Source organism: Somniosus microcephalus, chromosome 7, assembly GCF_052327205.1.
Source record: "Somniosus microcephalus isolate GS21.2 chromosome 7, FLI_Smic_1.0, whole genome shotgun sequence".
NCBI classification, from domain to species: domain Eukaryota; kingdom Metazoa; phylum Chordata; class Chondrichthyes; order Squaliformes; family Somniosidae; genus Somniosus; species Somniosus microcephalus.
This window is the reverse complement of record NC_140993.1, coordinates 249,395,152-249,539,330: the sequence shown is the minus strand read 5'-3', so window position 1 is coordinate 249,539,330 and position 144,179 is coordinate 249,395,152. Positions and strand designations below refer to the sequence as shown.

The following is a 144,179-nucleotide window of genomic DNA, read 5'->3' as shown; positions in this document are numbered from 1 at the left end:
TGTGCGGAGGCAGAAGACAATGGGTATGCTTCTTAATGAATACTTTGCGTCTGTTTTCACAAAAGAGAGGGATGATGCAGGAGGAGGAGTGTGAGATATTAGATGAAATAAGCATAGTGAAAGGGGAAGTATTAAGGGGTTTAGCATCTTTGAAAGTGAATAAATCCCCAGGCCTGGATGAAATGGAGCCCAGACTGTTAAGAGAAGTAAGGGAAGAAATAGCAGAGGCTCTGACCATCATTATCCAATCCTCTCTGGCTACAGGTGTGGTGCCGGAGGACTGGAGGAATGCTAATGTGGTACCGCTGCTTAAAAAGGGAGAAAGGGATAGACGAGTAATTACAGGCCAGTCAGCCTAACCTCAGTGGTGGGAAAATTATTGGAAAAAATTCTGAGCGAGAGGATAAATCTTCATTTAGAAAGCTGTGAATTCTCTTAGGCAGTCCCTCGGAACCGAGGATGACTTGCTTCCACATTAAAAATGAGTTCTCAGGTGACTGATGAGTCCAATGCAGGACTTACAGTTTCTGTCACAGGTGGGGCAGACGGTGGTTGAAGGGGCGGGTGGGTGGGGTGCTTGGGTTAACGTGCGTTCCTTCTGCTGTTTGCGCTTGGCTTCCACTTGCTCCCGGCGAAGAGACTCGAGGTGTTCGGCGCCTTCCCGGATGCTTCTCCTCTACTTTGTGCGGTCTTGGGCCAGGGATTCCCAGGTGTCGGTGGGGATGTTGCACTTTTTCAAGAAGGCTTTGAGGGTGTCCTTGAAGCATTTCCTCTGCCCACCTGGGGCTCTCTTGCCGTGTCGGAGCTCTGAGTAGAACGCTTGTTTTGGGAGTCTCGTATCGAACATGCAGACGATGTAGCCCATCCATCGGAGCTGTTCGAGCATGGTCAGAGCTTCGATGCTGGGGATGTTGGCCTGAGCGAGAACACTGACGTTGTGCGCCTATCCTGCCAATGGATTTGCAGGATCTTGCGGAGGCAGCATTGGTGGTACCTCTCCAGTGCTTTGAGGTGCCTGCTGTACATGGTCCATGTCTCTGAAGCATACAGGAGAGCGGGTATCACTACTGCTCTGTAGACCATGAACTTGGTGCTGGGTTTGAGGTCCTGGTCTTCAAACACTCTCTTCCTCAGGCGACCGAAGGCTGCACTGGCACACTGAAGGTGGTGTTGGACTTCGTCATCGATGGCTGCCCTTCTTGACAGTAAGCTCCCTAGGTATGGGAAGTGGTCCACGTTGTCCAAGGCCTTATCGTGGATTTTGATAATTGGGGGGCAGTACTGTGTGGCGGGGGCAGGTTGGTACGGATGTTTAGTGTAAGGCCCATGCTCTCGTATGCTTCGGTGAAGGTGTTGACGATGGTTTGGAGTACAACCTCAGAGTGTGCGCAGACGCAAGCGTCATCTACATACTGTAATTTGATGAGAGTGGATGGGGCGACCTTGGATCTGGACTGGAGGCGATGGAGGTTGAATAGTTTCCCATTTGTTCTGTAGATTAGCTCCACTCCAGCGGGGAGCTTACTGAGGGTGAGATGGAGCATTGCAGCCAGGAAGATCGAGAAGAGCATTGATGCGATGACACAGCCTTGCTTGACCCCGGTCCATACGTGAATTGGGTCTGTGGTGGATCCATTGGTCAGGATCACGGCTTGCATGTCATCGTCAAGCAGGCGGAGGATGGTGACAAACTTTTGAGGGCAGCCGAATTTGAGGAGGACACTCCATAATCCCTCACAGTTGACGGTGTCGAAGGCCTTTGTGAGGTCAAAGAAGGCCATGTACAGCGGTTGGTGCTGGTCCCTGCATTTCTTTGTTAATTGACGCGTGGTGAAGATCATGTCCATTGTGCCCCTTAGTGGGTGGAATCCGCATTGCGACTCTGGGAGGAGCTCTTCAGCCATTGGGAGAAGGCGCTTGAGGAGGATTCTTGCGATGGCTTTCCCTGTGGCAGACAGCAGGGAGACTCCTCTGTAATTACCGCAATCGGACTTGTCACCTTTCTTGAAGATGGTCACGATTACGGCTTCTCTGAGATCCCCTGACATGCTCCCCTCCTTCCAAATAAGAGAAATGAGTTCATGTATTCATGCCAATAGTGCTTCTCGGCCATGTTTTAGCGTCTCGGCGGGGATCCATCTGCTCCTGAGGCCTTGTTGTTCTTCAGTTGCTGGATGGCCTTTTCAACCTCATGCCGGGCTGGGGTTGTGCTGAGGTGGTGGCTGGTAGCATGCTGCGGGATGGAGTTGAGGACACTCTTGTCGAAGACAGAGTCTCGGTTAAGGAGATCTTCGAAGTGCTCTTTCCAGCGGGCACTGACTGCCTCTCTGTCCTTGATGAGTACCTCTCCGTTCTTGGCCCGCAGTGGGGTAGGACCTTGGGTGCTTGGGCCGTAGGTTGTCTTGACTGTGCAAAAGAATCCACGCACGTCGTGGTTGTCGGCTAGTTGCTGGATCTCCTGTGTTTCTCCACCCACCATCTGTTCTTTAGGTCGCGAGTTTTTTGTTGGACCTCGGCCTTCAGGCTTCTGTAGAGCTGCTTTCTTGCTCTCAAGTTGTGTTGCTGTTTCCAGATCAGGAATGCCTTGCACTTGCGGCTTATTAGCTCCTGGATCTCCTGGTCATTCTCGTCGAACCAGTCTTGGTGTTTCCTGGTTGAGTGACCGAACGTCTCTTCACAGGTGCTGATTATGGAGGCCTTGAGTGCAGACCAGGCACTGTGGACACTCTGTGTCTCTGAATTACTGGGAGTCGTCAGGTTGGTTGTGAGGCGCAGACTGAATAGGGCTTTCTTAGCAGGGTCTTTGAGTGCTCCAGCGATGATTTTCCTGCAGCATTGCTTCTGTTACCGCCGCTGTTTTGGGGCTACGTTGATGGAGATGACAGAGCGGATTAGGCGGTGGTCTGTCCAGCAGTCATAAGAACATAAGGTAAGAAATAGGAGCAGGAGTAGGCCATTCGGCCCATCGAGCCTGCTCCACCATTCAATGAGATCACGGCTGATCTTCTGCCTCAACTCCATTCACTGGCCCTATCGCCATATCCCTTGATGCCTTTACTAGTCAGAAATCTATCGACTTCTGTTTTGAATATACCCAATGACTGAGCCTCCATAGCCCTCTAGGTAGAGAATTCCAAAGATTCACCACCCTCTGTGTGAAAAAATTTCTTCTCATCTCAGTCCTGAATGGCCTACCCTTTATCCTGAGGCTGTGACCCCTTGTTCTAGACTCCCCAGCCAAGGGAAACATTCTCCCAGCATCCTTCCTATCAAGCCCTGTAATAATTTTGTATGCTTCAATGAGATCCCCTCTCATTCTTCTGAATTCAAGAGAATACAGGCCTAGTTTACTCAATCTCTTCTCATACGACAGTTCCACCATCCCAGGAATCAATCCCGTGAACCTTTGTTGCACTCCCTCTATGGCAAGTATATCCTTCCTTCGGTAAGGAGACCAAAATTGTACACAGTACTCCAGGTGTGGTCTCACCAAGGCCCTATATAATTGGAGTGAGACTTCTTTACTTCTGTACTCAAATCCTCTTCTAATGAAGGCCAGCATACCATTTGTCTTCCTAATGGCTTGCTGCACCTGTACATTCACTTTCAGTGACTCATGTATAAGGACACCTAGGTCCCTTTGAGCATCTGCATTCCCCAATCTTTCACCATTTAGGAAATACTCTTGCCTTTCTATTTTTTTCTACCAACGTGGATAACTTCACATTTATCCACATTATATTCCATCTGCCATGTTCTCGCCCACTCACTGAGCCTGTCGAGATCCCCTTGAAGCCTCTTCACATCCTCTTCGCAACTGATACTGCCACCTAGCTTTGTATCATCAGCAAATTTGGAAATGTTACATTTAGTCCTCTCATCCAAATCATTGGTATAGATTGTGAATAGCTGGGGCCCAAGCACTGATCCTTGAGGTACCCCACTAGTCACAGCCTGCCATCCTGAAAAAGACTTGGTTATCCCTACTCTTTGTTTTCTGTCTGTTAACCAATTCTCAATCCATGCTAGTATATTACCCCCAATTCCATATGCCCTAATTTTGTTCACCAACCTCTTGTGTGGGACCTTATTGAAGGCCTTCTGAAAATCCAATTACACCACATCTACTGGTTCCCCTTTGTCTACTCCACTAGTTACATCCTCAAAGAACTCCAATAGGTTTGTCAAACAGGATTTCCCCTTCATAAATCCATGTTGCCTCTGCCCAGTCTTACTATTAGTTTCTAAGTGCCCAGTTATTGCACTCGTCAGCTCCTGTCATGGCGCGAGTGATGCGGACGTCCTTGCAGTCCCTCGCTCAGACGATGACACAGTCCAGCAGGTGCCAGTGCTTGGAGCGAGTGTGTTGCCATGAAGCCTTGTACTTGTCTCTCTGATGGAACAAGGTGTTGGTTATGACAAGGCTATGTTCTAAGCATTTTGTCAGGAGGAGGGTACCGTTGGAGTTGGCTTTCCTTACTCCCTCTCTGCCGATCACACCTCCCCAGAGGTCTGTGTTCTTTCTAACTCTGGCGTTAAAGTCGCCAAGGAGGATCAGCTTGTCGCCCATTGGGACTCGGGACAGGGATTGTTCGAGGCTGGAGGGACAGGATAAATCTTCATTTAGAAAGACATGAATTAATCAGGAACAGTCAGCATGGATTTGTTAAGGGAAGGTCGTGTCTGACTAACTTGGTTTAACTTTTTGAGGAGGGTCGATGAGGGTAGTGCGTTTGATGTAGGCTATATGGATTTTGGCAAGGTTTTTGATAAGGTCCCACATGGCAGACTGGCCACGAAAGTAAAAGCCCATGGGATCCAAGGCAAAGTGGCAAGTTGGATCTGAAATCAGAGTCAGGAAACAGGGGAATGGTCGACAGGTGTTTTTGTGACTGGAAGGCTGTTTCCAGTGGGGTTCCACAGGGCTCAGTACTGGGTCCTTTTTGTGGTATATATCAATGATTTGGACTTGAATGTAGGAAGTATGATTAAGAAGTTTGCAGATGATACAAAAGTTGGCTGTGTGGTTGATAATGAAGAAGAAAGCTGTAGACTGCAGGAAGATATCAATGGACTGGTCTGGTGGGCAGAACAGTGGCAAATGGAATTCAATCCGGAGAAGTGTGAGGTAATGCATTTGGGGAGGGCTAACAAGGCAAGGGAATACACAATAAATGGTAGGACACTGAGAAGTGCAGAGGATCAGAGGGACCTTGGAGTGCATGTCCACAGATCCCTGAAGGTAGCAGGACAGGGAGATAAGGTGGTTAAGAAGGCACACGATACATGTCTTTATTAGCCGAGGCATAGAATATAAGAGCAGGGAGGCTATGCTCGAACTGTATAAAACACTAGTTAGGCCGCAGCTAGAATACTGCATGCAGTTCTGGTCACCACGTTACAGGAAAAATGTGATTGCACTAGAGAGGGTGCAGAGTAGATTTACGAGGATGTTTCCTGGGCTGGAGAATTTTAGCTATGAGGAAAGATTGGATAGGCTGGTGTTGTTTTCTTTGAAACAGAGGAAGCTGAGGGGAGACCGAATTGAGGTGTATAAAATTATGAGGGGCCTAGATAGAGTGGATAGGAAGGACCTATTTCCCTTAGCAGAAGGGTCAATAACCATGGGGCATAGATTTTAAGTAATTGGTAGGAGGTTTAGAGGGGATTTGAGGAGACATTTTTTCACCCAGAGGGTGGTGGGGGTCTAGAACTGACTGCCTGAAAGGGTGATAGAGGCAGAAACCTTCATCACATTTAAAAAGTACTTGGATATGCACTTGAAGTGCCGTAACCTACAAGGATACGAACCAAATGCTGGAAAGTGGGATTAGGCTGGATAGCTCTTTGTTGGCTGGCACGGACAAGATGGGCCAAATGGCCTCCTTCTGTGATGTAAATTTCTGTGATTCTATGGGTTTTGTGAGCAACACTTTCATTTATGTCAAGGGACAGTCTGTAACTTGAAAGACATCCCATGCCATAACTCACAGCTCTGCTTGTTCAGATTTAGTTCTGGCAAAAGATTTGGGGGGGAAAATTCAGTTGTTTGCGCCTCCGTTAGCGCCTTAAGAGGGTGCCAAGTGGGGCGCAAAGCAACTAGCGCCCGGGCGCAGCGATGTTTGCGCCGCTCGCGAAATTAACTAGACATTTTGCGGCGGCGCTAAACACTACCGCCATGATCTCCTGCGTCAGTCGAGTGCGCAATGCCCCGTTAGCGCCCCGGACCGGAAATTGAGTGGCGCCCCCTGCCTCACCACCTGTCGCTACGTTGAGGGGAGCGTTATGCTGTCAGAAAGGGACTAGGGGAGCGTTATTTAAAGGCGACCACTTCCTGCCTTTTTTTGCCGGTGACATTTTTGCACCACGCATTCTGAGAAAGAGAGAGACTTCTGGAGATTCAATGCTGTGTGAAGGAGTTTTGGGTACTGAGCAGCACTTTGCAGGTTGGTTTTGATTTGCCCTTGATTCGATTTAGAAGAGACTATGGGGTCTGCACTCTGAGCTCTTCCCCTGGTTCTCCCCATTGTTCTTTCCAGCAGATTTGATGTACAGGTCTCTCCAGGCCGAGATTCAGGCCGAGATTCAAGGTTGCAATGAGCAGGATGTGGATGGAGAGCAAGATCAACTCTCCCCTTTAAGATAAAAACAGAAAATGCAGGAGAAACTCAGCAGGTCAAGCAGCATCTGTGAAGAGAGAAACAGAGTTAACGTTTCAGGTCGATGACCATTCATCAGAACTCCCCTTTAAGAACTGGACGGTGCCAGTGTGTCTGTGTTCCATTGCTGACTGAAATCACATGAGCTTCGCCAGCGCTGTGAGGTAGCGCCTTGCTCCTCGGCCTTAGTGCCTTAAGAGAGGTGTGTAGCGCCTGATTTAGCGCTCCAATCACCTCCAGGGGCGATAAAAACCAAGTTTGCTGTCGGAGGCGATAATTAGCGCCAGGCGCTAAACTTTGCGCTCCGCCAATAATAGCGCCTCAAATGGGGCGATACCGAATTTTCCCCCCTTGAACTCCATGGATGAATGTGTTTTTGCATGTTCCAGATATAACATTGTACCTGGAAAGTCTACCAAGACGTGAGTGTTTCATCCAAAGCAAATGTTTCACCTAAAAGTCCTGTCACTTACTGGACTGTGTAAAAAATACATTCTAACAAGATTATGTTAATCCCTTGTGGACTGATTCTAATTTGATTGGTTTCAAGTACTGTATTGTGCTGATTTAGTATCTTGGTATAGGCAGGGGATTGGACTCCGAACAGGCACAGGCACGATGGACTGAATAGCCTCCTCCTGTGCTGTAAAATTCTACAATTTGGCTTCTGTGAATTATTTAATGTGTAAGTAAACTCAGCCAAGCAGATTTAGCCTTAACGCCCTGGTCTGTCGATGTGATATTTTCCATCTTCCAGAAGGAACAGGAGAACATGGTGGACATCCAATGAACAATACTCTGCGATTAGGAGTCAACATTTAAACCTGAGCATACTAATCCATTCACGGCATGTACAAGAGCAGGTTAAGGTTCATAAGAGACTCGATGTGTTTATGGAAATCACCTTTTTGCTGTAAGTGTTGGGAAAATGGCCTAACTATGAAAGGAAGATCTAGCTAAATTCAGCAATCTTACACCGATCATGGTTATTCCGTATTACTTTCCAATTAAGAGTTCTGACAGGTTGTTGATGGAGGTCAAATGGATACTTGTTTTTCCTTGGCCACGTCAACATGGGTAGGGGAATCAGCTAGTGCCAATATCAATGGAAGAAGGAGAGGAGAAACAGGAGTTGGCAGCCCAAGAGCGCAGAATGCATTGGAGAAGGAAATACAGGTAGCACCAGTAGTGCTGCATCTCTGTACATACTCCGGATTTTAATTCCCGGTGGGAGTTGTGCGGAGGGGTGGGGGGTGTCGATGGAAACAGGAAACCATCGGACCCTTCGCAGTATGAGGCCCATATGATTTTAACCCCCGGGCCTCATCTGCATGGGTCCTGTCAGTCTTCTGGTGGGAAGCATTAGCAGTACATCGTACGATCAAGGGTGTGACAGATACCTTTCTATCAGATGCTGGCACTTACATCTAATTCTCTTTACATCAACAGCAAAGGCAAAGACAGTCGCTTTCCCCAAATTGTCATTTCTCATGGTAAATCAGGGGGATTATTTAGACTAGGGGTGTAAATGCAAAGTATTAGGGGGTGACCCTGGGATCTGTCAGTCAGTGAAATCTCGGTCTAGCAGTATTGTGAGGTAGGCTTCCAAGGTCAGGAAGCACTGGGACAGGAGTCCAGGATTTGGGAACACTGGAGATGGACGTTTTAGGAAGATTGGTTCTGGGCTCTTGATTTTGTGGGAGCAAGATCTTGAGATCTGGGGATACTGAGTAAGGCGTTCTCAAGGTCCTGAGGGTATTGGGTAAGGTGTTCTCAAGGTTTTGGGGGCAGTGGAGGCAGCTAGGCAATCAGAGAGCACTGGAATGCAGTCAAGGGGTTGCGGGATCCAGGAGTGGTGAGGGGAGGAAAGAGATCCTGGAGTCCACCGAGACTCGGAAGGGAGTTTTGGAGGACTGGGAATTGTTGGGAACTTGCAGTACTGGGGGTTAGCAGAGTCTAAACATTGTAGGGGAGGGGGGACCAGGAGAATAGGACTCAAACTTCAGCTAGCTCCTTTTGAACCATCTGGTCCCAACCTGCCACATGTTCTCAGATGCTTCCAATCACAGAAATAAAACATGCAATGGGATAATAAAATTGACAAACATGTGCAGACCAAAACTTTTATTCCTTTAGCCCAATCCAGGCCTTGGCTCCCAATAACTCTCGCCCACAGATGTTGCACCAGCTCTCAGATAGTTTCTGCTCACTGTAGAATTCGCAAAATTGAACATTGTCCTATAAGGGTCTATTGGCAGCAAAGGCCTTAATTTTAAAAGACTGTTTTAAAAGAAGCCCAGGAAAAGGGGCACACAAAATGGCCACCAGACCCCATGACCAGCTTTTGGGACACTTTAAAATAGTTCCTGCAGTCCCCAGACAGCTTTTGTGGATTCAGCCCACAGTAGGTTCTGGAAGGCAGTTTCAGGGAAAACGAAACCAGACAGAGCCCCATACATATAGATTGGATGCAGATCCGATCAGATCAGCCTGTAGATAAAGGCCATCTAAATGTTTACCCAGACAAAGGGGAACAGATTCAAGTTCGAAGAGGGACATTAAAGACAATACAAGGTCATTCCAGACCAGAGATGGCAGTTACCGGCCATCCCGAAGATACTTTAAAAACAAAGACTACCCCGCTGTGCTACAAGCCCGCCAAAAGTTAAACAAAGACTAACCTTGATTTGGCGGGAGATAAGGGCCTCCATGGAAAAGTATAACTGGAGTCCCGGGGTAGCCATCAGGAGCTTTTTGCAGCTTTTAGCTTGGTAGCTTTTGAAGAGCCAGTCGTTTCGAGAGATTGCTCGGGGGTCCGAAGAAGGCCTTTTCGGACTCAGAAGAAGAAGACGAGACCCGGGGTAGTTATTGGGAGATCATCGACAAAAACCCCAGGCCGTTGACGAGACGAGGAGAAAGTTGACGAGAAGAAGAGGAGATGAAATGCCCTACAGAACGGGTAGCCAGCGTTGAATGCAGGAGCACAGAGAAATCAGGACTGTGACCACCATCGTGGTCTGCAGGAGCACTGAGAAAAATGAACTGCGGGCGAAATGATGGTCAGCGTGTCTTGCTGAAGAGAAGAAGCCATCAGCTTGAGCAGCCCGCTGCTCCTACAGCCCAACGACCACGTGGAGACAGGACGCCTGAGAGGACCAAAACGCAGACTTCAAAACCTCTATGTTTCTAACTGGGATTGGTGAGCATGTTTCTGGCCCCTCATAATCGAATCTAGCTAGGTTTAGGGGGCGGGCATTTAGGGGATAATTAACAATGAGTTGTTGTCCCTCGATGTTCCGTGTGCTTCCCTATTTCATGATGAACCTTGTAAAGCATAATATGCCTGTAGATATGTTGGTTAGTACTGTATTATGATTTGTTTTTCCCTCCCATGTACCTTATTGGCTTACATTCAATTTTTTCCTTTATGCAATAAAATTTCATTTCGTTTCATTAAACTTGGTCTATCGAGTATTCTCTGCGTTGTAGTTCCTGCCTCAAAGTCCAGTGTATAGAACCTAAGGGGTGAGTGGGTCGAACCACTCGGTGAATTACTGTGCAAGAGAGAGAGGCCTCTAGAGGGAGAGAGAGAGAGAGGCCTCGTCGATCGAAAACCCCTTACATCACATGCGCCAGTTCGAGCCCTCCTTCTCCCTGCCCAGGTGGTTAGTAATATTTTTACAACAAATGCACACGAGCATTGCTTTCTGCTAAATGCACTTTATGAAATCATTATATTTGATATTTTTGCAGGTACGATCCAACACTTGAAAATGTGCAACAAACAGAAGCAGAAACAGAATCAAGAAGTGGATAATCTAGAACCTGCGGAAGGTATCTGCAGCCGGTATCATTTTGGCAGCCCTTCTCAGCCAGATATTTATTCAATTTGCAACAAGAAAGATGAACTATACTTAGAAACTGTAACTATTGGCACAGCTTCAGAGATATCACAGGTACTCTACTTCATGGCTTGGTTCAAAGATAACTTTTTGGGTACCAAAAACATAAAAGCTGATATATTTTCTGAAGCACGTGTTTTATTTTTGTGACACATTATTACTTCATCTATTAACATGATGTACAGTAGCTCAGAAAAGAATGATTTGTGTTTTAAGATCAATGCTGTGCTCTTGTGGAAAATACAGAATATAATTAATTGGCCCAGAACTTCGGGTCTCCACGGGTGAGTACGCACGGGGTACTCACCCGTAAGCCCAATGGAAGTGCCGGTTTACTGCATGCACTGCGCATGCGCGGGAAACCGGCACTTCCGTTCCTCTGAAAGAAGGGGTTCAGAGGTGGAACGCATGCGCAGGAGAGGCTGTGCGTGCGCATCGAACTTACGTTTTTTTTGCAGGTTTTCCCGGGAGGGTAAGTCTCCAGAAGTTACACATATAAAAAGTAGGCGTAAGGCCTGCTTTTTACAAGGTAAGTGGTGAATTAATTAAAATTAAAACATTTTTTCCACAGGTTTATTATTTTTAAATACTTTAAAGCAAGGTAAGTTTATTTTTAGCCCTGTTAGAAAATAAAATTATTTTTTTCAAAAATTTTAATTATTGATTAAAATAGTTATTTCATGTAATTTATAGTTTATTTAAAAAATGTGATTTAAAAAAAATTTATTTGAAGATTTAGTGATGTTTTGGGGCCCTGCTCTGATTGGCTCCCATGGCCCAAGTGATCCCAGGGGACGCATCGAACTAACTGCACCCCTGGGATACGCAAGCACTGCGCGCCGGCAGTTGGAGCAGGCCCAGGATCGGAATTCCACGCGGGCCCACAGCTCAACGGCCGGCGCGCTAGGTAAGTGCAGGTCGGGGGCTTACACCCGCGGGAAGCCCCCGACCTGAATTTCTGGGCCAATAGCTAATATGGCCTCGATTTTTACGGTGGCGGGGATTTTTTTTACACTGTAGCTTGCTGGACATGCGACAAACCCAATAACGTCAGGGACATGGGCGCCCTGCCGACCTTAATGGCTAGACTTATTCTAGACTTCTGTTAATGTGGATGAGTCATCCCCTATCTGCTCTATCCATTTCCTTCACATTATCAGAATCAGAGCTACTTTCACTGTCTCATAGTCACCACCTTCTTTTACAGAGTCAAAGGCAAAAAGCTCTTTCACCCTTTGTGAATATCAGGGGACTGGTCCCTTTGCGAGGCTGATGGTTAAACACTGGATCTTGCTCAAAAAATAACAGCATGTTAATGACGCACGCCATTATTAACATGCAAATCGACCAGCAATTTCAGGGGATTAAGTGATATGCATGAGTTGCGAATGTCCAGAGCTTGCTGGTTGATTTACGCTTCACACAAATGGCATCTCACCCTTAGCCTCCCCATTAATTTTAAGAACTTGCTGGATTTGCACATTAATTGTCCATTAATCTCACTGCAGAAAGTTAAGTGTGGTAATTAACAGCATATGTACCTTTTTTTAAAATTTCATATGTACCTTTTTAATGACGTGATCAGTTAATGACTGCCTCTCTGGCCCAGAAATTGAACAATTTAAACTGTGGAGTTTCATTCATTCAGGTTGTCAATTGTTCTTAGAGATTTTAATTAATTGTCACATTTTATATTTTTAAATTATTTTCTTACTTTTCCTTTCTGTCTCATTTTCTTTCTCTCTCATTCCAATCTTTCGTCCCTCTCTTTATTTCTCTTTCTACACCGAATATGACTCTAATTCACACCCCTTCTCAGTCTTTCCTGTTTCTTTCTCAATCCTTAAATCTCATTGGTTAAGGAGATAGACTATTGGTCCCATCATTCACTCAGGTCCCAGAAGCCCCCATTGCCATCAGTTCGCACTGATGTGCCTCAATAATTCCGAGACTCGAAGGTAGCAGAACAAAACAAGGCTTTTATTAACTTAGAACGAAACACGTAAGCGAGAGAGATGTCGTCCTTCTGGAGACTGGGGCTAGACTGAAGCTAGCTTACAAACGGGGCCAGGTATGGGCGGAGCCCTACACACAGCACATTCCAGCACATTCCAGTATACAATACAGCACATTCCAGTACACAATACAATGAGGTCTGGGGGAAGGGAAATGACACTGAAACCAATCTCAGTCACAGGCAGTGATGAATGGAAATATTTCATCACATTCACCCCTTCTATAGATTTAGTCTGTTCGGGGGTTTGATAGTCCTCTGCGACCGACGTGGCTGTTGCGGTGCCGCGGGTGTCAGCTGGGTGTCCCCGGTAGCCTCCTGGGTCTCTGCCGGGGGTGCCGCCAGGGTTGTTGAAGGGGTAGTTGGTGGGGGTGCCGTTGGTTGGTGTTCTTCCGGGGGTGATGAAAGAGTAGTGGGTGGGTAAGAGTTGCTGTGATCATCGTTGCCGCTATTGCCGTGGTTGTTGTCGATGCCGGCTGGGGCGACGTCTTTTATGGACACGTTGTCCTCCCTTCCGTCGGCGTGCCGGACATATGCGTATTGGGGGTTGGCGTGGAGTAGGTGTACTGGCTCCACGAGATGGTCCGTCTTGTGGCCCCTCACATGCCTTCGCACGAGTACCGGACCTGGGGTGGAGAGCCATGACGGCATGGATACGCCTGAGGTGGATTTCCGGGGAAAGACAAACATTCGTTCATGAGGCGTGGTATTAGTGGCCGTACACAATAGCGACCGTATCGAATGGAGCACATCCGAGAGGACTTCCTGCCAGCGGGAGATAGGGAGGCCCTTGGTCCTTAGAGCTAGAGTGACTGCTTTCCATACTGTCCCGTTCTCTCGCTCCACTTGGCCGTTACCCCGGGGGTTGTAGCTGGTGGTACGGCTCGTGGCGATCCCCCTGGACAGCATGTACTGGCGTAGCTCTTCACTCATGAAGGACGCCCCCCTATCCGTATGGATGTAGCTCGGCATACCGAACAGGCAGAACAGGCTGTTGAGGCATTTAATGACCGTGGCGCTGGTCATGTCTGGGCAGGGGAAGGCGAATGGGAACCGGGAGTATTCGTCCACAATGTTCAGGAAGTAAACATTGCGGTCGACGGACGGGAAGGGGCCCTTGAAATCTAAGCTGAGCCGCTCAAAGGGCCGTGTAGCTTTGATTAAGTGGGCTCTATCTGGGCGGTAGAACCGAGGCTTGCACTCAGCGCAAGTGCGGCAGTTCCTGGTCAGGGACCGAACTTCCTCAATCGAGTAGGGTAAGTTACGGGACTTTATGAAGTGGAACAGCCGCGTGACCCCTGGGTGGCAGAGGTCGTTGTGGAGGGTCTGTAGCCGATCCCCGGTGGCGCTGGCACACATCCCTCGTGAGAGGGCGTCACGGGATTCGTTAAGGGCCCCTGGCCGGTAAATGATGTCGTACTCGAAGGTGGAGCGCTCGATCCGCCACCTAAGAATCTTATCATTTTTAATCTTCCCCCTCTGTTTATTATTGAACATAAACGCTACCGACCGCTGGTCGGTAAGTAGGGTGAAGCGTTTGCCGGCTAGGTAGTGGCGCCAGTGGCGCACTGCCTCCACGATGGCTTGGGCCTCCTTTTCCACGGAGGAGTGTCTGATCTCGGGCCCTTGGAGGGTCCTCGAGAAGAAAGCTACGGGCCGCCCCGCCTGGTTGAGGGTGGCCGCCAAGGCGAAGTCAGACGCATCACTTTCCACTTGAAATGGAGTGTTCTCGTCCACTGCCTGTAGCGTGGCCCGCTCAATATCCTGCTTAATGCTTTTGAAGGCGGCGTGGGCCTCAGCAGAGAGCGGGAAAGAGGATGCTTTCAAGAGGGGGCGGGCTTTGTCGGAGTAGTTGGGGACCCATTGGGAATAATAAGAAAATAACCCCAGGCACCTTTTCAGGGCTTTGGGAGTGTTGGGCAGGGGCAGCTCCCGTAGGGGGCGCAATCGGTCGGGGTCTGGTCCGATTTCCCCATTCTCCACCACGCTGCCTAGTATGCAGAGGCGCGTGGTGTTGTAAACGCACTTGTCCTCGTTGTAGGTGAGGTTGAGTTTTTGTGCGGTTTTCAGGAACCTCTCGAGGTTCGAGTCGTGATCCTGCTGGTTGTGACCGCAGATGGTGACGTTGTTGAGGTAGGGGAAGGTTGCCTGCAAGTGGTGGTCATCGACCATGTGGTCCATCTCCCTCTGGAAGACCGAGACCCCATTCGTCACCCCAAAGGGGACTCTGAGGAATTGGTAGAGGCGTCCGTTCGCCTCGAAGGCGGTGTACGGGCGGTCCTCTGGTCTGATAGGGAGCTGGTGGTACGCTGACTTGAGGTCAATGGTGGAGAACACCCGGTATTGGGCGATTTGGTTCACCATTTCTGATATGCGGGGTAGCGGGTAGGCGTCTAGTAGGGTGTACCTGTTGATCGTTTGACTATAGTCGATCACCATCCGTTTCTTCTCGCTACCCCATACCACTACCACTTGGGCGCGCCACGGGCTGTTGCTGCGTTCAATAATGCGCTCTTTCAGGAGCCTGTCTACCTCGGTCGCGATAAACCGCCTGTCCTCCCAGCTGTACCTCCTGCTTTTGGTCGCTATTGGCCGGCAGTTAGGGGTAAGGTTCGCGAATAGCGAAGGCGGCTTTACCTTCAGGGTAGCCAGACCGCACACTGTGAGGGGCGGCTGGGACCCACCGTACTTGAGCGTGATGCTTTGGTGGTTGCACTGGAAATCCAGGCCCAAGATCACGCTCGCACATAGGTTCTTCATGATTAATACTTTAAAATTATCATATACAGTTCCGTTAACGCACAATTGTACTGTGCAGTAACCCAGAATGGTCGATGTCTGGGTTTTGTCAGCCATAGAGATGGTACCCTGTGTAGGGACCACCTTTAGGGAGAGTTGTTGTGCCAGTTCTGGGTGGATAAAGCTCTCCGTGCTTCCACTGTCAATTAAGCATTTAACCCGGCACCCGTTTACCTCGATGTCCACCATTGATCTGGATAGCGGGTGCGGCCTGGTCTGGTCCACTGTGACCGATGCCACTGTAGGGCCCTGATCGATACAAGATGGCGTCCACGCTGTCTGCTCACAAGATGGCGGACCCCACGAGGTCGGGCAAGATGGCGTCCAAGATGGCCGCTCCCACGGCGCACACGCGGCGGTGGCGGGTTTTCCGGCGGTTGGTTTTCCGGCGGGGTTCCCTCTGCACACCTTCCCGAAGTGCCCCTTCTTACCGCACTTAAAGCAGGTGGTGCCTTTCGCCGGGCACAGGTTTCTGGTGTGCTTTGGCTGCCCGCAGAAGTAGCAGTTGGGTCCCTGACGCGTCGCGGCTGTCGTAGGGCTTCTGGGGGGAGAGCGGGGCCCAGCCGGTGTCAGGCTGTCGGGCGGGGAAGATGCCTTCCAAGATGGCGGCGCCCTCGGTGCACACGTGGCGGCGTGGATGGCGCGGGCTGAAGAGTAGGCGTCCGAGTTTCTCTGGGCCACATCCAGGGATCGCGCAGTGTCCGCAGCCTGTCTCAGGTCCAACCCCGTTTTTTCCAGCAGTCTTTGCCGGATGTAAGTGGAGCTGAGGCCTGTGATGAAGGCATCGCGAACAAGCTCGTCAGTGTACACTGCGGCTTTTACATCTCGGCACTTGCAGTCTTTGCCAAGCATTTTCAGGGTGCTTAGGAACTCCTCCACCGATTCCCCAGGTCGCTGTGCGCGGGTGGCGAGCAGGTGCCTAGCATACACCTCATTCGTAGGCTGCTGGTAATGCGCCTTTAAGATGTCGCAGGCGGCCAGGTACGTCTCGGCGTCTTGGATGAGGGGGTAAACCCGGTGGCTTACCCAATTCCGCAGAATTCCGAGTCTCATCCTTGCAGCGTCCGTAGCGTCTTTGACGGCTGCGGAATTGTCCAGGAAGAATTCCATACACTCAAACCAGTGTCCGAAGCGTGCTGATGCGTCCGGAGCATGTTGATCCAAATCCAAACGTTCGGGTTTCAGGAGTTGATCCATAGTGTTGAAAAATAAGTTAATAAAATTGATGTGCCTCAATAATTCCGAGACTCGAAGGTAGCAGAACAAAACAAGGCTTTTATTAACTTAGAACGAAACACGTAAGTGAGAGAGATGTCGTCCTTCTGGAGACTGGGGCTAGACTGAAGCTAGCTTACAAACGGGGCCAGGTATGGGCGGAGCCCTACACACAGCACATTCCAGTATACAATACAGCACATTCCAGTACACAATACAATGAGGTCTGGGGGAAGGGAAATGACACTGAAACCGATCTCAGTCACAGGCAGTGATGAATGGAAATATTTCATCACACGCACATCCAGCAAACTACAGCGTAAAAAAAATTTCAGCTGAAGGGTGAGGAGCAAAGTTTAACTAACGGGGCACACAGTGAGATTCCCCCCTCCAGCAAGTTCTGACCCAATATTTTCTTCCAACATGCAGCATTCTTGACATCATTGAACTTTTTGAAACATTCTTCCTTCTTTTTTGTAGAGTAATTGGGTAGGTTTTTGTCCTGAGATGTAAGTCAGTTATAAATGCTTTAGAACTGGTGCAAATCCTGCCAGAAAGTTCAGTGCTAATGACACTCAATTCTCCAGGATATGCTCATTTGAATAATTATTCACAGCACCAGGTACAGACTTGGACAGCTCTAGGGAGCACACCAGTGGGTGTGAGAGGAAAATTAAGTGTAACTGAGAGCTTATCTGATAGCCGGAATAAAACAAATTGAAAAATGGTCAAACATGACCAAAAAAATGCTTACCGTTCCATTCTGTGTCCTTTAAATTAACTTTTGCCTGATCTGTCAGTTCCTAGCAATCCTTTTTACCTAGTTTCCTGGGTATGGTTTGCAGTTGACTCCCTGCACATCCACATGCTGGGAAATTTGCTCCCACATCTCCATCCCACATTCAATATGTTAATGAAGCTCCTGCCTGTTTTGGTCTGGAGATTCAGATGCACATCTTTAACACTGACTGAAATCACACAGGGTGAATAATAGACTGAGATCAGGTAAAACCGACATCCACTAAATTTACTGCTCTGTGACACCCCATTTGCGTCTGTTTTTGGAAATGAAAATCAGTCTCGTTAGTTTTAACTGTGTGACACGTTATTTCTGGGATTGACTGCAATGAAATTCAATAGATACTCTGAAGTTTTGCTTGATTACCTTTTTGGGTTGGCACAACACTAATCTCGTTTTGTTCAACTTTGAATTCCGGATGGTGTGGACAATAACAATGATGACGAAAAGGAGGACACAGATTGCAATGCCAGATATTGTGGTAAGAACAGATTGATGGGCTTTTTGAAAATTAGTGTGATAAAAATGCTAACTTCCGGGAAGTTATGTCATCACTTCCTGTGAACTATGAACTATGAACTATGAACTGTGTAATTACCTCACTTCCTGTAAATGTCACTTCCTGTTGGACTGGTATAAATACTGGTCTGTTCAGTATTGTAAGAGGCTTCTACCAGAGGCATGGTAAAGACCTCTCTTGTATATAGTGTGTTTATAAGTTACTTAAAGCTTACTTTAAAGTTACTTGATGGTAAGTCTCCTTTTTCTTACATCAATTTAAGTAACTTAGTATTTACACTGACAAATACTAGACCTTCAGACAAACTCGGAAGTTAAGGATCCAGGGAACCACCCATCATGGAGAAAATCCTTAGACCTATTCGTCTGGACTTGGACCCGAATACACCAGCAGCTGGCAGGGTATGGAAGCATTGGTATCGTACTTTTGAGAATTTTCTGGATGAATGTAAAGTGGATGCTCCTGCTAAATTGAAGATACTTGTCAATTATGTGACCCCAAAAGTGTTCGAATATGTTGATGACTGGGATAATTACGAAGAGGTGATTCGGGCACTTAAGAAACTGTATGCGAAGACCCCAAATGAGGTCTATGCTAGACATCTACTGGCCACAGCCCGACAAGGGCCAGGGGAATCAATTGACGAATTCCTGCAAGAACTTCGCAGGCTCAGCGTAGATTGTAACTTTCAGGCAGCCTCAGCTGAGCTGTACCGCCAAGAAATGATTCGTGATGCTTTCATCTGCGGGATTGCCTCTCCATTTATACGCCAGCGTCTACTAGAAAGTAAAACACTTGAGCTACAAAAAGCTTTTGAACTAGCTTGTTCACTGGATTTGGCAAAGAGAAATGCAGACCTCTATCAGCTGCCCAGATCTCGATCTGCTGCTGTAGCTGCAACCAGACAATTCAAGCGGTCTCAGGTGAACCCTATCATGGGGGAATCTAATTCTGATAATTCTGATGAAGAAGAGGAGGACGACCCCACTTTAGCAGCCTCTTGGCAATCTAGGAAGGAATGCTTCTTTTGTGGAGATGCTTTTCACCCTAGGAAAACCTGCCCTGCTCGCAATGCAATCTGCAGTTATTGCGGGAAAAAAGGACACTTTGCTAAAGTTTGCCTATCAAGGGCCTCTACGAGGGCCAATCCAGCTAAGGCCTACCGAACTGCCCCAATTAGGGCCTATCAAGATGCTCCAGCTAGGACCTATCAAGCTTCCTCTCGAGCTCTCTCCCGAAGAAGCACACCGAGAGTTTTAGCCACTCTCTGTGCAACGACACCAATTACAGCTGCTTGCCCACAGAACCTGTCTCAGGCAGCCACAAAAATTTCAATTAAAGGGCATACCTTAGATGCCTTAATTGACTCAGGAAGTACTGATAGTTTCATTAAGGAACAGATTGTTGCGAAATTGAAACTACATGTCTTCCCATCGGACCAGGCAATTGCGATGGCCCAGTCATCACTTAATACCAGAATCTCCGGCTTTTGTGTTGTTGATATGACACTTCATGGTCATATGTATCCCTCCACCCGACTTTCAGTGCTCAAAGACTTATGTAGTGATCTCCTCTTAGGGCTGGACTTCCAAAAACAGCATAAGAAACTCACCATTGAGTTTGGTGGATCCAAACCCGGACTTACTATTTCTAATATACCATCTAAATTACCATTTTGTGCATTATCAGCAGCTTCACTTGATGAACCCTCATTATTTGCCAGTATTCCGCCTCAATGCCAACCGATAATAACAAAATCGCGGCGCTTTAATCAGGGAGACCAATCTTTTATTGCGGCTGAAATCTCTCGACTTCTAGCAGAGGATATCATTGAACCATGTTCGTCGCCCTGGCGGGCTCAAGTCGTCATTGTCAAGAACCCTCTAAAACCTCACAAACAGCGACTATGCATCGATTATTCGCAAACCATCAATCAATATACCGACTTGGACGCCTACCCATTGCCACGCATTGATGATATGGTTAATAAACTGGCCGAATACAAAGTGTTCTCAACTTACGATTTAAAAAGTGCCTATCATCAGTTACCCTTGAAGGTCTCAGATAAGCAGTACACAGCCTTTGAGGCTAATGGACGGCTGTACCAATTTCGTCGCCTCCCATTCGGGGTTACTAATGGAGTGGCTGTCTTTCAACGGGCAATGGATGGCCTGGTTAAGCAGGAAAACCTAAGGGACACTTTTCCCTATCTTGATAACATTACCATTGCAGGTCACGATCAACAGGAACACGACTCCAACCTCCAAAAATTTCGGGATGCCCTCCATCGCCGTAATTTGACCCTGAATGAATCCAAATCTGTTGAGTCGCAACCGACCATCAACATCCTTGGCTACTGCGTAGGCAATGGTATCATTAAGCCAGACCCAGAAAGACTTCGCCCGCTCCAAGAGCTCCCGTCACCTAAGAATCCGGCTTCTTTACGTCGGGCTCTCGGTCTGTTTGCATACTACGCTAAATGGATTCCTCATTTTTCGGACAAAATCCAACCCTTGCTGCATGCTAGATCATTTCCACTGGGAACAGCGGCTGTTGCAGCCTTTAACCTTCTCAAAAAACAGTTGGAGAAAGCGGCTCTTCACTCCATCGATGAGAATCTCCCTTTCGTGGTTGAATGTGATGCCTCGGAGGTGGCGATCTCGGCTACTCTGAATCAGGAAGGTCGTCCTGTAGCATTTATGTCCAGGACCTTACAAGGTGCCGAGCTACATTATCCTCCGGTTGAGAAAGAAGCCACAGCCATCATAGAGGCAGTACGGAAGTGGAACCATTTTCTAGCTCGCCAGCATTTTACATTGATCACGGACCAACGATCAGTCGCCTTCATGCTCGATAATCGAAAACGAACCAAAATTAAGAATAATAAAATACAACTTTGGAGGATGGAACTGGCCTCTTTTGGTTATACCATTCTCTATCGGCCTGGCAAGGAGAATGTGGCCCCGGACACCCTCACACGGGCATTCTGCTCCACTATGTCATCCTCCACTCTCATGGATGTCCACAATGGTTTGTGTCATCCTGGCGTTACGCGCATGCTACATTTCGTACGATCACGGAATCTCCCTTTTTCCACTGGAGATGTAAAAAAAATATGCTCAGAATGCCGGCTTTGTGCGGAATTAAAACCTCAGTTCTTCCGCCCCTCAGATGGTATACTCATACATGCAACCCAACCGATGCAACGACTTAGCATCGATTTTAAGGGCCCAGTGCCCTCTTCAACTCGGAACACATATTTGCTCACCATGATCGACGAATATTCACGTTTTCCGTTTGCCTTCCCCTGCTCCAATATGCTGGCGTCCACAGTAATCTGCTGCCTTGAGCAGGTATTTTCTCTCTGTGGCATGCCGGCTTATATTCACTCAGATCGGGGTCCATCCTTTATGTCAAGGGAACTCAAGGACTACCTCTCAGAACGGGGAATTGCTACAAGCAAAACAACACCATACCATCCCATCGGAAATGGGCAGGTAGAGAGGTATAACGGTATCATCTGGAATTCCGTACGTCTCGCTTTAAGATCTCGGGGCCTACCAGACCAGCAATGGGAAACAGTGCTTCCGGATGCATTGCACTCTATACGGTCCCTGCTTTCTACAGCCACAAATACTACACCTCATGAGCGGTTCTTTGGATTCCAGCGTCGCTCATCTCATGGAACATCACTCCCGTCATGGCTAACTACTCCTGGACCTGTATTACTCCGAAGATACGTTCGGACGTCTAAAAATGACCCTCTTGTAGACGAGGTCGAACTAACCGATGCCAACCCCACCTATGCAAACATACGATATTCCGACGGCCGAGAATCTACCGTATCATTACGGGATCTGGCTCCCTGCCCACCAGGACCTAGTGGGACATTGGGTGATGGCATTTCACCAGGAAACTCTTGGGACCTATCGGGTACCCCTCTCCAGGATCCTGATCGGACACCAACTAGCTTGGTGCCGGTAGAACCCCGTGCTCAAGGTTACGACCCTCCCAGTACCGCGCATGAAAGTACTGATCCGCCACAGACCAGCTCTGCACCTCCCTCTGAACAGAGGCAGTCCGACTTTGAACCTATTGGGGCTCGTACTCGAAGCCATGATCTCCCCGACCCTTCACAGGGCAATCCAGGCCACACAGACTCTGACCAATGGCCAACCGCATGTAAGCGGACCAGCGACCCTCTACGACGGGAATCCAAACGGGTGCGACTCTTCCTTGTTCGGCGGCTACGGACCAAAAGGTAGACCACAGCCTCCTAATCCTGCAGGAGGGAAGAATGTGATAAAAATGCTAACTTCCGGGAAGTTATGTCATCACTTCCTGTGAACTATGAACTATGAACTATGAACTGTGTAATTACCTCACTTCCTGTAAATGTCACTTCCTGTTGGACTGGTATAAATACTGGTCTGTTCAGTATTGTAAGAGGCTTCTACCAGAGGCATGGTAAAGACCTCTCTTGTATATAGTGTGTTTATAAGTTACTTAAAGCTTACTTTAAAGTTACTTGATGGTAAGTCTCCTTTTTCTTACATCAATTAGCATAATGCAGTTCCATCAGAGATTTATATATGCAGAATTCTTTAAGATTACAAAGGGGTTTGAGAGAGTGGACGTAGAGAAAGTGTTGTGGGTGAGTCCCGAACATGGGGGCGTAAATATCAGATAGCCACTAACAGGCCAATTAAAGAACTCAGGAGGAATTTCTTTACACAGAGTGTTGAGAATGTGCCACATGGGGTGGTTGAAGCAGAGAGCATTGATGCAAATATTCAAAATGTTATTTTGTATTTTATTATGAAAAAATTATAATTATATGTGGTGTTTGATAGAAGAGCTTTTATTGCAGGTGATCAGAGTTGTGCTGAAATTGTGAACTTTTTACAGGATAAGACAGAAGCCCCGATACTTATCGGGGGTGGGGGTGGGGGGGGGGTGAGTGAGGTGGATTCATAACAGCTGGAAATACGGAGATCCTGCTGAATTCAACGGCAGGACCTCGTTTTAATTTTTTTCTCCATTTCCCAGACGGCAGCCAGCCAGATTGTGAGGCTGGCCAACTGTCGAGTGGGAAGGCTGGTGGGGAGCAGAGATGAGGGAGGGAGGGAGAGATTGCAGTGGGGGTGGGGGTCATGGGGTAGATCGCGGGTCGGGGGAATCGTTGGTCGAGTAGGCTTCGGATTGCCGGTCACAGATGTGGAGATTGGATCGCGGGTGGAGGGGGGGGTTTTGAATTGTGGGGAGGGAAGCAGGTTTGCATGAGGAGCCGGGGGGGGGCAGGCGGGGAGCACTCCTGCTCCTCCTGGCCCACAAGCAGTGCTGGAAAGGCGCTTACCTGCTGGATTCAGCCATTCTCATCTCCCTTCAGCTGCCGGGTTTCCCAGGGGCTCGGGAAACCTGGCCTGTTAAACCTAAAAGGTTGTTAAAATTTAAGGCATGCAGACTCATTAACATATTTAAATAACTGAGCCCACCTCTTGAGAGCATATTAGTCGCCCGTCTCTGTTAAAACCAGAAGTGGGTGCGTTTGAGCCAGGTTGGAGTCGAGTTTCAGATTTTCAAAATTTTAACCTAGCCCCTCCCTCCCCCCCACCAAATGTAGTTTACATTGCAAAAAATAAAATCCAATACGAATGGAAAATATGAAATATCCAAGTTCATTCTTTTTATACTGATTCTTAGATACCGATATTGACAAATCTGTACCCAAGGAAGATATCTTGGATAAGAAGGCAGCCAGTGGTGTTGAAGATGAGGTCAGAGAAAAGTACTTAATTACTAATAAGTAAAAATTGTTTTTTTACTTATGGGTTTGCTTTCCAATGTAATCGTTTATTTTAAAAATTCCTGACTAGGATGTCAATCTGATTTATCTGCTTAATGACCTATCAATAAAGTGGACAGTGCCAGTTCTCCTTGTGTACAGAGAGCTTCTCACCTGCAGTATAAAGTTAATCTGCTCCTTTCTTCAATGAAGTCAAGTAATTCAAAATATAATTTAGAATTTCTCTAGTGTTGTCGACTACAGCACAGATTTTCCATGATTTTTGTGGGGCGAGCGGGGATCGAATTCTAGTGGGCCTTGTGCCCAGCAAAGTTTTGCATGCCTAATCTTCCTGGATCAGATCTGTTATATTAGATACTGTGAGCTCTCAGCATATAATATGCCAGTGATTGGAAACTCACTATTTGGGATGGGGGTGCAGGGTAAGTACAAAGAATTAAAGCTGTCCGGCAGTAATTTAAAAGAAACAAATTTGACTACGTCACAAATCATTGTTATGGCACAGCAGCGTTATTGGTGAAACTCCGGTTTGCTGATGCATCAGTAAAGGTTCTGTTAGAAGGAGGGTTGCCCTGTTTGGCACTGCAAAGCGAGTTATACAAAATAGAAGTATGTAAGAAATCACACAACACCAGGTTATAGTCCAACAGCTTTATTTGAAATCACAAGCTTTCGGAGCGCTACTCCTTCGTCAGGTGAAGTAAATAGAAGGTAAGAGGAGGAAATGTGTTGAGCTACATTTTGGAGGGCTATGCCTTTTGAAAAGTATCCAAACAATAAGACCACTGCCCTTTGCCTGATTTTGATGTTCAGTTCCACCTATGTGTGCAAATCTGTTCGTTCTACCCTTTGAGATATGAAATCAAAGTACAGGTCAGTTCTGACAGCTCGCATTCCAGAGTTACTACATTCATGCATGACTGAGTGGAAACCTAATTTCTCGAAAATAGTGGGACCTCCATAACCCCACGATTTCCCTTGCAGAGTTGGAAGAAATTTAATGACCTCACTAGTTTAGCAAAGGTAAGAATGCTTTCAGATAAATAACAGGGCAAATAACTGAATCGCAGAGAAGTACATGGGTATTCTCTGGAATAATATTCAAGCATTGCTTTTAGGGTATCATGACACCATGTCCCTTGTCCCAGAAGCAAAGACACTTAGCAGCACTCCTTAAGTGGTACACGTCCTCTAATGCATGCTAGCATATTGATGTCTCACAACCTAGGTCCTTGCTCCCTGATACCTTCTATTGCTATTGTTCATTCCAAATACTCACTGACTGTACGATAGGATCTGGAGACTGTAGCAGCCATTTAACACTATGCATTCCTCCTGCAGGAGAAGACAGCACACCATGTCAGGGAACACCAGGCTATTGCGGAGGATTTACCAACATCTGGCATTTAATAACACAAGGCAATAATTGGCTTCAACTCTGGCCTGGCAGTTGGGGATGGAAATGTGCCACAAATTAGAGAAAGGAGGGATGCAATACTTAGAGTACCAGGGAAGAAGCTTTCAGTGGATTTGTGAGAGTGTATACCTTTTCTTATTTAATGTTTATATGCAAACTCTTCACCAGCTGCCATTTTCCTCATAAGATATCTACAAAGTAGCTGATTAAGATAGAATGCTACTTAACCACACCAAAGTTAACAGTATTACTTTTCCCTTCAGAGGCTGCAAGCTAAGAGACAACAGAGAAAATTTCTGAAGAGCAAGATCTTGCAGTATCCTCTACCTCTGGCAACACTCACCTACTCACCATTGATCCTCTCCCACTCAGCAGCCCAATGACATCCACTTGAGAGGGTACAAAATTGACACCTGGTGAAATGCAGAGCCCAAAGAAGCCAGCGGATGCAGATGTGGAGGTGGAACCTGATGTAGCTGTGTGGAAGTTCAGACTTGACAGCATCTGGCTGCAGATCAGATGGATGATGACATCAGGGGTCCTGCCATGAAGAGAAGGATTCCAGCAGAGCATCAGACACATGGAGGTTCTGTGTGGCTTCTCCCAAGATGTATGGCAAATGGCTTGGATAGCGGTGGCGTTCACTGCCCTGCTGTGTGCCAAAATTCAAGAGAGTTTCAACTCATTGCAGAGCAGCCTGGAAAAAATAGCAGCTGCAGAAGCATTACAAACCTTCATGATGGATCCAGGGATGTCAATCATTTCAATGAAGAGGCATTAAATGAAGGACTGCAGGTCTTGGGGAACAATCTGGAGTAGTCAATGTCAACTGGATTGCAAAGCATACAGAGCAGCATCTCAGAGGGACTAAAGGATACTCGGTTGACTCTTAGGGATTTAAGAATCCTTCTGGTTCGTGAGATCATTCTCCCACTGATTACTGGTAACCAGAATCCTGTTCGTAGGACCACTGGAAAATCTGGTGTGTGTGCCTCAGAGGCTGCGTCCCCTCAAGGCAGAAGCACATTAGCTCCCTGCAGAGGGCTTCACCTTTGCAGAACCAAGCTGCCAAGGAGCCCATGACAAAGAGTCATCCTGATCTTTGTCAATCCCAGGATTTGGGACGCTGAGAGAAGGGCTCCTTCCATCCCAGAAGGCTAATAATATTTTGCAGCAGCTATCTATAGTTCAGAGCCCAGGCCCTCAATTGGCACATGGAAATGTTAGAATCGAGCAGAGTAAAGCATGTGTGGTCACAAGGAGTGTGCATGGTGACCGAACCAAATGATGTTTTTTGTAAATAGTTGCAATACATCAATGGATTATTTGATGCAAGGACTGATTAGTGTTTGGCTCTCTTGTATGACAATATGGAAGAGATAATGTGCTGATGTGAGATTTAGGATTAGGATGTGGTGGCTAGCTGCGAGGTGCAAGGATTTTACTTAAGTCCATAGAAAGAGTGGTGAGAGGAGGCAGATCTTTGATGGGCTAAGACTTCCAGTGAAGCTGTGCTAAATGAGCCTGTCTCTCAGCTGTCGAGCAACCGTTGCCATTGCATCTGCTTCCAAATAATTTATTTTGTAACACTTAAGTAAGTGCATAATTGCTGCTTGTTTTATAGGATGTGAATACACACAAGCCTATTCCAGTGGTGGGCAATAAACATACAGAAGATTAACATCAAATGAAAGGTGCTACATCATGTAAACAGAAGCAGGACCAGGTGAAAATATCAGATTATTATTGACCCTCCAGACCTCCCTGACTCTAAAGGAAAGGATTTTGCACTAAAAGTAGTTTATGCTTTACTGCAAAACTGTGACAGATTTGAAGATATATATGTTAAAAATACTCATTCCCTCTCATATCTATAATTTTAATATATTTATGCAGTACCTATTGTAAAATCCAGTATATATAAGTTGCACTGGTGTATAACCATCTTTTAATTGAGATTTTAGATAAAATACTTTTGCATTTGTGCTGAAGTCAACTTGATAAAATATTCTGTTTATAATATCTAGCCTGCAGCACAGAATACTTGTTTATTTTCAATCTTATCTATCGCTTGATTCTATTCTGCTCTGTCTCCGTCTTTGTGGCTCTTCTAATTTTTTTGCCTTTCTACTCTTGGGTGCTTTCCTACTCCTCCTTCTGCTCCCGAGACAGACGTGCACAAATAATGCTGCTCAGTGTCCACAGGAACAAATTTACCCAACAACCGAGCTAAGACCCCATTAGCCATTTTGTTTCACTTATATCCAGCATAAAGGTTGCTTGCCAAATTCAACTAAAAATAGCTCTAAGCTGATTGTTGATACAAATAGAGAAGAAATAAAGGGATATTTTTAATCTTTATTAATTTTAGTAGAATATAAGTATAAATTGGAGAGTACCTCTTTATACTCATCTCTACTTTTTTTGTTAAAGTCTTTCCTGTAAAATATAAAATTCTGCAGAGTTTACTCCTGCAACAAAAGGAAGAAAGGGATAGACTGAGTAATTACAGGCCAGTCAGCCTAACCTCAGTGGTGGGCAAATTATTGAAAAAAATTCTGAGGGACTCTATCAATCGTCATTTAGAAAGGCACAGATTAATCAAAGACAGTCAGCATGGATTTGTTAAAGGAAAGTCGTGTCTGACTAACTTCATTGAATTTTTTGAGGAGATAACAAGGCGGGTCGATGAGGGTAGCATGTTTGATGTAGTCTACGTGGATTTTTGCAAGACTTTTGACAAGGTCCCACATGGCAGACTGGTCAGAAATATAAAAGTCCACGGGATCCAAGGGAAAGTGGCAAGTTGGATCCAAAATTGGCTCAGTGGCAGGAAGCAAAGGGTAATGGTCGACTGGTGGTTTTATAACTGGAAGGCTGTTTCCAGTGGGGTTCCGTAGGGCTCAGTACTAGGTCCCTTGCTTTTTGTGGTATATACAGGTATCAATGATTTAGACTTCAATGTAGGGGGCATGATTAAGATTAGTGAGGAAGATAGCTGTAGTCTGCCGGAAGATATTAATGGACTGGTCAGGTGGGCAGAAAAGTGGCAAATGGAATTCAATCTGGAGAAGTGTGAGGTAATGCATTTGGGGAAGGCTAACTAGGCAAGGGAATACACAATAAATGGTAGGATACTGAGAAGTGTAGAGGAACAGAGGGACTTTGGAGTGCATGTCCACAGATCCCTGAAGGTAGCAAGACAGGTAGATAAGGTGGTTAAGAAGGCATACGGGATACTTTCCTTTATTAGCCAAGGCATAGAATATAAGAGCAGGGAGGTTATGCTTGAACTGTATGATACACTAGTTAGGCCACAGCTAGAGTACTGCATACAGATCTGGTCACCACGTTACAGGAAAGATGTGATTGCACTAGAGAGGGTACAGAGATTTACGAGGATGTTGCCAGGACTGAAGAATTTTAGTTATGAGGAAGGAGTGGATAGGCTGGGGTTGTTTTCTTTAGAACAGAGGAGGCTGAGGGGAGACTTAATTGAAGTGTATAAAATTATGAGTTGCCTAGATAGAATGGATAGGAAGGACCTATTTCCCTTAGCAGAGAGGTCAATAACCAGGGGGCATAGATTTAAAGTAATTGGTAGAAGGATTAGAGGGGAGTTGAGAAATGTTTTCACCCAGAGGGTGGTGGGGGTCTGAAACTCACTGCCTTAAAGGGTGGTAGAGGCAGAAACCCTCATCATGTTTAAGAAGTACTTGGCTATGCACTTGAAATGCCGTAACCTACAGGGCTACGGACCAAGAGCTGGAACGTGGGATTAGGCTGGATAGCTCTTTTTCAGCCGGCACAGACACAATGGGCCGAATGGCCTCCTTCTATATCGTAAATTTCTGTGATTCTAAGAACAAATCTTGTGGACATGTAATCACAGAATTCCAGAGGCACAGAAATTACATGCTTTTTATATTTCTATGCAGTGCATCAATTAGTAATATTAAGTGATCGTAACTGATCTTCACGGTACAGTCAATGTCAAGTAAAATTGATAATTGGAATCCATTGCATTAAATTTTCAGGCAGTAAAAACAAAATATCATAGAGGGAAGTCGTCTGATGAGTTTAAATTGCTTGCAACAGAAAATAAAAGGCTCCACACGTCTGTGAATGAACTCCAATACAAGGTACAAGTATTGTGTATGTTACATTAATATTATTTATGTCAGTGTTCATGCTTTTCCTTTCGGCACTAGGGTAGATAACTGTTAGGTTTACTCTAGCTTGTGTCAAAATGCACCTCCTGGATAACAACAGTGCTAAAGTGCAAATTTTTGTACTCTTTTTGGGGAGGATATTTTATTTTCTCCTCTGACGCAAATTTTTATTTTTAGCATTCTGACACAGTTTCACACATTGAGAGCATGTTAGGCATTTAGGCCTACACTTTGATTCCTGATTCACACTGTTGGCACACAAAGCTTTGCACTAGGAATGTTAAAGCAAAAAGAATGACCCCAGGTCTCCTGCTCACACTCAAATAGAGTGAGATGTGAAAAGACCCATGCACACGGCTTCTTCCAATATTGTTCTAAAACAGGTTATTAGAATGCATGAGAAAAGTCCATGTTGACTTTGCCTGTGATTTTATCTTCACTCTGAGCGAGCATCTGGCACCTTCTACACAAAATTGTAACTGAAATTTGGGCTATACCATGTAGGAAAATAGCATTGGACCTCAAATTCATTGCACCAATTTTGGAAGGGGCAGATGATTGGCATTAATGAGTCCTACCCCAACTTCCAACTCCCTGCAGTAGAAATTTGTCATTTTTGCCCCCAGTAGATCATGGAATTTCTAGGCTTGAATATCAAGACGAACCAACAGTAATTTATAGAGGAAAACCAGGAAAATTGTCCCTCTGCTTTGAAAGCTTTTTGCAACTTCCTTGAATCTCCAACTTTCCCAAAATATTGGCCCAGAAATTCGGGTCCCAACGCGTGAGTACGGACGGAGTACTCACGCGTGGACCCGATGGAAGTGCCGGAATCTTGCATGCACTACGCATGCGCGGGAAACCGGCACTTCCGATCCTCTGAACCAAGGGGTTCAGAGGTCGAACGCGTGCGCGCGGGAGTCTGCGCGTGCGCGTTGAACTTCCTTTTTTTTTACAGGTTTTAACGTGCGGGTAAGTCTGTACATTTTAGAAATGTAAAAAGCAGCCGTAAGGACTTCATTTTCAAAGGTAAGTGGTCAATTATTTAAAATTAAAACATTTTTTCCACAGGTTTTTTACTTTTAAATACTTTAAAGCAAGGTAAGTTTATTTTTAGCCCTTTTTTTATAAAATTATTTTTTTCAAAAATTTAAATTTTTGTTTAAAATAGTTATTTAATGTCATTTATAGTTTATTTACAAAGTGTGATTTAAAAAAAAATTATTTGAAGGTACAGTTTTACAGCCTCAGCATTTATACGTTTTGACAGGTCTATCTGTCAAGACTTATGAATGGAGCATTCCCTGCTCCGATTGGCTGCCTGTTGCTCACGTGATCCCAGGGGACGCATCGCACTAACTACGCCCCTGGGACATGCCAGCATAGCGCGCCGGCCTCTGGGACAGGCCTCGGAGAGGAATTCCACGCAGGCCAAGAGGTCAACTGCCGGCGCGCTAGGTAAGTGTAGGTCGGGGGCTTGCACCCGCGGGAAGCCCCCGACCCAAATTTCTGGGCCTTTGTGTTTTGGTTGGCCAAAATATGGCCTTTTGTAATCTTCCAATGTAATTCCTACTTAAGGGATACATCATTGTACATGACTAATCGGGTGATTAATTTTGTCAAATGAAGCCTACCTAAGGTCTTGTTCAGATGAATAGACATGTCAGAAAAAATAATGGCCAGATTTTAATTAGTTTGAAAAGGACCAGGACTTCAGATTAGGTGCTAATCTCCATTGTTTTTCCCAGTGCCTAAATCAAAATGGGCAGACATGGCTTCTTGATATCAAATGTCTTCAGGCCCCTTCTTTGTTCATTATTCTTGTCTATGTAGGCAGTGTAATCCATTAATTAGTAGGTTAGTAACTGTGATGAAATAACTCTGTGTTCTGGATTGTCTGTTGTTGTACTTGTTAATGTCTGTAAATGTTTTACAGGTGTAACCACTAATGTTCCTCCCTAGCTCCGCCTTTATGGATCCCAACCAAATTTTAATTTGATTTGTTAAGGTTTATTTAAAGTTTAATTAGTTACAGTCTATTTGTTTATGTTTGGTTCAACCAAAAGAGCACCTTTATGGATCCTCCTGATTGGTGTGAGTCTTATTTATAAGAGCTGGGTTTTACTCATAAGGGCTGGGTCAGTGATGAATGATGGTTGCCCTGTGTTAACTTGATGCCAAGATTCTTACTTAATAAAAGCCTTTAGTTTTAAGTTGTAACCTCATGGATTCAGGCAGTTATTTGGCACATCAATTTTATTAAGTAACAACTTTGGAAGATGGATCGATTTTTGAAACCAGAGCGTCTGGATATCGATCCCCATTCGGCAGATGCATCAAAGAAATTTACGCATTGGCTTCGATGTTTTGAATACTTCATCGCATCGATCGATCCAACGGTTAACAAGTTGGGTCTTTTAACCAACTTGGTAAGTCATCAAACTTACTCTATATTTGAAGATATTACTATGTATGAAGAGGCCCTTGCAGCTCTTAAGGCCCAGTACCTTAAGTTGGTTAATGAAGTATATGCCAGGTATCTTTTGTCTACTCGCAGGCAATTACCCGAGGAATCCCTGGATGATTTTCTGCAGGATCTTAAGGCTTTGGCTAAGGATTGCAACTACAAGGCTGTCTCTGCCATATTGTATCAGGAAGAAGCCATCTGTGATTCTTTCATATCTGGCCTTCGATCTAATTATATTAGACAGCGACTCCTCGAGAATGACTCGTTAGTTTTAAAAACAGTCGTTGTTACGGCTCGATCGTTAGATGTAGCCCAGAAGAATTTAGAAGTGTATGCATCAGCCCATGCGTCTCTCTCAACCTCGTGTGTTCCGAGTATGGAGGCATCCATAACGTCAATGGAGCCTCCACTTAATCCTACTGTTGCGGCTGTACCCCATGGGTCTAAGTGTTATTTTTGTGGCCAACCTAAACACTCCAGGCAAAGATGCCCAGCCAGAGAGGCTACTTGTTTTAAATGTAAGGAACGGGGACATTTTAGTAAAGTGTGTAAGGGTAATCCTGTACCTGATGTCTTCTCTGCTGCCGCCTATCGTTTTACTCTAGCCTCGGTTACGGTTGACCAGACCATACCGTGTTCGTTGTCGAAATCTATGATGGACATTAAGATTAATGGTCGTCCTACTGGGTGTTTGATAGACTGTGGCAGTACTGAAAGTTTTATACATCCCAACCTTGTTAACGCCTGTTCATTGAAGGTGTATCCTACTCGAAGTGAAATTGTGATGGCGTCCAAGTCCCTTACTTCGGAGGTAACTGGATATTGTAAAGTCACATTGACCGTTAAGGATATGGAGTATAAGGACTTTAAACTCCTTATATTACCTCAGTTGTTTGTGAACTTAATTTTAGGTTTGGACTTCCAGTGTCAGCATGAGAGCGTTACCCTTAAGTATGGTGGGTCTCGGCCTCCACTCACAGTCTGCGGCCTTTCTACTTTAAAAGTAAGTCCGCCTTCTTTGTTTGTGAACCTTGCTCCTAATTGTAGACCTACAGCGACTAAGAGTCGACGGTATAGTTCAGAAGATAAAACATTTATAAAAGAGGAAGTGGAAAGGCTTCAACGGGAGGGAATCATCGAACATAGTAATAGCCCGTGGCGTGCCCAGGTGGTGGTGGTTAAAACTAATGAAAAGAAAAGACTTGTGGTCGATTATAGCCAGACTATAAACTTGTATACCCAATTGGACGCCTATCCTTTGCCTATTTCTGAGATGGTGAACCAGATAGCTCAGTATCGCGTGTTCTCCACCATTGATTTAAAGTCTGCCTACCATCAACTCCCTATCAAAATAGAAGACCGACCTTATACGGCCTTTGAAGCTAATGGGCGCCTGTATCAATTTCTTAGGGTGCCCTTTGGAGTGACGAATGGGGTATCCGTCTTCCAACGGGAGATGGATCGTATGGTGGATGAATACGCGTTGGAAGCAACATTCCCGTACCTGGACAATGTTACTATCTGTGGGCGTGACCAATGGGAGCATGATCAAAATCTCGCGAAGTTCCTAGAGACGGCAAAGAGGTTAAACCTGACCTACAACGAAAACAAGTGTACCTTCAATACTACACGTTTGTGTATTCTTGGTTGCGTTGTGGAGAATGGGGTAATCGGGCCGGATCCTGAAAGATTACGCCCACTTAAGGAATTACCTTTACCTCACACTGTAAAAGCTTTAAGAAGGTGTCTGGGATTCTTTTCGTACTATGCCCAGTGGGTGGCTAGCTACTCAGATAAAGTCCGACCTCTTATTAAGTCGACGTCTTTTCCGCTATCGGCGGAAGCTCAGGAGGCTTTCTGTAATATCAAACGGGACATTGAGAAGGCAGTGGTATGTGCCGTGGATGAGAAGATCCCTTTTCAAGTGGAAAGTGATGCATCTGATTTTGCATTGGCAGCAACTCTTAACCAAGCTGGTAGACCAGTAGCTTTCTTCTCTCGTACATTGCAAGGACCAGAAGTTCGACATTCTTCAGTGGAAAAGGAGGCGCAGGCGATTACCGAAGCAGTCAGGTATTGGAGACATTATCTCGCTGGCCGACGTTTTACGCTTATTACTGACCAGCGATCTGTGGCCCTTATGTTCAATACTAAGCAGAGAGGCAAGATCAAAAATGATTAGATTTTAAGATGGCGAATAGAACTGTCAACATATGACTATGATATTCAGTACAGGCCTGGAGTATTTAATGAGCCATCGGATGCTTTGTCACGAGGAGTATGTGCTAGTCTAGGTATAGATAAGCTTCAAAGTCTCCACGATGCACTCTGCCACCCTGGGGTTACCAGAATGAACCACTTCATTAAGTCCCACAATCTACCCTACTCTATTGAGGAGGTCCGGACAATGACCAGAACCTGTCGTGTTTGTGCTGAATGCAAACCCCGCTTCTATAAGCCGTCCGAGCCAGCTCATCTTATTAAAGCAACTCGACCATTTGAGCGTTTGAGTCTCGATTTTAAAGGTCCCCTTCCATCAAGCGACCGTAATGTCTATTTTCTTAATATTATAGACGAGTACTCTCGGTTCCCTTTTGTTATCCCCTGTCCGGATGTGACTAGTGCTGTTGTAATTAAATGCCTCTGCCAACTGTTTTCTTTGTTTGGCATGCCTAACTATATACATAGTGATAGGGGTTCTTCCTTTGAGTGAAGAATTGCGACAGTTTTTGCTATCGAAAGGAATTGCAATGAGTATAATAAGCAACCAGCTATAACCCTCGTGGTAATGGGCAGGTCGAGAAAGAAAATGCGACAGTGTGGAAGGCTATCGTATTGTCTCTGAAGTCACGAGGCCTGCCGACCTCTCGCTGGCAGGATGTCCTGCCAGACGTGCTGCATTCCATAAGGTCTCTTTTGTGTACAGCAACGAATGCCACCCCTCATGAAAGGATGTTTAGCTTTCCAAGAAAAGCTACTAATGGAGTATCGTTACCCACATGGTTGATGACCACAGGCCCTGTGCTGTTGCGCAAACATGTGAGAGGCCACAAGACTGATCCACTGGTGGAGGAAGTACAACTCCTTCATGCTAATCCCCAGTATGTGTACATTCAATATCCGGATGGGCGAGAGAATACGGTCTCTATTAAAGATCTTGCACCTGCTGGAGCTTAAAGAGTTCGACTCTGAGAGTAGAGTTTTTAATCGTGGTATTGGACCTTCAGAGTCACAAACCCTCAGTGTGGAAAACACTGATGATTCTGGGAATTCGGATGAACCGGAGTTGGTACTCCGGGAGGAGCCTCGGCAAGAGTTACGTCGTTCCCAGAGGACTATCAGACCTCCTGACAGATTGAATCTATAGCAGGGGGTGAATGTGATGAAATAACTCTGTTCTGGATTGTCTGTTGTTGTACTTGTTAATGTCTGTAAATGTTTTACAGGTGTAACCACTACTGTTCCTCCCTAGCTCTGCCTTTATGGATCCTCCTGATTGGTGTGAGTCTTATTTATAAGAGCTGGGTTTTACTCATAAGGGCTGGGTCGGTGATGAATGATGGTTGCCCTGTGTTAACTTGATGCCAAGATTCTTACTTAATAAAAGCCTTTAGTTTTAAGTTGTAACCTCATGGATTCAGGCAGTTATTTGGCACATCAGTAACCTTGACAAGTCTGTGCTCATCTGACACTATTCCTTAATTAGAAACATCTGGTGATTCGAATATATAAAACCTTTGTCATTTTCAGCTTCGAGTCCTTTGTCAGCTCTCCTAGAATTCAACTATTAAACCTTTTAATTTACCCAGAATTCAGTAGTGGTTTAGAAGGGCCATTTTTCCTACAGGTGAAATGACCAATTCAAGGCCCAAGATCCAGATAAAAGGAAGGCCAATATTGGCAAAACTTCTTGCAGGCAGTTCTAACATTGTTTAACCAATTTTAATGGGTAAGTTTAGTGATTTTTTTTCAAATTGTGTAAATTTTTATGTATTTGTTACATTATAAATTTTATTTCTAGTTGTTTATACTCATTTAAGCAAAGAAACAAGATGATAGATGAGCTATTTGATTAGTCGGTTTCATGGTACATGCTGGGTAGTGAATGGCTGCTTTGGGAAAAAACAAATTGAGGGACTTGACTGGTTAATTTTTTTGCCACTTCCACATTGCTACTTTTTAAGCAACTATTTTTGACTCATTCACATATTGGTTTGATAACAAGATTATATTTGAGCCAAGCATGATATTTTGCCCTATGGACATGTGACCGCTAATGTAACACCCCTATTTAAGAAAGGAGGGAGACAGAAAGCAGGAAACTATAGACCAGTTAGCCTAACATCTGTCATTGGGAAAATGCTGGAGTCCTTCATTAAGGAAGCAGTAGCAGGGCATTTAGAAAAACATACTGCAGTCAAACAGAGTCAGCATGGTTTTAGGAAAGGGAAATCATGTTTAACAAATATGCTGGAGTTCTTTGAGGATGTAACACGCAGGGTGGACAAGGGTGAGCCAGTGGATGTGGTGTATTTGGATTTCCAGAAGGCATTCGATAAGGTGCCACATAAAAGGTTACTGCATAAGATAAGAGCTCATGGAGTTGGCGGTAATATATTAGCATGGATAGAGAATTGGCTAACTAACAGAAAGCAGAGATTCAGGATAAATGGGTAATTTTCTGGTTGGCATACAGTAACCAGTAGGGTGCCACAAGGATCGGTGCTGGGGTCTCAACTATTTACAATCTACATTAATGACTTGGATGAAGGGATCGAGTGTAATGTAGCTAAGTTTGCGGATGATACAAAGATGGGTGGGAAAGCAAGTTGTGCAGAGGACTCAAAGAATCTGCAAAGGGATATAGACAGGCTAGGTGAGTGGGCAAACATTTGGCAGGTGGAGTATAATGTGGGGAAGTGCGAGGTTATCCACTTTGGCAGGAAAAATAAAAAAGCAAACTTATTTAAACGGAGAGAGATTACAAAATGCTACAGTTCAGAGGGACCTGAGGGTCCTTGTGCAGGAAACACAAAAAGTTAGCATGCAGGTACAGCAAGTAATCAAAAAAGACAAATGGAATGTTGGCCTTTATTTCAAGGAGGCTGGAGTATAAAAGCAGGCAAGTCCTGCTACAACTGTACAGGGTATTGGTGAGACCACACCTTGAGTACTGCGTACAGTTTTTGGTCTCCTTATTTAAGGAAGGATATACTTGCATTGGAGGCAGTTCAGAGACGATTCACTAGGTTAATTCCAGAGATGAGGGGTTTGACTTATGAGGAAAGGTTGAGCAGGCTGGGCCTATACTCATTGGAATTTAGAAGAATGAGAGGTGATCTTATTGAAACATATAAGATACTGAGGGGGCTCGACAGGGTAGATGCAGAGAGGATGTTTCCCCTCATGGGGAAATCTAGAACTTGGGGGCACAGTCTCAGAATAAAGGGTCGCCCTTTTAGAACTGAGATGAGGAGGAACTTCTTCTCTCAGAGGGTCGTAAATTTGTGAAATTCTCTGCCCCAGAGAGCTGTGGAGGCTGGGTCATTAAATACATTTAAAGTGGAGATAGACAGATTTTTGCAAGATAAGGGAGTGAAGGGTTATGGGGAGCAGGCTGGGAAGTGGCTTTGAGCCCCGGATCAGCCATGATCTTATTGAATGGCAGAGCAGGCTCGAAGGGCCAAGTGGCCTATTCCTGCTCCTATTTCTTATGTTCTTATGATGCTTTGGAGGTGTGATACCGCTGAGGCCATATTTTTAGTTGTAATATTTTTGAAAGTATAATACTCTCAGTATATACTTTAAAATAATTGCTGCGAGCAACCCTATTGCAGGTCAATTAGTCAATTCCTGTGCCATGAACGATGGGGTGAATTTCCTCAGGGCTTCTCCTGCTGTACTGCTGTAAATTTGGCAGAAGTTCATCAGAAACCTTATTTTGTTGGAGCAAGAGAAGCCTTGAGGAAATTCACTTTATTCTATAGAAACATAGCTAACGACAGTGCAACTTATTACCATCAGGAAAGATGATGGCCTCGATTTTCATTGGGCCGTGAGGCGGGCTTTGAGGCGGGCAGGGGGTTAAAATCGCAAAACCTGGGGGTTGGGACCCCCCCGGCTGGTTCCCGCCTCCACGCCATTTTAACCTAGGCTTGTCTGATGGACCCGAATCAGTCCCGCCTGCAACAGGCGGGACTGGTCTTTAGGCCCTTAAACAGCACTCATTGGCCTTTATAATCCCATTTTAAAAGGCCCTTGCCTGTTTAACCCTTTTCCCACGTAAAACATGCCTGGTGGGGATCACGCCTGTGAAACCTGGCGTGAGCACTATTGGCTTGCTGACTATCAGCTGCAGGTCAACCATTAAAGAGGAGATTTGATCAGTCATCATTTGCAGGTGGCAGGACTTTGTTGTTTCAGGCCTGGGGCAACTTTTACCAGGCTTAACCACACCTGTGGAAGGTTGGAGCCTCACACACATCTCCAGTGTGACCTCCTGGGAAACCCCGCTCACCACCTTCACTCAGCGCTTCCTCAACGGAGGCATATACCAGAAGCATGGGAACCATTTATTTCCTTCCCTTCTGGGCATTAGATGAGCTCGAACACCAGCTGCAGCACCAGCAGAACCAGGAACAACAACAGCAGCAGCAACAGGAGCGCCAGGCTGCTGCTCACCCACCTGAAGCTGCACAGGCCAGAAGGGGCCAGCGCTTGGAAGTGGCTTGAGAGCACCTTGCTGCACATCAGGGGGCCATGGGGACCCGTATCTGCACTGGCAGTCCTACTCAGAAGGACTTCCATGAAGGTCTGGTTTCTCTGTTCAGTGGAGGCCCATCGCTCCTCAAGAGATGTCATTCTATTATGAACACTCACCATGTTTTCCATACCCTGGCGACTTATCTCCTCCATGGAGGTTGCCAACCTTTCCATGGTGATGTGTTCATGCGCCAATGACTCCACAAAGGCTCTGCTCATCTTCGCTATGGACTCCTCCATTCGCTCCACACTCACATCGACCCTGGAGACAAAACCTGCCAGAGACTCCTGCATCTGTTCCTGGAGTTCCAGCCCCGCTGATCTTATGGATGGACCCAGAGGCAGAGGGTCGACATGCAGCTGAGCCGAGCTGGCAGAGTCCTGCACCCTCTGACGAGGACTCTCCACTGCTGTCCCTGTCTCCACAATCTGCTGATGCTCACTTGTGAGCTGTGATACACCAGGTGACAACTCTACTCTATGTCCCGAAGGTCCCACTGAGGTGTGAGTGTCTGCGCTGGTGCTGGGTGCGCTTATTTCTGCTGACGCTGCGCCCTCAGAGGTTGCAGATTCCTCTGAGGGGTCTGGCTGCTCAGGCTCTTCCTCCTGCACACTGGGGATGGGGGCTCTCGATGGTCCTGTGGGGGAGTGAAGGAAAAAGTTACAAATGTGATGCCAAGGTTACACGCACATTGCATTTTGCAGATGATCATAAGTCCATATGATGTAGCTTCAGAATCATTATCAGCGACTCATGCAATGCCAATGAGAGGGAAAACTATTCTGCCATCAGCTTGCGGGGATGCTCCTGTCTGTCCTTCCTCAACTTCCGCATCTCAGTCAGCCCCGGGAATCTCCAGGGCGCCTTCCTCCCAGGGGGTGAGCTGGGCTACTGAGGGCGGCACTCCTCCTGTCCTGGCTCGCGCTCTCCTGTTGTGAGCTCTCTTTTCCTGCAGTGAGGGAGACAAGTGGAGGTTGAGTGAGAATGAAGGAGTGAGTGCAGAGATTGCATAGCATAGATACTTAGAAGGAGACAAAGATAGAGTGAGGTTGCAAGACCAAGGGCCCTCACTGTGTGTAGTCAGTTGTGTTCAAAGCATCAGAGTGAGAGGGAGTGTGAGGGCTGCATGGTGGAATAGTTCTGTGAATGTGAGCATAGAGAGAGAGGGAATGGGTAAGGGTGCATGGATGTGAGTGTCTAATGGGATGTGCAGGAAGAGATTGCTAAAGCTGAGTGCTGGTGAGGAAAGGCAATGGGGATCAGATTGAGGGTGATGGAAACTTCATACAGTACTTACTTTTCCAGTGCGAAGAAGGTCATGGAATCTTTTCCTGCACTGCAACCACATTCTTCGTGTGAGCCCCAAGGAGTTGACTTGACCTGCCACCTGTAGCCACACAGCCTTAGTCTGACAGGGAGGCCTCTTCCTTCCTGAAGAAGGGAACAGGACCTCCCTGTGGGCCCTAGCACCATCCAGTAATGCCTGGAGTGAAGCCACATCAAATTTGGGGCAGATCTGGCCCTCCCGCTGGCCGTTGCTCCTGCAGGCTCCTGTGCCAACTTAATGGTGAAGTTTGGAAGCCTGCAGAAGAAGCAAGGCTTGCTGTGGGCCGTAAAAGCAGCAGCAATGATGACGTCATATTCTGCGACTTTCTGACTGGAAATACTCAATTGCCAAGGCTTCCCACACGCTGGAAATCAATTGGCCAATTGAGTTAAAATTGCATCAATCTCACAGACCCATTTAGAATCGTGTCGGAATCAATAAATTCGGGGAACCTGCCAATTCCCCGCACCGGAGTTAAAATCGAGCCCGATATTTCTTTATCCTCTTCACCTGTTTAGAGAGTGGACAGGTTTCCCAGTGTTAAGAAAATGATGCAGGCTTAAATATCTTCAGACCCACTGTATCACTGACCTCAGTTTCTGACGCACTGGCATATTCAAGATCAGGGCAGGGTCACCTCTTTTAAATTTGTCTGGTGCCCTCGCCAACATCGGCCCACCTTAGACACCTGCTAGAGGTGGGGTGGAAGATGCAGTGCCATACCGCTGTTTAGGAATGCTGCTTGCAGGCCCCCCTCTCCCCTGAAAGTTCCTCAAAATTACTTTGTCACAGAGCCAAGAGCAAAAGTTTAAAGAGTCAATTTTGGAGCCTTCAAGGCCATGACCCTGGTAGGTCAAACTTTCACCCCTACAAAAACTTGGGTATCAGTTTCTTCCCGACATCCAGATCATTGGCTGCAAGGAAGTTGGAAGCCACAGATAATCCATCTGTGGAAGAAAGCCCTGAGGTGTGGGGCAAACGTCACTTCCACCTATCCCAAACCCTGTGTTGAAATGCTTAGTAGATTCTCTTTTTGGTATACAACCAACATTTTCAGGCCCCATCCAATTTTCATCCTGCTCCTGACTACTGCAGCCATTTTCAGCCACTGCTCCGCCCCCCCCCCCCCCCCATTGTGCCCAATGCTCCAAGCAAATTCCTTAGTTTTCCAATCACTCTATCTTCTACATGCCTTAATCTGGTGGCTAAAGCAAATGATGCACATAACTAAATAGAGTACCTGCCAGAGAAGGATCACATCGGGTATAAAACATCTTAAAAGGGACAGAGTTCCTTTGATTCCTCTCCCTCCCTTCAAGTACAAGTTTATAGTACAGGCTAATTCTATTGTATTAGGAAGCTGGCATTATTTGAAGAATTAAGAATACCTACCAAAGTAGGTAATCTATATTTTTATTTAACAGTAATTTTAAATTTGTATTGGTTAAGTGTTGAGAGTTTCATTGTTATCTAACCTCTCCTCATTGCCAAATGTGCACTTTTTTTAACAGGTCGATGGTTTGAACAAAATAGTCCAATTTGCTGACCAGAGACTCCAGGGCCTAGAAATTCAGTTGCTTGCGCCAGCCAGTAGCGCCTTAGGAGGAGATGTTGGGCGCTAGGCGGCTAGCGGCCGGGCGCAGCGCGATCTGCGCCTCTCCCCAACTTCACTCAAGATTTAGCGGCGGCGCAAAGTCTTTGCGCGCGCTCAGCTGCGCGCGCAGATCCTGACGTCATTTCCTCGTGCAACGCCCTTTGTGCGCCCCAAACCGGAAATTCAGTGGCAACGCCCTATTGTGCGCCTGGCGCCCCTAGCGACTGGTAGAGGGGAACGATTCTCAGTCGATGCGGGGCGCGGGGGGCACAAATGAAAGGGCACACCTCCTGCAGTAGAAAAGGCTGCCATTTCGCAGCACACCTTTTTGAGAGACGGATCTTTGCAGAGAGACAAAGGTAGAGAGCTTTCTGCTTTGGCTCAACACTCGGACAGGTACTTGTGGCTTCAGGCCACAGCTTTCCACTTGTCTTTGCCTTCAGTGTCATATCATTGTTTGCAAACATATAATGGGGGCTGCAATGGGTGCAAACGCTGGCCTTCTCCATTGCATTCAAAGGGCTCACAGACGCCGTGAGAGAGTGGCAGTCCTGGCCAGATGGAGAGGGGGCAACAGGCGTCGGGAAAGGAGGCCTTACCCACCCAGGGTATACCGCCAGCATTTCTCCTATCTGAACATGTCTGACGAGCAGTGTGTTCGGAGGCTACGATTCTGAAGGGCGGTGGTCACTGAGATCTGCCACCTGCTTGGCGGTGATCTGCAGCCACATCTGAGGAGCAGGACGTCTCTGTCGGTGGCAGTGAAGGTGACGGTGGCTCTCAACTTCTATGCCACCGGCTCCTTCCAATCCGCTACTGGGGACATTTCCAACATCTCCCAGTTCGCCGTGCATTGCTGCATCCGCCAGGTGACCAATGCCCTTTTCAGAAGGAGACATCAGTTCATCTCCTTCTCCATGGCCCTTGTCAAGCAGCAACAGCGTGCAATGGGCTTTGCAGCATTCGCGGGCTTCCCCATGGTGCAGGGCGCCATTGACTGCACGCATGTGGCTTTGCAGGCACCTCTGGAGAATGCCGAGGATTACCGCAACCGGAAGGGCTACCATTCGCTCAACGTTCAGCTGGTGTGTGACCACAGGCAGCTCATCCTAGCTGTCAATGCCCGCTTTCCAGGCAGCAGCCACGATGCCTTCATCCTGCGCCAGACTTCTGTGGCAGACATGTTCCAGGCCCAGCCTCACCCACGAGGATGGCTTCTCGGGGACAAAGGCTATCCTTTGTGTACCTGGCTGATGACCCCGCTCCGTGCGCCCAGCACCCCTGCTGAAGAGGGATACAACGACAGCCATCAAGCAACCAGGAACATCATTGAGCAAACAATCGGTGTCCTGAAGCAACGGTTCCGCTGTCTGGATCGTTCCGGTGGAGCCCTACAATATTCGCCGGAGCGAGTCTCCCATTTCGTGGTCGTGTGATGCATGCTGCACAACCTGGCTATCCGCAGGACTCAGCCACTGCCACCAGAGATAGGAGGACTACTTGAGGAGGAGGAGGAGGAGGAGGAGGACCAGCACAGGAGGAAGGCAGAAAGTGCAAGGGCCGCCCGTCGGCGGCTTATTGAACGTCGGTTCTAGGCCCCCTCTCAGGGAATGGCTTGTGCCAATGTCACCAGATGAATGTAGCCGCTCCACAAGCCCTCAGCCGAGCAGGGCAACCAGGACTTGCAAAAAAAAGCATGGACAGTGCGATTTAAGAACATTTATTTCTTGGAAACCTCTGCCCTTCCCACATTACAAACTAGTGGAGAGAAGCCCCCTCCAAAAACACAAAACGAACAGTCTCGGCCTTACAAAAAAAAGAAAGACACCAGTCTCGGCCTTACAAAACAAAGAAAGACACCAGTCTCGGCCTTACAAAAACACAACTACACCAGTCTCGGCCTTTCAACAAACACAAAGCATTTGGCCAGACCTTCTACTTTTTGCCCTGCGAGAGTGATGCCTTTCGCATCCGTGACTGGCCCCTGCCCGCCCTGCAGCTCCTCCTCAATGGGACCCCAGTGGCTGCAGCAAGGCTGGGGGAAGGCTGCTGAGGGTCAGTTGGCGAGACGGCAGATGCCCTTGGGGGTCGGCCTGCACCAGCTCTGGCCCTGGAGGGGCCGGCTGCTGACTGCTCCAACTCTGCTTGGGCGGCAGCAGTCTGTCCAGCGGCTGGTGGCAGCTGCAATGGCGGAGTGGCAGTGTCGGCTGCAGGAATGGTGCCAACCTGACAGATCGCAGGTACTCCCTGGTCGCCTGAGACATTGGCACTCGCACGGGCCAGCACTGCAGCATGCACAGCAAACAGCTGAAGAACAGACTGCTGGGCTGCTGCTGCGCGGCGAGTGCCCTGGCGATGCCTGGCCGATCCAGCGAGGCTGGCAGCAGTTAGTGCCCGTGTGGCCCTGGTCTGTGTCCGCATGACACCAGCCAGTGAATGAACGGCACGACTGAGCACTTGGCTAGAAGCCGCCTGTGCTGCCGCGAAGTCCTGCAGACTCCTGGCCTGTGCTACACTGAATTGTTCCAGACTCCTGGCCTGTGCTGCACTGAATTGTTGCAGACTCCTGGCCTGTGCCGCTCTGAATTCCTGCACACTCCTTGACAGAGACTCAATGGAGTCAGGCATCCTTGCCACTGCAGCCATGAGCTCAGTGTGCCTGCGCTCAGCCTGGACGGCCATTTCCTCCAGGAGCCGCACCTCCTCTGCGCTCACCGTCGCAGGACTGGAGGCCGCACTCACCCTCTGGGGAGAAGTCCGCCGAGCTTCCCCACCCCTCCCGCATTGCTGCAGGCCACTGGGCCCCGGAGCTTCACTCTCCTCCGACCCTTCCCCCCCCGGCTCCCCTCCAGGGAAGACGTGTCCCCTTCATCGCCATGGGCTGGCGCGGCTGAGGGTGGCACTGATGGGCCGGCTTCCTCTTCCTCCTCCTCGAATTCGGAATCGCTGACAGTGGCAGCTTGAGGGCCCGCCTCCTCACCTGGCGATTCACCATCTGAAAGCAGGGAGGCACAAGAGTTGCTTTAGAGTGAGGACAGGGTGGCAGTGAGGGAGGCATGAGTGCTGCCATGCACTGCATTGGTCGGACAGTGGCAAAGGATGCTGATCTGAGGCGCAAGTGGAAAGAGAGAGGTCAAAAAGGTGATGCCCTTACCATTGGTGCCCAGAACAGGGTCGGCATCTCCACTGGCGACGGGGCCAATTAGCCGGCCTGCCATAATGCGCTCCACACGCTGGTCGAGGTCGGAGAGCTCTTTGACGTCAGGACGGCCTCCCCCGGTCTCACGTAGCTTCCTACGGTTGTGCGCCACCTTGGCCTGCAAGAGAAAGGACGGCCTCTAAGTACAGTGTGAAGCCCTGATCTTGTCTGCACTGCCTCCCATGGTCAAATAGCTTGTACAGTGTGTAAAGTGCTGAATGTGCAAGTGATTTTCATGACAGTCCCATAGCTGCTGGATGAGGGCTGGCCATTAGGGCTTTCAGGTCCCTTTGCCCATAAACTGAGGTGCACATGCAGGGATGAGGAGGACACTGGAAAGGGTACTCACCCTGACAACCCGAGTGAGGTCGTTGAACTTTTTCCGGCATTGCACAGGAGTCCTGGCAACCACGCTGTTGGAAGTCACCCTGTTTGAGACCTCCCTCCAGGCTTTCCGGTAGGCGCTGGGCAGCGGCCTCCTGCCACCTTCTGGGAACAGAACATGGCGCCTGCGCTCCACTCCGCCAACCAGCACCCTCAGGTCACCCTCGCTGAAGCGCTGCGCTCTCTCCCTGGCCTTCTCCATAGCCCTGGGCGTTGCACAGATGAAGCAGAAGTGGTCAGGCCTAGCTTGAGGGCTGCAGTGTGCAGGGCGTGGCAGGCAAACAAATCCACCCTCCCCCTTTAAGAGCTGACCGGCGCCAGAGTGTCTGCCGTCAATCAGCAACTCGCCGCACCTGCGCTGCGCCCGCCCTCGGGGGTATCGCTCCGGACCGCCGGCTTAGCGCCTAATGATAGTCGTGCATCGCCTGTTTTAGCGCAGCAGCAACCTCTTGGGGCGATGCGACTGAATATCGGCGAAGGTGGCGCGAACTTGCGCCGGGCGCAAACTTTAGCGGCCGCCCGACTTTAGCGCCCCGAACGTGGCTATACTGAATTTCTAGGCCCAGATGTTTAATTCGCAGATTCTGAGGTAACACTGACTTTGTACTTAACTGAGCACAAAAGAGCATTAAAGCAGAATGAAAGTTATGCATTTAAGTTTTGAGATTCAAAACCATTCATGCTCTCACAATACACCTAATGAAGAAAATCTGGAGCTTGAGGTTTGGTGGAAAACTGAATTTAATAGTTAAAGGACAAAATTGTGTTTTTTCATAAGCCAAAAATTATTATCCCTTTCTTTCCCCAAAATCAGAAAATCATCAATACTTAAAAACCTTAGCTTTTTTAAAAATCAAAATTTATACTAACCATACATGTTTTATGACAAAATTAGCTAACACAAACTTTGATATATAAGTAGAAAATGTGTAACTCAACAGAATTTTGTAGGTGTATTGGGGTGGAATACTATGTCATATTATCTGTAAAAGTTACTGTTTAATGCAAAAATATTAGAAAACACCGATAGGCAGTGAAATTCTCCAATCACAAGTTAACAGGAGGAGGAGGCTCCAAAAATATCCCCATCCTCAATGATGGTGGAACCCAGCACTTGAGTGCAAAAGACAAGGCTGAAGCATTTGCAACTATCTTCAGCCAGAAGTGCCGAGTGGATGATCCATCTCGGCCTCCTCCTGAAGTCCCCAGCATCACAGATGCCAGTCTTCAGCCCATTCAATTCACTCCACGTGATGTCAAGAAACGGCTGAAGACACTGGATACTGCAAAGGCTATGGGCCCTGACAACATTCCGGCAATAGTACTGAAGACTTGTGCACCAGAACTAGCTGCGCCCCTAGCCAAGCTGTTCCAGTACAGCTACAACACTGGCATCTACCCGGCAATGTGGAAAATTGCCCAAGTATGTCCTGTCTACAAAAAGCAGGACAAATCCGACCCGGCCAATTACCGTCCCATCAGTCTACTCTCAATCATCAGCAAAGTGATGGAAGGTGTCATCGACAGTGCTATCAAGCGGCACTTACTCAGCAATAACCTGCTAACTGACGCCCAGTTTGGGTTCCGCCAGGGCCACTCAGCTCCTGACCTCATTACAGCCTTGGTCCAAACATGGACAAAAGAGCTGAACTCAAGAGGTGAGAGTGACTGCCCTTGACATCAAGGCAGCATTTGATCGAGTGTGGCATCAAGGAGCCCTAGCAAAACTGAAGTCAATGGGAATCAAGGGGAAAACTCTCCATTGGTTGGAATCATACCTAGCACAAAGGAAGTTGGCTGTGGTTGTTGGAGGTCATTCATCTCAATCACATGACATCACTGCAGGAGTTCCTCAGGGCAGTGTCCTAGGCCCAACCATCTTCAGCTGTTTCATCAATGACCTTCCCTCCATCATAAGGTCAGAAGTGGGGATGTTCGCTGATGATTGCACACTGTTCAGCACCATTCAAGACTCGTCAGATACTGACGCAGTCCGTGTCCCTATGCAGCAAGACCTGGACAACATTCAGACTTGGGCTGACAAGTGGCAAGTAACATTCGCACCAAACAAGTGCCAGGCAATGACCATCTCCAACAAGCGAGACTCTAACCATCTCCCCTTGACATTCAATGGCATTACCATCGCTGAATCCCCCACTATCAACATCCTGGGGGTTACCATTGATCAGAAACTGAACTGGACCAGCCATATAAATACTGTGGCTACAAGAGCAGGCCAGAGGCTGGGAATTCTGCGGCGAGTGTCTCACTTCCTGACTCCCCAAAGCCTTTCCACCATCTACAAGGCACAAGTCAGGAGTGTGATGGAATACTCTCCACTTGCCTGGATGCGTGCAGCTCCAACAACACTCAAGAAGCTCGACACCATTCAGGATAAAGCAGCCCGCTTGATTGGCACTCCATCCACCACCTTCAACATTCACTCCCTCCACCACCGGCGCACTGTGGCTGCAGTGTGTATCATCTACAAGATGCACTGCAGCAACTCGCCAAAGCTCCTTCAACAGCACCTTCCAAACCCGCGACCTCTACCACTTAGAAGGACAAGGGCAGCAGACGCATGGGAACATCACCACCTACAAGTTCCCCTCCAAGCCACACACCATCCTGACTTGGACCTGTATCGCCGTTCCTTCACTGTCGCTGGGCCAAAATCCTGGAACTCCCTTCCTAACAGCATTGTGGGTGTACCTACACCATATGGACTGCAGCGGTTCAAGAAGGTGGCTCACCACCATCTTCTCAAGGGCAATTAGGGATGGGCACTAAATGCAGGCCTAGCCAGCGACGCCCACATCCCATCAATGAATAAAAATATATATTTTTAAATAACAATGGATGCGGCAGATCATTTGGCCTATCTCTCTAGAATGACACCACAACCCCAAACTGCAGCATCTAATTGTTTCTTAAATGATTCCTGGGTTTTTGCCTCCAGTAGTCTGTCTGGAAGTCCATTCCATGTGTTGATCACTATGTAGAAGAGGAACTTCCTGTTATCAGTCCTAAATTTGCCTTTTTCTAGTTTCAACCCTGTCCCCTTGTCTTATTCTCACAAGTTAAAGTATTATTCCAGATTTATCTTTTCCATATCCTTAACTATCTTGTATACCTGTATAAAGATCACCTCTCAAGACACCTCCTTTCCAGACTTAAAACCCCAAAAGACTGAAATTCTGATTGCTGGCAGAAGTGCAGTTAAGTGGGCTGCATGTGCGCGCATGCCCAAAGCAGTAGACCTCATCCCAAATTGCAGGGATGGGGTCATCTGCAAAATTGGCATTCATCACCAGCACCTCCAAAGACAGATCAGTGATGCCTGCCCTGATCCACTGAGAGAAGGTGGCTCTGCAAAGGTGTGCCCAAAGCCCTTCCAGGGGCGAAGATTAAAAATGTCTAAAAGCTCTTCAGCTCCAAAAGGAGCATTAAGGTAAGAAGTTTAAGGTAATTGATCCCATCCGGAATTGATTACCTTTGCCTGGGGCCTTTCATAGGACCTCAGCAGCACTCACGCCAGCCCTCAACTGGCAAGAGTTCGGCTGAGGCTTTATAAGGACATACTAGACAGCATTCATGGGGTAGCCCAAGATATTCCCTAGACACAGCTCCTTGACATGGAGGTATGGGCAGCAGATCTGCTTATGCCCCCCCACCCCGCCCCCCGTCTCCACCAGAAAATGACTGGAGCTCTAAAAAAGTGCAGAATTCCAGCAGAACTAGGTTCTGCCCAAATTCTGGAAAAGACGGGTAATCACCTGCCCTCTGTCCTTGGACCCGATCAGAATTTTGGGCTCCAAGTATCTCCAGTCTTTTAACTTCAACCTTTTACAGTCTCGTGGCTTTTCTGTGAACTGCCTCCAGCACTTGAGTATCTCTCTTGTTTCTCAGTGATCAGGACTGGGCACAGTACTCAAGATGTGGTCTGACCAGAGCACTATATAGTTTGATCATGACTTCCTCTGACTTGTATTCTACTGTTTTGGATATATAGTTCAACATTCAATTAGCTTTGTTGATTGCTCATCAGCATTGGTTGTTTAGTGTTGAGTCTATTAAGACTCCTAGGTCTCTTTCAACTTCTTCCTTAGCTATTTCAACACCATCCATGGAGTCCATGTATCACCCATTAATTTTCATCTGCCATTTTTCTGTACACATATATACTTTGTCTAACTCATTCTATAACTTATGAGCTTTATCCTTCCATTCCACTGCCCCTCCTAGTTCGGTTATTCTACTATTCTATATAAATGCACATTCGTTCTTTCTCACTACTTAACTCACTTCTAAATAAAGTTTGTCACTGTTTTCTGTCTCAGTGGCGGCGGCGGGAGAAATCTTGGCGGGAATCACGGCGACTATAAAAAGGCCCCAGAGGCTCAGGTAGGCCTCAGTGCGTCAGCGGCGGTGGCGGGAGAAATCTTGGCGGGAATCGCGGCGACTATAAAAAGGCCCCAGAGGCTCAGGTAGGCCTCAGTGCGGCGGCAGCAGGAGAAATCTCGGCGGGAATCGCGGCGACTATAAAAAGGCCCCAGAGGCTCAGGTAGGCCTCAGTGCGCCAGCGGCGGCGGCGGGAATAATCTCGGCGGGAATCGCGGCGACTATAAAAAGGCCCCAGAGGCTCAGGTAGGCCTCAGTGCGCCAGCGGCGGGAATAATCTCGGCGGGAATCGCGGCGACTATAAAAAGGCCCCAGAGGCTCAGGTAGGCCTCAGTGCGCCAGCGGCGGCAGGAGAAATCTCGGCGGGAATCGCGGCGACTATAAAAAGGCCCCAGAGGCTCAGGTAGGCTTACTAATCTCCAATCTCAGAGGGAGAGAAGTAAAAAGTAATCGAAGTGTGACGTCACCAGAAAGCAGGTAAGTGATTGGTTGGTGATTATTTCTCTCTTTATAAACTTTAACTCTGTGATTTATAGTTTCTAATAAAGTCTCTGTGGTGTAGCGGGGACTGTTTATAAACCAGGGCCCTTAAATATACTATTTAACTGTAGTGTAATTGGTGGGATTGATTTGATTTAATTTAATTGCAATTAATTAAAGGGTAAGTCATGGCAGGACAGCCTGGTGCCGTAGTATGCTCCTCCTGCGCTATGTGGGAACTCAGGGACACTTCCTGTGTCCCTGACAACTATGTGTGCAGGAAGTGTGTCCAGCTGCAGCTACTGGCAGACCGCATTGTGGCACTGGAGCTGCGATTGGATTCATACTGGACCATTCGCGAGGCTGAGGACATCGTGAATAGCACGTTTAATCAGTTGGTCACACCGCAGGCAAAGGTTGGACAGGCAGAAAGGGAATGGGTGACCAACAGACAGAGTACTAGGCACAGGCAGGTAGTGCAGGGGTCCCCTGTGGACATCCCCCTCTCAAACAGATACACCACTTTGAGTACTGTTGGGGGGGGATGGCTTATCAGAGAAAGGCAGCAGCAGCCAACTTCCTGGCACCAGGGGTGGCTCTGCTGCACAGGACGGGAGGAAAAAGAGGTGTAGAGCTATAGTAATAGGGGATTCTATTGTAAGGGGAATAGATGGTCGTTTCTGCGGCCGCAAACAAGACTCCAGGATGGTGTGTTGCCTCCCTGGTGCAAGGGTCAAGGATGTCTCAGAGCGGCTGCAGAACATTTTGGAAGGGGAGGGTGAACAGTTAGTTGTCGTGGTGCATATAGGTACCAACGATATAGGTAAAAAGCGGGATGAGGTCCTAAAAGCGGAATATAGGGAGTTAGGAGGTAAATTAAAAAATAGGACCTCAAAGGTAGTAATCTCAGGATTGCTACCAGTGCCATGTGCTAGTCAGAGTAGAAATAGAAGGATATTTCAGATGAATATGTGGCTAGAGGAATGGTGCAAGGGGGAGGGATTCAAATTCCTGGGACATTGGAACCGGTTCTGGGGGAGGTGGGACCAGTTCAAACCGGACAGTTTGCACCTGGGCAGGGCCGGGACCGATGTCCTAGGGGGAGTGTTTGCTGGTGCTCTGGGGGAGGGTTTAAACTAAAATGGCAGGGGGTTGGGAACCTGAGCAGGGGGACAGAGGAAAGGGAAACAAGGATAAAAGCAAAAGATAGGAAGGAGAAAAACAAAAGTGGCAGTCAGAGAAATCAACGGTTTAAATCAAACATGGCCACAGTAAATAATAATTCTAATAGGTCTAAGAGCGTTAAAAAAACAAGCCTGAAGGCTTTGTGTCTTAATGCGAGGAGCATTCCTAATAAGGTGGATGAATTAGCTGCGCAAATAGAGGTAAACGAATATGATTTGATTGGGATTACGGAAACGTGGCTCCAAGGTGGCCAAGGCTGGGAACTCAACATCCAGGGGTATTCAATATTCAGGAAAGATAGGCAAAAAGGAAAGGGAGTTGGCGTAGCATTGCTAGTTAAAGAAGGGATTAACACAATTGTAAGGAAGGATATTAGCTCTGATGATGTGGAATCTGGGTAGAACTGAGAAATACCAAGGGGCAGAAAACGTTAGTGGGAGTGGTATATAGACCTCCAAACAGTAATGTGGAGGTTGGGGATGGCATTAAAAGGGAAATTAAAGAAGCGTGCAATAAGGGCACAGCAGTCATCATGGGTGACTTTAATCTACATATAGATTGGGCTAACCAAATTAGTAACAATAATGTGGAGGAGGAATTCCTGGAGTGTTTAAGGGATGGTTTCCTGGACCAATATGTCGAGGAACCAACCAGAGATAGGCCATCTTAGACTGGGTATTATGTAACGAGAAACGATTAATTCGCAATCTTGTTGTACGAGGCCCCTTGGGTCGGAGCGATCATAATGTGATCAAATTCTTCATTAAGATGGAGAATGAAGTAGTCGACACAGAGACTAGGGTCCTAAATTTAAATAAAGGAAACTTCACAAAGGAGGACACAAATAACCTCCCAGAGATGTCAGGGAACATAGGGTCTGATGAAAGGGAGGAACTGAAAGAAATCAGTATTTGTAGGGAAATGGTGTTAGGGAAATTGATGGGATTGAAGGCCAATAAATCCCCAGGGCCTGATAATCTACATCCTAGGGTACTTAAGGAAGTGGCCCTAGAAATAGTTGATGCTTTGCTGATCATCTTCCAGCATTCGATGGAATCTGGAACAGTACCCATGGATTGGAAGGTAGCTAATGTTACCCCACTATTCAAAAAAGGTGGTAGAGAGAAAATGGGGAATTACAGACCGGTAAGCCTGACATCGGTAGTGGGGAAAATGCTAGAGTCCATTATAAAAGATGTAATAGCAGAGCACTTGGAAAACAGTGACAGGATCGGACAAAGTTAACATGGATTTACAAAAGGTAAATCGTGCTTGACTAATCTACTGGAATTTTTTGAGGATGTAACTGGTAAAATAGATAAGGGAGAACCAGTGGATGTGGTGTATTTGGACTTTCAGAAGGCTTTCGATAAGGTCCCACATAAGAGATTAGCGTGTAAAGTTAAGGCACATGGGATTGGGAGCAAGGTATTGACTTGGATAGAGAACTGGTTGGCAGACAGAAAGCAGAGTTGGAATAAACGGGTCTTTTTCCAAGTGGCAGGCAGTGACTAGTGGGGTACCGCAGGGATCGGTCCTTGGACCCTAGCTATTCACAATATATATTAATGATCTAGGCAAGGGAACTAGATGTAATATCTCCAAATTTGCAGACGACACAAAGTTGGGTGGGCGTGTGTGCTGTGACGAGGATGCCGAGAAACTCCAGGATGATTTGGACAGGTTGGGTGATTGGGCAAAAGCATGGCAGATGCAATATAATGTGGATAAATGTGAGGTTATCCACTTTGGTGGCAAAAACAGGAAGGCAGATTACTATCTGAATGGCAATAGATTGGGAGAAGGGGAAGTGCAACGAGACCTGGGTGTCCTTGTGCACCAGTTGCTGAAGGTAAGCATGCAGGTGCAGCAGGCGGTTAAGAAGGCAAATGGTATGTTGGCCTTCGTAGCGAGAGGATTCGAGTACAGGGGCAAGGATGTCTTGCTGCAGTTGTACAGGGCCTTGGTGAGACCGCAGCTTGAGTATCATGTGCAGTTTTGGTCGCCTTATCTGAGGAAGGATGTTCTTGCCATGGGGAGAGTGCAGCGAAGATTCACCAGGCTGATACCTGGTATGGCAGGAATGACGTATGAGGAGAGATTGGGTCGATTGGGCTTGTACTCGCTGGAGTTTAGAAGAATGAAAGGGGATCTCATTGAAACTTATAAAATTCTGACAGGACTGGAGAGACTAGATGCAGGAAGGATGTTCCCGATGGTCGGGGAGTCCAGAACCAGGGGTCACAGTCTAAGGATAAGGGGTAGGCCATTTAGGACAGAAATGAGGAGGAATTTCTTCACCCAGAGAGTGGTGAACCTGTGGAATTCTCTACCACAGAAGGCAGTAGAGGCCAATACATTAAATATATTCAAGAAGGAGTTGGATATATTTCTTAAGGCTAAAGGGATCAAGGGGTATGGGGAGAAAGCAGGGACCGGGTACTGAATTTGGATGATCAGCCATGATTGCATTGAATGGTGGAGCAGGCTCGAGGGGCCGAATGGCCTACTCCTGCTCCTATCTTCTATGTTTCTATGGATAGTGATAATTATGGTATGTAACAGAATTCTGATATATACAATTTAGCTTTGAACAGGTATCCAAGTAAATAGCATGAATGATTTATTATTGGGAAGGGGAATTTATGATTGACAAAGTCAATTGAAATTCAAATTGTAATAAATAACATGCAAAAAATCTATTTTTTAATTCCAAGGTTGGAGAAGAAGAACTCTGCTTTAATAGCTGCTTTAAAGAAGAAATCCAAAAATATTGAGTCATAGAGAGGTACTACGTTATTACTTTTAGTTTGCAGTTGAAGTAAGATATTAAGAATTGGGCATAACAGGGCAAGACAACCAGGATTCAATTGCAACACCAATGTACAAGGTGGAGGTAATGGGTTAATTCATACTCTGAGTTAAACGATATAGAGTTCTGTATATTGCATTTACCCAGCTAAGTTCTAAAAACATGATTAGGTGACTTCAACTGCTGAGAGATTAAACTGCAGAGCAACTCGTGGAAAGATTAGAGAGGATGTCTGATTAGCCAGGCGAGGCAGCACATATACAAGATAACACATTGAAGAAGTCGTTTGTTATAAATTACAACAGGGTTGCATTCTTCAAAGTATGGTGGGACTAATGAGGATGTGCTTGCTTTGCAGGGGTAACCCGAGTCGAGGCCAGAGTCTGTGCTTTGCACGCCTTAATGAGGACTGTTATCTTAAGGAAACGTAATGAGTAACCCCACCTGGCTACGGGCAATTAGATGGTTGTAAAGCAATTAAGATGAGGCCCCATAGTCACAGGACGCGATGGGAGCAATTGATAACTGGAATGTGGGATTTGGGGTGGCAGGAAGAGGAAATGTCATGGTTCTATAATTGCAATTTAGCTATAACTCTGTATATGCTGATAAGCTTACCCCCGTCCCTCGGGCAGGGACTTAATTTTTGTGTAACTGTGGACGTTGCCAGGATATCGGTGGAGTTGGATTCAGACAGCGATCTGAAAGGTTCTCCCCAGGCCTGAATAAACCGTTGTGACTTCAATTCGTTGGTCTGTCTGTCTTTCAACAAGCCGGTGATGTTGACCTTGTATATCACTTGGTCCGCACTTTGGGGGCTTACTTCACAGTCAAATCTCAAACATTTTGTTACAAATTTAATATTTTTCAGTGACAAATTACTTTTACAATGGAGTTTTGTGTTTTCAGCTAATCAAATGACAAAGCTTTATTTTTTAAATTCTATAAATAGTCATAGAGATCTATTTTTGACTGGAGGAACACAAGCTTTGGAATGTACCGAAACAAGCCAGGGTCTCTGCCCCATCTGTTTTCCAGTCTGAATATTAAGGCTTTCATTTACTTATTTTAATCACCTTCATTGATATTCAAGGTGATTAATACCTTAAAAGAATGATTGCTTCCAGCATGTGGATTTAGGGAGGCTTATCTAGCCCAATGATAAAGCATTGACAAATAAAGATCTGTCCCACTGGGAAAGGATTCCAGCTATTTAACAGAGGAGAATATTTGTTTTTAAGAAAAAATAATTTGCCAGAACATTATTAAGGGTAGATTCAAATTGCTATTACCAATGCTCATTAATCATTAAACTGCAAGTGCCTGCCTGTTACCAGCAATCCTCCCTAATTGGCATAAAATGTCCACATGATTCATATTCTTATAGGCACAAATTAAAATCTGGCACGAGGTTTAGGCCCAGTACAGCCATTTAAAAACGAGGGCCCCAATTTTAAGCCAAACCACGTGGCGGGAACAGGATGGGTAATCAGAAAAAATCTCAAAAATCCACTTACCGCCCCGTTCATGCCGACTGCCATTTTAACTCCGGAGCTGACTCAAGCAGCAAACGCACCCACCAGAAGAGAATAAATTCAAATCGGGGGGTCCTATGACATCATTAGGTTCCCAATGCGATTTCAACTGGGTGGATAAGAAGTCCTGCCCAGCGGCAAACACGCTGAGTAAAACCTAGCAGGATTGGCTTCACAAACTGACTAACATGACTGGAAACTGCATTTAAAGGGGCACTCAGCTGCAAGTATACAGCTCTTAGAATCTGTGTGCTAATGTGAGAAGTGCATTTCGAAGGCAGTTCTGAGTTTCCAGTTTGTTTGTTTCTCATTTCTTTTCCCCTTACCGACCCTGATTAAGCACTCACTGCTTATCACGGGTGCGGTATTTGCTTCACTTCTTTGGATGGATGAACAGTTGGAGAAAGAGAGCCAGCAAAAGACTCAACAAGCACAAACAGCAGGTGGGCCTGTTAGAAGATAGGTGAGGGGTGCTGCTCGTAGAAGTCTTTACCCAGCCCATAGGGTCTATATGTCAAGAGTTAGTTTCTTGGATATTTCTGAGCAGTGCATGAGGAGGCTGCACTTCACCAGGCAGACTGTTGCTGACTTATGCAGCTTATTGCTGTAGGACCTGCTGCCTGTTAGACCAAGGGGCCATGCTTTGCCAATGGCTGGCAAAGTCACCACTATTTTTTTTGCCTCAGGCTCCTTCCAACTTGCTACAGGGGACAACTCCGTATCTCCCAGTGTGTGCAGTGCACAGCTGCATCAAGCAGTTCACCAATGACCTCTTTGCTAGAGCAAACAAGTACATTACCTTCCCAATGGACACCAACATCAAGCATGAGAGAGCTCTAGAATTTGCAGCAGTGGCCAGCTTCCCTAGCCTCCAGGGCATAGTAGACTGCACTCATTTAGCTATCAGGGTACCAGAAGACAAGCCAGCAGCCTTTTTCAACAAGAAGGACTTCCACTCCATTAATGTTCAACTGGTGTAATCTCTGCAGAAGGATTTATGGCAGCTCGAGCTCTGAGGGGATGAATATAGACTGCAGCACTTCAGTCTAGCCTTGCTGGCTTTCTGGCAGCATGGTTGGTGTTGGTTGAAGGGGTGGGCAAGGGAGCAGATGTGCTGACATCCTGAGAAAGGGCAACACATGCTGCTGCTGCGCCACTGCATGAGGCTGGGGGAGAGCAGACTGCAGGAGATGAGTGATGTCTTCAGTGCCCCATCCATGTGTCCACCAATCTCTCCAAGGAGCACAGATGGAGTCCAGAGCCTGCATGGCAGTCATTTGAGTTTCCACCAAAGCTGCATAGGCTGGTGAACATTGACTCCTGTTGTGAGGGCCTAGTTGCAGCCTCCCTAGAGGTGGCCATACACTAAGGAGGTGGCCATACACTAAGATAGACTGCAAAGTGGTGATGCCATGCGAGATGACATTACACAGGCGGGATACAGACTCCTCCATACTGTCACCCATGGTGGTGAAACTCTTCGGCAGGCCTTCCAATACCTGATATAACTGCTTGTGCGAAGCAAGCAGTTTTCTTCTTGTAGCTGGGCCCCTGAAGTCTTCATCTATGTCCTCCTCAGCAGAGCTGGGCGAGAACCCCGCCCTCCAGCAAGCTGTCTTCTGGGCTGTCCCTGCTATTAGCATCTGTTGCTGCTCACTAGAGCTGGGTGCATTACCATGGTGTGTGTGTGTGTGCGTGTGCGCGTGTGCGTGACATACTTGACTATCAACTATCAAATACATTCACATTCTATGAACTGAGCCAGCTAATATAATCAAATTGTTTTTTGCAGACAAGACAAATACTACAAGACTACAGAGGACAGCTCACGTACTTTGCATAATGAGTAAAACAGGAAAAGCTGTTGTTGATCAGACTGAATCATCATAGAATTATTTATACAACTATTGTGAAATACTTTGTACAAGAATGGGGTGCATCAGTGTATACTTTAAAAGATATATTAATGTAGTGAGTGAGATAACCTAGAAATAAAATTGTTTACGGAGTTTAAATGTAGTGCATGCTGCTTTAATAACAGAAGTTTAAGAAAATCTCCTGTATCAAACTACATAATTTCCCTTAAAAAATTGTTCTCCATGATGAAGGACTCCATGAATAACCAATTTTACATATATACTTTGCATCACAGACATTGGTCCAAGGTACAAGTGTAATATTAGAGTGACTAGAATTTAAAGACATTTTTATTGTTTTGAAATATGGACTGTATGCTTGTTTTTGTATCTTAATGAAATATGTTGAGTTTGCTCTTCTGCTAATTTTATTTCTTAATAAACCTGATTCATAATTTGTAGCATGAGAAACAGTCGGTCAGTTATTTGTTTGTCAGTTAAAGAGACCAGGCGAGTTTGAGGCATCTCCTACTGTTTCTAGTGAGCTTAACAGCAGCAGAAGTGAGAACACTGCATTGTCAGATACATTGCACATTAAGGCTGCACTTCAGTTCATAGAAGGTATGAGCTTTTGTGCTCGGTAAGAGAAAAAGGGGCTGAAAATACTCGGCTCTGCTGGCACACTCCTGCCATGTTTCTAACTTTGGCAGGGTAGTGGAGCAAGTCCCAGGCAGGCGCCATACCAGCATTGCTGGGGTTGCTAGCCCACGCATTTTCAGTGCTCAAGTAACTGGCAACGCTCCCTTCCTTCAAAAATAAGTTAAACTCAATTCATTATTTAATCTATGAAAATTGGTATCAGTACAATAACTTATTCCAAAGTAGCGTGGCTTCTTTTACTGAAACATGTTTGTAAAAAAAACATTTTTTTTGAAGGTTAACACATGAAGAATACTCAGCACAATCGTGAAACATTGATACACTTACTGGCCTCTTTCCTGTTTTGTCCTGCCATCAGTAGCACTTAAAGAAACACTTGCCTTTATATAGCACCTTTCATGACCTGAGGACATCCCAAAGTGCTTTACAACCAATTAAGTGCTTTTGAAGTGTAGTCACTGTTGTAATGTAGGAAAAGCAGCAGCCAATTTGCACACAGCAAACTCCCACAAACAGCAATGTGTTAATGATCAGATCATCTGTTTTAGTGATTAAGGGATAAATGTTGGCCAGGGCACCGGGGTTAACTCCCCTGCTCTTCAAAATAGTGCCATGGGATCTTTTACGTGCACCTGAGAGAGCAGACAGGGCCTCGGTTCAACATCTCATCCAAAAGGCAGATGGGTATAGGCCTGTGGAGACACAACACCAATAGGAGATGGTTTCACTACCTGGTTTTGGCAGTAAAGTGCCACCAACAGTAATAGTGAATAAATATCAAATGCAAACAGAGCACAGGCCTGGCATTCTGGGACTCCACTCCTATTTTCTCTCCTTAATGTCCCAGATGAAACTCGGCCCTAATGTGTTTTGGCCAGTTAAACATAGACTGAAACAATGAAAACCCATTTTGGACAGCATATATATGTTGAATACATTGACAAGATCGGCATATGTACCAGTACATTATGTACAAATAGCCATATGTATTGACCATCTGAATACTAACATTGACACAGAACAAAGCATTCCTCGCACGAAACAATGCAGAGATGCGGCTGATTGAAGCCATTTTTAATTTGGATTTACCCTAGCAAAAATCATACAAAGGCAGAAATTCTTGTGTCCATCACATGGGTTTCCTGTATGTTTTGGGCATGTAGCTGTAGCAGTTTTGAGATAACATTTGCTGAACTGTATCTGAATTTTGCTTGTCTCAAGAATCACTTGCAGTTTTATCCAACACCTCACAGTTCTCATTCACATCATTTTGTTTAAGATACACACAGAATTAGCCTTCAACAAATATAGAACCAAAAGTTTTCCCAACCTGGATAATTGTTTGTTTCATGTAGGATCAAAACTCTGGGCAAACCTATCACCATGCAGAGATTAATTAATTGAGTAATGAGGGGTAATTTTCCAACTTTGGGCTTTTCGCAGGAAGCCGCCGCCACTGAGAGTGCACATCGGAAATGTGGGTTCATAATTATCCTACTGGGAGCATAAGGCTGGAAAATTACTCCTGTGGAGTACCACTTACATTATTTTCTAGTAGGGCATGTCATAGCAGGAAACTTGGAGCCCTATGCAATAGCCACTTGGAATAACATGGAAAGTTTTTCTTGAAGCTATCTGTAAGGCATCTACCTGAAGATGTTTGCATGCTTTCACCAAGCATTACTGTCATAACCTTGTCAATTCAGAACAAGTTGTTTCAATATTGCAATGCTGCAAGCTGACTAAAAGCTGTATCTCTTCAGTGTTCCAACATCAGTTCTCTATTACCTGGTATACTGTTTTTTGTGACAGTGATGTTTCCCTCTGTTGGCTGACAATATCCTATTTGTTTATGTAGGCTGAACTCATTTCTAAGAATGAGGAACCTTCATTAAGCAATCTAGCAATATACACAATGTGGGCACAATTTTGTTGTATTTTGTTTTTGAATATGAAGACTCTTTTACTTTTTAAAATTTGTTCCACATCTTTTCTCACCAATATTCTTCCCTCCCTTTCTTTATGGAAACATTGACTCCTTGCTGGGCTACAGTCCATAAGCATCGGACATGCTCCAGTACCTGGCACAAGTAGTCATTCTATACTTGTAAGCATTGTTTGTGTGTGTTGGAAACGTATTCAATCATGGAAGGATCAAAGCCAAGCCTGGGCTTGTACTCATCCCATGTCCACAAACTCAAAGGCCTGGAATTTCCTCAATGTGATTTACACCTTTCAGAAAAACTTTGTTCCCGCTGGTGGCCTGCAGAGGGAGTTAAACGCAAGTTTCCTGGGTCTGCTCATTTGCACACCCATAGGTGGAGGAACTGGTGCAAAACAGGTATAAGCAGATGAACTACATGGGAACATCTGTGCAGCATTTAAAATCACTGTTCAGCCTGAACTCTTCAGCAGCAGACTGGGGACAAACAGGTAAGATAGCAACAAAGCTTGGCTCTTTCATTTCATGATCTAATAACTTCACTGCACATCTTGGCAATACTCCTATTATACTTGTAAAGAATTATGACCATGCAAGCGCCATTCAGTAGAAGAACATCAAACTTTACAGATACAGATCTCCAAGCCCTCCTCGAGCAGTTTGAAGGCAGGAGGCACAGACTCCCGGGTATGTGTGCCACCAAGCCACCTAGAAATGTCACTCCTGCCACCTGGAGGGAGGTGGCACTGGCACTAGGTGCAAAACGGTGCCAGAAAAAGTTCAACGACCGTACCAGGGTTAGCAAGGTAACACAGTGGCATACTCTTAACCCTCTTAAAGCAACATTTCCACAACTAACCGTTCACCGCACACTCTGGTTAAAACTAGCTCTAACTTGGTATTCTGTACTATGAGTATACAGCTCTACTAACACCAAGAACTAGCATGCACAACCTGAAAACCCTTTATCCACTTTAACAGCCTCATACCTCTACATCACTTACTTCATCTCTACCATGTCATTTCCATTTACTTTTTCTTCTTTCAAGACAAATTGGCACACAATGCTCACCACAGGAGGGGGCATTCCCACCTTCAAACCCCTCACTCCTTCAAGGACAAGACCATGGATCCCATGGACACTCACTTGGCTCCTGCCATGGGAGAGGGTGAAGTCGGCGGCATCTTGCTGACACCAGGTTAGTGACTGTGCACCTACAGTGTTGCCCTAGCATCCCTCTGAAATACCATGTAGATTTAACCTTCTACCCATTTCTCTGTCTCCTTAATCACAAAGGGTTAATGCTTATCCATTTGTACATTCTTCCCTTTCCTGCAGATTTGCCATAGCAATTGCAGGAGGACGGAAGATGATGATGATGAGCAGGAGAAGGGGACATCTTTCTCTCTCATCACGTATGATGATGAGGAAGGGGAGAACGAAAGCCTATTCCTCACACAGCTGGGGTACCCAGGAGCACTTTCCAGAGACGTAGCCAGCAGCGGTTCCCTGCCAGGAGCCAGCTGCAATGAAATGAGTGCCACCGCAGTCCTATGACCTTTCTGTACAGCGTCAGAAGGCAACCACCCCACGATCCAGGCTGTCAGCTGGCACTTAGAAGGAGTACTAGAGTAGGTGATAGAAAGGCATGTATAGGCACCCAGGGGGGTCATGGTGTTGGGTAAGAGTAGAGTATTTGTACTTTGCTATTATCATATTAAAACAGACTGTGTTCTGGTATGGTCCTTTGTTATTCATGGAAATTACAGTCATAAAGGAAAGAGTACAATAATTTGGTGTTGGCTTATTACTCGGGTAATGATTACTGGCACGGTCATGTTGGGCCAAAGAGAGCTATTATGTTGTCATGAAATAGGATGGGTAGTAGTTTAAGGACATCTCCCTGTTTGCATGTGGGGGAGAGGAAGGGCATGTTGTGTTCAAGGTGGGCTGAGTTGCACTAAGATGACTTCAGAGACTATCTGCCCTCTGCTGCCTCATGCAGTTGTTATCCACCAGAGCCAAGGCTTCCTCCTCAGCCATGTCAAGCTGCAGCTTTTCCTGAATGGTAAAGTTGTGATGGGTGCAACAGGCTATCTCTATCCTGGAGACCTGAAAATACTGCAGAGCCCCTCCTGACCTTTCTAGGTAGGGAAACTGTGCCTTCACGGTACTATCACCAGCCTGATAAATGCATGTGCCTTGTCGTACTGCTCCTCTGCTTCTGTTCTGGGCATTCTGATTGCGATCATCAGCCATGGCAGCAGGGGATACGCCTTGTCACCCAGCAGCCATCTGTTGATGTGGTTTTCTTCCCTGAAGAGGTCAGGGAGAGCCAAATGCCGGAGGATGCAGGCATCATGGCAGCTTCCTGCATATTGGGTATATGAGTATATATTGATAAAGAGGATCTTCTGGGTGCTGTCACAAACTATCTGTACATTCAAGGAGTGCAATCCCTTCCTGTTCACGTAGGTGAGAGGGGAGTTCTGTGAGTACCTTCAGTGTGATATGGGTGCCATCAAATGCACCCATGACCTTGAGAAAGCCAGCAACCTCATAGAATTATATAGCCCTTTCTCTCTTCTGCCTCACTGTAATCTTAACCTTTATGAACTGGGATGACCTGCTGTAAAGGACATCAGTGATCTGGCGAACACATCCCCTTACTGTTCATTGGCTGCCTGAAATGAGTTTGCACTGTAAAAGTTGAGGGCCATATTGACCTTCATTGCCACAGAGAGCAGTGTGGGCTAATGTGTGGCCTCAGGTCTTCATGCAGCAGGTCACAGAGATGCGCTATTGCAGTTTTGGAGAGGCAAATTCTTCTGATGCAGAGCTCCTCAGAGAGGTCCTCATATAACCTGTGCTACCTGTAGATTCTTTGGTGGGGTTGGGGTGGGGAGGAGGAGAATATCTGGTGGGCTGCATCTTTCTGAAATGATGCCTGACTTTTCTTTACACCAACCTGTGCTGCTCTTCATCCAACTCCATAATAATCGCACAGAGTGATGTGCCCATGGGAAAAGCCATACCTGCTCCTGAGTTGCTCTGACTGCCGGGAGGGGTGGGGAGGGGTCTGAAAATCTTACTGTAAGAATAAGAAACTGTGAGAGGCAGTCACAATCAAGTGCTGGTCTCAGTAGAAAAAAAAGCAAAACAGGCAGCATGAAAAAATGTTTCCAAACTGCAGAAATCGTTCAACAAACTTTCTAGACTCTTCAAATCTCACACATTGCTCACTTCTATCTTGACTAGGCAATCCAGGCAGCTGTATTTATCTCAGTCTAAGTTACACAGAGTGCAATAGCAGTATAAAGCAAATAAACTTGGATCTCCAGCATCACCTTCTCTCACTCTGCCAAATGCAGATTGTCACATTGGGCAGGGAGATTGTGAGAAAGGTCAAAAAGTGGGGGAAGCATTTTAAAGGTGCACAAGCAGTGGAAAAGTTTTCTATTCGAATTTTCTAAAACAAAAAGTTCCTACGCCATTTTTCCATAATTCCAAAATGGGTCACTGGAATGGGAACCTTTCATGGGCAGTCACTTGATCTTTCTATTCCCTAACCCAGTGATACTGAGTCAATTGTAGACCCTATGGGCTGGATTTTGCCAGGCCCGAGGAGGCGGGAATGGAGGCGTGTGGGGTGTTAAAATTGCAAAATGTGGCGGGCGGGCCCGACCCCACCTCCATCCCGCCTCCATGCAATTTTCCCAAATGCGTGGTTTCTGATCCCGTCTCCGTCCCACCTCCAAGAGGCGGGATAGGCCCTTAAGGCCCTTAACAACCAATAAATTGCCTCTATAATCCCATTTTGAGAGGCCTTTCCGATTTTAACAGGTTTCCCACGTGATTCACATCTCCTCTGAAACACGATGGTGAAACCTGGCGGGAGCACAATTGGACTGCTGACTATCAGCTGCAGCTCCACCATTAAATAGGAGATTTGATCAGTCATCATTTGCAGGTGGCAGGACTTTGTTGTCTCAGGTCTGGGGGAACTTTTAGCAGGCATAGCCATAGCTGTGGAAGTTTGGAGCATTAAACCCATCTCCAGTGTGACCTCCTGGGAAACCCCTCTCGCCACCTTGACTGAGCGCTTCCTCAACTGAGGCATATACCAGAAGCATGGGAACCATTTATTTTCTTTCCTCCTGGACATCAGATGAAGACGAAGACCAGCCGCGGCAGCAGCACCAACAGCAGCGGCAACAACAAGAGCGCCAAGCTGCTGCTCACCCACCTGAAGCTGCACAGGCCAGAAGGCGCCAGCCCATGGAAGCCCGTTGGCGCAGGAGATACCCCCCAAACAGGGTCTACAGACAGAGAATCAGCTACCTCAACATGAGTGAGCAGCAGTGCCAAAGGCGGCTCCGACTTTCGCGAGAGGTAGTGGGTGACATCTGCACAATGCTGTAACAAGACCTGCAGGCCAGAGGACCAGGTGGACAACCCTTACCAGTGGCCGTCAAAGTCACCACCGCACTCAACTTTTTTGCTTCAGGCTCATTCTAGGGATCAGCAGCAGACATCAGCGGCATCTCCCAGGCGGCCGCACACACATAACCAATGCCCTCTTTGCCATCGCGCACAATCACATCCATTTCTCCAAGGATCAAGCAAGTGTCACGGCGCGTGCGGTTCGATTAGCTAATCTGGCAGGCTTTCCAAGGGTGCAGGGCGTCGTTGACTGCACACATGTGGCCCTTAAGGCACCCCATCGTAATCCAGGTATTTTTGTCAACCGCAAGGGCTTCCACTCCCTCAACGTGCAGCTGCTGTGTGACCACAAGAAGGAAATTTTGCATGTTTGTGCCAAGTACCCTGGCAGTTGCCTTGACTCCTTCATACTGCGCCAGTCTAGTGTGCCTCCGCTCGTCAGTCCGCCAGACCAACTTAACAGATGGCTACTTGGAGACAAGGGCTATCCCCTGAAGACGTGGCTAATGACGCCGTTGAGGAGCCTATCCAATGAAGCTGAGGAGAGCTACAACTACAGCCACATTTCCACCAGATCTATAATCGAGCAAACCATCGGCATGCTCAAGATGCGCTTCAGAAGCCTGGATAGATCAGGTGGAGCCCTGCAGTACTCAGCAGCCAGGGTCTCCAGAATCGTCATGGTTTGCTGTGCACTTCACAACATGGCACAGCATCGTGGCTTGCAGATTCCTGAGGACCAAGACACTCCTCACATATCCTCCTCCTCGGATGAGGGAGAAGAAGAAGGAAGAAGGAGAAGAAGAAGAATATCTTGCAGAGGCAGCAGTACGCATGAACATTGCTGCCCGGGATGCAAGGAACGCACTCATCTTGGCCAGATTTGCTTAGCCTAGCCAATCAAGCACTTTTGCCTCGCAGCTTCTTACCAGAGCATCGACATAAGCCAAGAACCAAAGGATTCCTAGCACTCTGACCACCATACTGACAATTGCAAGTAATCCTAAGCCCTCAATGTGGAAGTCCCATTTGCGAAATGACACATGCCACAACTGCAACAGTTGCCATCAGAATTTTAATTTACAATAACCAACTGATGGCATTTAAAAAATAAACACAACATTTCACCCAAGTGACTACCCTTGTGATTATTTGTGCAGTATCTTTCTCTTACGCGTGTTCCTACATGGTGCTTCCCCTGTGGCTTCAGCAGATGTGGAGGCCCCTTGCTCACTTTACTGCTGTTCCTGTCTCGACACCTTCGGCGGGCGTCCTCTGGGGTTGCGAACCCGTGAGGGCTCGTCAACAGTCTGCTGCTCCTGCGGCTGTGCAGGGGTTGAGACGCCGATCTCAGTTGGGTGGGGACTCTGGTGGGGATCTGACCGAGGGCTCTGCAGTGGCATGGAAGTGTGAGCGCTTGGAGAGGAGCCCCCACTTCCTTGATGTCTGCCACCAACTTCCCTCTCATGGGTCAGGTCCCCCTCAGCGCTTGCAAGTGGCTTGAGAGCACCTTGTTGCACATCAGGGGGTCCATGGGGACCCGTATCTGCACTGGCATTTCTACTCACAAGGACTTCCATGAAGCTCTGGTTTCTCTGTTCAATAGCTGACCATCGCTTCTCCAGAGATGTCAGTCGATTCTGAACACTCACCATGTTTTCCTCACTCCGGCAACTTACTGCCTCCATGGCCATAGCCAGCCTTTCCACGGAAGTTGCCATCCTTTCCGTGGTGCTGCGTTCATGCGCCAATGACTCCACAAAGGCTGTGCTCATATTCGCGATGGACTCCTCCATTCGCTCCACACTTGCAGCAACCCTGGAGACAAAACCTGCCAGAGACACCTGCATCTGTGCCTGGAGTTCCATCACCTCTGATCTTACGGATGGACCCAGAGGCAGAGGGTCGACATGCAGCTGAGCCGAGCTGGGAGAGTCCTGCGCCCTCTGACTAGGACTCTCCACTGCTGTCCCTGTCTCCACAATCTGCTGATGCTCACTTGTGAGCTGTGATATACCAGGTGACAACACTACTCTATCTCGCGATGGTCCCACCGAGGTGTGAGTGTCTGCACTGGTGCTGGGTTGGCTGAATTCTGCTGACGCTGCGCCCTCAGAGGTTGCAGCTTCCTCTGAGGAGTCTGGAGACTCAGGCCGTTCCTCCTGGATAGTGGGGACGGGTGCTTGCGATGGTCCTGTGGGGGAGTAAAGGAAGAGTCAGAGATGTGAGACCAAGGTTACATGCACATTGCATATTGCAGATGATCATAAGTCCATCTGTTAGAGCTTCAGAATCATTATCAGCGACTCATGCAATGTCAATGAGAGAGATAAAAAACTATTCTGTCACCAGCTTTCTCTGATGCAACCGTCTGTCCGTCCCCCACTTGCGCATCGTCCTCGAGTCCCACTATCTCCAGGACCGCCTCCTCCCAAGGGGTGAGGTGGGCTACTGAGGGTGGCCCTCCTCCTGTCCTCGCTCTTTCCCTCTTATTATGGGCTCTCTTTTCCTGCAATGAGGGAGACAAGTGGAGTTTGAGTGAGAATGAAGGAGTGAGTGTAGAGAATCCATAGCATAGATGCTTAGAAGGAGACAAAGATGGAGTGAGTTGGCAAGACCAAGGGCCCACCCTGTGTTTTGTAAGTTGCTTTCATAGCATCACAGTGATAGGGAGTGTGAGGGCTGCATAGTCGAATAGTTAGGTGAATGTGACCATAGAGAGAGAGTGAATGGGTAAGGGTGCAGGGATGTCAGTGTCAAGTGAGATGTGGAGGAAGAGGTTGCTAAACCTGAGTGCTGGTGAGGAGGAGCAATGGGGATCAGATTGAGGGTGATGGCAAAGTCATACTCACTTTTCCAGTGCACAGAAGGTCATGAAACCTCTTCCTGCACTGAAGCCAGGTGCTGCGGATGAGGGACAACAAGTTCACCTCCTGGGCCACCTGGACCCACACAGCCTTCGTTTGCTGGGGAGGCTTCTTCCTCTCTGAAGAAGGGAAGAGCACCTCCCTACTAGCTCAAGCTCCCTCCACCAAAGCTTGCAGGGCGACATCATCAAATCTGGGAGCAGACTTAGGTCTCCCGCTGCTCATCCTGCCTCCAGGTCCCTCTCACTGCAAAGGCCAAAAAGTTGGCAGTCTGCAGAAGAAGCAAGGCTTCTTGCAGACCTTAAATGCAGCAGCAATGATGATGTCATCGGAGGCGAGTTTCAGACTGAAAAAACTAATTGGGCCATGGGTTCCCACACGCTGGAACTCAATTGCCCAATTATGTGAAAATCGCATCAATCTCTACATCGATTTGGAATCGGGTGGATAACACGAAAAGCGGATGACACGACCCCAGCCCACCGCAATGACAAAATCCAGCCCTATATCTCCCCTCTGCCTCCCCAGATCAGCTAACTCAGCATACACTGGCGACGTTCATCGTCTGTAAGGCTCAGCTACTCAGTTTGCTGATCCATCAGACAAGGCTCCATTTGTTGATAATAACTGAATGAACATGCAGAGTAAAGCAGTATATATTGGTCCTTAGTCATGTTTGGTTCAATCTGCATTGCATTCAGGGTCATATAATTACAATCCTATGGGGTTATATGTAAGTACAGGCATACTTTGTACCTGAAGCTACATTGTAGTATGAGATTAATAGTATGAAATGAATCAGAAAATATAGTTAATATGTCAATTGGCAACAGATAGTCCATCAGTTGAATTAATGCTATTCCGTTCAAAGGAGAGCCTGTCACCATTTTAATGCCGGTTGACATGGTCCATTGAACAACAGTACAATACTGTAACCTTGAGGTGCCTAATGTGATCTTCTGGGAACCTAATTGGATTAATATCCTGAAATTTCCTACCTAACACCATAATGGGAGCAACATCAGCATAAAGACTGCCACAGTTTAATAATAGGCCCACCACCATCACAGTCTCAATAAATGCAGCCTTGCCAGCATCATCCTGAGAACATATAAAAGAGGTCTTGCTGGAATGTGGGGACCAGAAGATATGATAGAATTTCTTGGTAATAATGGCAGAACAGAAAGGATCTAGAAGCTCAGATGGTGGACATGAGGATACAAGCAAAGATAAAGTTAGCTGTGGATTCTTCAGACTCAAAATGGCAATTGTGATGGGCAGAATTTTTACAAAAGGCAGCAAATTAGTAGGCACGATTGAATCAAAATACAGCACAATATTTTAAAGAAGGGGAAGAGGGAGTTATGAAGCTTTTCACGTCAACTGGAATACATCGCTGCGACAACAAAAGGGTTAGGGCAGTAAAAGGAGCAGTTAGACTAGGAGAAAACAGCAAAGAACTTTCCAAGCCCAATGAGTTGATTTATAAGTGCCAAACAAGATAGGACTAATCTGTAACGGAAGATTTTAACATCCTCTGCCTGACAGAAACTGGGTAGTAACAGAGATAAAATTGAGGTGTGTGACTTACCACCCTATTCCTGCTTTGCTGCCATTTTCCCAGGGCCTTTCACTGGGTGACACAGGCAACCACCTGAATCAGATGGAAGCCTCATTAATCCATGCAAATTGGGGTACTATGACATACATGAAATTTTAACAGCCTACTGGGCAGAGCATGCACTGTTGACGCTCCCTTCAGTAAATATTGGCGGTGTGCAAGAGGGAGAGTCCCGAAAAAGTGATAAAATTATTTTTGTGGGTCCAGGAGGAGCAAAAGTGTGACCGCTGTCAACCAGGCTCCCCCCCATAGTAATCACACTCAATCACCCCTCCTCCCCACACACCACACACCACACCTACCTTTCTGCCAGGCGGTTTAGCCTCTAGGCTGCCCAATATTAATCCCACCGAAGCTTGTGAACTGCAGGGACCTGCAGCTCCACAGATGTATATTAATGAGGCCCAGCCTTTGAAATGGATTGTGACTCCTACATGAGGGACCGGCCGGCTGCCTGATCTACCCTCTAGAGTGTGATTAATTTCAGGGTACTCTATAAAAATTTTTTTATTCGTTTATGGGATGTGGGGATCGCTGGCAAGGCCAGCATTTATTGCCCATCTTTAATTGCCCTTGAGAAGGTGGTGGTGAGCCGCCTTCTTGAATCGCTGCAGTCCGTGTGGCGAAGGTACTTCCACAGTGCTGTTAGGTAGGGAGTTCAAGAATTTTGACCCAGCGACGATGAAGGACTTCTAAGTCAGGATGGTGTGTGACTTAGAGGGGATCTTGGAGGTGGTGGTGTACCCATGTGCCTGCTGCTCTTGTCCTTCTAGTTGGAAGAGGTTGCGGGTTTGGGAGGTACTGCCGAAGAAGCCTTGGTGAGTTACTGCATTGCATCTTGTAGATGGTACACACTGCAGCCACAGTACGCCGGTGATGGAGGGAGTGAATTTTTAAGGTGGTGGATGGTGTGCCAATCTAGCGGGCTGCTTTGTCCTGGATGGTGTCGAGCTTCTTGAGTGTTGTTGGAGCTGCACTCATCCAGGCAAGTGGAGAGTATTCCATCACACTCCTTACTTGTGCCTTGTAGATGGTGGAAAGGCTTTGGGGAGTCAGAAGGTGAGACACTCGCTGCAGAATACCTAGCCTCTGACCTGCTCTTGTTGCCACAGTATTTATGTGGCTGGTCCAGTTAAGTTTCTGGTCAATGGTGACCCCCAGGATGTTGATGATGAGAGATTCGGTGATGGTAATGCCATTGAATGTCAAGGGGTGGTGGTTAGACTCGCTTGTTGGAGATAGTCATTGCCTGGCACTTCTGTGGCGCGAATGTTACCTGCCACTTATCTGCCCAAGCCTGAACGTCGTCCAGGTCTTGTTGCATGTGGGTATGGACTGCTTCATTATCTGAGGAGTTGTGAATGGCGCTGAACACTGTGTAGTCATCAGCGAATATCCCCATTTCTGACCTTATGTTGGAAGGAAGGTCATTGATGAAGCAGCTGAAGATGGTTGGGCCTGGGACACTGCCCTAAGGAACTCCTGCAGCTATGTCCTGGGGCTGAGATGATTGACCTTCAGCCACCACAACCATCTTCCTTTGTGCTAGGTATGACTCCAGCCAGTGGAGCATTTTCCCCCCTGCCGATTCCCATTGACTTCAGTTTTACTAGGGCTCCTTGATGCCACACTCTGTCAAATGCTGCCTTGATGTCAAGGGCAGTCACTCTCACCTCACCTCTGGAATTCAGCTCCTTTGTCCATGTTTGGACCAAGGCTGTAATGAGGTTGGGAGCCGAGTGGTCTTGACGGTACCCAAACTGGGCATAAGTGAGCAGGTTATTGGTGAGTAAGTGCCGCTTGATAGCACAGTCGATGATACCTTCCATCACATTGCTGATGATTGAGAGTAGACTGATGGGGCAGTAATTGGCCGGGTGGGATTTGTCCTGCTTTTTGTGGACAGGACATACCTGGGCAGTTTTCCACATTGTCAGATAGATGCTAGACCTCAGGAGTAGGCTGATATGGATCATCCACTCGGCCCTTCTGGCTGAAGATGGTTGCAAATGCTTCAGTCATGTCTTTTGCACTCACATGCTGGGCTCCACCATTATTGAGGATGGGGATATTCATTGAGCTTCCTCCTCCCGTTAGTTGTTTAATGATTCACCACTATTCATGGCTGGATGTGGCAGGACTGCAGAGCTTTGATCTGATCTGTTGATTGTGGGATCGCTTAGACCTGTCTATAGCATACTGCTTCCGCTTTTTAGCATGCATGTAGTCCTGTGTTGCAGCTTCCCCAGGTTGGCACCTCATTTTTAGGTACGCGTGATGCTGCTCCAGGGTTGGTACCCTGGCTTGATGGTAATGGTGGAGTGAGGGATATGCCGGGCCATGAGGTTACAAATTGTGGTGGAATACAATTCTGCTGCTGCTGATGGCCCACAGCGCCTCATGGATGCCCAGTTTTGAGCTGCTAGATCTGTTCTGAATCTATCCTATTTAGCACGGTGGTAGTGCCACACAACACAATGGAGGGTGTCCTCAGTGTGAAGACGGGACTTCGTCTCCACAATGACTGTGCGGTGGTCACTGCTACCAATACTGTCATGGACAGCTGCATCTGCGACAGGTAGGTTGGTGAGGACGAGGTCAAATAGGTTTTTCCCTTGTGTTGGTTCTCTCATCACCTGTCGCAGGCCGACTGGCAGTTATGTCCTTCAGGACTCGGCCAGCTCGGTCAGTAGTGGTGCTACCGAGCCACTCTTGGTGATGGACATTGAAGTCCCCCACCCAGAGTACATTCTGTGCCCTTGCTACTTTCAGTGCTTCTTCCAAGTGGTGTTCAACATGGAGGAGTACTGATTCATCAGCTGAGGGAGGGCGGTAGGTGGTAATCAGCAGGAGGTTTCCTTGCCTATGCTTGACCTGGAGCCATGAGACTTCATGGGGTCTGGAGTCAATGTTGAGGACTCCCAGGGCCACTCCTCCCTGAATGTATACCACTGTGCTGCCACCCCTGGTGGGTCTGTCCTGCCGGTGGGACAGGACATACCCAGGGATGGTGATGGAGGAGTTTTGGGACATTGGCTGAAAGGTATGATTCTGTGAGTATGACTATGTCAGGCTATTGTTTGACTAGTCTGTGGGACAGCTCTCCCAATTTTGGCACAAGTCTCCAGATGTTGGTGAGGAGGACTTTGCAGGGTCAACTGGACTGGGTGTGCCGTTGCCGTGTCCGTAGCCGGTGCCGAGGTTGATGCCGGGTGGTCCATCTGGTTTCATTCTTATTATTGTGCATCAGTCAAAAAAGCACAGAGGTGAGGAAATAGTCAACATTGTAAGAATTCGAATAAGTGGTGAATAGGTTGAGGATATAAGTTGGCTTAGCTGGCCAATCAGAGATTGTTGACTGACAAGCTGTTCAACGTCATTTAGAATAACAAAGGACTTTACTTTAGTGCTGGCCTGATCAGTAGAAGAAGAGACACAGTTATTTCTTCTGGTGGTTTCATTAGCAACATTTATAGTTGATGGATTCAATTGTTTTGAACAAAAAGTTGAAAAGTTCTAGAAGTTTTGGCCTGGATTTTGTTGTCAGCAGTGAATGAACGGCGCTTGCCGTTCACCTCACTGACAGATGCCCACAGAGTTTCTGCGGACTTCTCAGCGTAGATTTCCTATAATCAGGCGTCTTTTCCAGCGCGGCGCCCTCTACATGGTATCTGTGGCGTCTGTGAATAGGGCAAGAAACAGCATGGCTCTTCATCCAATCAGATTGAAGATTCCTCACTAAGACATGCAGAGTCCAAACCAGGAAGTATAAAGCAGGTAATATAAATTAGATTTAAATGAGGTACAGAAAGCAAAATAAAGATTGGGAAATACAGATGGGATTAAGGGAGAGAGATAAAAGAGACAGACAGAAAAAAAACAATTAATTTTAATTTAAAAAAAAATCTCCAACACTAATTTTCTTCTGAGGGAATGAGACGCCACACTTGTGAAATAAATTTTTCAGGGCAAGAGAGGTTATTAAGCAGTAATTATCACTTATCACCCCGTTAAAAACTTACTTACTCCTGAATACACCAGCCCCAACTTTATCAGCCGTTTTTAGTGTGGAACTAAGTACAGCAATTTTATGCCGTTGCCGTCATTTCAATGCCAAGTTGATCGGCGAGGATTGCAACAGCACACCCTGTGGAGGAGTGGGTATCTCTGGCAGCAACTTCCGGATTTCCGCATTTAACTGCACATGTGTGGACACCGGAAGTTGCTGTCCATTTTACCCCGTAATATTGGTGAGCGCTGATAGCCTCACCATTATTATTACCGCAAAATCCAGGCCTTTAAGATTAAGGGGGAAGAATTGGGTTGCTTTGTGCCTCCCGCTAATGGGGCACAAAGCACCTAGCGTCCGGGCATGGCACCGCAAACACCTCCCGTGAAGTTAGCGGCGGCGGTAGCCGGTAGCGCCCTGTGGCGCTGCGCCTCTGACGATCACGTTATCACCGTGCGCAGTGCCCCAGCCGCAAACGTCAGTTGCGCCCCCTGACCTACTGCTGGATGATATGTCCGACAGGGTCAGGGTGGTGTTTTTGTGGTCGCGGCAGCGCTAATTAAAGGGCAGGTGCCGGGCCTTTTTTTTTAGGCCACCTGCCAGCACCTGCCCCCTCCCGCTTCTTCATGCGGGGTGCCGGCCGTGATCGGTCAATCCGGCACTCCTCTTGAGTGCCGGGCTGTTTTCCCGGCCCCCCATTCCCCAGTGGTCCAGCAGGGCCCTGGTACGCGCTGTGCTAGGCCCCTCCCCTTTAATCTCCGCGATATTGAATGGTAGCGCCCCAGGAAGTAGGGGGCGTGCTTCCAGAAGCACCCCGCCTCCTGCTTGGGGCGCTACCACTCAATATTATGGTGCAGGGGTGCTTAAAGTAGCACCTCAGCGAAGTTAGCGCCCCAAAGGGGGCGCGACCAAATGTTTCCCCCTAAGAGAGTAAAAGAGACAGCAGTTTTGTTTTCTGTTGAGGTGAGGGACATATTTTTAGTGAGCGGGTGACTGAAGTCAGGTAATTCAAGGGAGCTATGGGGAAGCTTTGGGATGCAAGAATGAATACAAGCACATATGCCTTTTTTGGGTCATAAACGTGGAATAGAAAGTATAAGAGAAACTAGAATAAGATGAAACTTGCTTTCACTGAAAAACAAAAGATGATGAAATGGTATTAGTTAGAATTGAAGATTTGAGGAGATGCCACAATTCAAAAATAAATTTGATACTTGTGGCAGAGCTACTGAGGGACTCTGAACAACTGTACATAATTCCCTTTAACGATGTGTTAGCTACAGACTAAATCTGTACCATTGTATATACTGTTTGCATGTACAGTGCGCGGTCCCTTTAAGAGCGTGGGCAAACGCGATGACGTCATGCCGCTAATCACGTGATCACCCAAACGCGGGAAAAACGTGATGACGTCATGACGCCATCCACGGGACCGCCCTGGCAGTCCTCGTGGAGCCTCCGACCTGTTAAGACCTGTATTCATAGTTCTCTTGCATCAATCTGTTTAAACTCGTTAGTTTGACATTAAAAACCTTTTTGATTGATTGCCTGCGTCGAACTCAATCTCTAGATAGGAATTTGACCATTCTTACATTGGTGACCCCGACTTTTGTGAACGGATTTTGCAAAAGGAACACAGCATGGAGGCAAATGCCATTTCGTTGAAGCTGCCGCAATTCTGGGAGCAACAAGCGACCTTGTGGTTCATCCAAGTTGAAGCCCAGTTCGCCCTGAGAGGCATCGTTGAGGATCAGACCCGATACTTATACGTGGTCTCCGCATTCGACGGCTCTACTGCCTCGTGGATCGTCAGTCTTCTCGGGAACCCCCCAGCGGACCGCAAGTATCAGACCCTGAAGGCGCGGTTGCTACAGGTTTTCGGGCTCACGAAATCAGAGCGCGCCCGTCGGCTGCTCGCTATGCCCGGGATCAGGGACTCCAAACCTTCCGAGATGATGAGCCAAATGCTCACACTCCTCGGCTCCGAACCAGAATGCTTTCTCTTCAGAGAGTTATTCCTCAGCCAATTACCGGAGCAAGTGCAAGCAGCCTTGGCGAGATCCGAAGTCGAAGACTGCGCAGCGCTCGCTGCTGAGGCAGACAAAATATTCACTGTTACGCAACAGTACTGCGCTGCCACAAGGCGCCCATCCCCCACAGACGCCACCCCAGCTCCTCAGCCCGCGGGGCTGTGCTTCTACCACGCGCAGTTTGGCGTGAAGGCGAGATGTTGCCACCCTCCCTGCAGCTTCTCTCAAAAAAAACACAACAACTCCGTCCAATGAAGAACGGGTCTAACGGGTGCCCCGCGGCCGCGGCCGCGATGGCAATCGGCAATGCAGGCAAGCTGCTCTTCATCACAGATACCCTCTCCGGTCGTCGGTTCCTGTGCGACACTGGAGCGCAGTGCAGCATTCTAACCGCGTCAGCTCTTGATGTACAGGCTGGGAGGCACGGTCTCCCCCTCGAAGCGGCTAATGGCGGAGCTATTCGAACCTTCGGCAGACGGCGGGTCCAGGTGTGCTTCGGCGGCCAGTGGTTTTTCTGGGAATTTGTTACGGCCAAGGTTTCGCAAGCCATTCTCGGTGCAGATTTCCTGTGCGCCAACGGCCTCCTGGTTGATGTAAGGAACCGACGGCTGATCAACGCGGCCACATTTCACTCTATCCCTTGCCACCGTAGTAACACCATGTCGCGCACCGTCTCCTGCGCTTTCCCGACTCCGAATGAGTTCGCTCGCCTGCTCGGCGACTTTCCAGACCTGACCAGGCCCACGTTCTCCTCCACAGCCACGAAACATGGTGTGGAACACCACATCACCACCACCGGCCCCCCAGACCACGCGCGGGCCCGGCGCCTCGAACCTGGCAAGCTAGCGGTCGCGAAGGCGGAGTTCGCAACAATGGAACACTTAGGGATTATTCGCAGGTCGAAGAGTCCCTGGTCTTTGCCTCTTCACATCGTACCGAAACCTGGCGGCGGATGGCGGCCCTGCAGCGACAATAGGCGCCTAAACGACGCCACCACTCCTAATCGATACCCGATCCCCCACATTCAGGATTTCTCTGCCCATTTGGCAGGAAACACCGTTTTTTCCAAGGTTGACCTTGTCCGAGGCTACCACCAGGTCCCGGTGCACCCGCAAGATGTCCAGAAGACCGCAGTCATCACCCCTTTCGGTCTTTTCGAATTTTTAAGGATGCCATTTGGGTTGAAGAACACCGCCCAGGCTTTCCAGCGCCTCATGGACTCTGTGCTGCGGGACCTCAAGTTCCTTTTCGTCTACTTAGACGATATTCTCATCACCAGTCCTAATAAGAAGGAACACATCTCTCATCTATGCACCCTCTTTCGATGCCTCAGCCAACACGGCCTGATTATCAACCCAGCCAAGTGTCAGTTTGGTCTGCATCAAATTGATTTCCTGGGACATTGCATTACTGCAGAGGGAGCGGTTCCTTTGCAAGCGAAGGTGGAGGCAGTGACATCCTTTCCACGCCCGCAGAACATAAAGGCCCTGCAGGAATTCCTCGGCATGGTAAACTTTTACCACCGTTTCGTGCCTAAGACAGCACTGCTCATGCAGCCCCTGTACGAGGCCCTCAAGGGCAAGTCTGGCAAGGATCTGGTAGGCTGGATGGGTGACATGGACCGGGCATTCACCGACACCAAGAGCGCCTTAGCCAACGCGACCATGCTGGCGCAACCGCTACCAGGAGCCACCATCGCCCTCACCACCGACGCGTCAGATTACGCAATCGGCGCCGTTCAGGAGCAGTGGGTGAACGGGACGTGGCAGCCGTTGGCATTCTGCAGCCATCAACTGCGGCGTAACGAGCGGGCGTACAGTACTTTCGACAGGGAGTTACTAGCCCTTTTTCTGGCCATCCGCCATTTCCGGTTCTTGTTGGAAGGACGTCCTTTCACCGCCTTCGTCGACCATAAGCCACTGACCTTTGCCATGGCCAAGACCACCGAACCGTGGTCATCTCAACAACGACGTCAGCTGACATACATCTCCGAATTTACCACAGATATTCAGCACATGGCCGGTAAAGACAACCTGGTGGCAGATTGCCTCTCCCGCGCGACCGTGCATGTGGTTCAGCTGGGCATCGACTACGCCCTCATGGCAGCAGACCAAGTCTCAGACCCAGAAGTGCAGACTTACCGCACCAACACCACTAGCCTCCAGTTGGCCGACGTCAGGTTTCATTCGGCTGGTACCACGTTGCTGTGTGACGTCTCCGTTCGGGACCCTCACTCTATTGTGCCGGTTGCCTGACGCCGCAAGGTGTTTGACGCCATACATGGGTTGTCACACCCAGGAATGAAGGCTTCTCAGAAGCTAATGTCATCTAAGTTCGTTTGGCGGGGCATGCATAAAGATGTCCGCAATTGGGCCAACACCTGCGTGGTCTGCCAAAAGGCCAAGGTACAGCGCCACATCAAGGCTCCATTGGCCACCTTTGCAGTTCCTGAGCGACGGTTTGACCACGTTAATGTGGACCTGGTGTGACCACTTCCACCTTCCCATGGTTTTACGCACATCCTGACCATAGTAGATTGCACCACCAGATGGCCGGAGGCGGTTCCCCTGTCATCTATTACTTCGGCGGACGTGGCCAGGGCGTTCATCTCTTCATGGGTCGCCCGTTTTGGAGTGCCTGCTGACATCTCTTCGGACCGGGGACCGCAGTTTTCCTCTGAACTTTGGAATGCGGTGGCTCAACGACTCGGTGTCAAGTTACACCGCATCACAGCCTACCACCCACAAGCGAATGGTCTGTGCGAACGTTTTCACAGATCGCTTAAGGCCACACTGAGGGCCAGCCTCTAAGACGCTGGATGGGCAGACAAGCTGCCGTGGGTCATGTTGGGCCTTCACACGGCCCCAAAGGAAGATCTTCACTCTTCCGCGGCAGAGCTCGTTTATGGTCAGCCGCTGCGAGTGCCAGGGGATTTCCTGCCAACACCAACGGAGCCATGGTCTGCCTCATGCCAGCTTATCAGCCACCAGGAAGCAGCCAGATGTTTTGCGCCGGTTCCCACATCGCATCACGGGTTTCAGGGCTCTCACGTTCCAGCGGAGCTGAAACAAGCCGACTACGTGTTCATCCGCCACGATGCTCACCGGGATCCGCTCAAGGCCCCATACACTGGTCCTTTCCGCGTGTTAGAGGCAGGAGACTAAACCTTCAAGGTGGATGTCGGTGGTAAACCGGACTACATTTCGGTCGACCGTTTGAAGCCAGCACATCTGGACCTTGACCGTCCCGTCAAGACTGCACAGCCACTGAGACGAGGTCGGCTGCCCACCGTCGTCACGCCAGAACAAGTGCAACCACCCGCCAGACCGCCCGTCGTCCAACAGCTTCCGCTTCGGGAATACAGGAGTCGTTCTGACAGGCTTGTCAGACCCCCTCACCATTTGACTTTTTCCGTTAAAGACAATTCTGGGGGGGCGCATGTGGCAGAGCCACTGAGGGACTCTGAACAACTGTACATAATTCCCTTTAACGATGTGTTAGCTACAGACTAAATCTGTACCATTGTATATACTGTTTGCATGTACAGTGCGCGGTCCCTTTAAGAGCGCGGGCAAACGCGATGACGTCATGCCGTTAATCACGTGATCACCCAAACGTGGGAAAAACGTGATGACGTCATGACGCCATCCACGGGACCGCCCTGGCAGTCCTCGTGGAGCCTCCGACCTGTTAAGACCTGTATTCCTAGTTCTCTTGCATCAATCTGTTTAAACTCGTTAGTTTGACATTAAAACCCTTTTTGATTGATTGCCTGCGTCGAACTCAATCTCTAGATAGGAATTTGACCATTCCTACATACTGATACTTATAGATTCCATGATCTAGCAAGAAGAGGAAGCAGCAGATGTGGTAGGTATAGTTTTGCTTGTCTCAGTGTCTTGTGAATCTTTGGTTTGTAATTGGATATTGCTCATGATATCAATAGAAACATAAAAGCAAGATTAGAGGGCTGCCATTGGTGCAACTTGAGAGGTGGCTCGGACATAGCTGCATCGTAAAGATATCCACCCAGTCACAAACTGGCACTGCAGTTATGATGCAGCTTTCCAAAGCACTAGCAATGTTCAAGCTTCCAATAATCATGCCACCTTCAAAAGCAGCAGCTCCACAAACACCTCAAGCAATTAATGATACAAAAATGAAAAATGAAAATCAAGTATTAACAGTCATCCAAATGTTTACATTGTCATCGCCAACAATGCAATATGATTAATTGATAAACATATCAGCTTTCACAAATATACTTTACTATAGTATTTACATGCAACAAAAAATACAATGGGGAACCCTTTAATATTGTAAAATTCCATAAATAACTTTATCTACACATTAAAATATTTGATTCCCCACATGATCTATTTTTAAAATAAAGTAATACTCTACATCAGTACTGATATTGGGAAGCACACCATTTATGTACTCAAATGTTCCTCTCTTGCTACTTGTCCCAGTTCCCTGGCTTTGCAAATTTAGTAACCAAGTGTGATGAATGGAGGTCAAAGCCACAGGTGCCCAAATATTATAACTCCTTCTGGAAAACATTGCATATCTTTAAAATGGATCATGTGGGAAACTGCATTTTCTCACAGGTAGGCTTAACTCCTACCTCCACATGGAAAAATATAATTATGGGGAACTACACCTTTAATATTACAGAAGTGATAATATTAAGAATTTTTCGAACTGATTTTTGTTCCTTTCCTTTGTATCATACTTTATTATGTTCCACACCTTCTTCATTATCTTGGGTGGACCTGAAGATAAATGGACATAGGTGTAGATAAGAAAGTTAATGAAAATTAGCAGTTGTACTAAATCCACACTTTTGTGACTCAATGTTACCTAAGTTGCAGTCTATTGAGTTGCTTTTAGACAAAAAGGTTTGAGACTGGTACCTGCTGAGATCAATGAAGACCCAGCAGCTCTAAGTTGCATTGCTGGCTCTGTATCACACTCTAGTCAGGCAAGTGGACCTTACTTGAAATACAAATGTCAGTTAAACATTTAAAAATAAAATGTTAAAAGTTTGACTGCCAACAAGGTGAGAGACTCCTTGAAGTACTCTCACACTGCTTGCCAAAATGCGATGTGCCACCCATTCAACAACTTCACTCCTCAGCTGTACTAAAGTTTTGTGTCAATGCAATATGAAATTGCATCGCATTGTGTAGGGTCGTCTTCATTCTTGCAAGAAGGCATCCTCCACACACGGAGAAGTGAATGAGCACAAGATTATGTTCTCTAGAATTCAAGTCACATAAGACATGATCTTTGAAGATGTATTTTGATGCATGGCGCTATGCTGCTCCTGGCAATGTAAAAGGACCTCTGGATTTCCGCATTTAACTGTGCCTGTGCGGACGCCAGAAGTTGATGTCAGTTTCACAGAGTAATGACGGCAAACGCTGACAATTTCACCGTCATTACAACCGCAAAATCTAGGCCATAGTGTTTAGTGAAAGGATGTGGAATGCTTCAGGTTTCTCCATTGCATATACTGTCACTATATAATGCATAATATCAATGGACATCTGCCTCATGACACGCTTATGAAAAGTGAAGATTGGCTTCTCTAAGCCACTTAGCAAGCTGCTATTTGGAGTTGGAGCAGAGTAAAACCAATGTAATAAAACAATAAACAATTGAAAGAATTGGCAGAAGGATTGAGGACAGCCCACGTAATATATTAGAACTCTGTAGACAACCATGCAATGGAACTGATCCTCCAACTGAGTTGTAAGAGGGAGGATAAAAGGAAGATATCATAATTTGGTGATCCAAATGAAAGTGGGCAACAACTTATGGGAGGATCTCAATTGTATTCAAAATGCCACTCAAATCAGACAAGTCCAATTGATGATCATTGCTTGGATCACATTAACCTTACATGCTTAATGCAGTCTTGCAGTACAAGAATTTCAGCTTACAACTGCTAAGTGGCTCAAAAAGAGGGTACATCAACCTGCATAAGACCAACTTGAGATTTCAGTTTAGAATGATGGAGTAGGGTTTATTTGGTTTCAGTTTCCAGGGCGCCTTCATAAACCTTGAAAAAAGATGATATTCTCCTAACCCACCTGATGCAAGATGATTATGAAAGACAAAAATGGCAACTATATGGGCATGGGTGGGCCTAGTTTTCAGTCAACAGGTTAACAATGTATTGGATATATGGAAGAGGACTTGGTACACTGCAAGTGAGAGGACATATTATAAAAAGGATATAGAGGCACTGGAGAGGGGACAAAAAAGATTTACATGGATGATCCTAGAACTGCAAGGCTATAACCTATCAGGAAAGGATGAACAGGCTGGGTCTCTTATCTTGAAAAGAGAAGGCTGAGGGGTGACCCAATAGAGGTCTTTAAAATTATGTAAGGTTTTCGTAGAGTAGACAGAGAGAGAAGTTTCCACTTGTGGGGAAGAGCAAAACTAGAGGTCTTCAGTATAAGGTAGCCACCAAGAAATCAAATACAAAATTCAGAAGAGACTTTAAGAACATAAGGAATAGGAGCAGGAGTAGGTCATACAGCCCCTTGAGCCTGCTCCGCCATTCAATAAGATCATGGCTGAACTTGTACATCAACTCCACTTTCCCGCTCTATCACCGTGCCCTTTAGTGCCCAAAATCTATCGATCTCAGACTTGAATATACTCATTGAATGAGCATCTATAGCCCTCTGGGGTAGAGAATACCCAGTGAGTGGTGAGAATGTGGAACTCACTACCACAGGGAGTAGTTGAGGCGAATAGTATAGATGTATTTAAGGGAAGTTCGATAAGCATATGAGGGAGAAGGGAATAGAGGGTTATGCTGATAGAGATAGATGAGGAAGGATGGGAGGAGGCTCGAGTGGAGCATAAACGCTGGCATAGACTGATTGGGCCAAATGGCCTGTTTCTGTGCTATATATTCTATGTTTAATTACTGTTATTATGTAGGTGAACACAACAGTCACTTTGCACAAAATAAGATCCCACAAACAGCAAAGGAATCAGTGGAAGTGAAAATTGGGTGGGTTCTATAATGGACAGGTGATCCACTCTACTAGTTTACAGCCCAAGCAGTGAAGGCGAAAATTATCTTCAAGGTGTGTTAAATATGCTTGGTGCCATGCTGGTATACTTTTCAACCAATGTAATGTGGGTAATACAGTATACTAGCTTATTTGTTCAAGCGAATTCAGAGGAAAATTCCTTATTTTGTGTTTATATCCTTATTTACTAAATATTACGTACCTGTGAGTGAACCTCCGCTTGATTAACTTCAATAATGGCATGGTTCGATCTTCAACGTCAGACAAATTGCTAGTAGCGCCATAATCTGAAACACATTTTGCTTCCATTTAGTATTTTTGTAGCATTTATTATCCATCTAATATATATTTTTCTTTCCTATTTGGTTCGCCAGGACATGTGCCATTTCAGGTAGCCCCCCGCCTGTTGTGTCTGTGTATAATAAGACACAGACTGCAGGAGAAACGGTACAACAGGTGTTTACTCAACGTGGCTCACACGGGAACTGATCTGTACAGATTATTACTCAGTGCTATATACAGGTGTGGTCACTGCTGGTACTGCAGTATACATGAGCTGTAAAAGATAGTTCCCCCCTTAAAGGTATATACATTACAATTCCTCCCCTTTTAGATTAACAGTACCATAACACTCATTTAACAATTAAATATCAAACTAATTACAATTAACACTTTTAACATGCAGCATTAGCTGAAAATAGTCTATTTATATATTCAGTCTTTGGGGAGGCTTCCTGATCCTTTCTGGATAGCGCCTTCCCCGAGTGTCTTGCTCTTGGTGCGGAGGCGATTCTGGCCCCCTGTCGTCGGTTGGTTCATCAGCTTCCGATGCTACTGTTTCTGGGGTAGATGCGACCTGTACGTCGGGTTCATCACCAGGTACGTATGGGCGAGGCATGGGGTTGACTTGTTCCTGTGACTCTAGGATCTGGTCAGCATGGCATCTCACAATGCTCTCCCCAATGTCCACTGTGTACATTAGTGGGCCCTGCCATGTGCATATCGTTCCTGACCGCCATTTTTCTGTTCGGTAGTCGCGGGCCAAGACTGGTTGCCCTACATTGAAGCTCCTTGTTGGCTTCTCATGGATGTGCTGGAATTGCTTACTCTCAACATCTCTTTGTACATTTGGTCTGAGCAAATCCAGGCGAGATCTTAACCTTCGGTTAAAGAACATCATGGCTGGGGCCTGGTTGGTGACTGCATGTGTCGCATTCCGGTAGGCGAACAGGAAATTGTCCACCTTGTGCTGCAGTGGAATGTTGTCATTGTACATAGCCTTTATTGCCTTCTTAAAGGTTTGTACGAACCTCTCAGCCAATCCATTTGTGGCTGGATGATACGGGGCGGATGTGTAATGCCTTACCCCATTCTTTTTCAAGAACCTCCGGAACTCTTCGGACACAAACTGTGGTCCGTTGTCGGAGCAAATCTGTTCTGGCAAGTCATTCCTGGCAAAAATGGTCCGTAGGACTGCAATAGTTTTCTCCGTGGTGGTGGAGGACATTTTGATGACCTCAGGCCATTTCGAAAGCGCATCCACGGCTATTTAAAACATTGAGTCCATGAATGGACCAGCAAAATCAATATGCACCCGTTGCCATGGAGATGAGGGCCACTCCCATGGGTGTAGAGGGCCCTGTGGTGGTGCATTTTGGACTTTCTGGCATCCTGAGCAGCTCTTGGTCAGGTCCTCAATTTGTTTATCGATTCCTGGCCACCACACATAAGCCCTGGCTAGGCTTTTCATTTTTACCCCTCCCAGATGACCCTCATGAAGCTCATTGAGCACTCTATCCCTTAACTTGGGTGGAATTACCACTCGGGATCCACACATCAAGGTCCCCTGGCACACTGACAGCTGTTCTCTCCTTGTCGAGAATGCTGGCAACAGTGAGTCGCCATGTGCTGGCCATCCCTTCACCGTCAAATCATATACCCGAGACAGTGTCGGGTCATTTCGGGTTTCCTTTTCGATACAAGCGTTAGTTACCGGTAGGTATTCAACTATAGTCGAATGGAATATTTCGACAGGATCCACTGCTGGTGCTTCCTCCGCAGTAGGCAGTGGCAGGCGTGATAGCCCATCAGCATTTCCATGCTGTTTCGTGCCCTTATATTCAATCTCATAGTGGTGCGCCCCTACAAAAAGTGACCATCTTTGTAGCCGTTGCGCAGTCATCACCGGAACGCCCTTCTTCGGATTAAAAATGGAGACAAGAGGCTGGTGATCAGTCAGCAAGGTGAATTTCTGCCCGTGCAGATAGTCATTGAACTTTTTCACTCCCCACACTAGGCTGAGGGCCTCCCTGTCAATCTGGGCGTAGTTACGCTCGGCTGAGGTTAGTGATCGTGACGCAAAGGCTATTGGCCTCTCTGAGCCGTCTGAGAATTTGTGCGACAGCACCGCTCCAATGCCGTAGGGTGACGAATCACATGCCAACCGAATTGGTAATGCCGGGTTGTAATGGGCCAATACCTCTTTTGATGTGATTAGTGTTTTGCTCTTCTGGAAAGCTCGTCTACATTTGTCACTCCACTTCCATGGCACCCCAGTTTGCAGTAGGGTGTTCAGTGGGTGTAGTATTGTAGACAAATTTGGCAAGAACTTGTGGTAGTAGTTTACCAGCCCGAGGAACGACCTCAGTTGTGACACATTTTCCGGTGCTGGAGCCTTGACTACTGCCTCAATCTTCTCTGGGGACTTATGTAACCCCTCTTTATCGATAACGTGGCCACAATATGAGATCTGTTTTCTAAAAAACTCGCATTTGGGGCGGTTAGCTCGGAGCCCATATTCCTGCAATCTAGTGAGCACCTGCTCCAGGTTGGCAAGGTGATCACTGTCATTTTCGCCCGTGACCAGGATGTCGTCCAAATAACACTGGGTCCCTGGGATCCCTTGCAGGACTTGTTCCATTGCTCTCTGCCAAATAGCCGGAGCTGATGCTACCCCGAATACCAGCCGGTTTTATTGGTAAAGACCTTTATGGGTGTTGATTGTGAGGTATTTTTTTGATGCTTCTTCTACCTCCATTTGCAGATACGCCTGGGCCAGGTCAATCTTAGTGAAGCGTTTCCCTCCAGATAGCAAGGCAAAAATATCTTCAATCCGCGGAAGTGGATATTGTACGGTGTGAAGGACCGGGTTCGCTGTTACCTTAAAGTCCCCTCAGATGCGAACCTTCCTTGGTTCCCCAGGCGTGCTGCTCAACGACTTTTTCATCACAGGGATGATGGGTGTAGCCCACTCGCTCCAGTCTACCTTGAACAGTACACCTGAACGTTCCAGACTCTCCAGCTCTGCTTCGACTGCTGGACGGATCGCATAAGGTACCGGTCTGGCCTTAAAAAATTTTGGGCTTGCGTTTTCTTCAATTTTAATCGTCGCTGTCATGCCTTTTAGTGTTCCGAGTCCTTGCTGGAACACTTCTTTCGCGTCAGTTAGGATCTTTGACAGTCGCCCAGGTGTGACGTCGTCATCCTTTTTGTCAGCCACAGTCAGTGCCTGTATGGAATGCCAATCCAGTTGTATTTTCCGGATCCATTCACGTCCCAGTAATGGTGGTCCTCCATCTTGCAATACATACAGGTCTAGGTTTGGTGTTTCCTTACCGTTATATATAACGGTCACCCTTATTTTTCCTTTGGGGTAGACTTTTTGCCCCGTGTATGTCTTCAAAATAATTTTTGTGTCTCTCAAGGGTATGTGTGAGAATAGCCGCTCGTAGTCCCGTCGGTTTATGACTGTTAGGGCTGATCCTGTGTCCAATTCCAGCTTTACCTGGACTCCTGCTATCTTGAGAGTGACCCAAATGGTTCGGTGATCCTCCATTGTGATCACATTATGTAGTTTCAGACAACTCAGTTCCCTGCTTTCGGAGTCGTTATCACTCTTTTGTTCGTCTGAACTATTCTCCGTCATCTTATGTACCTTCTTGTGCTTTTCTTTGGTAGGTTTCTTATTGCTGGTTTTCTTTCCTGACCTGCAGACTCGTGCTATGTGTCCTACTTTTCCACACTGTCTGCACACTTTGTCTTTGAACCAGCAATCATTCTGGTCGTGTGTTGTTCTGCCGCAGCGATAGCACTTCTCTGTTCTATATGACATTTCGTTTGTGCCATATTCTTGCGGTCTCTGTTGTATCTCTGCAGCGCCCCGTGCTGCTGCTTCATATGATACCGCAATGCTGAAAGCCTTTTCCAGCGTAAGGTCCTTTTCAGATAAAAGCCGTTTCTGGGTTCCTTCACTTTGAAGCCCACACACAAACTTGTCCCTTAAGGTATCTGCCAGTCCCGCTCCAAACTGGCAGTGTTTCGATAGTTTGCGCAGTTCTGTTAAATAATCAGCATTGCTTTCATCCTTATGCTGGTTCCGTTTGTGAAACTTGAATCTTTCTGCTATCAGCAGCGGTGTGGGGTTTAAATGTTCCTGTAGTATCGTTACTATGTCTTCAAAACTCTTTTCCATTGGCTTTGTTGGGGTTACTAGATTTCGTAATAAACCATATGTCTTTGCACCCATTAAATTTAACAATACCGACGCTTTCTTGTCATCTGACACCTCATTTGCCTTGCAGTATACCTCTATTCGTTCGACATATGTAGTCCAATCTTCAACTTCATTGTCAAATGCGGTGATACTGCCACTCTTCGGCATTTTGGGTGTGGTTTAAAATGGCGTCTCCCAATGGCTTAAAATTGCGTCTCCCGCGCTTTCCTTCCTCCCCCGCTGCTGCCAACGCCGCTCCCGGCGGTTCTCGTGGCAATGACGGTGCCCTGTAGGTTTCGCGTGCTTCTCCTGCGCTGCTGCCAACGCCACGCTCGGCGGTCCTCGTGGCAATGGCGGCGCCTCGCGGGTTTCTGCGCGTCTCTCTCTCCCTCTCTTCGACGCTGCTCAACCCCTGAACACCGGCTGCGCCCTGTGCGCTCTGCCCTCTCTCTCTCTCCCCCGTCGACGCTGCTCGGCCCTTTGCTGTGCCGCTTGGTCGGGCTCTAACCCGCCGCTGTCCGGGAAGGGTCTGCGCACTACCTGTTGCCAGCCCGTTTCGCTGGACCACCTCGACTGGAAAGCCAAGCCTGGCTCTCGACAGCCTCCCTCGCAATTCTCGAGTCTCTGCTGGATGACTGGGCGGTTGCCCGTGGTCGACGCCCGAGTCTCTGGCCTTGACCTCCAATCCACTGATCTCCAGGAACGAATCCCCGGGAGGTGATGCAGAGTTGCAGGTAGGTTTGAACTTGCCTTGTCGCCAATGTTGTGTCTGTGTATAATAAGACACAGACTGCAGGAGAAACGGTACAACAGGTGTTTACTCAACGTGGCTCACACGGGAACTGATCTGTACAGATTACTACTCAGTGCTATATACAGGTGTGGTCACTGCCGGTACTGCAGTATACATGAGCTGTAAAAGATAGTTCCCCCCTTAAAGGTATATACATTACACCGCCCCCCCCCCCCCCCACCTTTATTCTCTGGTCTCTGTCAGTATTGTTCTGCAACTGGCTCTAGGAAGTGTATGAGAGAGGATTGAGCAAGCTCACTTTCTGATTTCACTCCATCACTTTCAGAAAGTATCTCCCAGCCATTTGGCACCTCTTCTTGATGGTACAGTCGAGATTAGGAACTCAATTTGAAGGGTAACATTGGTGTGAACATGCAGCCTAAACAGAGCAATTTCATAATTTTTGAAATTGAGGGGGCAGTTTTACAAATTTGCACTCCTGGCATAGAGTACTAGCCACCAAGACTGCCTATCATGATCCAGGACATCCAGCAGACAGCCATACTTGTAGGGAAAGCATCTTGGAAAATCACAGTCAGATAGCCCACGATTTTCCACCCTTTAATTTTAATGAATGGAAAATTATGGGCTGCGCGCCAATGATATCTTGACATACACTCCTGTGCTCCCCACTTGGGGCTGAATTTTGCCGGCACTCAGAGGGCAGGTTTGGAGGCGGGTCCGCTGTCAAAATCAAAAAGATTGACAGCGGGCCGGTATCCCGCTCTCAACCCGCTTCCTTGTCAGTTTCCCAAGTGTCATTTCTGCCTGCGCTTTGCAGATATGGCACTACGCGGCGGGTCATTCAATTGTGCTTGTTAGGAGGGTGTTTAAAGTAATGAAATCCCCATTTTCCCAGTTCCAAAGCATTTTGCCAAGTTTTCCATGAGATTCCCATCACTCGGGGATCACACCAGGTAAGTATATCGGGTTCTGAACAACTCTCCATTTCTTTCAATAGGTGACAGCTGCAAAAGTGGTTTAAAACCTGCCATTTTACAGCTGGTCAGTTTCCAATCTCAGAAGCTTCCGCCTTCAGTATTTAGAACCCACTTTGAGCTTTATGCACTTTTGAAGTGTTTGGAGTAATCTCTCTATCCACTGTCACCTCCTTGGAACAACCTATCTCAACATTGACAGATTACTTCTGTCATCTCAACCTCACCTGCCATCTATTCCATCAGCATCGGTGCTCTTGAAAAAATCTCACCTTGGTCTTCAGAATCCCAAAACTATCAGCCCCAGCACCAGCATCACCGGGCACACCAGCAGCACCAACATCCACACCAACCTTCTCCGTAATGCAATGATGCTGCACTGGACACAGGGCATCATCACCCGTGCACATTGCTGCCTGGGATGCCAGAGATGGACTCACCATGTCCAGATTAGCTTCACTTAACACTGTACATACACCCTGGCTGCCACATGGTGCACCAGGTTGGCACCACCCCACACCAGCACCATAAAGCATCCCTACAATGTCCAAGCAATTCCTTTCACACTCATCACAATTGGGGTGGGGGGACGTTATGTCTCACCATTCATTACAACTCACTACGACAGATTTGTGTGCAGCTTTGAAAGTGTCTAAGAACGCAAAGTGTTGAAAATAAAGATTTCAATGTTTGACAGCACATTACTAGAAACTTCACATGAACATTGGATAAACCACCCAAGTGCCTACCCTTGTGTGTTGTTAGTTTATATTCTTGCAATAGGATGAGGGTGAGTGTGAGGGGTGGCTAGTGACATGGGGAGTGATAATGTAGATAGAGAGGGATGGGTGGAGTTGCAAGGTAAGTTGGTGTGAGTAACGATGTGCAGGAGTAGGGTAGGGAAGGCAGAGTGATGGGGATGTGATGAGTGGCACAGCAGGATGAGGTTGAGTGTGGCTTTGCAATAACGTTTCGTGATCTACTCAGATCATTGAAAAGTTTGCGCCACTGCAGCCAGGTCCTCCTGACGACATCCCTGCTTGTGTCCTCCTGTGCAATGTGCAACCACGCTGTGTTGGTGTCCTGGGGAAGTGCCTTCCACCCATTGGAAGGGAAGAGAACCTCCCTACGTGCTGTGACTTCCTCCATAAGCAGATGGAGGGAGTAATGGGAGAGCCTGGGTGCAGCCGTGCACCTTTGTGCAGTGCTTGTCAGTGATTGCAGCATCTCAATGCTGCAGAACACTGACAGCAGAACTGTCAAAATCAATTTGGACATGGCCCCTTTAAGGAAACCTGCTGATGACGCGTCATCAGACCCGCTTCCTATTAATTGGCCGGGAACCTCGCAGGGCGGGCTTAACAAGTCCCATCATCGGAATATCTTGTTGTAGGCCAGGATCAAGACAGATACGAGGTCCCCACACGCCACTGAAGTCGCCCGCCCCGGACCCGCCAACTTTGGAAAAATCCAGCCTTTGGTGTGTTGGATCACAGAACCATCCCTACCAGGAATTTGGGTGCATGGTTCCCATGATTTTCCAAAATTTCCCATAAGCGCATCTGGCAGCTAAGCTGCACACTAGGTGCTTGGATCCATAAAAGTATCTCTTGCCTCGCATATGAATACAACAGTTCTACAATATATTTAAACCATTAAGTAAATGTGAAAGCAGTGACTGAAGTATTTGCTGTACCTTTCCTAGGTATGTAGTTTAACTCCGTTTCTAATAGTTTAGTCAGCTTCTCAATGCTATTCTTTAGGCGATCATAACTATCATCCTGCTGTCTGTGGAGCATTGTGACAGTTTTCTGTAAGTTTATTAAGTTTTTCAGTATCACTGACACCCTTTCCTCACTGAAAGAAAAGAAGAACATCAAATAATCCCAATATAATTAGGTAACTAATGACTGGGATTAATGTCCCACATCACACAGTAAGGCTCTTCTTTCTTAGTATTACTAAATTTGTCTGCATGCTCATCTGAATGTGCATGACTAGTTACCTAATTTTTACTGTCATCTAATAGCAAAACTACTGATGTTTATTATAATATATACAATGAATTAATTACGTTTCATGACTAACAGCTCAATATTAACTACTACATACAATTATCACAGATTTAACAATGTAGCAGCAATTCTGATGAGACCATTTGCATAGAAAAGTATATTGACAGAATTCTGTCATCAATAGTAACAATGGCACCAGCAACTTTCTGGGCAAAAATGGTACTCTATTCATTGGAATAGCACATTAAGCAATACATATTATTACATGTACAAGAATGCATTATCACTCACCTCAACAATGTTACTTATTTCTGTGAATAACATCATGAAAGAATGCAATAGAATGTTAGTCCTGGACATATTCCTTCCAGTACTACCCATTTATGAGAAAAAATCCATTTGGGACATAGTCCATTTCTGATTATTAAATTTGTATTCATTTTACTCACCACCAAGCTGATCTACACACTACAGTGACATAGTCGATTTTTTTTGTTTACTTATTGGGAAACCAGCTGAAGGGCCAAGATCCAAGAGCAGGAGCATTGCCAAGGTTGAAAAGAGTAAAAGATGAGGTAAATCAGGAAATAGTACATAGGTGACATCAAGCTGGGGTTTTAAAAGCTTGGCGGTTGAAGGAGGAAAGCAAAGTTGGGAGAGATAAGGAAATCGATAGTTTTCAGATTTTGGGAAAGAATAAGTTAGAGTAGAAGACTGTTCAATGAATTTTGATTTCAACACAGTGAGGATATAGCAGGAAGATTTGCAACATAGAGTGACCAAGAGTGGAACATTCAGAAGAGCACAGAGAGAAAGAGAGAAAGAAAGATTGAGAAGGTGAGAGTCTAGCGGTGAGAGAGGAATTACATACCAAATGACAAGCTTTTTTGTAATCTTGTTCAGGTATGTGAGAGAGAAGTTAGAAGAGCCTGCCCAAATATGAGGACCATATTCAAATCTTGGATGGAATTAGATAGATAGGGTAAGAATATTGATAGATGACAAAGGATTAAGTGTGGAGCTATCAAAGGTAAGAGGTAGCAGCTGCTGGTTACACTTGTGAGAAACATGAATAAGCTGTTTGAAAAACTGAAAAAAAGAAAAACACTGAAATTCCTCTGTGGGCTTTTGGGGTGGATCTGGGGCACAACAAAACTTCTGCCCGCTCCATGGATGCACTCTTTTAACAAATTCTAGAGGCATGGGCATTAGCATAATGTGGGTGTGTGCCAGCCCATTTTTGTCACTACTGTTGCCTGCTTCAGTGGGGGGCGGGGGTGGGAGGGGACTTTTGCTGTGCCAACTTGCTGCAATGTAAGAGGGCAAGATGTGCCAGCCAAAGATCTTTAAAAACTTGTTACAGTGCCCATGATTTAAATTTGCCACTTTCCTAATGGCAATCAATCACACTCAAGCAGGCAGTTCTCAAGGGCAATTAGGGATAGGCAATAAATGTTGGCCTTGTCAGCGACGCCCACAGCCCATGAACAAATTTTTTTTTAATTGCCACGGAGAAACTGGTCTTGGTTAATTTCACTTCTGCCAAGATCAAGTCCTGCCTAGTAAGTACAGTTTGTTGCTTCATGCCAATTTTAGCACAGCAGGATCCCACATTCAGCAATGAGATAAATGACCAGATAATTTGTTTTAGTGATTTTAGTTGAGAGACAATGTTGGCCAGGGCACTGGGAGTACTCTGCTGCTCTTCTTCGAATAGTGCCATGGGATATTTTTTATCCACTTAAGGGCAAACGGGGCCTTGGTTTAACCTCTCATCCAACAGACAGCACCTCTGACAGTACAGTACTTCCTCAGTACTACACTGAGGTGTCAGCCTAGATTATGTGCTCAAGTTTTAGATAAATTAGTAGCTAAGGGAACACAAAGCATCAGGGCCTGACGGGATACGTCCTAGGTTCCTGAAGAAGTTGAGGTCATAAATTGCTGACGCCCTAGAAATTATAGTCCATGGCTCTATTGAATGTGGAAGTGTGCCGAAGGACTTGAGAGTGGCCAATATAGTACTTATTTTTAAAAAGGGAGACAGAGTTAATCTGACTAATTAAAGGCTAATTATCTTAACATCTGTGGTTGGAATTTTTTTTTAAGAGTATTTAGTTAAGAATGAAATTACACATCTCTAGAAAAAGAGAAAATAGTCAGATGCAGCCAGCATTTATTTCAAAAGGGGCAATCGTGCTTGAGAAATCTCACAGGATTCTTTGATGTGGTAACAGACATGGTAGATGGGGAAAATGCAGTGGATATAGTGCACATGGACTTTAGGAAAGCCTTTCACAAGGTCCCACATGGGAGATTGCTAGAGAAGATGAAAGGGTATGGAATTAGAGGGAGGATAACAAACTGGATTAAAAAATATATCAAAGGGAGAAAAGAGAGGGTGGGAGTTAAGGGGAGTTTTTCAGTGTGGTTGGAAGTAGGTAGTGGCGTCTCTCAGGATTCAGTTCTTGGGCCAATTGTGTTCACTGTGTATATCAATAATTTGGACATGGAAATGGTGTTAACATTTGCAGATGATAACAAAATAGGAGGTATGGTTAAATCTTTAGAAGGCCAAAGGAAAATGTAAAGGGATATTAATCAGATGGGGGAGTGGGCTAAGAAGTGGCAGATGCAATTCAATGTCAGTAAGTGTTAGGTTCTACATATTGGTAGCATTAACTATACCCTGAATGGAAGTAGGTTCAATGCTATGCAAGAGCAGAAGGACTTGGGAGTACAGGCTTACTGGACATTAGGGCTGATGGGGTCAGTGTTGGGAGCCACAGGTGGGTACAAAGCCCGCACCACCAGTTTCCACTGAAGAACAAACTTCTAGTTCTTTCTCTTCTGAGCTGAATGAACATTCACGTGACAGCAATTGCTGTTTTGTAAGCTTTGTCTCTTTGTATTTGAGTGGGAAGACCTGCAAGTGTGTAAGGTAATTAAATTTTCTTTTTGGATAAAACCTGAAAACAATGTAAACCAAGAATTTTGGGGCATTTTTCTGAGCTAAATGATCTTTTCTGAGGTAATTGCATTGGGATAGTCGAGTTTGGAGCTAACATGATTAAATATATCCATTGAATTGGCTTTTATATACAGGTAGACTATCCTTTATCCGCACTTCTGAAAACCGAAAACCTCTGAAAACCGAAAGTTTTTTCGTGGAGCGTAAGTCGTGCGCACGACATGACCCGAGTGGCGCAAAACATGACCCGACGCGGCCGATGCTTGACCCACGCAGGTGTGAGGCGTCAGTTGTGTCTCAGCGCTGTCACACGTGCGCCTGCTGCTCTCTTTGATATTTGTTGGTTTTTTACGATTTGTGAAAATGCTAAAAAGAGCTGCAGATACCCCTATGGGTAACAGTGAGAAGCAGAGAAGGAAGCATCTCTCATTATCGATATCGCAGAAAGTGGAGTTATTGCAGAAGCTTGATTGTGGTGTGTCTGTGCGACGTCTTACTGAAGAATATGGTGTGGGAACTACCACCATATATGACTTAAAGAAACAGAAAGACAGGTTGTTGAAGTTTTACACTGACAGTGATGACCATAAACTAATGAAAAGTAGGAAAACATTGCATAGGGCAAAAAATGAAGATCTTGACCGTGTGCTGATTGAGTGGATTGATGGTCATGAAACAAGCTAGAATATACCATGAAGAACTGAACATTGAAGTTGAGTGTGAATATTCAGAAGGTTGGCTGCATAAATTTAAGAAGCGTCATGGTATAAAATATCTGAAAATCTGTGGTGAAAAAGCTTCTGCTGATCATGAAGCAGCTGAAAATTACATAGACGAATTTGCCAAAATAATATCTGATGAAAACCTCGGTCCTGAACAAATTTACAATGCTGATGAAACAGCTCTGTTCTGGCGCTACGTTCCTAGAAAAACATTAGCAACGGCTGATGAGAGTGCACCAGCAGGTTTTAAGAACGCTAAGGACAGGTTGACTGTTCTTGGGTGTGCCAATGCTGCAGGCACACACAAGTTAAAGTTGGTAGTGATTGGAAAAAGCCAACATCCGAGATGTTTGAAAGGTGTATGCAATTTACCTGTGCATTATTATGCGAGCAAGAAAGCATGGGTAACCAGAGGAATATTTTCTCATTGGTTCAATAACCACTTCGTACCAGCGACACGAGCTCATTGCAGGCAAGTTGGACTGGAAGAAAACTGCAAAATTTTATTGTTCCTGGACAACTGCTCCGCACATCCCCCTCCTGAACTTCTTGTGAAAAGTAATGTTTTCGGCATTAACTTTCCCCCTAATGTGACATCTTTAATACAGCCTTGTGACCAAGGAATTTTACGCTCCATGAAGAGCAAGTATAAAGACGTTTTTTTGAACTCTATGCTTGATGCAACCAACAGAGGCATAGGAATCCAAAGCTTCCTGAAAGAGTTCAATGTTAAGAATGCCATTTACGCAGTTGCTAATGCTTGGAACGATGTTGACAAACCAACATTAATAAATGCTTGGCACAGACTTTGGCCTTCAACGATGTTTCATGAAGATGGACTTGCAGATGAAGATTTTGAAGGATTTCCTGTCAGTCAGGAGAAGATGATGATATCAAACCTCCTTACTTATGCCAAAGGTTTATCATCCGAAAGTGTAAATAAGTTAGAGGAAGCTGACAGCGAAGAAGTGCTGAACATTGACAATGATGCACCTGTTGTGCATTCGTTGAGTGATGGGGAAATTGCTGAAATGGTGTTAAATAAAGACAAGCATGAGGATAGTAGTGATGATGATGATGACATTGTGAACACAGGTGAAAAAATCCCCATAGGCGATATGGTGACAATGTGTGATCAGTTAATTGCTGGCCTTGAACAACGTGCATTTATCAGTGAGCAAGAGATTATGCAAGTTTACTCAATTAAAGAGAGACTGCTTAGACAGAAACCAATGTTAATGAGACAGATGACACTGGAAGAAATCTTTAAAAAGGACGTTTGTCGTAGTGCTGCTTCATCACTTGAGAATCCTGTTCCTGGCCCATCTTCAGATGTCCGACTCCAACCTGATGACGACGATGACAATATTGATGTACCCTCTTCTCCAAGATCCTCAAGCCAGATGTAATGTACCTTTACTGCATGTATATGTACAGGTATTTAGCTTAGTTTGTACCTGTATATATTTGAAGTTTTACTGAATGTTTTCCTTACAAATAAACTGTACTAGAGTATTTATCCCTGTAATACTACAGTATTTATAGTCTTTATTTATCCCACTCAGTGTGAATACAGGTATTCATAAGGTTCGCTGCAGAAATATTAATGTGGTGGCTTACGGGGTGCTGCCCCATAATACTTTCTGAAATCCGAAATTTTCCGAAATCCGAAACACGGCTGGTCCCAAGGTTTTCGGATAGTCTACCTGTATGCTCATTCCTTTATTAAGGTTTTAACTTGAAGGCTTCAACCTCTTCCAAAAGCCTGTGCTTGTACCTGATTTTTGTGTCCAGAGTCGTGATGGTGTGGGCTGGATTGGGATTGTGCAGTCAGAGCATGCCCAGTTTAACTAATTTCCCAGGATGCACCAGTACCATCAGTCAGCTGTACTGATGGAATCGTTTTAGTTATTAATTTCTGTTATTCCACAAGCTTCACTACACCGGTACCTCAGTGAGACATTTGGCATTAAAACACACAAAGGGCATAAAGTTGCAGTACGTACCCACTAGGTACCCACTAAACATGCCAGAAAAAGTTAGGGTTTGTCCGTTCAAGTGTAAGTGAATTTTTAATGGCGTGATAAGTCTTAATTACTACCAAGCAACCTTTCTGGCACTAAATTTACTTTTTATAAGTGTGGAGTCTCATTCCTGCTCATTTTAATTATTGTTGGAAAAAAAAATTTAATTAAAATTTTAAAAAAATTTTTTTAACTTTTTTTCACTGTCTTAATCCCATCTTTCTTTCCCTCTCTATTTCACTTTCTGTACATGATTTTACATTGAATTAAATATTCTAATACACTTCCTGATTTAGATTCCACATGTCTCAGTAAGGATTCTTTAATCTGATCGGTTGAAGAGACACGCTGTTGCTTTCCCTGCTCACACACGCCACAGATCCCCTGTAGAGAGCGCCGCGTTGTATTTGTTCTCTATGGTCGGGGGGGGTGGCCAATCGTGTGCAGAGAGGCCAATCGCTTGCGCAGGGGGGGCAAATGTGGACGTATGCGGGGGCAGCAGCAATCGGGTGCGGGGGGGTGGGAGTCTGATGGTGGTCAGGGGGGTGCAGACAGATCACGGGCGTGCAGATAGATCACGGGGGTGGGGGTGGGGGGTTACTGGGTAGCTTGTTGCGCCTGGAGGAAACACTCCTGTTCCTCCTGGCCCACAAGCAGTGCTGTAGATGCACTCAACTTATAGATACAACCTTTCTCACCTCCTTTCAGCTGCCGAGTTTCCCGAGGCCTGGGAATTGTGGCAGTCTGTGGTTAAAAATAGAATGGCTGTTAAAATGAAAGCAGGCAGCCTCATTGTAACATTTAAATGACCAACCCACTTTCCGCAAGCGGATTAGTCTCCCGTCCATTGTCCTGCCTGTTAAAACTGGAAGTGGGCGGGTTTGGTTCCAGATTTTTTGCATTTTTAACCTCTGACACGAGCCCAACCCACCCATTTTTGGGAGTTAAGATTCAGCCCATAGTAACTACCTACAAAATGTCTTGAGAGTACAGCATAAATTTTTTAGGCACAGTTGGAAGATTCTCTCACAATGGAGCAAATGCAATCTAACCAGTGACAACAAGATAAATCAATGGAAATTAAAACTGTGTGGGTTCTATAATGGGTGGGTGATCCACTCCACCAGTTTACTGCCCAGGTGGTGAAAATTATTCCCAGCAACTGATGATAACTGCTCAGATCTGCTCAGAATAAGGGTTAATTAATAACCTTGTAGTAAAGGGGCCTTTAGGGAAGAGTGACCTTAACATGATTGAATTTTATATTGAGTTTGAAAGTGATTTAGTTAAATCCGAAACTAGTGTCTTAAATCTAAATAAAGCAAACTATATAGGTATGAGGGGCGAGTTGGCTAAGGTAGATTGGGAAACTACATTAAAAGGTATGACGGTAGACAAGCAATGGCTAGCATTTAAAGAATTAATACATAATTTACAACAAATTTACATTCCTTTAAGGCATCAAAAACCCCACAGGAAAAGTGGTCCAACCGTGGGTAACAAGAGAAGTTAAAGATAGTATTAGATCAAAGGAAGAGGCTTATAATGTTGCCAAAAAGAGTAGTAAACCTGAGGATTGAGAGGATTTTAGAATTCAGCAAAGGAGGACCAAGAAATTGATAAAGAAAGGGAAAATAGAATATGAGAGTAAACTAGCGAGAGACATAAAAATAGACTGTAAAAGCTTCTAATGGTATGTAAAAAGGAAAAGATTAGCAAAAGTAAATGTGGTCCCTTACAGGCTGAGACAGGAGAAATTATAATGGGGAATAAGGAAATGGCAGAGAAATTAAACAAATACTTTTGTGTCTGTCTTCACGGAAGAGGATGCAAAAAACTTCCTGGAAATAGTGGAGAACCGAAGGTCTAGCGAGAATGAGGAGCTGAAAGAAATTAGTATTAGTAAAAAAATAGTACTGGAGAAATTAATGGGACTGAAAGCCGATAAATCCCCTGGACCTGATGGCTTACATCCTAGGGTTTTAAAAGTGGTGGCTATAGAGATAGTGGATGCATTGGTTGTCATCTTCCAAAATTCTATAGATTCTAGAATGGTTCCTACGGATTGGAAGGAAGCAAATGTAACCACACTATTTAAGAAAGGAGGGAGAGAGAAAATGGGGAACTACAGACCAGTTAGCCTGACATCAGTAATAGGGAAAATGCTAGAATCTATTATTAAGGACATGGTAACAGGGCACTTAGAAAATAATAATAGGATTGGGCAGAGTCAACACGGATTTATGAAAGGGAAATCATGTTTGACGAATCTGTTAAGAGTTTTTTGAGGTTGTAACTAGTAGAATAGATAAAGGGGAACCAGTGGATGTGGTTTATTTGAATTTTCAGAAGGCATTCGATAAGAGGTTATTAAACAAAATTAGGGCTAATGGGATTGGGGGTGATATACTAGCATGGATTGAGGATTGGTTAACGGACAGAAAACAGAGAGTAGGAATAAACAGGTCATTTTCGGGTTGGCAGGTTGTAACTAGTGGGGTACTGCAAGGATCAGCGCTTGGGCCTCAGCTATTCAAAATCTATATGGATTTGGATGAGGGGACCAAATGTAATATATCCAAGCTAGGTGCGAATGTAAGTTGTGAGGAGGATGCAAAGAGGCTTCAACGGGATACAGACAGGCTAAGTGAGTAGGCAAGAACATGGAATATAATGTGGAGAAATGTGAAGTTATCCACTTTGGTAGGAAAAATAGAAAAGCAGAGTATTTTTTAAATGTTGAGAGATTGGGAAATGTTGGTATTCAGAGAGACCTGGGTGTCCTTGTGCATGAATCACTTAAAGTTAACATGCAGGTACAGCAAGCAATTAGGAAGGCAAATGGTATGTTGGACTTTATTACAAGAGGATTTGAGTATAAGAGTAAAGATTTCTTACTGCTATTATATAGGGCCCTGGTGAGACCACACCTGTACAGTTTTGTGTACAGTTTTGGTCTCCTTACCTAAGGAAGGGTATACTTGCCATAGAGGGAGTGCAACAAAGGTTCACCAGGCAGATTCCTGGGATGGAGGGATTGTCCTATAAGGAGAGATTGAGTAGACTAGGCCTATATTCTCTAGAGTTTAGAAAAATGAGAGGTGATCTCATTGAAACATACACAATTCTTACAGGGCTTGACAGGGTAGATGCAGGGAGGATGTTTTTCCTGGCTGGGGAGTCTAGAACCAGGGGTCACAGTCTCAGAATAAGGGGTTGGCCATTTAGGACCAAGATGAGGAGAAATTTCTTCATTCAGAGGGTGGTGAATCTTTGGCATTCTTTACCCCAGAGGGCTGTGGAGGCTCAGTCGTTGAGTATATTTAAGACAGAGATCAATAGATTTTTGGATATTAAGGGAATCAAGGGATTTAGGGATAGTGCAGTTGAGGTAGAAGATTAGAAGATCAGCCATGATCATATTGAATGGCAGAGCAGGCTCGAGGGGCCGAATGGCCTACTCTGGCTCCTATTTCTTATGTTCTTATGTAGATCCCACATTTTAGTGGAAAAGTCACGTGGTTCTGCACTAAAAATGTTCCAAAGGGACAAGTCTCCCTGTGACTTTTCTTGATTGTCGAGTCAACCCAGAACACAATAACTAGAATAAGGAACATTGTTTACCAATTACATCTGCTACTATTATGAAATATTGTAAAGCACAAAGCATTGCTGAATTAGATTTTCTTTACTAGTTTTAACCTACAAATTACTGTTCTTGATATTAGTGGATAAACACCTAACACATTTGTAAGACATTTCTCTGCTATTTTAATGTAGGAGATAACCCATTTATTTTAAATGGCTTAATGTCTCCACTAAAATAGTAGACAGGGGAATGTTGTATGAATGTTCTGTGTTTATGCACTACTATCAGCAACAGTAAGTTCTAGGCTATCTTGATGTTGCTGGATTATTTAGATTATTCGGTTATTCCGAGAGAAAATGTTTCATTTAGTGTAATGCTTTAATCAATATAGAATCACAGAAATTTACAGCACAGAAGAAGGCCATTCGGCCCATCATGTCTGTGCCAGCCGAAAAAGAACTGTCCAGTCTAATTCCACTTTCCAGCTCTTGGTCCGTAGCCCTGTAGGTTATGACACTTCAAGTACATGTTCAAGTACTTTTTAAATGTGGTGAAGGTTTCTGCCTCTACCACCCTTTCAGGCAGTAAGTTCCAGACCCCTACCACCCTCTGGGTGAAAACATTTCTCCTCAACTCCCTTCTAATCCCTCTACCAATTACTTTAAATCTATGCCTCCTGGTTATTGACCCTTCTGCTAAGGGAAATAAATCCTTCCTATCCACTCTATATCGGCCCCATATAATTTCATACACCTCAATTAAATCTCCCCTCAACCTCCTCTGTTCCAAAGAAAACAACCCCAGCCTATCCAATCTTTCCTCATAGCTAAAATTCTCTCGTCCTGGCAACATCCTTGTAAATCTCCTTTGTACCCTCTCCTGCAAGAGCTAATTTCCAAATAAGTGCTCCCATCAGACGTGGCTCCACACACTGGGAGGCCACAATTGGAAAATTATTCATATACTGTATATTACCTAAACCTTGTTGATATATTTCCCATGACTTCCTCTTCTCCATACACTCTTAACAATTGTTGCAGAAAGACATGGTGTTCATCTTTTTCAATTTTCTGTATGAGTTCTTCTAACTCTGTCTACAATAGAAAACATAATAAAAATATATTACTATGATTCACAATGTACATGGAAAGCCTTCCCTCTAAAATAAATCTATTGGTATGAGGATCTAATCTTAGCCGCATTAAAGCTGGTATTTCCTTTAGCTACATGAAAAAAGATAGCTACCATTCTTCATTCACATACAAGTAGGAGGAAATCCAGATTGCTAATGAGAAAATCACAAGGATTTGTGTTAGCCAGTAAAGTTGCCGGTGACTGGAGTTAACGGCCACTGAAAATGGCTGCACCGGTAACGGGGCATAATTCATCTGGAGTGGCATGGAGATTATTGGCGCAGCACTCATCTTCCATGCAACACCATCCTGGTAGCATTGCTGGAAGCCTCCGAGACGAAGTTCCTGTCCAGGAGTGGCGTTGCAGCTTCCCACAGCCTCTGGAAGCGAGGCTGTGGAGCTCGCAAGGAATTGTGGGTAATGAAGAGGTCTGAGAATTAAAGGGGCCATGCACACTGAAGCAATACAAATTAAAATGAAGTGAAACAATGCGGTTTTCAGTCCTTTCTGCCTTCTGAAAAAAAAAATTAACATTAAAAAGAAGTCCCAAATGTGAATATTCAGTTCTTAAAGCTGAATTCCCTTCCTAACCTCAAAAAATGGGAAAAATGCCTCAGCACTAACACAAATGGCTCAGCAAGCCAGGGAAGGGGCACCCAGGGTCTTGCACGCAGCACTCCAGCTTTGTGTAGGGGGTCAACACTGCAAGACTGGCCCTCTACTCACAGGGGCCAAGAGGCCCTCCAGAAAGAACGATGTGGGAGTACATCACTGAGGCCATCATTGCCAGCAGTGTCACGCCCCCCACCCCCCCCGCCCCCAACTGGCCCCAGTGCCCAAAGAAGCTTCATGACCTCAGACCACTGGTCAAGGTCAGTGAATGCATCTTCAAAAGCAGTCTCCTACCAACTGCACCAATAGCCTTGCACAATGCTCAATGTACGACCACCACCCCAAGTCACTCACCTACCAACAATATGCACCAATCACGAGGCACATCTCCCATTCCTAGCCTCACCTCACCCCCTTGGAGGAGACGGTGCAGGCCATTCTTGGCAGGGGCATGGCTGAGCCCTTGGCCAGCGGCAGGGCTGAAAGGATAAAAGATGCTGGTATCTTCATACGTTATCCTCCTTCTTCATGCTTTCCTGCCCTTCCATCGCCACAACTCCACCTTTGTGCCTTCCTCATTTCACACACCCAAGAAATGCAGCCTGCCCAGCAAGTAGGTGCCCAAGAGGGAGTGGAGCGCGAAGAAAAACAAGAAGAAGATTGATTTGACATGCCCAGCCACCAGCTCCTCAAGGTCAACCAGCAAGGACATTTGCAGTGTCCCCCACTGAAAGTCAGCAGCCTTCCACCAGCCATGCTGCAGCCACTGGGGTAGCACTATGTGACATCAGTAGGATAGGCAAAGGCACACATAAGACAGTCACTAAGAGAATGCATATGGATGATGAGTTGATTTCTTGATATCACATTGGACGGACAGACGTATATAGATGGATTGGAAAGTTTGCTTTGTGGTGGCTTTTATTTCAGCATCGAGGCCAAGAAGATATTGTGATGGTCAGTAACAGATGGAAGGTAAGTTGTGGGATTAATGCTGAAAAGGGAATTGGGGTTGTGGTCACTGGGGCTGGAGGCAGATGATTCCATCTCGGATATCCCGGCCACAAAGGGGCTGTCTGGGATGTATTCTTCAGTCTGATTTCTCCTCTTCTGCTTCCTCCTCTTCTGTGTCTTCCTCTTCCCTGTGCAAGTGGATGCTGTAAATGTGAAATAACAGCATAAAATTTAGGAAATACTCAGCTGGTCAGGCAGCATCTCGATCTGAGACATAGGGGTTGATTTTCCTGGAGCCGTCAGGCGGGGTTTCAGGCGTGTTGGGGGGGGGGGAAATACCGAATTTGGGGGTCCCGACACCATCCCACCCAAAACCCCGCCCCACGCAAGTTTCAGGGGCAGCGGGTACCCGCCCCGCACTGGGACCCGCCGAAACCAGGCGGGAAGGGATTAGTGCCAATTGACTGCCTGTTAACAGGTAGTTAACAGGCAGTTTTTAGCCTAATCCCTATTTTGAGGGGTTTCGTGTGGGATTCCCGACGGCTCCAAACCACGCCAGGTTAGAGCAGGCGAGCCGTTGGGTTGAAGGAGTTGGAGGGGTCGTGATGTCAGTGCTCAGGTGAGTGATGGGTGCATGAATGCAAAGGTAAGTGTGTTTGGTGTGTCTAAAGTGTGTAAAGAACTTTTACTTACCTGTACTTACCTTAACAGCCTTTCTTCCTGTAGCCATCGGGAGTCCTCTTGACAGATGAAATTGCAGTCTGTGATATCACCTGTTGCCGGGTGGCCCTTAATTGGCCTGCTGAGCCCGCTGGGCGGGCTCAACAAGGTCAATCAAGGGAAAATCGCGCGGATTGGCCGGACGTCAAAGTAGGCGGGTCTAAAACCCGAAAGTTGTAGTCCTGCCTTCTTCCCAACAGCTTCAGGAAAATCGACCCCATAAACTCTGTTTTTCTCTCCATGGATGTTGTGTGACCTGCTGAGTATTCGCAGCATGTTCTGTCTTCTCAAAGCCCTTCATTTACCATCTGAGCCCTTGCAAGCATCCAGCAGCATTCCCTACAACTTAAAAAACTTTTCACATCTATTGCAGCAAGCCACCATTTCAATAAAAATATTTAAAAAGTCCAAAACCTTATATTTAAATTTACCTAACAATGTGTGTGTCCCTTTAAGAGCTGCAGACATCACCACTGTCAGCCTGCTTGCACGCCAGGTTAACTTGGCATGCTTAGGACCCAGCGCTGAATTCAGCGCTAGGGTCGAAGTTCGTGCTTGTGACGTAAAGTCAGTGTTGCACGCCGATTTATGTCACAATGCCGCCATTTTGTTGGGGATGGTGCTGCCAGTTACCAGCAGCACAAAGGTAAGGACCAAAATGGTGGCCGCTGCGGGACCCGCCAGCAGCTGGCGAAAGAGTGGCAGCTGCCATTTTAGCACCATTTAATGCTAAGGCCACGAATTTCTAGCCCATATTTTCTTAAAGGTATGTTTGATGCCAGGACATCAGGATTTGACCTCCTTGTGCCTTTATACATTAAAAGGTCATTTTACAAAATCATGTTCCCAGTAATGAGCTTTGTCTGCTGAGAGCCATGTTGGGAATTTGGCCATGCACTTCCATGATTTTCCATCCATTATGACTCCCTGCTGAGGAACATAAATTCATAAAATTTCCCTTTCATTCTATTTACTAAGCTGTATATTAGTTTGTTTCCCTCAAGAATATCTAATTTAACAGAATCTAAAATTTAAAATATTTATACAGTGGCCTAGAATATCCACGGGGAGCCCGTGGCTCCATAATGAATCATAAATGCCAGGATGTGCCTATTGTAGCCTCGCCAAAGTTTCCGCGATCATGAGAAGGGGCAATGAGTAGGAGGCCTTCGGCGGTTTGGGGGTACAACTAGAGCGACCTCCCACAGAACAGGATGGAAATGCCAGCCAATGCCTGCTGGATCGAGGGTAGACTGTTGACTCCAACCCCCAAAGAAAGGGGAAGAGACTGCTTCCAGCAGCCCTCGGTGTTAAGGGGTTGTTTGTAATATTTTCTTAAAAGTTTTGTGGCATTTATCTTTGTGGATCCAGGTGCCAATCCCAGCCTCGAACCCCAGGTGGTTCCCACAGATGCCCATGTTCGCGAGGTACCTGGTTCAGGTCCCAACAGAGGGTCAGGGCATGAGAGTTTCCAACTTAGGGAGTCCCTGCCCCTGGCCTAGGTTCTGTTACGTCAATGGCCTTGTGAGGGCGAGCAGAGGCACCATTTCTACAAGGCCAGTTCAGAAACGTTGTCCCACAGCTGATTCCTGCTGAACAACCAGGCATTTTCAGCCTGTATATATTTTGCAAATGGTTCATACAGCAGGAGAAAATTGGGAAATTGTATGAGCAAGAAGAGCAGTCATGTAGAACTATTTCACCCAAAAGATGCCCAAGATGAGGAATAAATTACATGGGAAGGCTACTGGAGCGGACAGCATAGGCGGGTGCAACAGACAAGTACGTCTGATTCCAGAAGGAGAAGGGATTATGGGATATGGTAAGAAGGCAGATAGGTTGGACTTGTTTATTTAAGAAGATGGGCGGAAGTTTCAACACCAGTGGGAGCATAAAACTGGCGAGATTAATTTAGCGGCCCATTACACACACTGTCCAATTTTCCTTTCGATTGACTTCATTCAAGCGGGGCGTATAAAAGGTGGACGATCTAAAATTGCCCATTTTATGCCTCTGCCAAAGTTGAAGGCTATTTATGACAAATAGTGAAATTTCTGATTTCAGCTCTTTTTTTAAATAGCTAGGTCTAAAATGGAGATTTTCAGTAAGTTACAAAATGGCACACTTCAGCCTAGATTGGTCAAAAGATGGCTCTGTTGGAAGCCTATCTCATTTGTTAAAGCTTCTGTTGGGGGAGTGCTACTATGAAATGCTATTGCAAATTCTCCCATACGGCTTTTGTTACGACTCATTTTGGAACCCTCACTGGGCAGCAATGCTAAAGATTATATACTTATTAAATAAACAATGTGTGGAATTAGTACTGAGTCCACAGTCTTTTAGGGAGGCAGTTCTTACTGACCAGTTGCTCAGATGGATATCATTTTGAGACTATTCCTTATTCCAAAGGTGCAGGCAGTGCTGATGGAAGCAAATATGAGTGCTTGTCAGAGCTCACCTGGGTACAGATAACTGCAGCAACAAAAACAAGGGCTGCACCAGTAGAGACAAAACAATTTCCTGAGCACTGGTGAGATGACTGCATCAGCTGAGCCAAAGCCTGCACCAGTATTGTAAGTACATTGATCTAGGTGTCTGGTAAGTTCATATCCATTGGCTTTCAAGTAGGCAAATAACAGCTGATTGTATCAGTCTAAATGAACTAACACTGAGGTATAAAGACAGTACAGTGTCTTCTTCTGGTCTGTGCCTTGGCATTAAATCACTCGGTTCGTATTGGGACCTGAATCTAGATCAACAATTGTATTTTCATCCAATGTGCAAAAACACTGCTTATGTTTACCTAAGGAAGACTTTGAAAAAGAACTTTGGAGGATGGGAAGCAATGGAATAGCTACCCTATTTCCCCATTATTTCAACAATGTTCTCCTGTGAGAACGGCAGCAGGCAGAGTTGACACCTGAGGCATGTCAGGCAGAGCTGATTCAGCATCTTTAAACATTATGATTTCTTTCAATCTATTGAACAGATGCTTTATTATATTCCTTGAAATTTTTGACAGAATTCATAGTGCAAAATTACAATCAATTGTCAGGTACCAAATGTGACAGTCAATGGCAGGAAAGGTCTTCCTACAACTCAGACAAATCTTAAAAGATGAAACTTAAATGAGCATTTTAAAAATATTTTCATTAGAAATCATTAATTCAGTAACTAGAATTTATTGGAGCCTCTACCCACAGATGTAAAATTGAAGCAGTTTCTTTCACACTTGTGAAGCAGTACGACAGCCAACAGTGATGGAAGAAAAGCTGAAGAGAGATTGCATTGTTAATGCTCTGTTATCCTATGTAGGATAAAGATGAGAAATGATTCAAGAGTGAATTACTTGCTTTGGATCAGCTCCCCACAGTATGTAGAAAATGTCCAAAAAAATAGATTTGAAGAACATCTGCTTCAGGGAAGCCGAAGAGCTCATTCACTGGGCTAGAAGGTTTCCTACCAGTAAGATGGTGGTAATAGATTATACATTCCACAACCCACACAAAGCAGATTGAAAAATATTTTTTCATGTCCTGAGTTTTATAAGGGTTAACAATAAATTTGACATTAGCAACAACTTCAGGCAACAATATGGGAAAGAGACTAGTATGTAACAGCTGAAAATGATCGGAGCAGTAAAATACTGGCAATTTGTGGGTTTATATATACATCAATACAGTGTGTCATATTTGGGTCTTGAAAGTAGACTTTTGGCCAGTTTGATTAAAATCTAGTGGACAGATATGATGCATTTAAGAGGAAGCTAGATAAACATGTGAGGGAGAAAGGAATAGAATGTTATGCTGATAGGATTAGATGAAATGGGTGGGAGGAGACTCGTGTGGAGCATAAACATCAGCATGGGCCAGTTGGGCTGAACGGCCTGTTTCTGTGCTGTACATTCAATGTGTATAATTATGTTTTTCAATTGTGGGATATGTCAGCTATTATGATCCATAATACATGAGAGAAATAAGATTAATATGGTACTATCGCATGTCATAGATTAAGTGTACGACTTACTTTTATTTCAAATACAGTATACTTTAAGTTATACTCTTCAAGTATGTCTTCCTTGGTGAAGAAAGGTTCTACGATCGGGTCAGCTGTGACATGGATATAATTGTGCAGTTTGTCAGTCTTTGCAGAAAAATATGGCAGCTTCTCTAGGTACAGTATGACACTTGTCCTTTGCATATAGAATTTATCTGGCAAGTTATCCCTATCAGTGGATAGACAAAAAAAAATTAAACTTGCATCAAATACTGAAGGATAGAAATATATTGCTATAAAGTACAAAGTTGTATGATGCATTTACTGTTCCCACAACTTTGGTCATTTTGGAATGAGTATTATGTTTATTTCTGATATACTAAGTTCAAATGGAATATAGCCATTGATTTTCCAATTCTTTTTTAGACTAAACTAAACCTGCACCCTGAACTCACTGAGCAATTCTATTAGATATTTTTCAGACTATTTTCATTCCCACTAAGGAAATCTCTATCAGGAGATTCATTAAACAAATGAGCTAGCGATCTTCATGACACACTGCGGTAGGTTTTCATATTCTCTGCATGATTTTAATGGAATAAAAATTGGAGCGAGTTCTACAACGGGAAGGTGACACACTCTGCCAGATTTCCACCCAGGCGCTGAAGATGAAAATTTACCCCAATGCAGTCTAGACCACTTCCTCTAATCACACCATACACAGTAATCCAGCCAACATTAACACTGCAGCTATAGAAACAAGTCATAGAATCATAGAAAGTTACAGCACGGAAGGAGGCAATTTCAGCCCATCGTGTCTGCGCCAGCCAACAAAGAGCTATCCAGCCTAATCCCACTTCCCAGCTCTTGGTCCGTAGCCCTGCAGGTTACAGCATCCCAAGTGCACATCCAAGTACTTTTTAAATGTGGTTAGGGTTCCTGCCTCTACCACCCTTTTAGGCAGTGAGTTCCAAACCCTCACAACCCTCTGGGTGAAGAAATTTCCCCTGAAATCCCCTCTAAACCTTCCACAAATTACTTTAAATCTGTACTCCCTGGTTTTTGACCCATCTGCGAAGGGAAATAGGTCCTTTCTATCCACTTTATCTATGCCCCTCATACTTTTATACACCTCAATAAGGTCTCCCCTCAGCTTCCTCTGTTCCAAGGAAAGCAGACCCAGCCTATCCAGTCTTTCCTCATAGCTAAGATTCTCTACTCCCAGCAACATCCTTGTAAATCTCCTCTGTACCCTCTCCAGTGCAATCACATCTTTCCTGTAATGTGGTGACCAGAACTGCACGCAGTACTCTAGCTGAGGCCTAACTAGTGTTTTATACAGTTGAAGCATAACCCCCCTGCTCTTGTATTCTATGCCACGGCTAATAAAGGCAAGCATTCCGTATGCCTTCTTAACCACCTTATCCACCTGGCCTGCTACCTTCAGGGATCTGTGGACATGCACTCCAAGGTCCCTTTGTTTCTCTACACTACTCAGTGTCCTACCATTTAATGTGTATTCCTTTTCCTTGTTAGCCCTCCCCAAATGCATTACCTCACACTTCTCCGGATTGAATTCCATTTGCCACATGACCAATTTATTGATATCTTCCTGCAGTCTACAGCTTCCCTTTCTTCGGTATCAACCACACAGCCGATTTTAGTATCATCTGCAAACTTCGTAATCATACCCCCTATATTCAAGTCTAGATCATTGATATATATACCACAAAAAGCAAAGGACCTAGTACCAGACCAAATGTATTTCTCCACATGTGATGGTGATGACATCAGCTTCATGAATTGTTTTTCATATTTCATGGAAGAGACACCATAAACAAGGGCAGCACTGAGGAAAAAAGCAGTTCAGAGTGAAGCACACGTTAAATTAGTTTCTATTTAAAATACACATATCCATTTAAAATTTCCATCTAGACTTTTGGGGTGAAGTGGCACATGGGTGGGGATGCAAAACAGGTGGATTTGCATCGGTCGCCTGTTATACACTCCGCCTAATATTCAGTTATTGACTTCAATGGAACTGAATATCAAGCGTGTGGTATAATGCTCGGCAAATGCGACTGCGCCTGTTTTGCATCTCTATCCATGTCCAATTTCGCCCCATTTATTACTTGCGCAAGATAATAGAACTGGAATATGTAATGTTGAGAAATCCTTTATGTATCTTTAATATTATCAGTTAGCATATAAAATTCCTCCAAGGATTCTGAAGGTAAATTCCACCAGAATACTTCAGAAAAGTGGGTGATGATGAAGAATCAGTGTGTTGCATCATTCACAAAAGTTCTCAATTACATAAAAGTAATCCTAAACTATTTTTTTCGCTGTCTGATGCTGCCAGTGCCAAAACCAGCAATCTGGGGGCTGACAATTTCCAACCTTCCCTCCACCCAAAGATTAAGCACATTCTTTGACCTAAAAATTAAAAATGTTTGCTGTACATAATTATTCCAAACAATGGGAGCATGAGAACGATTATTTCCCTTGGTAAGACAATATGAACAAATACTGCTTTGGAAGAAAGAAGAAAGCAAGAGACTAAGGCCACAATTTTGTCAGCGGAGGCAGGTTCGCGTCGAGTTCCGGTCCCGCTGTCTGTTTCAGTGAGTTAACTGGGATTGCGCGTTACCTGGCCCAATCAGTGGGTTGGGGTCTGCTGCTCGCCACTGCTGACATCTTCAATTCAGCTGCATTTAAGGGGCCTATGCAGCCTTTGGGTTTTATTCACTTTCTGATGCTTCTCAGTGGTAGTATTTGCGAGATGACTGCTGCAAGAACCAAGGCTTCTCCCTGATTTGATGATGACTCCCTCCATGCTCTTGTGGAGGGAGTAAGAGGGCACAAGGAGGTTCTGTTTCCCTCCAATGGACGTAGGAAGCCTCCTCAGCAAACCAAGGCAGCCTGGCTGCAAATTGCCAGGTCTTTGTGTGCATGCACTTGGGTTCAGTGCAGGAAAAGGTTCAATGATCTGCTACACTCAGCAAAAGTGAGTATAACATCAACTTACCTTCAATCTGCTCCCCATCTCCTCTCATCACCATCTCCCTGCATTGTCAACCTACTCCTGCACATCCCAACTTATCCTTATATCCTTTGTACCCTTAACCATCCCTCTCTCTCTATGTACGGAATCACTCCACCATTCTACTATGTACCCCTCACACTCACTCTCACTGTTATGCAATGACAACAACTAACAGCGCACAGGGATGGCCCTTGGTATTGGCTCCTCACTCCATCTTTGTCTCCCTCTAAGCATCTATGCTATGGATTCTTTACACTCACTCCAACATTCTCGCTCAAACTCCACTTGTGTCCCTCATTGCAGGAAAAGAGAGCCCACAATAAGAGGGAGCGGGGGAGGACAAGAGGAGGGCCACCTTCCATGGCGCATTTAACCAATGCTGAGGAGGCTGCTATCAAGATTGTCAGAGGTGCAGAGGAGCTGGAAGTGGGTGACGGAGAGATGGGCGCAGTAGAGCAAGCTGGTGACAGAATAGATTTGCAACCCTCTCATTTAGATTTCATGAGTGACTGATATGGGGGGCGATTTTGCCAGCCCTGGGGAGGCGGGTATGGAGGCGAGATTGCCGGGAAAATGGCAGAATTTGGGGGCGGGTGCCCAACCCGCCCCCAACCCGCCTCCATGCCATCTTGCCAGGAGGCGGGTTGCCGTCCCACGCCGGGTCCCGTCTCCTTGGAGGCGGGGAGGGATTAAAGCCTATTAACTGCCTGTTAACAGGTAGTTAACAGGCAGAAAATAGGATTATCCCCTTTTTGCCCTCACAAGTGTGGGCTTCCCGAAGGCTCCAAAACCTGCCAGCTCAGCAAGTACTGAGTCTGCAGGGGTCGGTGGGGGGGGGGGTGGGGGCGGGGTGCAAAAGTGTGGTGTGAAGGTAAGTGATGGGTACAAGAGTGTAGAGGTGAGTATCTGAGGTAAGTGCTAAGTGTTTTTAAAATTGTACTTACCTTTGTTTCTTCCTGTAGGCTTCAGTCGGTCTGTATGTGGAGAGTCTCGCACCTCCGTGACCTCATCAAACTGCAGAGATTGTCACTGTTTGACAGCTTCACAGAGCTGTCAAACGATGACAATTCATCTGTCAAAAAAATTTTGACAGATGAAACGTCATACGTTGACATGCTCTGCAACCGGCTTTCCCTTGATTGGCCCGCTGGGCGGGCTTAACAAGGTCAATCAAGGGAAAATAGTGTGGGTTGGCCACAAATTGATGGAGGCGGGACATCAACCCGCCAAGCAGCAGTCCCGCCTCCAACTCGCCCCCAGTCACAAAATCACCCCCACAGCATCTGATGTTCATACAGATTGAGCTCTGATCATCTGCACAATGGGATGTGTCTACTATGTAAATATCACATGTCTAACTCATGCCTTTACTCCCCCACAGGACCATCGAGAGCCCCCCTCCCCACTGTCCAGGAGGAAGGGCCGGACAGATCCTCAAAGGAAGCTGCAGCCTCTGAGGGAGCAGCGCCAGCAGAAATGAGCGCAACCAGCACCAGCGTAGAGACACACACCTCGGTGGGTCCTTTGCGAGATAGATTAGTGTTGTCACCTGGTGTATCACAGCTCACAAGTGAGCATCAGCAGATGGTGAAGACAGGGACAACAGAGGAGATTCCTCGTCGGAGGGCACGGGACGCTCCTCGCTCTGCTCAGCTGCATGCGGACGCTGTGCCTCTGGGGCCATCCAGAAAGAGTGCGGAGCTGGAGCTTCAGGAACAAGTGCAGGAGTCTCTGACAAGGTTTGCAACCATGGTAACTGCGAGTGTGCAGAGAATGGAGGAGTCCATGTCAAACATGAGCAATGCCGTGGTGCACGCAATGGCGAATGTAGGTGCCGCCATGGAAAGGATGGCAACCTCCAAGGAGGACATAAATCGGCAGACACAGCAGAACATGGTAACACTTTTAAATAGATAGTCATCTATGGAGGATAGATGGGCATCTATTGAGGAAAGAAACCAGAGGTGCATGGACGGCCTTGTTATGAGGCAAGTCAGCACAGAAATGGGTCCTCATGGCCCCACCCATGTGCAGCAAGGTGCTCTCCAGCTACTTGCTAGCAGTGAAGTGCGGGTGACCAATGAGAGGGCTGTTGGTGACTGACAACAAGGAAGTGTGGGCTCCTCTCCAAGCACTCACACTGCCATGCCACTGTGGAGCCCTCGGTCAGAGCCCCAGATTCCTCACCCAACTGAGATGGCCGCAGGAGGAGCAGACTGTTGTGGAGCCCTCCCAGGCTCCCAAACCCAGAGGACACCTGCCAAAGGCATCTAAGCAGGCGCAGCAGAGAAGTGAGCAAGGTGCCTCCACATCTGCTGAAGCCACAGGGGAAGCACCATGTAGAAGCACGCATAAGAGAAAATTAACACACAAATAGTCACAAGGATAGTCACTTGGGTGTTTTGATATAATACAAAGTTACGTTTCTCATCATTATTTCAATTGTATTAAAGAAATGCGATGTCAAAGATTCAAAGAGTTGGCCTATGTGTGCTCAGTAATGGAAGTTGCACAGTGAGGGGTTAGGGCGCCTTTCATCTGTAGTGATGGTGGGGAGAGTAATAGGAAAGCAGAGTTTATTCTACAGATGCTGTATGGTGTGTTAAGAAGGTCGTGCAGACACTCATTTCATTTGTCAGCCACATGTGTTTGCTGCGTAAAGTTACGCGAAACTGGCATGGATTAGTGTATCCTTAGCCTCACAGCCAGCATGTGCTTGCGTGCTGGTGGAACTGGCACAGCTGCCTCTGCAAGGTCTTCCTCATCTGCTGCCTCCTCTGAGGAGGAGGAGAAGGCTGTGCGCTGTGCCACTTGTTCCTCAGGCAGCAGTAAGCCACACTGCTGTGCGATGTTGTGCAGGGCACAGCAGACCACGATGATTCTGGAGACCCTGGCCGGTGAGTACTGTAGGGCTCCACCAGATCTGTCGAGGCACCTGAATCGCATTTTGAGCAAGCCGATGGTTTGCTCTATGATGCTTCTGGTGGAAATGTGGCTCTCATTGTAAATGTGGCGCAGTGCAGCCCTGAACTGACTCCCTCTGCCCTGTGCAGCATCAGGTGGCTGAGGAGAAGGTTGGCACTCCTGTTTTTGGTGCTGCTGTTGTGCCTGGTTCTGCTGCTGCCGTGGCTGCTCTTCCTCCGATCTGAGGACTAGGATGAGAGAGTATAAATGGTTCCCATTCTGCTGGTATATATCTCAGTTGAGGAAGAGATGTTATAAGCATTCAGTCAATATGGGGAGAGGGTATTCCAAGGAGGTCACAATGCATATGGATTTCAGATTAAACACTTACAACCTCAATACACCTGCAAAATGTGTTCCAAAACCTCAAAACAGAAAGTTTTGGCATCTGAAAGTGAACTCATGTTGCAGGTCAGCTTTTATGCTGCAGGTGCAGCTGTCAACTATTCAGCTAGTTGCTGAATCCGGCACAATCAGCTGACGTGTTTGTCGCACGATGTGCAACACGCTGAAAATGTTGCAAAATGGGAAGAATCTCTCAAAATAGGATTATCCAGGCAGTTAACAAGCTGCTAACTGCCTTAAGTGGCTCTCCCACCACTTGGTGTCGGGTCTGATCGGAACTCGCAGACCTGACACTCTGTAAAGTTGCGTGGATACGGGATGGCAGCGGGTTCGCAACCCGCCATCAATCTTTTGATTTTAACTCCGGACCCGCCTCCAAACCCGCCCTCTGAGCGCCGGCAAAATCGCGGCCTAAGTGTGAGTACGTACACCAAAGGGCAGATATTCCTCTTTGGTGTATGTGGGGTAGGCTCAGTCCAGATGTAATGAAAAGGAAATAGAGGCAGAGACCTATTATGTCAAGCTGACCTGCTGAGTATTTCCAGCATTTTCTGTTGTTATTTTAGATCTAGTATTGTGCAATGAGACATGGTAAATTTATAACCTTATAGTAAAGGAGTCTCTGGGGGAGAGTAATCATAATATCATAGCAGTTTATATTGAGATTCAGAGTGATTTAGTTAAGTCCGAAACTAGGGTCTTAAATCTGAACAAAGCAAACTACGTAGATATGAGGGGTGAGTTGGCTATGGTAGATTGGGAAACTAGATTAAAAGATATGACAGGAGAAAAGCAATGGCAAGTATTACAAAAAAAAATCATAATTTGCAATGAATATACATTCCCATAAGAAATAAAAACCCACAGGAAAAGTGGTCCAACCATGGCTAACAAGAGAAGTTAAAGATATTATTAGATTAAAGAAAGAGGCTTATAATGTTGCTAAAAAGAGTAGTAAGCCTGAGGATTTGGAGGATTTTAGAATTCAGCAAAGGATGACCAAGAAATTGATAAAGAAAATAGATTATGAGAGTAAACTAGCAAGAGATATAAAAAGATTGTAAAAGCTTCTATAGGTATGTAAAAAGGAGGAGATTAGCAAAAGTAAACATGGGTCCCTTATAGGCGGAGACAGGAGAAATTATAATGGGGAATAAGGAAATGGCAGAAACATTAAACAAATGCACTGGGGTCCGTGTAGGCGCAATTGGAGGCGGGTCAGGTGGGAAATTTGAAATATCTTGCAGCGGGTTGGGGACCCGCCATCATCCCGCCCCCACGTGCCTTTCCCTCGGGCGCCTTTGCCGGCGCAGCAATGACCCGAACGGCAGAGGTGGGCCAGCTAATTTAAATCATTATGAGGTACTTGTCAGATCCTTAAGCGCCTTTTCACCCTACCTTTCAAATTTCCCTGGATGAGCACAGGAATCACGCAGCCTGAGGTGGAAGTTTAGTGGCCACTGATCCAGCTCTTTAGTGTACAGCATGAAAAGTACAATAAAAATTCCAATCTCAAAGCTGATCACTTTCATAAGGCAGATGCTGTTGCTGACTGCATTCTTAGTACAGATTTAGCTATCTAGAGGTTGCAAGTGTTTCCAGCAACGTCAGCATCCAGTGTCATCTCATTGATAGAACCTATCACACCATTGACAGATTGCTTCTGTCATCTCTACTTGACCTGCCATCTATTCCATCAGCATGTGCACCATTTATACTATCTCACCTTGGTCCTCAGAATCGGACCACGATGATCCCCAACACCAGCAGCACCAGGCACAGCAGCAGCACCAACAACACCACCACCAACCTGCTCCTCAAACACCTGATGTTGCACAGGACAGAGGGCATCAGCACATGGCTGCACCGCGCCAGAGGCGATACCCCCAACACAGGGTATACTGGCAGAGGATGAGCTTCCTCAATGTGACGGAGTAGCAATACCAAAGGAGGATCAGGCTATCGCGCCAGGTCATGATAGACCTGTGGGAGAGTAAAGAGATAAGTTAGATATGTCATATGAAGAATGGGTACCGATACCATTATGCACATGATGAACATTCACTGGCTGCTGAAATCAGTCCCCATATGAGTGACTGCTGTATGCCATGTAGCTGCATGATATATAATTCCATCACCAGGTTGCTGAGATGTCCCCCTCTCTCCATCTCCCACCTCCAGCTACTTGGCGAATCCAGAGACTTCCAAGGAAGCCTCCTCTGCTGATGTTAGGGTGGCCAATGATGGAGTGCCACCTCCGGTTCTCTCCCTCTCCCTCTTATTGTGGGGATCTCTTTTCCTGCAAGGAGGGAAAGAAGAAAAGGTTGAGTGAGAGTGATGGAATGAGTGTAAGGAATGAATTGGTTACATCCGTAGAAGGTGACTATGGTGGAGTGGGGTGGCAATGCCAAGTGGCCTCCTTGTGTGTTGTTAGTTTGTATGATTGCATTTGGATGAGGGTGGGTGTGAGGGGTGGCTAGTGAGATGGGAATTTGATAATGTAGATAGAGCGAGAGGGATGGGTGGACATGCAAGGTATGCTGGTGGGAGTAAGGATGAGCAGGGGTAGGGTTGGGAAGGTATGGTGATGGGAATGTGATGAGAGGCGCAGCAGGATGAAGTTGAGTGTGGCTTTGCACTCATCTTTCCTGATCTAATGAGATCATTGAAACATTTGCGGCACTGCACCCAGGTCCTCCTGACCACATCCCTGCTGTTGACCTCTGCTATTTGGAGCCAGACTCCTTTGGTCTCCTGGGGAGGTCTCTTCCACCCATTAGAAGGTAAGAGCACCCCCTGCATGCTCTCACTACCTCCACAAGCATATAGAGGGAGTCATCAGACAACCCAAGTGCAGCCCTCTGTCTCAGTGCAGTCATGTTTGGCACTCTTTGTAGCAGTCTAATTGTGCAGTGTGCTGCCTGCAAACTCCTAGATGAACCTTCAAATGCAATGTGGCCATGGTTCCTTTAAATATCCCAGCTGAAAACACATCATCGATTATGTCATCAGACCTGCACCATTTAATAGGGCTGGGTAACGCGCAGGGCGGCTTTAATAGGCCCCATTAACGGAAAGTCAATCTCAGGAGCGGCATGGTATGAAGAACGGGGTCACGACCCGCCATGGCGACCACCCGCACACGACCCGCCCAGGTACAGAAAACTCGAGCCTTTGTATCCGTCTTCACGGTAGCAGACAAAAAAAATTCTGGAAATAGGATTGTATAGAATATACGGCACAGAAACAGGCCATTCGGCCCAACCAGTCCATGCTGCTGTTTATGCTCCACTCGAGCCTCCTCCCATCTTTCCTCATCTAAATCTATCAGCATAACCCTCTATTCCCTTCTCCCTCATATGCTTGTCTAGCCTCCCCTTAAATGCATCTATACTATTCGCTTCAAACACTCCCTGTGATAGCGAGTTCCATATTCTCCCCATTCTTTGGGTAAAGATGTTTCTTCTGAATTCCCTATTGGATTTCTTGGTGACTATCTTATATTGATGGCCTCTAGTTATGCTCTTCCCCACAAGTGGAAACATTCTTTCTGTATCGATTCTATCAAAACCTTTCATAATTTTAAAGACCTCTATTAGGTCACCCCTCAGCCTTATTTTTTCAAGAGAAAAGAGACCCAGCCTGTTCATCCTTTCCTGATATGTATACCCTCGCATTTCTGGTATCATCCTTGTAGATCTTCTCTGCACCCTCTCCAGTGCCTCTAAATCCTTTTTATAATATGGCGGCCAGAACTGTACGCAGTACTCTAAGTGTGGATTAAACCAAAGTTCGATACAGGTTTAGCACAACTTCCCTACTTTTCAATTCTATACCTCTAGAAATAAACCCTAGTGCTTGGTTTGCTTTTTTTATGGCCTTGCTAACCTGTGTCGCAACTTTTAGTGATTTGTGTATTTGTACTCCAAGATCCCTTTGTTCCTCTATCCCACCTAGACTCGTACCCTCCAAGTAATAAGTGACCTCCCTATTCTTCCTACCAAAATGTGATACCTCACATTTATCTGTGTTGAACTTCATTTGCCAATTATATGCCCATTCTGCAAGTTTATTAATGTCCTCCTATAATTTGTTGCAGTCCTCCTCAGTATTGACTATCCCCCCCCAATTTGGTGTCATCTGCAAATTTAGAAATTGTGTTTTTGATTCCAAAATCTAAATCATTAATATAAATTGTGAACAGTGGTCCCAGCACTGATCCTTGTGGAACACCATTACCCACCTTCTGCCACTGTGAATAGCTACCCTTTACCCCTACTCTCTGCTTTCTGTCTTGAAGCCAGCTAGCTTTCCATTCTGCTACTTGTCCCCTGACTCTGCATTCTCTAAACTTGTTCATCAGTCTATTATGTGGTACCTTATCGAAGGCCTTTTGAAAATCTAGATAAATTACATCTACTGCATTACCATTGTCTACTTTCTCTGTTACCCTTTCAAAAAATTCAATGAGGTTGGTCAAGCAAGGCTTTCCCTTTTGAAATCTATGCTGACTAATCATTACTATGTTTTGGTTTCTAGATGTTCTTCTATTTTCTTCTTTAGTAGGGATCCACTATTTTTCCTACCACTGATGTTAAGCTGACTGGTCTATAATTCCCTGGACATGCTCTATAATTCCCTGGACATGCTCTATCCCCCTTCTTAAATATAGGTATTACCTTAGCTATCTGCCAGTACTCTGGCACTATGCCTTTTTTTAATGAACGGGGAACCAAAGGTTTAGTGGGAATGAAGAACTTAAAAAAATTAGTATTAGCCCACTAGTAAAGAAATAGTACTGGAGAAATTAATGGGACTAAAAGCCGACAAATCCCCTGGACCTGCTGGCCTGCATCCTATGATTTTAAAAGAGGTGGCTACAGAGATAGTGGATGTATTGGTTTTGGTCTTCCAGAATTTCCTAGATTCTAGAATGTTCCCGCGGGATTGGAAGGTAGCAAATGTTGTTCCGCTATTCAAGAAAGGAGGGAGAGAGAAAACAAAACTATAGGCCAATTAGCCTGACATCAGTCGTAGAGAAAATGTTAGAATCTATTATTATGGACATGGTAACAGGGTACTTAGAAAATCAGAATAAGATTAGGCAGGGTTAACACAGATTTATGAAAGGGAAATCATGTTTGACAAGTCTACTAGAGTTTTTTGAGGGTGCAACTAGCTGGGTAGATAAGGGGGAACCAGTGGATGTAGTGTATTAGGATTTTCAAAAAACATGCAATAAGGTGCCACACATGAGGTTTTTATACAAAAGTAGGGCTCAGGTTTTTTGGTGGGAAGATCTTAGCATGGATTAAAGATTGGTTAACAGACAGAAAACAGAGAGTAGGAATAAACGGGTCATTTTCAGGTTGGCAGGCTGTAACTAGTGGGGTACCGCAAGGATCAGTGCTTGGGCCTCAGCTATTTATAATCTATATCAACGACTTAGATGAGGGGACCGAGTGTAATGTATTCAAGTTTGCTGATGATACAAAGCTAGGTGGGAATGTAAGCTATGAGGAGGATGCAAAGGGATATAGACAGGTTAAGTGAATGGGCAAGAATGTGGCAGATGGAATGTAATGTGGAGAAATGTTAAGTTATCCACTTTGGTAGGAAAAATAGAAAAGCAGATTTTTTTTTTTAAAGGTGAGAGACTCGAAATGTTGATATTCGGAGGGACCTGGGTGTCCCTGTACACAAATCACAGAAAGTTAACATGCAGGTATAGCAAGCAATTAGGAAAGCAAATGGTATGTTAGCCTTTATTACAAAGGGATTGGAGTATAAGAGTAAAGAAGTCTTACTGCAATTATATTGGGCCTTGGTGAGACCACACAACAATAACAAAAACAACAATAACTTGTAATTACATAGCGCCTTTAACGTAGTAAAATGTCCCCAGGAATTTCACAGGAGCGTTATCAAACAAAATTTGACATGGAGCCACATAAGGAGATATTAAGGCAGATGACAAAGAGATAGGTTTTAAGGAGCGTCTTAAAGGAGGAAAGAGATGTAGAGACTCTAGAGAGGGAATTCCAGAGCTTAGGGTCTTGGCAGCTGAAGGCACGTCCACCAATGGTGGAGCAATTAAAATCAGGGATGCTCAAGAGGCCAGAATTGGAGGAGCGCAGATATCGCGGAGGGTTGTAGGGCTGGAGGAGATTACAGAGATAGGGAGTGGTGAGGCCGCGGAGGGATTTGAAAACAATGATGAGACACACCTGGAGTATGGTGTACAGTTTTGGTCTCCTTACCTAAGGAAGGATATACTTGCCTTCGAGGGAGTGCAATGAAGATTCACTAGACTGATTCCTGGGATGGGGGGATTGTCCTATGAGGAGAGATTGAGTAGAATGGGCCTATAATCCCTAGAGTTTAGAAGAATGAGAGTGATCTCATTGAAACATACAAAATTCTTAAGGGGCTTGACAAGGTAGATGCAGAGAGGATGTTTCTCCTGGCTGGGGAATCTAGAACTAAGGGCCAAAGTCTCAGAATAAGGTGTTGGCCATTTAGGACTGAGATGAGGAGAAATTTCTTTACTCAAAGGGTTGTGAATCTTTGGAATTCTCTACCCCAAAGGGCTGTGGATGCTCAGTCATTGTGTGTATTCAAGACGGAGTTTGATAGATTTTTGGATACTAAGGGAATCTTGGAATATGGGGAAAGTGGAGTTGAGGTAGAACGTCAGCCATGACCTTATTGAATGGCGGAACAGGCTCAAAGGGCCGAATGGTCTACTCCTGCTCCTATTTCTTATGTTCTGATGTCTCTACCCCATACTATGCTATCCCAGGATTTCCAGGGCGTTCATCCATGTACAGTTCAGGACCTGCACCTGCAATAGGCACAGTTCCAGTGTTGGTGTGCAAATGACATGTAACAGGGTGTTTCTGGCCCTTCTCCATCACTCTCTTCTGCATCCACCATTGGGATGTCCAAAGGGAGGATGTTGCAAAAAGTTGGATATGGGTCTTATGCAGAAATCCCACTAGTAGTCTACGGAGTTAGTTAATTCCATTCCTTCTTTTATGTAGATAGATTGCCAAGAATAGACAGAAAGCCCAATGCCTCAACTAGAAACGTAGCTACAGGCCTCTCAAGCTGGGAGGGCAGCAGGCCAGAAAAATTGGCCGCACTAGTCTCAGAAGGTACGAGACACATCTGCTACCCTGTTCCCCTCTGTGTTGGCAAGAGGAAAATTAGCCCTCCTGTGTGAGAAGACAGAAAGTGCTTTGTGTGTGATTAAGGGAGTGTCCATATGAGAATCAATGGACAGGATTTTATGTTTTGAGTTATGCAGCTCATTGATATGACTTGAACGGAATGCAGTATCTCCAGGCAGAGATTCAAGGCTGCAATGAGCAGGGTGTGGGTGAACAGCAACATTGACCCTCCCCTTTAAGAACTGGCCGGCGCCAGTCTGTCTGTGTTCCATTGCTAACTGACATCACCTGATCTTCGCCAGCGCTCTGAAGTAGCGCCTCGCTCCTCGACGTTCGTGCCTTAAAACAGGTGTGTAGCGCCTGATTTAGCGCGCAAATCACCTCCAGGGGCGATAGAGGCCAAGTTTGCAGTCGGAGGCGATAATTAGCGTAGGGCACTAAACTTTGTGCCCGGCCGATAATAGCGCCCCAAACGGGGCGATACCGAATTTCTCCCCCCCTTTGTCCAGCCACACCCTGCTCATTGCAGCCTTGAATCTCTGCCTAGAGATACCTGTACATCAATTGTGCTGGAACCACCAATGGATAGGCCCAGGGAAAGAGCTCAGTGTTTCAGCGACCGGGCCTTGGTGGCTCTAGTTGGCGCTGTGGAGCGGCGATGGGCAGTGCTCTACCCACAGAGTGGCAGGAGGCCATTGCCCCGCGAATACAGAAGAGTGTGGAGGGAGGTGGCTCAGCACATCTCCTCGAGGAACCTGGTGCCGAGGACCCAGACCCAAAGTCGGAAGAAGTTCAACGACCTCACTCGGGTGGTCAGGGTGAGTGGCTGCTTTTCAATACTTCCACATCCCTCCATCTCAACTTCACTCTGTGCGCAGAGGGTTTAAAAACCCCAAATGCCCAACACTCATCCAAGGCCTATGGCCATCTCATAAAACACACACGCACATTCCACACCTTGCATACATTAAGGGCTATTCAACTATGGGAGGCACATCAGGCAAGCACATGGCTGCATACATTAAGGGCCATTCAACTATGGGAGACACATCAGGCAAGCACATGGCTACACATTCACTCAGACGCCGTCCTTTTTCTTACAGGCCAAGCTATTTCATAACAGGCGGCAGCAGCAACGCACGGGAGGAGGACCGGCTGACCTACACACTCTCAGCGATTTGGAGGTGCACGTGCACAGGATCTTTGCCAGCCAGGTCATAGGTGCCATGGCCGTTGGAGAGGTCGACCCCCTTGGGGACAGCAATGGTATGTTCATCAGCTTTCTCTCCTCTCTCATTCCACTTGCCCCTCACAACACCAGCCTTTTATACTTTCAATCCAACTTGCTAAATGTCTCCAGTCCTTGCTCCCATACTGCCCCCGTCTTGATGCTAAAGCCACTCTTGTACCTCCCTGCTTTCAGATAGTGAACCACCAGCTGACCAGCCTGTCCCTCAACCTACCAGTGGCAGCAACGCCCCAGGCAAGGAGGAAGAGGAAGCCGGAGCCTCACCGCCTGCGCCTCCCGAGGGAGCCCATGCCGACACTGGGACCACACCTTCCCTGGAGGGGAGCAGGGGGGAAGGGTCTGATGAGGGCGAAGCTCCGGGACCCAGCGGGCTGCAGCAATGCCATGGGGGTAGGGAAGCTTGGGGGCCATCTCCCCGGAGGGCAAGTAGGCAAGTGAATCCTGCTGCACTGGACTCAGAGGAGGACCGCGTTATCGCGGCCATGAATAGCCAGGCCTTGAGCATGCACACTGAGCTCATGGGTGCAATGGCAAGGGTGCCGAAAGCATGGATGGACTGGCTAGGAGTGTGGAACAGCCCACTGTAGCACAGGCCGACGCAACGCAACGGCTTAGTGCTGCAATTAAGTCAATGGCTGGTGCCATCCAGTCTCAGACTGCTCTCATGCAGTCTCAGATTGATGTCACGCAAGCACTGACTGCTGCCATCCTCACTGGATCAGCCACATTGCCCCAGGGCTCTCACGGTGCCGCAGCAGGCCAGCAATTTGTGCTCGAGCAGATTGCTCCGGATGCTGAGATACTGCCCCGTGGGAGTACCAGTGTGTCGGTCGAGCAGGAAGGTGCTGTCCTCTCTCAGGATGACAGCATTCCTGCTCCCACCACTGGCACTTCCCCATTGCACTTGCCACCGCCTGCAACAATGCCAGCCCCGACTGCTGCATCCCATGCTGAGTTGGTGCACAGTCTGCAGCCGGGGCCTCCAGGCCCAGAGCTGGTCGAGGGCATCCTTCAAGGCCATCTGTAGTCTCTGCATCTGACATTCAGCAGCCTTCCACCAGCCTTGCTGCAGCCACTGGGGCCCCATTATGGAGGAGCAGTAGGGTGGGAAGGGGGGAAGTGCGCAGGGGATGGAGATCACCCTCGAAGGACAAACAGTAGGAGGTCTAAATAAATGGTGGAATATTTGTAGTAAAGATCGAGGTTCATGTGTATAGTAATCTCGGATGTAATGCTTAAGTTATCCACCAGAGGAAGACAAATGTTAAGGGTTCATTTACCAGTGTTTTAAGGTAATGTTGCATTGTGGGAATGACACATAGGATCATCCATCTTGGATGCATCGTGCAGTAGAATTAGAAGTGCATGCCTATAGCTTGTAAGAGCTCTGTTCTCTCCTTATTCTGTGTAAATTAAAAGTCAAGTTTTGAGTTCCTGAAGTCACACTTATTTCAATTAATTGGACCTTATTACTCGGATATAACATTTGGCGATGAGGATTAACAGATATCAACTTGAAGAAGGGAAAATACAAGATCACTGCATCTGAATCATGGCTACTCGAGTAGGAGAGATTTCTGCTTTTGATGTTCAAAATCAAACTTGGATCGAACACTGAGCTATTGGAGCATTTCTTTGTAGCAAATGATATTGTCGATGTTGGAAAAAGGAGAGCTATTTTGCTAACTTCGGTGGGAAGTCTGATGTATAGTTTATTGAGAAACTTATGCAGTCCTGCAAAGCCTGGAGATAAATCATTTACTGAATTAGTGGACTTGCTAAAGGAACATTTCAATCCCAGACCGAGTGAGATTGTACAACGTTTCAAATTTAATTCACGGAACAGGATACCGGGAGAAACTGTGTTGGATTATGTAGCGGTGTTGAGAAAATTGGCACATGATTGCAATTACGGGAACAGCTTGAAAGACATGCTGAGAGATAGGCTGGTTTGCGGAATAATGGATGCTCGAATGCAGAGGAGATTATTGTCCGAGACTGGGCTTACGTATGAAAAAGCATTGGAACTTGCTCAAGCCATAGAGACAGCTAACTGTGATGTGAAAGAAATACAAGGTTCAGACTGGTCTACTACGAAGCAAGTTGCAGGTCAGACGCTGGTGCACAAGTTAAATATGAGTCGTACACCACAACGTGCGCATTTAAAGGCATGTTATAGATGCAATGGAGATCACCTGGCAAGGGAATGCAGGTTTCTGGAGGACAAGTGCCACAAGTGTGGGAAAAAAGGACATATAAAACGTGCATGCAGAGCTAAAGCTACCCTGGAGGCATACGAACCTAAAGGGGGAGAAAAGCAAAACCTTGGAAGAGAAGTGAAAAAACAGGGAGCACATCACATCAGTGGAGAAGCTGAGGAAGAAGACGACGTGTTCATATTGCATAGTATGGTAGAGGACATTCCTAAAGTGGATCCTATCACTTTGCAACTGATAGTAAATGACACTAAGGTCAACTTTGAGGTGGATACTGGATGTGGCGTAACCATAATGAACAGGGAAGAGTATTCAAAATTGTGGAACCGTGCAAAAGTTCCAGAGTTAAAGTCTTGCTCTATGAAGCTTAAAACATATACTGGTGAGCGAGTGACAACCTTGGGTACAGCTACTGTAACTGTGAAACACAGGGACACTGTGGAACAGCTGCCTGTAGTTGTAGTATCGGGTTCTGGACTGAACTTGTTAGGTCGGGGCTGGATAAGAGAACTTAAATTAGATTGGGGAGCAATAAATCAATTGGAAGGAGGCAAACAGTTGTCTTTGCAAGACGTGTTGATTGAACATGAGAGCGTGTTCAAGAAAGAACTTGGAACATTTAATGGCCCCCTAGCTAAGATTTATGTAGACAAGGAGGCACTGCCAAGATTTTTTAAACAGCGACCTGTGCCTTATGCCATGAAACCGAAGGTAGAGGCTGAGCTTGATCGTCTTTTGCGGGAGAACATTCTGGAACCCGTGAAATGTTCAGAATGGGCAGCTCCCATTGTACCTGTTTTAAAACCAAACAATTCGGTAGAATCTGTGGAGATTATAAATTGACTGTAAATAGGGTGTCTAAACTAGAACAGTATCCTATTCCTAAAACTGAGGATCTTTTTGCAAACCTGGCTGGAGGGAAGAAATTCACGAAGCTGGATATGAGTCATGCATACTTACAGATTACACTAGATGAGGAATCCAAGAAGTATGTAACCATAAATACACACAAGGGTTTGTTTACCTATAACCGCTTACCATTTGGTGTCTCATCTAGTCCAGCTATCTTCCAGAGGACAATCGAGGGTGTACTGCAAGGGATTCCACATGTTTCCATCTATCTGGATGATATCCTGGTGACGGGAAGAACCGACCAGGAGCATCTGAGCACTCTGAGAGAGGTACTTCAAAGATTGGATAAGGCTGGGTTACGGCTCAAGAGAAGTAAGTGTACTTTCATGGGGAATGAGGCTGTGTTCCTGGGACACAGAGTGGATGCCACAGGGCTCCATCCAATCAAGGAGAAGGTAAAAAGCACTGCAGGAGGCACCAGATCCTACAAATGTGACTGAGTTAAAAGCTTACCTGGGACTGCTAAACTATTATAACAGGTTTTTGCCAAACTTGTCAACAGTGTTAGCACCTCTTCACAAACTACTGTGCAAGGAGACACAGTGGCAGTGGGAAGAGGAACAGAGGGTTTCATTTGAACAATCCAAGAAACTGATGCTGTCCTCGGATGTGCTGGTTCACTACAATGCAGATAAAGACATCATTCTCTCTTGTGACGCTTCACCTTACGGGGTGGGGGCAGTTCTTTCACACTGTATGGAAGATGGAACAGAAAGACCGATCGGGTTTATGTCTCGAACTCTGACCCCAGCGGAAAAAAACTATTCCCAGTTGGATAAAGAGGGATTAGCAGTAATGTTTGGGTTACAGAGGTTTCATAAATACATATATGGCAGGAAATTCACCATATGCACCGATCATAAACCTCTTCTATATCTTTTTAATGAGATGAAAGCAGTACCACAGATGGTGTCACCCCGAATCCAGAGATGGGCAGTGATGTTAAGGGCATATGAGTATGTCATCGTTTACAAAGCGGGCAAGTACCATGGGAACGTGGATGCCTTGAGCCGTCTTCCACTACCAGGTACACCTATCCATGCAGCTCCAGAGGACAGTGTTTTGATGTTGGAGGACACGGACACGGCAATTGTGACCGCAGAACAAGTAAGGACATGGACAGGTAAAGATCCAGCACTGTCTAGAGTCCGAGAATATGTAATGCGGGGTTGGCCACAACATCCGGAAGGGACTGATTTCACACCTTACAGTGTCAGGAAGACAGAGCTGAGTGTGCAGGATGGTTGCGTGTTGTGGGGAGCTCGAGTGATTATTCCACAGCCAGCACGACAGTCTATCCTAGTGCAACTACATCAGTGTCATCCTGGAGTTTCACGCATGAAAGCCTTGGCAAGGAGTTACTTGTGGTGGCCAAAGCTAGATGAGGAGATAGAAAATCTAGTCAAGACATGCAGCACTTGTCAAGAACACAGGAAGGCACCGGCAGCAGCTCCACTCCACCCCTGGGAGTGGCCGGATAAACCATGGAGGAGATTACATGTAGATTATGCGGGTCCATTCATGGGAAAGATGTTCCTCATAATCATTGATGCATATTCCAAATGGATGGAGGTGTATCCTGTAAATTCTGCTTCATCTACAGTTACTATAGACTGCCTGCATAGGAGTTTTAGTAATCAAGGGATACCGGAGATCGTAGTAAGTGACAATGCCACGTGTTTTGTGAGTACAGAAATAAAAGAGTTCATGAGAAACAATGGCATAGTACACGTGACTTCAGCTCCATATCATCCGTCTTCAAATGGACTTGCGGAGAGAGCCATACAAACATTTAAGGAGATGATGAAAAAAAGTGCGGACAGCAAAGGTGTCACGAGTTCTGTTCAGCTACAGAATAACACCTCAATCTACCACAGGACTCTCTCCTGCTGAGTTATTGTTAGGACGTCGACTACGCTCCACTCTTGACCTGGTTCACCCAGATCTAAAAAGGAAGGTGGAAAACCGACAGTTCAAACAAAAGGAGAACCATGACAGAAGGACAAAGAGCCGCAGTTTTGGAGTAGGAGATGCGGTCCTTACCAGAAATTTCAGTTATGGTCCAAAATGGATTTCTGGTGTCATAGATTCAATGACTGGTCCAGTTTCATATAAGGTCATGTTGGGAACTGGTCAGGTAGTACGCAGACATGTGGATCAGATACTGACCAGACAACGGGAAATCGAACTGGAAGTTCCAGAGGAAAGGTTGGAGGACAAGTTGGTCCCCAGTTATCCAAATGCACTGGTGGTACCAGCACCACGAACAGAGACAGTTATACCTGGACCCCTTAATCAAGAGGAAACCATCGTAGCAGAGTCAGATACTCTGAGTACTGCTCAGGAGCAGCAGGTGGCTCTACCACAACCAAGCAGGGACTTGACTGTAAGACGTTCAACAAGGTCTCACAAGCCGCCAGAGCGATTGATCACAACCTGCTAGATTGTTCAGGATGGACTATCGTTAAAGGAGTTTCCTTATGGACTTTTTAAGAATGTTGTTAAGAATTGTTGTAACTTAAGAGGGGGGGGATATAGTAATCTCGGATCTAATGCTTAAGTTAGCCACCAAAGGGAGACAAATGTTAAGGGTTCATTTACCAGTGTTTTAAGGTAATGTTGCATTGTGGGAATGACATAGGATCATCCATCTTGGATGCATCGTGCAGTAGAATTAGAAGTGCATGCCTGTAGCTTGTAAGAGCTCTGTTCTCTCCTTATTCTGTGTAAATTAAAAGTCAAGTTTTGAGTTCCTGAAGTCTCACTTATATCAATTAATTGGACCTTACTACTCGGATATAACAATGTGATTACGTTTGTTTACTGTTTTGCCGTTTATCTCCATCTTGTGAGAACCAGTTCTGTTAGTTCATGATTTGTTGTGTTTGTTTCTAATTGTTTGTTCTGAATAAATGACACACACAGAGTTTGTTAAACAAAAATGTTGTTGTATTCAAAATGTACATTTTTGGCCTTTGCAATCATTCCAACTTTGGCCGGCAATAGTGGGTGCAGGTTGCGGGTTGCTTTCCATGATGTTGTTCTCCATGCCAGAAGCCATCTTCTGAGTAGGAGCCTAGAAGCGGCTTCTTATCAGCTGTTCACAGATGGCCCTTGCAGTGACAACATTGTGCACCTCCCTCCCACGTTGGTGCTGCTGCTGATCATCCTCCTCTTCCTCCTCCTCCTCCTCCTCAGGTGGTGCATTGGCTGGGTCCTCAGTATTGCCAGGTTGTGAAGCATGCAGCATACAACTATGAAGAGGGAGACTCGCTCAGGAGAGTACTGCAGCACTCGACTGATGTCACGATCTGGGGGCGCAGGAGATCGTGGCGGTAGTGTTTAACGCTGCCGTAAAATGTCTGGTCAATTTCGCGAACAGTGCAAACATCGCCGCACTCAGGCGCTAGTTGCTTTGTGCCCCGATAACGCCCTCTTAGGGCACTATCGGGAGGCGCTAATCAACCGAATTTTTCCCCCAAAGTGTTAAAAATCTGAATCCCGACCAGAACCTGCCTCCAACCCGCCCACTTCCAGTTTTAACAGAGGCAGAACGGAGGGGGGAAGTGGGTCGCCCATTTAAATATAATTGACCTCAACCCACCTGTTTTTGTGGGTTAAAATTCTCCCATTATCTCAGGGCAACTGGGGATGGGAAATAAATGTGGCATTGCCAGTGTCCTCCATGTACCGAAAACAAATTTTAAAAAGTCTATACCTTCACCCTAACCCTAACCCAAATGCTAGGGATAAGATCATACGCATGTTAGGGTGGGTATCTGCACCATTCAATGCTACTAGGGTGCCTGTCCTTCACCACTCCATTGAGGGGGGAATGCAGAACAGTTTGGCCTGAGTGTACATAGTAAAATATTCAAACTCATGACTGCTGCACTATAGATGTGCTGCTTACCAAATGGCAATTGATCTCTGATATAAAATGCCATTGAAAAATGGGATTATGTGAACCACTTACAGAAAGTACGGCAAACTCATCAGTTTCCGCTGGCCACACACTAGGCAGATTTCCTGGGGAGCCCAATATCTCACCAGTTCAGGCTTCAAAAGTAGCATCACAATGTAGAGCAGAGAGGCAGAAGAAACACCAGACCTCAACCAGAATTTCTGAATGATTGCAGGAAAGGGTGGAAACCTGATGCAAACTCACCCCCTCTCCCACCAACACCACCCCGCCCCCACCCCACACCCAGCCTAGATACATGTGTGACCCTTAGGCCTATCAGCAGTGATCAATTGTCAAATATCTTCTGCAGGGGGACAAGGGTTACAGTTTTCTACCCTTTGCTCATCTCTCCACTGAGGATCCCACAAACTGATGCATACATCCAAGTGAGATCCATCAAGGAACTGACTTTGGCCCGTTCCATGCACAAGTTAAGATTGAGAAATAGTAAGGCAAATTATTTTATGAAAATAATTCAGTTATATTTAATTCTACGATTTAAGTACAGAACTTAAGACTGCAAAAATAACAATTAGTACAATGTCGGTACAAAGGTTAAATATAACCTGCTTCTGGGACAGGCTTGCACATGTTTAAATTTAGATTCACTTTATCACTCTAAACTGGAGACTAAATACCACTGTTTTGGTAGCATCGCTCCTTTTATGTCTTGCTAACTTGATACCATAAGATGTCAGAATGGACATTGAGACTGTGAGAAGTGTTATGGATGCCAAGGCCTATAGGATTAGGACAGCTAGTAACAGTATAAATGGGGTAAAATCGTGGCCATAGGTTGGGAGATGAAGAAGGAAGACATCTGAAGGGTTGAGCTGTAATGTGTGTATCTTCTGCAGCAAAGCATCCTATGTGATCTCAGTATTGGTCATGAGTAACATTTAGGGGGAAAAATTCGGTTGCTTTGTGCCTCCCGTTAGAGCGCAAAGCAACTAGCCCCCGGACGCGGTGCCGCCAGCGCCTCCCACAAAATTCAGCGGGACATTTGCGGAGGCGGTAACCGTTAGCGCCCCACGGCATTGCGCCGCCGGCGGTGACGTCATCGGCGTGCGCAGTGCCCCGCTTGCGCCTCGGCCATGATCTTTGTTATCGCCCCCTGACTTACCGCCGGACGCTATGTCTGACGGGGTCAGGGGGGCCTACCTGCAGCCAGGGCGGCGCTAATTAAAGGCGAGGTGCCAGGCGGCCATTTATGTTGCTGGCCGTCTGCCAGCACCTGTCCCCGTTGTCGTCCCCAGCCTCCTCAGCAGCCCCTCTGCGGAGTGCCAACTGTGCTCCGTGAGCCCGGCACTTCTCTTGAGTGCCGGGCTCTTTTGCCGGCACTCCAATCCCTGGTGGCCCAGCTAGGCCCGGGGTCATGCTGCGCAAGGCCCCTCCCCTTTAAGAAGGGGAGGAAGGCCTGCAGTACCGCGGCACGACCTGCCGCAGCACTTGGCGCTGCAGCATGTAGCGCCGTGATATTCCCGTGCAGTGCCCCAAGAGGGAGGCGGGGTGCTTCCAGTAGCGCCCTGCTTCCCTCTTGGGGCGCTACTGATGAATTTCGGCCAGGGGGGGTGCTAAAAGTAGCGAGCAAAGTTAGCGCCCCAAAGGGGGCACGACTCATTTTTTCCCCTTAATCTTTAATAAACGGTACGTGTTTGGCTGTGTCCAAAATTCATCCCTGGCATATAGGCACAGGACTGCAGTCTTTTGTCCCTGTTGTTATGAAATTCACATTCCTAACACCTTGATCAATGATTTCTTCGCTTACTGAATTAAATGCCCGGAATAGTACAGCATAACAGAGAAACAAGAACAAACTGGGTTCCACATTATGCGTGTAATCACAATTTCTTGAAATTTTCCTCTAAGTATGCACCACTGTCGGGGCCTTGCACTCAGCAGGTGGCTTATTGGCAAACTGCTGCCACACCACCTGTGTTTTTTTTAATAAGGTGCCCGCTGTATGCAAGGCCCCACCAGTGGCATAAGACCTGGTAAATTTCAAGCTATCTATCCTTTCCTAATCTCAAACAGTTTCATCATAGAATGTTTTTTTTAAATTTATTCATTGGATGTGGGCATCACCAGTGAGGCCAGCATTTATTGCCCATCCCTAATTGCTCTAGAGAAGGTGGTGGTGAGCCGCCTTATAAAACTGAGTGGCTTGCTAGGCCATTTCAGAGGGCAGTTAAGAGTCAACTGTGGGTCTGGAATCACATATAGGCCAAATTTCCTTCCCTAAAGGACATTGGTGAACCAGATGACAATCCAGTAGTTTCACAGTTACCATTACAGATACTAGCTTTTTATTCCAGATTTATTTAATTCACCAAATTTAAATTCCCCAGCTACCATGGTGGGATTTGAACTCATATCTCCAGATTATTAGTCCAGTGACATAACCACTATGCTACCGTACCCAATTACAACACAGAAACAGACCATTCGGCCCATCAAGTCTGCACCACTATAAATGGCTGCCAAACTCCACTCTTACTTGTTCAGTCAGTACCCAAGAGCTGAAGCATTAATTCTGCCTACGATTGTACATTTGGAACAGTGTAATGCAGCATGTGGAAATAATGACATTTCATTGATGTTTAGTTGTGTTTATGTGCTGAAGTCTCATTGGAACTCCAGGTGTGCCTGTGCATTGGGGACCTGCACATTATGTGCACTCACTTCCACAGAGACAATAGATGGTACTGCAGTGCTGCTCACTTGAGCTGCTGGTGGCAAATGCCACAAGCCAACCTACATGGCGCTTTTCAAAAGGCCAAGTCATCACAAATAGGAGAGGTGGCCAAATGAGCTATAGGAGAGATAAATTAGTAGATAGTCAGTAGATTTGTAGCAAGCTGCAGAGGTTTAGGGAGAAAGCACCAGTGTGTGGGGACCGGATAGCTAAAGGATGTATCATAGATGGTACAGCAGAGGGAGGGGAGAAATGCACAGAAGGTAAGCATTAGAAGAGTGGAGCATGCAGGCAGGGATATAGGGCTGAAGGAGGTAGAAAGGGTAGGGAGAATCAAGGCAACAGAGAATTTTGACGTCGATAAGCTCGGTGACTGGGAGCCAATGGAGGCTGGCAGGGACAGGAGTAACAGGTGATTGAGACTGTGTGCGGCGGAATCCTGGATAAATTGAAGTACAGGTAGGGTGGAGCTTGGGAGGCAGGTGGGGAGGGCATTGGAAAACTCAAGTCTGGAGGTAACAAAGGAAAGGACTTGCATTTATAGAGGTGGAATTAGGCAACCTTGCTGGTAGCCTGAATGTGGGGTTTGAAGATCAACTCAGAGTCAAAAAGGACACCAAGGTAGTGCATTATCAGGTTGACCATGAGCGAGCATCCAATGAGACGGGTGCAATCTCAAGCTAGGATTCAGAGTTTCTGGCAGGCACTAAGTAAGATACCTTTAGTCTTGCCAATGTAGAGCTGCAAAAAATTCTGTTAGATAATGTCACCAGGGAGAAACATATTGATGAGAAACAACAAGGGGCCAAGAATGAAACCTTAGAACATACCAGAGATGACCGTGTGGCATCAGAGACAGTGCCATGGAAGTGGACTGTGGCGGAGGATGATGGTTTGAACAACTACGTTAAAGGCAGTACAGAGGACGTGGAGTATGGGGAAGGATAATGCAGGTCAGAGACACGAAGAATGTCATTAGTGACTCATCAAGGCAGTCTTTGTGCTGTGAACAGGATGTGAGTCTCAAGGAAAAGATGTATGCTGAGGACTGGGTGAAGGGAGAAGCTATAGAGTGTAGTGAGGTCAGAGCTAGGGTAGTGGGGGAGATTGGAATGGTCAGAGAGCACAGAGGGGCTGCAGAAGGCTGAGACTACTGAGGAGAGAGTCTCAATTTGAAAGACAAACAAATCCAGGAGTTTCTTACCACTGACATCAAATATGTGAATTGTGGATGCAGCAGAGGGAGCTTGGAGGAGGGAGTTTATTGTGGAGAAAAGAGTTTTGTATGATCATGGGAGTAATAGGAACATTTGGCTTTCCAGAGAGAGCATGTTTTTTTTAGGTGGTTGAACCATATCTCATAGTTGGCCTAGTTGTGCTCCATAAGTGCTTCAGTCTGAAATCCTAGGATTTGAGGGATAGTAACAGGGTTGGACACCATGGTAGTTATTGTAGGGATAAGGGCATTGGTGATGAAGGCAACAGCACTGTTGGTAGAGGGGCTGGAAAAGGGAACATGGATTATGAGGAAAGTGAGGAAATTGTGGGAAATGTTCTCATCAGTGATAGGTACTGAGGTCACATGTAGTGGTGAGGTGAAGGAAAGACTTTCTGTATGACTGGGAGAGGTGATATGCAGGGCGAGACTGAAGGGCTGATTCCACAATTGGATTCCCTTGATGAGAACCAGCACTTGGAGGGTGTGCTGGTCAGGAAATTGCAGGCCCACAGGCCTTAATATTCCATCTGTTCATTTAAATGGGACCTGGAATTGCCACCACGAAGTTTGAGTGGAGATATGCTGGGACAGTCTGAATGAATGCTGGGAATCACTGAAGACTGGCCAGAGTTTCAAATGTCAATAGGTTCATCCACAATGAGGTCATGGATAGGGATGGCTTTGTTTGCAATGGAACATTTAGTAGGGCAATCCACAGTGGACTGTGACATGAGAAAGAAAACTGCAGGGCTGCCGAAGTCTAAGGCTTTTGCGCAGAAGAACAAGGGGTAGAATCACCATGATATAAATTCTCTTTGAAGGACAATGTCTGAGGTAATTTTTTCCCAACTTTTAAGCAGATGTCAAATAAATAAGGAATAATAATTATACACTATTATTCATTCTATTGCAAGTGAGTTGAAAGGTTAATGCAACTTACCCTCTAAAAGCATGATTTAGCATGGCAATAAGGAGGTTTACAGCTAGAATTGCTTCTAATCCAATGAATGATCCTACAAGTATATATGTCATAGGTGCATCATGCTCATGCATTGCGTTGTAATTGTAATTGTCGATAACACTAATACGAAACATAGTGAATAGACAGCTCGACAGGGTATTGAATTCAGGCAGTTCATTGATGCCTTCAAAATAACAGAAAAAACAGAACGAAGTTAGGATTCTTCATAACAAAAGTATAAACTGTATTTAAATCCAGGAATGGAACCCAGTGAAAGCAGTTAATACAGCATTAGTTATTTCAGAAACAAACTGAAATTTAGTTTGGAAATGCAATTGATGGTTAAGAGATAATTATAGGCAGAGATGATCAAATGTGCTTATAATAGAGTGGTTGTTGTACTACTAGGACTATGAGTGTCACCTGTGGATGGTAGTTGGCCAGATTTGAATGATGGAGCTGTAGGTGCAGATAGATATTGTAAAGTCTGGCTCAGCTATACTGTGGGGCCAGGGAGAAATATTTCAGAACTTTCTCCCAGTGATAAAATCAGTGATGTAGAATCTAGGATAAGGAAAGGATGGGTGCAATCTTGCCAGCCCTGGGGAGGCGGGACTGCCGGGAAAATGGCAGAATTTGGGTGCAGGTGCCCAACCCGCCTCCGTACCATCTTGCCAGGAGGCGGGTAGCCGTCCCGCGACGGGCCCCATCTCCTTGGAGGCGGGAAGGGATTAGTGCCACTTATCTGCCTGTTAACAGGTAGTTAACAGGCAGATAAGAGGATTATCCCCATTTTACTCACAAAAGTGCGGGCTTCCAGAAGGCTCCGAACCCCGCCAGGGTCATCGAGGCGAGTAGTGGATCTACGGGGGTTGGAGGGGTCCAAAAGTGTGCTGTGGAGGTAAGTGATTGGTGTAAGTGTGGAGATGTGAGTATCTGAGGTAAGTGGAAAGTGTTAGAAAAAGTGTACTTACCTTTGTTTCTTCCTGCAGGCTTCAATCGCTGGGTATGGGGAGAGTCTCGCACCTCCGTGGCAGAGATGATAGATAGCCGTTGCATTCTCCAGTGCAATAACCATCTAATTTCTGCAAAAGAATGAGGTTTGATGAGGTCTTGAATTCAAGAACTCATCAAACTACAGAGAAAGTCAGTGTTTGACAGCTTCACAAAGCTGTCAAACGATGACAATTCATTTTGACAGATGAAACGTCATACGTTGACGTTCTCTGTAACCGTCTTTCCCTTAATTGGCCTGCTAAGCCCACTGGGCGGGCTTAACAAGATCAATCAAGGGAAAATAGCATGGGTTGGCCACAAATCGATGGAGGCGGGACATCGACCCGCCAAGCAGCAGTCCCGCCTCCAACGCGCCCCCATCGGCAAAATCACCCCCGATGTGTTTAACCAAATGAAGAAATTATACCCCAGAATAATAAATGCCAACGTAGAAAATTAGCAAAACTGATTAATAGCTTCAAAAAAGCTGGCATAGCCCCCAAAAAGCTGACAACTCAAAAACAGAATAGAGCATGTGAAAACAAGTACATTGAAAATGCAGACACCAGCTTGTAAGTATACACATTTCTTCACTTGTATTAGTTGGTAAACAAAAGTATATGAAATTCTAAAGGGGAATACAAATGTTTTAGGCACAGGATTTGTTTTTAGGGAGCCTGAGAGCATGCTTCTTTTCCATACAAAATTTAGATTTTTGATATATATGGGGAGAAATCAGACCCATTTTGCCCATTTCTTGGGTGTGAAACGGGGGCAAAAATGACCAATTTAGAAACACAATGCCTGTGGGAAATGCTACCTGAAGTACGTCTGATGCCACATTGGCTCGAGTGATATTCAGGCACCACAAATGTCTGCCTTAAACAGGCATTAGGACCCTAGCATATACTAATGATGGGGCAAATGCCTGTTTAAGGGCACAACTCTGAAATTTGTCAAAAACTACGCAAACTCCGACTAGTTTTTCAAGATCCAGTGACCTAACCAACAGTCCTTAAAGTGACCGCTGGAGGCCACCAAACACAAGGTAAGCAAACTTTTCTTCTCTCACCTTTATGTGGAGCTAGGAGTAGCAGGAATTCTCCTCCTGCCTCCACATCAATACTACAGGTTGCTGCCGACCAGCGCTTACCCCACTTGCATTCGTCTCCCTCCCCATCCCAGGATCTATGTGAGGGTCGCTGCCAGCTTCTGAGCCAGCTAATCTTGCCCTGGGCTGAACCTCACCGGTTTCATAGTAATGAGGCACAAGGACCAATTTCAGACCATCCTTTGAGTCAACATTTTCGGGCATGCGTTGCAGTCGAAGCATATGCTCCGTGCCCATTTGGGTGCGAATCAATTTCTTCCCCTTTATATTAGGCACAATGTAAAAGTGGCAATATTTGTCAAGATATCTTGTATCAGTATATTTTATAGTAAAAAAAATCAACACATCACATGCAACAGATTGCCAAACCTTGTCTTTGCATATAACCACTAGAATTATCATTTCCTACTTCTGCAATAAACTGTTCATTTGATAGTCAACTGATCCCAAATGATGTAAGCCTTACTGCCATATACAACGATGTGTTATTAAAATGACATGGGATGAAAATATTTACTAAGCTAATACAAAATATTTAAGCAGGTTGGATACTTTTCATACCTCCAAAGATCAGATAGTAGGCAAATCCATATGGTACGAAGAACTGTGCATAGATGAAAAGGAACTTAAAGATGATTGGGATAACGCTGCCAATCATGGATACAAATGGTCCAATAAACCTGAGGGAGAAGAGATGTGCAACATTCCTAAAATTACTTAACAGACTGAATTGCAGGGCATCACAACTAACATTTTTTTGCACAATTTTTGCAATTTGTTTTGTTCATGTATGGATAAAGATTTTAAAATAAACTGAATTCTTATAAATTGTTGTTGTAAAATATATTCTGTACAAGATATAGTAATGAACCAAGCACAATTTAGTCTAAAACACAAATTAGTTTTAATCTTATTCTCAACCTACTCTCTCAATTGTTCAGGAGGCCACTACCCAATTATTCTTCACCAAAATACAAAAAAAATACAGAATGGCTATACAACTTCAGGCTGTCTTGCATCACAATGGTACAAATCACTTGACTTGAGCGGTTATATCAAGGCAATAATGTTTTATAAAAGCACTAGAATTTCCCGGCCTCTATTCCAGAGCAGAATCCTGGCAGAACCAGGTTCCACGCCATTTTATGAACCCTCCCCCCGGTTAGAGATTCAACCAGCCCCAGTGCAGAATTTAGGGCTCATTCTATTAATTTACTAACTCTTTTTGCTGATATTAGTCTCACACTCTAATTCTATTCATTCTCACTTTTTGTTGTCTTTCTCCCTCTTTCTCTTTGTATGCCTAGCACATATTGGCCCATAATTTGCTGTAACGAGGCATTTAACGGCACCTGTCATTAGTTAGACTTGCCCTTGCAGGTTTAGGTTTTTAAATATTTTGTGTGGCAAATTGCTGAACGTGCAAGCTAATAACGTCATAGCAAGGGAAACAGGGCATCATGGACATGAGTCTGGGCAAGCAACTGTGTATCTCCTTAACCAATCAGATTGAAGAATTGTGAAATTACCAGCGCAAGGACTGAGCAGGAAGTGTAAATTAGAGAGGATGAATTCAATGTCAAATCGGGTACAGAAGGAGAAATAAAGAGAGGGAACGAAAGAGCGAATTAAGAGAGAGAGAGAGAAAAAAAGAGACAGAAAGATAAAGTAAAAATTTTGAATTTGACATTTTTTAAATTTCCAACAACTATCAGTACTCCTGTAGAGTTGGGAGAGTACTCCTACTCCTCTGGCTCCACAGGAATTTTTTTTTTATATTGCCTGATGCCTGCCCTGCTCAGCAGTGACTAATTTCACCAAGGGGTCCTTCAACATGCACAAGGCCCCAAATTTACATATTTAAGGAGTCTAACACCTGCTTTAGGCGTCTGCTCAGGACGTCTAAAAAAGGGAGCCCTCGAATTTAGCAGTGGGACCAACGCATTCACAGATTGGGCGCAGGCAGTCCCACTGTTAAATTAGTATGCCTTGCATCCGGAAAATGGAAACAATGCATACCACTTTCTACCCCAAACTGTCTTTTCTATTTTCCAAAGTGTCCGACTGTGTATTTGCATCATTCATAGGCCTAGAAATTGGATATGGCCCGAGAAAGGGCGGTGTGATGGCCCTGTGCTATTAAGCTGCACTGGGTCAAACTGGTCTAAGTAGCACGCAAAATTCATGCTCAGTCCTCATTAACATGATTATAGTGCTGATCTCAGTGCTAAACCCGCTGCTCATTGGCTTACTGCTCAACAGGTGGGCTAATATCAGGTTCAGTCTAATTTCCAGTCACATTTAGCCTAGGCTTTATTCAGTACTTAAAGGGGAGTTGCATTGATGCTACAGTACCTCATTGTCATTCCAGTTGGAACTGCACATGGAAACAGACGCTGCTACAAAGAGATGGCTGAGCCTCAGCACAGGGAGAGAGCCAGAAGATTCTCGGATGCGGCTCTGGAGGCGCTGGTGGTGATGGTGGAGAGGAGGTGGGCTGTCCTCTTCCCGTAAGCCGGCAGGAAGCCATTGGCCCATACACCCAGAAGGCTGTGAGGGGGAGATAGCCGATTATGTGACGGCAACCAGTGTGGTCCCCAGGTCCTCCACACAATGCCACAAGAAGTTTAATGACCTCACACGGCAGGTCAAGGGGAGTGATAGCTTCAGCAAATGCCATATCCCACCATCTGCACCACAAGCCTCACACACTACTCAATGAACCACACCCCCATCACTCGCCTTCCAACAATCTCTACCTATCACCACTCAGACCTCACAATCATAGCTTCACTTCACTCTCACAACCTTACCACTGCTGCAATATTGACACCCACATCTCACACTTTGCACAAACTGACAGCTATTCAATTATGACAGGCACATCATTGCACCACGCTCACTCACACACTTCCCTTTCTCTTGCAGGCCAAGGTGGCACATAATCGCCGGGAGCAGTGGCAGACAGGCTGCCATACAGGACCTGAGCCAACTGGAGGAGCGAGTGCTGGACATTAGTGGACGGAAAGTCACGGAAGCCGTGGCAACCGGCGAGGTTGAAGCTCTTGGAGACAACAATGGTATGCTCATTCCTAATCCTTTTCCTCGCATCCCACTTCCCCCTCATCCCACAATCTCTTCTCACTTACAAGCTGCTGATGTTGTGCATGCATATCTTGTTTTCCTCACCCACCCTCCCCTCACCATAACCCGACTTGTGCCTTTCTGCTTTCAGATAATCAAGACCAAGCAGAAGCTCAGCTTGTCCCCGAGGCAATGGAGGACAGTGAGGGGAGAGAAGAAGACACAGCGTCACTGCATCTGGCATTCGCAGACACCAGCTCAGGAACTGGCACTGCGCATACTTTAGAGGGCAGTGTAGAAGTGGGATCTGCAAGGGTGAAGCACTGGGCATGAGTGGGCTGCAGCAAGGCCAGGGGGAATGGGTAGCTTGGGGGCCAGCTCCCAGAGGGCAAGTTTGCATGCAAGTTCTGCTGCACACGACTCAGATGAGGACCTTGATGGGGCGACCTTCAGAAGAAGCGTGATGGGCATGCACACTGAATTGCTAGGTGCAATGGCAAGCCTGCCAGAGAGCCTCTTGGCAATGTCAAGGAGCATGGAGGAGTCCGCCTCCAACATTGGCCGGGGCTTTGCGCAGAGCTTGGAGCCCATGAATTCCAGGCTGGAAATGATGGAAAACTCGGACAGACCGTGTCAATCCAGACATGATGCTGCGTGTGATGGCCGATGTCATGGCTGCCATTGTAGCACAGGCGGAAGCGACCCAACGTCTTAGCGCTGCAGCGGAAACGCAGACCTCTGTCCTGCAGTCTCAGCTTGCTGCCACTAAAGCTCAGACTGCTGCCATCATGGCTGGGTTTACCACTGTCGACCGGGGTTTGCAGGGTGTCACAGCAGCCCAGCAATCTGTGCTCCAACAGATTGCTAGGAATGCGGAGGCGCCACCCCGGGGGAGTGGCAGTGGATCAGTGGTGCAGGACCCTGCTGTCCTCTCTCTGGATGACAGCATTCCTGTTCCTACCACTGCCATGGCCCTTGCTGCTGCCTGTCAGCCAGCCAGCCCAGACTGCTGTCACCCATGCCGAGGTGGTGCAGTCTACAGCTGGGCCTTCTAGGTCATCCTGCAAGACCATCTGAAGTCTCCCCCACGGAAACTCAGCAGCCTTCCACCAGCCATGCTGCAGTCACTGGGGGAGCACTTGGTAGGAGTACTAGATCAGGAAAGGGCACCCAAACGACAGGCACTAAGGGATTGCACAAGGGTGATTAGTTGATATAGCATGTGTAAATTGATTGTTGATAAATTTGATAATTTTGTTTTGAATCTTTTGTGGTGGCTCTCATTTCAGCTTTGTGCCCAGGAGGACATTGTAATGGTCCATGACAGAGGGATGGTGTGATGGGGATGTGGTTGATGGAGATTTGGTGAACGACGGGGATCTGGGGGGGGTTCATTCACTGGAATGATAGCCTGGTGATGCGTTCTTGGATGCCTCGGACCAGACAGCCCCTTTCTGGCTGGGATATCCAGTATGGAATCATCCGCCTGCGGTACCAGTGACCACAACCCCAATTCCCCTTTCAACATTTGTCCCACACCTTACCTTCCCTCTGTTACTGACCATCACAGCGTCCTCTTGGCCACAATGCTAAAATAAAAGCCACCAAAGCAAACTTTCCAATCCAACTTTATACATCTATCCATCCAATATGACATCAAGAAATCAACTCATCACCCTTATGCATTCCCTTAGTGACTGTCTTGTGTATGCCTTTGCCTATCCTACTGATGTCACGCAGTGCTACCCCAGTGGCTGCAGCATGGCTGATGGAAGGTTGCTGATTTTCAGTGGGGGACACTGCAGATGGCCTTACAGGATGACCTTGAGGAGCTGGTGGCTGGGAGTGTGAAATCGAGTGATGGTGTTTCTTCTTCTTCACTCTCCTCTCTCCTCTTCTTGGTCAACCACTAGCAGGGCAGGCTGCATTTCTTGGGTGTGTGAAATGAGGAAGGCACAAGGGTGGAGTTGTGGTGAGGGGAGGGCAGGAAAGCAAGAGGTACATACTAGAAGGAGGATAACGTATGAGGGTACCAGCATCTTGTATACTTTCAGCCCTGCCGATTGCCAAGGGCTCAGCCATGCCCCTGCCAAGAATGGCCAGCACCATCTCCTCAAAGGGGGTGAGGTGAGGCTGGGAATGGGAAGTGTGCCTCATGTTTGGTACAGATTGTTGGTAGATGAGTGATTGCGGGGGGAGGGGGCGGAGACAGTCATGCATTGAAAAGCGTGTGAGGCTAGTGGTACAGTTGGTAAGAAAAGATGTTTGAAGATGCATTCACTGACCCTGACCACTGGTCTAAGGTCATGAAGCTTCTTTGTGCACTGGAGCCAAGTTGTGGGGGGCGACACAGCTGGCAGTGACGGCCTCGGTGATGTGGTCCGACATCATTCTTTCTGGAGGGCCTCCTGGTCCCTGCGGGTAGAGGACCTCTGTTGCAGTGTTGACCCCCTGCACAAAGCTGGAATGCTGCGTTCGAGACCCAGGGTGCCCCTTCCCTGGCTTGCTGAGTCATTTGTGTTAGTGCTGAAGCACTTATTCCATTTTTTTTAGGTGCGGCAGGGAAATCAGCTTTAAGAGCTGAAAACTTCCATTTGGGAATTCTTTTTAATGTTAATTTCTTTTTCAGAAGACAGTTGAGGTGTAAGAGCTAAAAACTGCCTATTTTTACAGAATTTTTTTTTCATGTTAGAAGGCAGTTCCCCTTTAATCGACCGCAGCTGCTTTCTGAAATGACAGCCTCGCTTTCAGAGCAGGCTGTTCTTGCTACAACGACGTTATGCCCACGCTACATTGGGCCTCCTGCTGGGACTACCGCCACAAAAATGGTCTTGCATGGTACGTTTAGCGCTGGGCTAATGTTAATTAGCAACCAGCACCAATGTTCCAAAGGTGAGGTGAGAGTGACTGCCCTTGACATCAAGGCAGTATTTGACTGAATGCGACATCAAGGAGCCCTAGTAAAATCTAAGTCAATGAGAATCAGGGGGATAACTCTCCACTGGCTGGAGTCATACCTAGCACAAAGGAAGATGGTTGTGGTTGTTGGAGGTCAATCATCTCAGCCCCAGAACATCGCTGCAGGAGTTCCTCAGGGCAGTGTCCTAGGCCCAGCCATCTTCAGCTGCTTCATCAATGACCTTCCCTCCATCATAAGGTCAGAAGTGGGGATGTTCGCTGGTGATTGCACAGTGTTCAGTTCCATTCGCAACTCCTCAGATAATGAAGCAGTCCATGCCTGCATGCAGCAAGACCTGGATGACATTCATGCTTGGGCTGATAAGTGGCAAGTAACATTCATGCCACACAAGTGCCAAGCAATGACTATTTCCAACTTGCGAGAGTCTAACCACCTCCCCTTGACATTCAATGGCATTACCATTGCCCCGAATCCCCCACCATCAACATCCTGGGGGGCACCATTGCCCAGAAACTTAACTGGACCAGCCACATAAATACTGTGGCAACAAGAGCAGGTCAGAGGCTAGGTATTCTGCGGCAAGTGTCTCATTTCCTGACTCCCCAAAGCTTTTCCACCATCTACAAGGCACAAGTCAGGAGTGTGATGGAATACTCTCCACTTGCCTGAATGAGTGCAGCTTCAACCACACTCAAGAAGCTCGACATCATCCAGGACAAAGCAGCCCGCTTGACTGGCATCCCATCCACCACCTTAAACATTCACTCCCTCCACCACTGGCGCACCGTGGCTGCAGTGTATACCATCTACAAGATGCACTGCAGCAAAATCACCAAGGCCTCTTCGACAGCATGTCCCAAACCTGTGACCTTTACCAACTAGAAGGACATGGGCAGCAGGTGCATGGGAATACCATCACCTGCAAGTTCCCCTCCAAGTTACACACCATCCTGACTTGGAAATATATCACCATTCCTTCATCGTCGCTGGGTCAAATTCCTGGAACTCCCTACCTAACAGCACTGTGAGAGAACCTTCACCACAAGGACTGCAGCGGTTCAAGAAGACGGTTCACCACCACTTTTTTAAGGTCAACTAGGGCTGGCCTTGCCAGCGACGCCCATGTCCCAGGAACGAATAAAAATAAAGTTTTACTATTTTTTTGTAAGGGACCTGTTTAGGCCTAACCAAACATAGGTTTTGTGTCAAAAGTTCTTAAAAAATATAAATAAATGTAAGCAAATGTTACTGTCTTCAACCACTTCTTATTTGAATACTAAAAATAGCTCACTTGAAAGGCTTGAAGTGTTTCAGGTTCCAAAGCCACAAAGGAGGAAGTGTAAGTGCTACAAGCTGCAGATGAAGCCATGATATTATGTGGTTCCGTTGTAAAATTACATCCGCCACATGTGTAAATATGACAGCCAGAAGCAAAACAACTACCAGCCAGCCATGAAGGTACCTAAACAAAATTGAAACTGAAATATAACATTTTTATAGTTCAAATAGCTTACAAAAGTTTATGTCTTTCCTATATTTAATTGTTTATTTATTTATTTTCTCTAATTTTCTCCGAAGTTCATTCCCTCCTGTCCTGAAAGATGCCAACTCTTACTCAGGTGTGGTTGCACAGGCACACACTGCCCTCTAGTATTCATCCAAAAGGCCATTCTTCAGGCATCAGCCAAAACAGAGCAGATCACCAGACTATTAAACTGTGGAGCACATCGGTCAAGTCTAATCCTGTTCTCATCTGCCATCCATGCACACATGATTTTCAGCAGGAGTCACTGAATAGTAATCAGGAGCAGGAACACCAACTGCCTTCCCCCTTCCAGTTCAGGGGTACTAATGCCAACTGTAGTGTCCCACTACAGCCCTGACTGAGATCAGTTAATACGGCATGGACTAGGGATCTAATCTGGGATCTTTTGGTCTATATGGCTTTGTGCTGCACCGGGGAAGCTCCCTGAAATTGACATGGTTGGAAAATCACCAGCATTATAAATTGGATGCATTGACCTCTGTGCTAGGAGTGGAGTCTTTTAACCTCAGGGCTTACACTTCTTTATTTGTTTCATATATGGCTAAGATTTTAACAAAGCACACTTAAAGCCATCAAACTCACCAGAAATCTATGTTATAATATGATTTTGTTGCTGCCAGATTATGCAGTTCTTTCTTTATAAAATCTGTCTCCTAATATAGAAATAGAAGTCATTATTTACAAGCAGCTCAATTTTGCTGACGTTTAAGTATTCACAAAACATTTTTTTTGGTCAGCTAAGTGTTTGATATACACAGAAACCCATGACCATGCTTAAGAATTTTCAAACCAAACTATAGAGAAATCCTCATAAATACAGCTTCTCTTTGCCTGATACAGAGTACACCCTCTCCCCTAGTAGAGGCACACCTCACTTATCTGG

General features: G+C 46.3%; 1 protein-coding gene and 1 long non-coding RNA gene across 2 annotated transcripts; one reads left to right on the top strand and one right to left on the bottom strand.

Annotated features, from left to right (window-relative positions):
- Positions 1-53,577: 53,577 nt before the first annotated feature.
- Positions 53,578-57,765, top strand: LOC147115218 (uncharacterized). The gene is made up of 2 exons (XR_015079092.1): positions 53,578-53,891; positions 57,243-57,765. It is a non-coding gene; the product is annotated as an uncharacterized LOC147115218 (long non-coding RNA).
- Positions 57,766-79,125: 21,360 nt separating this feature from the next.
- LOC147115217 (uncharacterized) lies at positions 79,126-143,198 on the bottom strand. Its single transcript, XM_085992137.1, has 8 exons — positions 143,042-143,198; positions 136,308-136,426; positions 133,619-133,823; positions 106,927-107,125; positions 100,457-100,575; positions 89,857-90,017; positions 82,140-82,224; positions 79,126-79,654 (listed from the first exon to the last, which is right to left on the bottom strand). The coding sequence occupies exons 2-8, from the start codon at positions 136,402-136,404 to the stop codon at positions 79,609-79,611; spliced, it is 912 nt and encodes a 303-aa protein (XP_085848263.1). The 5' UTR covers positions 136,405-136,426; positions 143,042-143,198; the 3' UTR covers positions 79,126-79,608.
- Between the last annotated feature and the right edge of the window lie 981 nt (positions 143,199-144,179).

Excerpts from the sequence above, each read along its gene's own strand:
- LOC147115217 (XM_085992137.1), bottom strand. The coding sequence starts at position 136,404 with ATGATTGGCAGCGTTATCCCAATCATCTTTAAGTTCCTTTTCATCTAT. Across the intron at positions 90,018-100,456 it reads AATATATCAACAAGGTTTAG|TGAGGAAAGGGTGTCAGTGA; the intron begins GTAATATACAGT and ends CTTTTCTTTCAG. Across the intron at positions 82,225-89,856 it reads AAACTACATACCTAGGAAAG|ATTATGGCGCTACTAGCAAT; the intron begins GTACAGCAAATA and ends AATGTGTTTCAG.